The sequence below is a fragment of the Mustela nigripes genome, chromosome 9 (assembly GCF_022355385.1).
Source record: "Mustela nigripes isolate SB6536 chromosome 9, MUSNIG.SB6536, whole genome shotgun sequence".
Taxonomy (NCBI): Eukaryota; Metazoa; Chordata; class Mammalia; order Carnivora; family Mustelidae; genus Mustela; species Mustela nigripes.
In genome coordinates, this window is record NC_081565.1 from 90,123,383 (window position 1) to 90,263,765 (window position 140,383).

The 140,383-nt window shown below is 56.8% G+C and overlaps 2 protein-coding genes across 6 annotated transcripts; one reads left to right on the plus strand and one right to left on the minus strand.

Moving 5' to 3' along the window:
• Positions 1-29,114: 29,114 nt before the first annotated feature.
• Positions 29,115-58,048, minus strand: LOC132024175 (basic proline-rich protein-like). The gene is made up of 11 exons (XM_059410152.1): positions 57,976-58,048; positions 57,715-57,807; positions 57,001-57,105; positions 55,930-55,937; positions 55,118-55,285; positions 54,040-54,097; positions 51,895-52,221; positions 51,685-51,806; positions 41,003-41,142; positions 29,701-29,857; positions 29,115-29,597 (listed from the first exon to the last, which is right to left on the minus strand). Exons 1-11 carry the CDS (start codon positions 58,046-58,048, stop codon positions 29,115-29,117), a joined length of 1,734 nt encoding a protein of 577 aa, XP_059266135.1.
• On the plus strand, positions 29,527-97,298 carry SYK (spleen associated tyrosine kinase). 5 transcript variants are annotated; one of them, XM_059412110.1, is made up of 16 exons: positions 29,531-29,709; positions 30,142-30,282; positions 30,380-30,456; positions 58,001-58,460; positions 60,050-60,210; positions 69,278-69,416; positions 71,328-71,409; positions 71,750-71,799; positions 73,203-73,271; positions 80,667-80,754; positions 81,209-81,386; positions 83,754-83,963; positions 84,854-85,043; positions 91,493-91,633; positions 92,252-92,364; positions 95,129-97,298. In XM_059412110.1, exons 4-16 carry the CDS (start codon positions 58,047-58,049, stop codon positions 95,199-95,201), a joined length of 1,908 nt encoding a protein of 635 aa, XP_059268093.1. In that variant the 5' UTR covers positions 29,531-29,709; positions 30,142-30,282; positions 30,380-30,456; positions 58,001-58,046; the 3' UTR covers positions 95,202-97,298. The 5 variants fall into 5 exon arrangements, with proteins under 5 accessions (XP_059268096.1, XP_059268095.1, XP_059268093.1 ...); XM_059412111.1 differs by lacking the exon at positions 30,142-30,282; XM_059412109.1 differs by lacking the exons at positions 30,142-30,282; positions 30,380-30,456.
• The last annotated feature ends 43,085 nt before the right edge of the window (positions 97,299-140,383 follow it).

Consider the following 140,383-nt stretch of genomic DNA (forward strand, 5'->3'; position numbering starts at 1 on the left):
ATCAGGTAATAAACTTCAATTCTGTCGTTGCATGGGAGCCATCTGGGGACCAGGAAGCAACAAGCGAGGCTTTCCAGGTGACACAGATACTCAGTCCGAGAGGCCGAGCTGACGCTGTCATTTTGAGTCCAACTGTTCTGTTTCCCTAAATCCTGCATCTTTATCTGTCAAGGAAATTTAAATGTTAACTGATTGAATCGTTAACAGAATAAAAAGGGGAGCGAGAGGTCACGTGTGGAAACTTGCAAGTCAGCGGGCACCCTCCCCTCCGCACGGACGCATGGAGGTCGGGTCCCGGTACTTGGAAAGGCTCCTAAAGGCCCCAGAGACAGAAATAAAATGTGGTCTAGGTGGAGCTCAGCTCGTGAACAGGCAGGATCTGAAGCTACAGCACAAGGACGTTGACCGGCCTTTTCCCCCTGCGTCCTGGTGACCGCCAGGGCCCAGACACAGCTTTCCAGAAGTGCTTCTTACAGCAGCGGCTTCCGTCGGGGTGGTTTGTGGTGGGTTTGTGGTGGGTTTGTGAGCAGGAGGAGAGAATGCGGGCTTTCTTCTGCGAGGGAGAGCCCTGGGCAGGGGAGAGCAGGTCGCTGTGGCCTCGGCCCACTGTCACTGCGGCTGAGAGTGACAGCAGCCCCCGGGGACGCAGCCCAGGGAGCTGACAGGGCAGGGAACCCGAACACTGAGGGTGCAAGATGGGCTTTGCCCCAAATGTCAGGCGTGCAGGGTGGGCTCCGCGTCCAGGTGGCTGTGAGGGAGCCGGGGAAGAATGTCAAGCACTCGGGAAAGTCACGCCGCACCGCACCCTCCGGGCCCAGGATCCCGTTCCCCAGCCACAGCCCGACCCTGTGGGTCAGGAGGCGAGCACAGAACTCCCACAGGGCGGTGGGGGCCCCCGCGTGGAGGAGAGCCCCCCGCAGTCTCCCCGACCCCTAACTTCCCGCACCTGCATCCATCTCGCTGGCCGCTGCCGTGAGCCCTGCCCTGGACCAGCTGGAAGCCCGGGCCCTTCAGGCCTTAAGAAGACCCCCCATTTGCTGACCTCCCACAGCCGGTCTGATGACACGTGTGGGTGTTACGTGGCACCTACGTACACGTACATCCTGCAGCACGAAGGCTCCCATGAAAAGGAAGTTCCGTGTGTAGAGGGGATGTGAGGAAGGCGAGTCCTCTCTTCCACGGGCGGGTCTGGATGGGTTAAAGGGTTCGCACGTACGAGCATCTACCAGGAGACGCTCACTGTCAGACGTGCTTCGACTGTGTTGATTCACTGATGCCTCAAAAGAAGCCTGAGTACTTATAATTTTGTTTGCATTTATTTTGTAAAGATTGTGTTTATTTTTAAGAGAGAGAGAGAGAGAGAGCGCGCACAGGCGGGGGGAGGGGCAGAGGGAGAAGCAGATTCCCCTCCGAGCAGGGAGCCTCTGTGACACTCGATCCCAGGACCCTGAGATCATGACCTGAGCCGAAGGAAGAGGCTTAACCCACTGAGCCACCCAGGCACCCTGTTGTTCACGTTTAAGATAAAACAGGAAAAGCCTCAGGTGGTTAGAGACCAGGTGCACGTCACAGCACCGGGTGTGTCTGAACCGGTCCCGGGTCTCCGATCTGTCTCCCCACCCCCTTTGTTCCAGGGGCGCGCTGGGCAGGAAGACCCTGCAGAGGACTCACGCTGGCGCTGCTGCTGAGCTCTTACTGACGTCACCTCGTGGGATCGTCACGAAATCATCCCCATTCTACAAATGGAAACACGGAGGCTCAGAGAGGTTAAGTCGCTGCCCCAGGTCCTGCAGCCGGCTCCTGGCGGAGCTGGGCCACGTCCCTGGAGACCGACCGAGCAGGAGTGGGGACGGAAGGGAAGTCAGTGCAGCTCGCATCGCCACGACCGGTCTGAGTGCGTTTTCAAAGGTTACCCGAGTGCTGAGTAAATAGTGGATCAGAGGGGCCTGAGCGTGACCTCGGGCAGAGGAGTCCTGCGGGGCCAAGAGAAGAGAGATGCTGAGGGCAGGAGGAGGAAGGTGTGGCCGCAGAGCAGGGGAGGTGGACATGGCCAGGGCGCATTTGGAAGCCGGAGCTGATGGGATCCATCGAGGACATCTCAGCCGAGCTGACCCCAGCTGTCCGTGTGGCACCCCTGGGTGAGTGGGCGTGGGGGGGCTGGGGAGATCCGAGGAAAGAGGAGGCCCGGGCAGGGAGTCGGAGCCGCCTGAGGAACATCGGCACACAGAGGGCACCGACGTCGTGGGTACGCGACAACCGCGGGGGGGCTGGGACCGAGCTGTGGATTTGGGGCCCATGGGACAGGCTGGGGCGGCTCAGACCCCAGAGAGACCGTCGAGGCAGAGAGAGGTCCAGAAAGGAGGCTCCCGCCGCTGGGGTGCGGCAGAGGGAGACGGGAACGCAGCCAGGACGGAGCTCGGCCTCATCGGGAGAGCTGAGCTGGTCGGCCACACGAGCGTCCCCCAAACCACACCTGCTGGTCCCAGACTGTGGGTCGGACCCGACCAACTCTGCAGGGTCTGCCTGCGGGCCTGCGGGTGCCTCCAGCTCGGCCCCCATCCCGCGAACCCCGGCACTGCGCCCCTTCCACAGCTGAGGGAACAGAGGCTCCACGAGTCACATGAGTGGCACAAGGTCAGGAGAGGGTCACCTGCAGGGAGAGGTCCTGCCCAGTGCATCCCTGCCCCGTGAGGCCCTGGCCGAAGTGGGACGGCTCCCGACGGGACGTGCCGGGTGTCCCCAGGCCACGGAGCAGGGAGCTCAGCGGGAAGCTCTGTCTCACAGGCCGCTGCGAAGCCGTGATCTGTACGTGTTTCTGCTTCTCAAGAGCAGGACAGGGATGGAAAGCAGGTCAGCTGTGATGTGATGCTTCAGACTCTGGTTCCCGGGAGGCCGCAGGGGGAGCGCTAATGGAGCCTGCCTCTCCGTTGGCCTCAAATCCCTCAATGTTCCTGGGAGAAGCTCCACGGGGAGGCAGCAGCTGGGAGCCAGGCGCTGGAGAAAGCTCCTCTAATTTCTGACTCTGCTGCGGGAGGTCCCCTTGCCCCTGCTGGCTCTCGGTGCCCCACGCCGGCCCGGCTCGCCTGCAGAGAGCACTCGCGTGGCAGGAGCAGGTGTGGGGTTTGGGGGCCTTTTCCCTGAAGGGCCTGACGGAGGAACCGGCTCTCCTCTGCACAAGACACATCCTCGGGCTCCTCTGTGGCAGGACCCCTGGTCCCGGCGTGGGGTGTGCACACAGCCAGCACTAGCCTCCCTGGGGACTCTGGCAGGAATGCCCGTTCTCGGGCCCTGCGTGCACCTCCCAAATCAGAGACTCGGGGCTCGCTGGGGGTTCGAGCAGGTGTCCCAGGGGGTGTGGTGCATGCGCTGGCCCGGGTGTCCGTGGGGGCTGACGGCACAGGCGCTGGAGGGCGAAGGAGAGAGCCGGCCCCAGGGCCCGGGGAGGCCGACTCTGCAAAGACCCGGGCCCAAGAGCGTTTTTGTGCAACCCCTTGGCTGCTGGGCCAAAATAAACGTTGCCGTGATCACCGCCCACACCGGCGCGCGTTTCCAGAGGCTGCGGGACGGAGCCCAGAGCGTGACGTCCCATCAGAGGCGCACGCACATGCACACGCACACGCACACGCACGGTGTATCCAGTGTGCACATACTCCGTCTAAACTGCGTTCAGTTATCCCATTTTGGAAAACGTTCGTGGGGAAGAACCACACGTTCTCGCCCACCCTGCCCTCAGCGGCTCCACCATCGAGGAAGTGAGTCCTGGGAGTTGAGGGAATTCATACAGCCTCTGGATTTGTGTCACTGAAGGTCTGAGTGCTAAGCATCGTCTGAAGGAATGGACCGACGTTGCTTCCTTAACAAAAATGACCTGAGTGATGGCTGTCATCTATTCTAGAAAAGTCACGGGGTCAGAGACCCTGGAACACGCTTCTCTGCCCAGACGACCAAAGTTCTACACCCAGTTACGTTACCTTGAACAGGGGCGAATTTTCTTTTATTTAAAGAATAACAACGACTAGTAAGACGTTGAAGCTGGCAGATTTAGGGTAACGGGTATTTCAGTTGAGTTAGGTCCTAAATCTTAGTGTAACCGTAGAGCGGCAAGGAATCAGCTACTATATAGAAAGCCTTTTTCTATCCGGTATGTAAAATAATTTACTATAACTTCTAAGAGACATGGAAGATTGTTTTCCCAAGAAAGACCGAGCAAGGTGTGCGCGTGTAGATTCTCCTAGAATGAAATGTGTGCGAATGCATGCACGCGCACACACACACACCCTGAACACGGTCTTACCCCGGGTGACTGCGTACTGTAATATTTTTAGCGTCATCATTTAATTTGAAAATACTTGAATGATATAAATTAACTGATTTAATTCTTACTTTCACCAAATTGGGTTTTTTCAGTATGAAAATGGTTAATTTTACCAGTAGTTTGGAAGCTGGTAAGAAAAAAAAAATAGCTTTTGAACAATGGTCTTATACCTGAGATCGGTTCCCCTTTATCCTTAATCAAAAGCTTTTATATCTTCTTAAAAAAACAGACCAGGGCCGCTGGGTGGCTCAGTTGATTGGGCGACTGCCGTCGGCTCCGGTCATGATCTCGGAGTCCTGGCATCGAATCCCGCATGGGGCTCCCTGCTCCGCGGGGAGTCTGCTTCTCCCTTCAATCTCTTCCTTCTCACGCTCTCTCTCTCTCTCTCTCTCTCTCTCTCTCATTCTCTTTCTCTCAAATAAATAAATAAAAATAAAATCTTAAAAAAACAAAACAAAACGAAAACAACCATTTCTCTTCCCGGTTGTTAGGAGATGAGGGGTCAGGGGTGCTCTGTGTTCCTCACTGGTCCGCGGTTGCAGTGAGTAGGTCGGTCGTGTCTGGCCTGCCCGAGTTCCAGCTCACTGCCCAGCTCTGCCCACGCAGCCCAGGACCACGGGGGCTGCCTGCACCTTGGGTTGGAGGCACGTGGGGGCTTTAAACATCAAGTCACGTTTTCATTGTCAACGATGAGCAGTGTCCTGCCGTCCAGCTGACCCCTTTGTCTGCAACACGAGGGACTAGAAATAAGGGATCGCAGGGGTGCCTGCGGGACTCGAGCGTCCGACGCTTGAGTTCAGCTCCGGTCATGATCTCAGGGTTGCAAGATCGAGAACCACGTCTGCTCCACGCTCGGTATGGGGTCCGCTGGAGAGTGTTTCTCTCCTTCTGTCCGTCCCCCTACTCTCGCTCTCCCTAAAGAAACAAATAAGATCTTAAAAAAGAGAGAAAGGAAGAAAGAAAGAGGGAGTTGTGGCCTGAGCTTTTCAACGTCAGGGACATCCTGCAGTCATGTATGCGTCTGGGAGACTGCTTCTCCTAAAGGGACCAGAGTGAGACTAACTGTTCAACGAAAATACCTTCTGCTTTCCGCACGTGAATGTCCTGTAATGCTACGCGTTTCTCCCCTCGGAACCCCTGCCCTGGGGAAGTGAACCTAACAAGAAAGACATGAAAACTGAGGGCTAAATCCCTCTGTTTCTGGAGTCTTCTAGATACTTCTAAATACTCTTGTTAATCTTACCGGGCCTCCCTACGCGTCTGCTGCTGGACCCTTTGAACTGTGTACATTTTCCGGGTCCCGTCACCTGTCCTGTAGCTCACTGGGGACAGGAGAGGAGGAAGTCGGTGTTTTGAACGACGTTGTCCTGACGTGAGATCAGCCGCGCTTCGAGGACGTGTCAGCGCAGCTGTTGGGCTCTGCCTCTTGAGAGCTGGGGGGCTCCGGGCAGCTCACCTCACCTCCCTGCCGGGCTCCCTCGTCAGACAGGACGGCAACCGCAGCTTCCCCACGCTGCGTGTGAAACCTAACGGAGGGAGCACAGACGCTTAGAATAAGGCACATGAACAGAAAGAGCTGGAGAGATCGGTCTTCTCTCTCCATTCCGCACCACGGCTCTCAGGAAAGATCTCCTGAAGCGGGAGCAGCTGGCACCAGCCCTGTCCCCGGGCCCCTGGTTCACTGACCGGAGTGCATCACTGACCGGGGTGAAGCTCACTTATGTGGATGGCAAGTGGGCCGTCCAGCGGCCGCTGTGGTGCACGGAAGGAGGGCTGTGGGGCTGCCAGGCTCCCCTGTGTCCATGACCATCAGTAGCACACCTCACCATGCGTCCCACTCCGGTCAGTGACGGCTCTCGGAGCCACCTGTGCAAAGGACACAGATTGGGACAGGAAAAGCTTCAGGACATAACATGTTAACTACAGGGCAACGCCAAACGCACGTATTCGAAAGTGAACCGCACACACAGGACAAGGAGGAAGAACCCGGGTCTGGCCATTTTCCAGGTCCTGGCACTGCTCCCAGGCGCCACGAACCAACCACATTCTCTCTGCTAAGGCGGCCGAGCAACACACCAGTGGGACCGACCAGGTCCCTGAGGGCTGTCGGGTTCTGTCGCACAAGTTCTTCCCATGAAGGTGGAGTCTCAGAGCTAATCCGCTTTTTAAAAAATCTTGTTTTTCAAAGTAGAGATGAAAAGAAGTGTGAAATCTGGGCTATTATTAGGAGGTGATGAAGCATTCGTCACTTATGCAAACCCATTGACAAAATGTTAACAGGGCGGCAGGGGAAGGAGTTGGTGGTGGGGAAAAAGCAGCAGGTGGAGCTCCCCGTGAGGGGACAGGGCGGGGTGCAGACCGGCAAGCCAAGCCGCCGGCTGTGGCTGGGACCCAGGCAGGCCAAGGGGAGCCTGGCTCGAGTGCGTCACACGCTTGGAGCCAGCAAACGTGCCACAGCCCCCAGGATCTGTCCCAGCTGCCTCCGCCCGCTGACGCTCTGTTGTTTCCCATCTTCGATCTTTATTTAAAGCGGGAACCAAGGTTCCATAACTGCTGCTCGCCCCCCGCGGTGGGTCGGTGGCAAACGAGGTATCACTCGGCCTGATTCGAGCTGCTCCGTGGAAACGGCTGTGGAGCTCCTGGGTGAGGGTGTTGGTCCGGAGAACAAGGCGACGGCTCTGCGTGTTCTCTGCGAAGGAATTCGGGAAGGAGACAGGCTGGGCTTCGAGGAACATTAAAACTAAATGAGGCGAAAGCAATCTGCTTTGCACATGGGTGCACAATCATGTGTACGCTCTTTGCAGCATGGGTGCGTGTGTGCGTGTGTCTCTGTGTGTGTGCGTGTGCGCGTGTGTGCGCGTGTGTGTGCGTGTGCGCGTGTGTGTGCGTGCGTGTGTGTGTGTGCGTGTGTGAGTGTGTGTGTGTGTGCGCGCGCTCACCGCAACGTCCTTCTCTAGCACAGATGTCAAGCCGCTGCCTTCCTCTGGGCTCTGTCCTCCCCTTGCAGAGTAAGAACCAGGCCAACTCGAAGGCCCGTGGAGCCCGTGGGCCCGGCCTGGCAGTGTCCCGCCTGCACGCGTGTCCCGCAGAGGCCAGGACTCGCTCCCCACAGTCCCTGGGGAGAGCTGGCTCGTCCGAAACCTGCCTGCAACGAACAGGGTTTCTCTGTCCAAATCGTGGCCTTCGTACCTTTCCCCCCACCTCGAAACTGGTTCCCGTAATTTAACAAAGGACCCATCACAGAGGCCTCAGTAGGGAGAGGACGTCACAAGCCAAAGTGACAGAAGCAAGAACCCGGATTCAAGCTCACAGGTGGCAGCTCTAAGGGAGGGCCTGGCGCCCTGCACTTGGCCCCCGTTTGCTGCCCTGGGAAAGGTAGAGGTGCGGCCTCCTGCCGTGGGCCAGTCCCCTGGACGCCTCTGCTCTGGGGCGGGTCATGGCCGGGGAGCCGGCACGCATGCTTCACGTCGGGTGAGACGTCCATCCGTCAAGTCTGCTCCGCGGGTGAGAGGCCCCTCCGTGAATCAGACCTGCAGCCATCAGGACGGGCGAGCGGAGCCCGGGCACGACCCTCCCCCAGGAGACGGAGCCAGGACAGGTACGGGGGAGCCCCCCGGCTCCTCCACACCAACCCGAGTTCCTTCTCTCCAGCCACCTCATAAGAAAACGATAAATCAATGGTCGGATGAGCAGAGGAAGGGAGCGAGGAAGCTGGTTCTTAAAACAAGTGAGACCCGCCACCTCCTGCCTCCACATCGGCTTATTTTAGGTCTAAGAACTACGGTCTGGAAACAATTTGTAAGTATCTGCCCAGACAGCAAAACCTCACTAAATTTGTGTTTTGCCCTAAATAGCTCGGTCCCCCTCCCCCGCCCCACACAGGACCTCCGGGCCTCAGCGGAACCACCCAGAATCCCCACGGCCCTTATGAGGAGCATTCCGGGAGAGCTCAGAGTGTTTAAAAAGTGTACTGAAAAGCAAAATCCTCAAAATTCCAAAACCAGCTCCATGGAAAGTTTCTCTTCTAACAGCTGGCTTACAAAATAAATAAATGAATAAATGAAGAGACACAACAGGTCCCCGACGCAGAAGACCATAGGACTGGCCATGCCGGCTGCCTCCCCTGTCTCTACGCTTGAGCCCGCAGTGCACCTCCCCGCCGTCTAAACCATCTTCACACAACCCTAACCGGCAGTCCGTCGAGTTAATGACCGCGCACACATCCCCATGTCGACCTTGGAAGGAGGCCTCCGTGAGCCCTGCCCGGAGCGGACCCGACTCTGCAGGATTCTCTAGGAAACTGCTAGTTGTTCCCTTCGACAGCCAAGGGAAAGCTAAAATTGAGAGACCGATAGAGTCCCACATAGGTGGGGGCGGGGCGGGGTATATCAGTCCTTTAACGTTTAGACTAGAACCTACTTCTTTGAGGAAGTGAAAGCCGAGGATCTTACAGATCTTTAGGGAAGTGGAAACTGGGAACTAGCAGCTGGAGAGGGAATTCAAAGTTCACCTCGTCCTCTTGCCCTCTCCCAGACCTCCCGCATTTATCTCGAAAAGCTCGTAAATCCTTAGTCCTGGGAAACCCAAGTCCTTCTCAGAGGAACTTAGGTTCTTTCCCTGTGACTTTGAGATTAAAATATTGTAAGTACAGACCCCAGGGAGGCGGTTCTTATCAGAAGTGGAACAAAGGGGGAGAGGTTGTTTGAAATTAAGACAAATGAAAAACCCCATGGCTTTGCCACAAATATTAGTAGAAAAACGGAGCCTCTCAGCAGCTGACCTCAACTCCCCCCATTTGCCAGAAAAATGCCTCGGATCCAAGTGTTCTTTATAAGCTACTGGGTCTTGCATTATCACACCCGTCTCACAGCTAGAATGTGTTAAACAACAAGCCTGATGGCATTTTCCTGTGGTCGTTGTAATGAGGGACCTTCTGTACCTCCCCATGGTATTACCGGAGTTAACGCGTAGAAGAGCGCTTTCACTGGCTTAAAGAGAATCCAGTGTTCCACAAATTCGGTATTCATAAAAATTCTCAAAAATAAAAAAAGGAATTTAATCCAAATGAATTTCAGGTTCCCACGATCTAGGAAATAGGATGAAAGCGAATTTGAGGGTCGCTAGTTTGATTAAAACAGGCAGAGTCCTCAACTTTGGGTGGAATGCCGACACACGCCCTGTTCGTTCCACCGGGTTCATCAGCCAAATGAGTTCACGCCATCCGTGCTGCAGATTTGCCAACCAAAGAATACCCTAGAATGATGCCGATTCGGTCTGATGTCTTCTGACGCTTTTGTGATTCGAACATAATCACTGGAAGCACCTGACTGACCTGGAGGCAGTTTGTAGGTGAACTTGTAGCGGGGACTACCCTCTGCCGCGGCCGACGTGAAGATCGTCTCCAGGACCTTTGTGGGGATCTGAAACTCTAGAGCTTTGCTAAGTTCAATGATGGAAAGTCCCCGAGTGTCTTGATCAGTTCCAAGGAGGATAAAATGATGAAATGTGAGTTCCTCAAGCTACGTTTATCTACTTGGGGTTCCTTATAACGCAGAGGCTAAAGATCAATTTGGGTCTATTAGTAAACTTTTTTCCTGCTTTATTGAAAGATTGTGCGATGAAGAAGTATATGTTTCTAGAGATTATGAAGTGTATTTATAAAGCTGCCAATCTAAAGAATGCTGGTGTGCAAAGAGTTCACAATGGCTTACTACTCTGTTTTCACTAGGAATTCATTTCTGAGGGTTAAGAATTCTCATTTCTGCATGGGGCTAAAGCTACTGTACTTAAAAGGGAATCAACTCTGTAAGGAAAGTATGAAGTACAGAGAATTATTATTTAAAAAAAGAAAAGAGTTTTGTCTTAGAACACTGCTATTTATTTAAAGAGAGAAAATATGAGGAAAAAATCCAAATGCAAAAAGAGAAAAATTTGTAGAAGGTTTGTGCAAAAGAAACCTTTGAAAAGAAATCCTAATGTGTGATCAAGCTCAGATTAGAACAAATTTATTTTTTAACAGATTTATTTAAAAATGAGCTTTAATATTAAAAGAACATTAGTACAAAATTAGAATTTGGTTTTTTCCTCTGTTAAAAGGATAAAACTTTCTTAGATTATTGACCAGGTCTTAGTAAGAAATTGTAAACAAAAGTTTTTCCTTACCTTTAATTTAATCCGCCTAGAAAAATAAAGATTCTTTCTTATTTTTTTTTAAGATGTTATTTATTTATTTGACAGAGGGAGACACAGCGAGAGAGGAAACCCAAGCCGGGGGACTAAGAGAGGGAAAGCAGGCTTCCCCCCGAGCAGGGAGCCGGACGCGGGGCTCGATCCCAGGATGCCCAGGATCATGACCGGAGCTGAAGGCAGACGTCCAACGATTGAGCCACCCAGGCGTCCCAATAAAGATTTTTTTTTTACGGCTATTTAATCTTCTGTATTTGCCTGCAAAGTCTTTACTTGTCGCTGTGGTTAGATGGGTAACAAAGTAGTGTGTCATGGTGACCTACGATCCTATGTGTTTATAAAACCGTACTGATAGTTTTTGACAAACTATCCAAAACTGAAGTTCTAAATAAAGTCTTTTTGACCTTTAACTTTGGTTTTTTCCAGGAATTTCCTGCAACAGCTCAAAGATTTCTTTTGGCTCCTTATGAAAAAGGAGCTATTCAAAGAGGCCGGCTTATCTGATACGTTAAATCACACGGAAAACTCGGTCCAGCGGGAAACAACACTAAGCCTTCTTTATGTTGTGTCTGGACAGCTGTTCCAGAAACCATGCAAAACTCCTGGAAACCCGGACGTCGCATGTAATGTCAACCGTTGTAATTGCGGCTACTGTCTCCAAATGTGTGCCCCCCCAGGACCGAACGTCCTCAGCGAACTCTCATCCCGTCCGAGCGCTCGCCGCGGTCTCCGTCGTGGGCAGACACTTGCTGTCACTGAGGTCTCACAGCAGCTTCCTGCAAACGCGTCTCATCTTCGGGGAAACCGCGGGACAGGAGGCGGCCGTCGTCTGCGCGCATCTGAGAACTGGCCGACGGCACAGCGGAGCTGGGGAGCACAGACCGCCCCGCGGGTCCTTGAAGGGACTCTGCCCAGTCCCAGCAGCCAGACTCGAGGGGCCCAGCCTCGCACCTGACGCAGAAGGAGGCTCCGCCGCTGTCTGCAGAGGCTGGAGGCCTGCCGGCCAAATGGCCATCGAGGTAGATGGCAGCCCCCAGGACCCTGGGTCAGGCGGGACGCGCTCACCTCCTCTCTTTCTCTCCATGACGTGGTGCCGGCCGGGAAAGGTGACCCCATCGTCTGGACCCCCAGACCGCTGGCAGCCTCCTGGATGCGTCCTCCAGAGCCCCCGGCTGTCCGTTCACAGCGCCACCTGCTGGACGGGGCTCAGGCCCGACCCGGCCTGTCTGCAGGGCCACCCTCTCCTTGCACACTGTGACATCTCGGGGTCGGCACACGGCTGGGCAATGCCTCCTCCGCTGTCCAGCTGTGCCGCTAACCAGGCAGATGCAGCAAGACATCCCCCTGACATGCAGCCCCGAGTTAGACAGAAAACCTGCCGGAAGGCATGCATGACTCGGGATCCCCTTCCTTCGGCCCTGCTTCCTGGGTTAGACACGGACAGAAGTAAGAATGGGACCGGAGACCTGGCTCCTTCAGCAAGGGCTTTCTTCGGCGTGATCATGATTGGTTTGGGTCTCGGGGCCATGGCTCCAAAGTGCACCCCAGACACAGAATTACCCTCCTCGGAGCATCACCATCGCCCCCTGGGATGTTCGTGACCCGTGTTCGTGACCACGCACCACCAAGCACACGGTCCCCCCGAGACTGCAACCTCAGGAAAAGACGACGCGGGCCCCCGACTGCAGGGTCACGAGCCTGAGGTCCTGAGCTGTGACTTCCACGGAGAGTGAACATACGCCGCAGCCTGGGAGCCCCATGCGCACGGGAGGCGGGGGACAGACAGGGCAAGAACCCGGAGCAGAGAGGATGGGGCTCCAATGCCTTATTTTGATCCCGTCTCTCAGGTAGGCGGAGACTCTGATCCAAAGGGGGATTAGTAAAAAGCGAACCCTCGGACCAGAACAGTCACTCACGCCGGGGACAGTTGAAACGCCTCCCCCTCCCCAAAATGGGACCTGTAACCAGCCAGTCTGGACTTACCTGGTCAGCACTGGAGGACATCCGCCCTGATACAGCCCTTCCAGGCCCCTTGACGGGGCGACCTTGCCCAGCACCGTACGTGCTGTGCTCTCTGTTCTCTGCTCCCTCTCGGCCCCTATAAACCTTCATTTCCGAGCAGCTGGTTGGAGCCCGTCTCGGCGCGTCGGGAAGGGGTGCTGCCCGACTCAAAAGTGACTCGCTCCATAAAGCCGCTTAGATCTCCAAGTCTCCTCGGCTGAAGCTGTTTGTGAGCCTTAGAACTCTCCTAGGCCACATCTGTGTGGTGGGCGTCCCACTAACGCATGCCAGGGTGCTAGCCGTCGGTGTAGACGTCCACACAGCGCTGGCAGGCGCAGGCCCCTCGGGCTCCCGTGCCTAAGACCCTGACAGTCCTGCAGATCCCTCTCCCCGGAGGTCCACGCAGGAACGTGCCCTGCCCTCGCCTCCTTGAGGGTGTCCGTGAGCCCAAGAAGCCGGGTGAGGAGGGTTCGACCGGCTGCTGCCCTTGAAGAGAGAGCGCTGGCCCACAAGCAAGGACACAGGCAGCTTCTGGAAGGACACAGTCTCCCACAGACACGCTGGAAAGCAATGCCGTCTCGCCTACACTTTGCTTTCAGCTGTTGTGCCCCACGTCGGATGTCCGAACCGTCCCGTGCAGAAGCTTCGGGCTCGGAACGGGGGCGGGAACGGGGCTCGCCGCTGTCCGTCTGGCTTCGGTTTCCAACACACGCAGGGGCTTGTGATGCGCTGGTTTCAGTGTCTTCGTTTCTAAACTATGCTTGAAAAAAGCAGAACGAGTTTAGAGGCGCAAGTGTCAAGGTCACAGTCTTCCTCTTTCTGCCAAAAGACAAAACTGGATTTTGCTTCAAAGCACCTCATGCTTCTGCGGGGCCAGGCCCTGAGCCCCCAGGGACAGTCCCCACTGTGCTGTGCTCGGACCACGGCTTGGTGAGAAGCCTTGAGCTGACCCAGGGGACGCCTGCTCCCTCCACCCCCGTCCCGGGATTCAGATAGGCCAGTGGGCAGAGAAGAGGTGTTTACTCCCCCGAGATGGGAAAAAGCTGCATCGTGGGGGGAGGGTGACAGCCTTGCTATGACCAGGACAGGGCGGACGGTTCTAGAACTCCAGAGCGTCTGAAAGGGCTGCTTTCCACCCTCGCTCATCACGGGAACTCGGCAGACGTCGGGGGGAAGAGCCAAAACAGCTTCTGACGCGACATGTAGTTGACTCCGGGAGTTTAAGGGCCTTTCCCCAAACGTCTGAACACAAAGGCAGGAAGGACAGCGCGAGCCCCTGTGGGTTGAGAGAGAAAATGGGGGGCATGAGGGGAAATCGGAGGCTGCGGCGTCCCTGGATGTGCTCGCGGGTCGCTTTACCGGGGTTCTTGGGCCGAGGAGACCGTGCTCCCTGTGAGGCGGAGGGGGGCTCCGTGTCTGTCGGTGAGGGCAGGGGGTGCCCAGGCATTTCAGGGGTGACCCAGAGGGGGGAAAGGTCAGGAAGGAGGGTATTTCAGAGAGAAAGTGCAGGGTCTGGGAATCCGCAGCCGGACGGCGAGGAGACGGAAGACAAATACTGGGTCAGAGTGAAGCGGACGGAACGGCCGGACGGAGACGAGGAGGAGGAGGAAGACCAGCCGCGCCCGCGCCCAGCGGCGGCCCCTCCCCAGCACAGCCCCAGGACGGCCTGGCTAGGCCGTGGCCACGGGCTGTCGCCAGACTCCGGACCGGTTGGCGGTCTGGTGATGCTGGGCGGGGCCTGACACGTAGGGTCCAGGCAGAGCCCCCTCCTCACGGAGGGTCCCAGTGTCCCCAGCACCCCGAGCCAGTAAAGCAGCAGAGCAAGGAGACATCAGCCTTCCCCAGCCTCCGAGAGCGAGTCCTCGACGCCCCGTGCCCGGCTCACCCGTGTGCGGAGAAGCCTGCATGCCCCAGCCTGGCCCCTGCCTCCCCGGCACGTGTGTGCTTTAACGGAAAGGGTGAAGAGGCCTCGCAGGGGAACCTGTTCCCTGGCCTCCTGGCCTTTCTGGCTTCCGAAGCCTCGGGCCACCCTGGTGCCTGGCGCCCTGCACGGACCTCTGTTCCCGGCTGACTCTGGGCCCTGTTCCAAGAATTCATGGGGACGCTCTTGGGGTCATCTTGTCATCAGCGGGCATCCCGAGGCTTGCTGAGGGAGGAGAAAGGGCTGGCTGCGCAGAGCTGAGACGGACTGAAGGGACGAGCCCCTGTTCCGACATGGGGGCAGCGGGGGTCCGTGAGGGGCACCTGTGGTCCCGTCGAAGTGGACCAAACAAGAAACAGGGTCCGGAACGGCGACTAGGAGACTGGCAGAGACACTGAGGAGTTTCTGCCAGAAGTAACAGGCCGTGAGGACAAGCAAGTAGCAGGTTTAAAACCGACACAGAGACGTCTCTGGGGTCCCTGCCTCGTCTGGCTCTCCCAGAGCAAGGTGCGTCTTCTGGAAATCTGCAGACGATGCTCCGCCGTGCTCCCGGCTGTGATGTTTGGTCCCACGCTTCAAGCCCCATCATTGGGGGGGGGGGGGGGGGGCTCTGGGGGGGGGGGGGGGGGGGGGGGGGGGAGTGCAGGTGCTTAGACAGAGGCACTGAACCGGAATTTTGGGGGCGCATCTGAGCAGGCCTGTTCTGCTTTCCCGAAACCTAAGGCGTGAGCCTTGTGACAGCAGCTGTCCCTAACACCTTCATGCCTGGTGCCCCCGGGGGGCACAGGAGCCCCAGCTCAGGGAAGCAGCCCTGAGACTCTACCCCCTCCAAATGGTTTACCATCGGATGCACCAATTTCCCTATTTTAAAACTGCGAGGCACAGCTGTCTCGCTGGAGAGAGATGGGCGTGTTCCTGGGAGGGGGTCAAGCGTGAACAAGAGGAACTCGGGAGCCTCTTCTGCCTTCTGCTGTCATCCAGTGGCTGGCCACAGCAGCAGGGCCGCGGGTGTGGGTGGCCTTGCACACGCAGGGTCTCACACAGCAGCCTGTGCGTGTGGCCCCGGCAGGTGTGTCTCCCACACCATCAGTAATGTGAGTCCAGTGTTTGTGCTGATGCCTAGCACACGGGAGACCGCCACCCCCATCACCGCAGGGACCACGGCTCAGAACCCGTGAGTTAACTCTCCCTAGGGATAGCGCGGCCGGCTGGGGCAGCAGACCGGTCCTCGGCCGGAGCACACTTTCCAGCTCTGCATCCAAGCAGGAGCCTTCCCTCCAGAAAGTGCCAAGGCCCTGTTCCATGGGGAGACCCACTGCTGGCCACCCTCCTTCCCCCCAGGAGCACACCCAGAGGCCAGACCCCCGGGAGGAGGCCATCAGGCAGGTGCAGCGCACCCAGCAGGGGCGTGACAGGGAAGGGAAGGGACCCGAGGGCAGCAGGAGAGGGGCACGACCAGGCTGGCATCTCTGCAGGCCGCCGGAGCTCCGCCCCTCCCGCAAATGCGGCCCTCCCTCAGCAGGGGCCGGGGAGATGGGCCTGTATCCAGCGAGCGGCCCGTCCACGGGGAGGCTCTGTCAGCCGCGAATTCCCACATCCACATGGACGTGGACAGAGAAACCTCCCAAGGTTCCGGAGGTGATTCTGGGCAAAAAGGCAGAATCAGTGCAGATCCCACCGGCTGGATGGCTGTGTTGGGACCTATTAATAACGCCTGCGACATTTGCATTTAGGGAGAAGCTTCTAGAAGTCACCAAAGGCAGATTCCGGTAAAGACGGTCCCTTCCAGTAGGTTCCTGGACAAAGCAAGCCGCCGAGCACGTGGTGGGAGCGAGGGGCGACGTCTGGGACCAGCCCCTGCTCTGCCGCCCAGGAGCTCTGTGACCTCCAGCTAGCGGCATGGCGTCCCTGTGCCTCAGTCTCCCCTGCGGTAACGTGGGCCTGATGCTCCCGCTTCCCTGGGAAGGGCCTTGGAGCGTCTCACGTGTCCCATACACAAAGCCCCCCGGAGGGCCCAGCACGGTTTCTACTCCCAGTCCTTCGTGAGTTGGTCTTGCTTAATGAAAGCTCCGATCGCGTGGAGCTCCAGTGAGAACGAGGCGTCTGGCTCCCCGAGCTCGTCTGCAGAGAGCAGGGGCGGGCGTGTGTGGGCGTGTGCACTTGCGTGTGCGTATGAGGCCCGTGAGCGGGCCACGCAGGCCGCCGGTCACCCGAACAGCCCTGTCTTGTTTTGTTAGGGTCACCTGAGCTGCAGTTCTGAATCCTAGTAGCGCGTGGGCAGGCGTGAAAATAACCGACAAAAAAGTAGGGTCGAGCAAAGCAGCCCGTGACACGCATGCGCTCTGCCCACCCGGCTTGGGGACACGGACGCCCTGTCACGCTGGGGGACGGGGCTGCCGTCTGCTCCGTCGTCCGGCACCGTCCGCTCCAGCGAAGGCCACGGCATGTCAGCCACGCCGCGGACAGGCCAGCGGGAAGCAGGACGCCTGGCGCTTCTCACGCTCGGACCGAAGCAAGAGTGCTCTGGGGCTGGGCTTTTTTTAACGTCTTCCTCATGTCTCTTTAATGTCTTCCAAGGAACGATGTCCCAACGTCCGAACAAGACAGGACCTCGTCGGGACCCCCGCGGCCCTTCCCCGTGCGCCGCGGATCCCGCCCCTTCCAGCGCAGCCGGCTCCTGCTGAAGCCCAGGGTCTGGGCCGGTGCGAGCCTCCACTGCCCTCTGCTGGACTGCGGGGGCCAAGGCGGCCTCGTGAAAAGCACCCAGGAGCGGAGGGGACTGTCCCGGCTGCAGAGGCTCTACTCTTGGGCGGCAAACGTGGGAGGTCGGTGTCGCATCGGGAGCTAGAGGGACCGTAGGGTTGTGGGGACAGCTGGGCTCCGGGGGTCTGTCTCGGGCACGTTGGTCTCCTGCTCTACGTCTCTGCTTCTCATCTTGGACAGGGGTTCATCCGTGAGGACACCCCAGGACTCCGGAAGGAAATCCATGCAGTCTTTCGTCGGCAGAGTGTTTTCCAGCGAGCATGGGGTATCATTCCTCCAACCTCCTCCTTAAAAGGGCAGAGACTCAGACTTGGCCAAAGGTCCCAAGGTCATCTGTTTGCTTCAGGACAGAGGAGGGGGAAGTCCAGGCCAGAACCTTCCACCTTCCCCTGGTCTCCAGGCCTCGGCTCTCCCCAGCTGCTGCCTCGGGGGACACCTGACCTGGACCATCTGTCTGAGCAGCCCTGTCCCTCCCACAAAGAAATGTCACCTCTCCCCGGCAGGGCAGGGCAGGGCATGGTGCTGGGGGGCGCGCGCTACAGGCTCTGTCCCACAGAGATGAGTGTGAAGCCAGCACAGTTCTCAAGGTGGGGAGACATTCCCATGCGCCGTGCCCACTTGGGTTGGGCAGTGGGTCCGAGAACGAGGACCGTCCGCCGGGGGAGCCCACTGGGCCGCACGGAAGTTCGTTCGTTCACTCCATACTCACTTACCCTCCGTACTGACTAACACCACTTGCCAAGCAAACCTTCTCAGCCCTCGTGGGGACGGGGTTCCAGATGGCTTTCCGCCACACCCTCGCACACCTGGTGGGTGGACTGGTTCCCTTTTCATGCGGTTTGTCACACCCCCAGGACAGTCTGAAACCCCGACGGGGACATGCTCAGAAGACCCTGCCGGGGGAACAGCCCCGCCGTAAACAAGTGAAGCAGCCAAGGGCTCACGTTGACTTAAGCCATAGGTCCCCAAGGCCGCCTATGCTCCTGCCGGGACCAGCCGGGACCATCCGTGCATCGTCCCAACACTAGGTTCTGCTTTCAAGTAGACCCCATGGGCACAGCGACACCGGTACTTCGGGCCCCCCCAGCACCCGGACACGGCACGGGATGGATCGAAATCACCACCGCTCGCGGTTTGGATAGGAATTCCGGAAAACTCCCAGCCGGGACACCTTCCTCTACGTTTCATCTTTCCTGTCTCTCCAGATCATGAGAAGGATCGCTTCTATCTCACAAAATGGTTGTACAGACCAGAGACAGCGAGTGCGCCGTCGCACACTTGGAAAGGGCACGAGGAGATGGAGCCGCCCATGGTCATTTCCGTCCAAGGCAGGAGACGCCGGGGGACTGGACGCAAGGTCCCGTTCACGCGTCAGCGCAGATAAAAACATGCACGCTGGTTTCCGATTTATTTATAAAATACTTACTGATGCTGGAGAAAAGGAACGAATGCACAGTTGAAATTGTAAGGGGTCAGTAGGTTTACTCAGCCGAATGGAAAATGGAACAGACGCCGCTTTGGGCCGGGAAGGCCGCTGCTTCCTCCGTCTCTCGAGGCAAAGCAAGTGTCTTTTATGGAAAGCTGTGGAGATCGCCACGAAGAAAAACGAGATTTAACCTTGTGTAAAGGGAGGAAATCAGGCTTTCCCCTCACTTGTCTTCTTAAGTATCCTGAGGAAGTAAGAGAGACCTCGTGTGCGGGCTGTAGCTGGGCCGACTGACGGACATTTCGCGGTGCAGGAAGTGACAGTCCGGCTGTGGAAACGCTCTCCTCCTGAGGCACTCGGGTCACTGCCTCCCCACCCCCACGGGAAGGCGTTGTGCGGGAGCACCTGCTGCTTTCAGAGGGACAATGACCGCAGGAGGGAGTTAGGATGACAGCAACGTCGACGCAGGGACGCCAGCCTCTGTCCTCAGGAAACAAACCGCGGCTCTGGCACTTCCCAGCGCTCTGACCTTGGGCGAGTTCCTCGCCAGCCTGTGCCTCAGTGTCCTTTGCTGTGAAGCGGAGATGACGGTGCCCCAACCGCATTGTAGGAGTGAACCAGTTGATACCTAGAGAGTAGGGTATCGTCACTGCCATTTGTGACATGATACTTTGGACTTTGCGGCTATTTTAAAACCTTTCAACTCAAAATAGATGCCAAGACCTCGTGGAGAAGCCACTCCTGACAGTAACAAGGGAACTCGCTCAGGCAAGAGCACGGGCTAGAAACCCTGTCGGGAGTTTCCGTTAAAGGGCAACAGACTCTATGACTTGGCAATTTCACTCTAGATCCTAGAAATTTGCCTCAGATAAAGGAAGATGTAAGTCCCTAAAAAAAGACTCAGACAAGAATGCTTGTAGCAGCTTTATTCAGAATAGCCAAACGCTGGGCACAACTCGAATGAAAACGGATACCTAAAAGATAAAATAAATGGACAAATAAATATATGTTTGATAATAAATGAAATACCAACATGGGTGAATTTTAAGAACCTGGCATGGGTGAAATGAAGCCAGACACACGAGAGTGTATAAATGTATGATTTTTATTAAATAAAGTTCAAGAAAAGGGGGGGGGGGGACCAGAGGGACGGGGGAGGCCCGCGGCTTGCGCAGCCGGCGCAGAGGGTGGAGGCTGCCCGGGGCACAGCTGCAGGACCCCGGCTGGCTGCCCCTGGGGTCTCCCTCTCTCGCGCGCTCTGTTCCCGCAGCTGCCTTCTTCTCTTCCCGGAGAGGGAGGGCTGGGCCCGCAGAGCCGTCTGCCCGCAGGAGGGAGACCCTGCCTTCCCCGGAGCTCCGCTGGCCCCTGTGGAGGAGCATCCACGGGGGCCCTGAGCTCCAGGCCTGCGCTGGTCCGCCACCGCGTGGGCTGCCCCATGAGCCCAGGGACCGGGAAAGGAGGGAAGAGGGAACCTAACAGCGGAAACAGACGACACAAATAAGAATGGAAACAAGAATCAACAACATCGACCCGCCCTTAGCTAGACCAGGAGAGAAGGGGCGGAAACAAGTCAGTAAGTCGGAATGAGAGACGAGCGGCACCGCTGATGAGAAAGCGGCGGAGCGCCTGCGGGAGAGCCTGCGGGAGCGCCTGCGGGAGAGCCTGCGGGAGAGCCCGGCTGCCGCCTCCGCTCCCGTGTCCTCCCCACACAGGGCCGGGTCCCAGCCCCAGAGGCAGCTCAGACCCCAGAGGAGACGCGTCTTAGGGAAGGAAAGTGTTGGGAGAAGACAGGGGAGGACTGCAGAAGTCGGAGCTCCCCAGAACGGAACGGAGCTTCCAGGGCTTCTCAGATGCTCCACGCAGCCCCCTTGGAAGGAAAATGCCTGACGCGCCTGTGTCTGTGTGGGGAGTGAGCTGCCCGGAGCAGACTCGGGAAGGGGGTCCCCGGTGAAGCCCAGGCGGGGCAGACTCGGGGAAGGGGGCTCCTGGCTAAGCCCAGGCCTCCCCAGGAGGGGAGCACGGTCTGAAGGCAGCGGCGGGGCTGAGCCCATTCCCTGGCCTGGCATTTCCCGGGACCCTGCTGGGCTGTGGGTGCTTCCCACATGCCGTCCCCGAGGTCGTGGACAGAGCGATGCTGTCCGGGACCCGAGTGCTTTCTCCAAACCCAGTTTCCTCCACTGATGTACAAAGGGAAACAATTGTGCGTGTAAAAGCACGTGCCCGCTGTGGAGGCTCCAGCAGCACAAGGAAGCTGATGTGTTCCCTGTGGTGTAACGGCCGCTTTTTCTGAGAAGTCGTTTTGGGGGGGATTTTCAGCAAGTTCTTAGGTTGCAGGCTCCTGACTTCAGTTTCCAGGCATCTGTCACGAAACAACATTTACTCACGGCCTGAGGCTGATCAGAAGCAGAGACGCGGCCAGCCGCAGGGCCTCACCCCTGCCGGGTGAGAAGAAGGGGTGCTCTGGGAGCCAGTGCCGGGCTCTCCCCTGGCGCGGGCTGGCGGTGCCTGCCTGTGGCCCTTGTCCTCACCTCCAACGGCCTGCAAGCTTGTCACCAGGTCTCCGATCCTCGGGACGGGTCAAACCGAACCTGTGATTACATTTTTTAACATTATGATGATAAACTCTGCCGTTTCTGCGCAATTAGACAGCCACAGGAGGGGTTTAATTTGAAATTCAGGAAGAACTTTGCAGTGGTGGGATTTTGCTTCCCCAGGAAAGATAACTGAGGGTTTCCTTCTGTCGGTACGGACAGACACCTGTCCAGCGATCCTTGGTGGCTTAAACAATGCAGGGGAACCTTCTGTCTCCTTCTCTCGCATGGTATTTTCCCTGTATGAGAATCAAAGAAAACCGCTCTGAAAGAGAGCTTCGAGGGCAGAAGGTCCGTCTGTCTGCTTCAAACCCGGGGATGAAGGTCATACGGTCCTCGTGCAGTGTAAACACGGCAGGACGCTGAATGGGCGTGGGGTCCGGGTCGGGCCGCGGAGACACGAGGGAGAACGTGCTGGAAAAGCCGGTGACGGGTGAGCAGAGCCTGTGGGACGGGTCCCCGCGCCGTGCTGAACCGTGCCCGGCGGTCATCAGACGCCCGCGAACGTGGCGAAGCCGGGACAGGGAAGCACGGCCACAGCGGGAACCGTCGCTGCCGCGCTCCTATGAACGAGATTACTCCGGAACCAAAAGTTTATTAAAAATAAGGACGGGGCGGGGGAGCTGCGCCTGGGTGGCTCAGTCAGCAGAGCACGGACTCTAGATCTTGGGGTCATGGGTTTGAGCCCCACGTCAGGCATAGAGAAAACTTAAAAACAAAACCTTTCTAAAAAAACAAAGGGCAGATTTCCATTTCTTTGCCGACTTCTGAATCCAATTTATTTTCTGTACAGAGTAATAATACAGGCTTAACCCCTTAATGTGCACGTAAATCAGAACCCCCAGCCAAGATCTCAGAAGGTTCGATAAATGAACAAACTTCTTCCTCACTGTCAACCGTGAGATAAAACAAAAAGTTCAAAACACTTAAAATCTTAATATAACGCAAGAAGAACTTAAAGTGAGAATCAGACATTGAAACAAAAAATAACGTTGGAACCTGATCCTGCTCTGTAAGCACGTTGGTACCATGTTTTGAACAGAACGATCCTCTAAAAAAAAAACGTACACGAGCAGGGGGAGCGGGAGAGGGAGCAGCAGACTCCCCACCGAGCAGGGAGCCCGATGCAGGACTCGATCCCAGGACCCCAGCTTCACGACCTGAGCAGAAGCTGACACTTAACGACTGAGCTACCCCGCCCCCACCCGGCACCCCAGAGCCATCTTTTTAACAAGTTTCTGTAGCAGCCCTCCAGGGAAGGGAACTGAGCTGTCGGCCTCTCACATCTCTGTCTCCTTCCTCCGTTATTCTACGGGAAAGAGGGTGCTGGACCAGCCTGTGGGAAGCACCTCGGGTTTAACGGGAGATTGGACGCAGCCCCAGAGAGCGTCTCTCCCTTCTGATGCTTCAGGCTGGGGTGGCGGGTGTCTGACCACAGGCAGCTCTGAGAATCGTGAGACCCGTGTTTCTTCTCCCTGACTGGGACCCGCCAGCCAAGCCAGCTCAGGAGAGGGGCTCCGTCCCAAGTGTCTTGAATGTGCTTGTCAAACCGGAGCCTCCCTTCCGGTGGTCCTGACCCTGCACCGTCGCCCGCCTGGGACTCCGTGGAGGCCCCTCGAATACTGTGGATCTTCCACTCAGAGGTCGGCACGCTTGCTGTGTACGGAGCCTGAGAGTAAAAACGTGAGGCTCTGGGGGCCGCGTACACTCTCTGGAGCCTGGTCTCCTTTGTCCCGTGTCCCCGAGTGTCTCCAGCAACTCTTTACAAGCACAAACAGCGTTCTTGCCGTGGGCGGCCAGACACAGGGGCCGCTGGCCAGAGTCAGCCTGTGGCTCCGGATTCTCAATGCCTGTGGACACCACCTGTAAATGTGTGTTTTACCGAACTGTCTCAAGGGAAAAGAAAAAGTACAAGTCCCTGCGAACACCCTTCCCGAGAGATGAGCCGGCAGGACCATTTCCCGGGCCAGGCCTTCCTCCGCCGCGGCCTCTGGGTTCCGGCAGGAAGGCTGTGGCTTTGTGGGGTTTGCACAGAGAGCCCGAGCCTCACACAGACGTGGGCCAAGGACCTCCACGGAGGCCCAGAGGGACCCGAGAGCTTCCCGGGCCCTGAGGCTGGAGGCCCCGCAGCCTCCTCTCTCGGGCGCTGCCAGGACTCTGACGGTGCTCGCCTCACGCCCCCTCCCCTGAGCCCCAGGGCCAGCTGCGCCCCGACTGCGTGCCCTGCCTCTCTTGCCAGCAGCAGTGGCACGCCCAGGAAGGACCTTCAGAGCTCTCCTGGCTGCTTCTCCGCTGTGACCTCCTCCCCGGACAGCAAGGATGCTGAGACCAGCTGGACAGCACAGGACCGTCCCGTCCCGTCCCAAGAGAACCTTCATCCCCCGTCCCTGAGCCCTGATGGTGAGCGGTTCTGATGCCCGGCACGTTTTCAGCGCTCAGCACAGCCTCTGACAACAGGAGAATGCAGAGCGCAGGACGGGTTTGGGACGTCCCTCACCGCAGCTTACGGGGACCGAGGCGGATGCCGGGGCGGCTCCCAGGCACGGGGCGAGAACGCCGGGTGCGGACGTGTCTGTCCTCTCCTGTGACCGCAGGCCTTTGCCCTCCTACAGCCTCCGGGGTCTAGCCGCACTCCGAACCAACCTTCTCCACTACAGAGGGTTAGAGCAGGGAAGGTGTGGACACGGCACCGCCTGTCATGCCCTCAAACGCAAGAAGACAAACAGGACCTCTAAGTGCTCGGTTCTGGGCAGCTGGCGTGGCTGCTGGGTTTCACAGAAAGCTTGTCCCCGTCTACACGTCCTACCGAGGAGTCTGCATCACGGCACACGAACACCGGAAGGGGAGACGTCGTCAAACTGGCTACTCGAGAAGACAGCAGCCGTGGGCCTCCGGATGAGGAGGGAGACTAACACAAACCCGTTCTGTATCACCAGTCACAGCTCCACAAACTTCTGACACACGCACGCGTGCCCGGCCGCATCCGTGCGAGGACAGCGGAGTACAGAGCGGCCTGTACCTGGAGTTCAGACGCTCGGCCTCGTGAGAGTCACCAGAAACGTCGGAAGGACGAAGCACTGCGAGCAGATAAACCGCTGGAGAACCGCCGCGCGGCGCCTGACTCCGTTTTCTGCTCGACGGCCGTGAACGGGAGGACAGCGTCGTTCTGGCTCCTCCTCTGTCTCCTCCAAACTGAATTCGAGAATCTGTGCTGGGAGCATCTAGGGCCAGAAACAGACCCAAGTGTTGATACGATTTGGTATTTGATAAATATGGTAATTGTCTTTCTCCGTCTGACTCGTTTCGCTTAACGTAATGTCCTTGAGGTCCGTCCACCTTGTCGCAAATGGCAAGATTTCATTATTTTCACGGCCGAGCAGCACTCGCCTGGGTGCGGACGTCACTACACTTTCTCCAGTCACTGGCTAAGGGACACTTAGGCGGTATCACTATTTTTCCCCACGGTCTCTTATCGTATCTCTACAGTAAATTATGCTCCAAGAAACACGAGGACGCTTCTCTCTTTCTGGGTTAGTGTTTGCATGTCCTTGGCTAAGCACCCGGAAGTGCAATTTCAAGATCCTAGGGCAGCTCTAGTTTTCATATTTTCAGGAACCTCCGTACAGTTTCCCACAGTGGCTGCACCAGCCTGTACGCCCGCCAGCACCCGTCGCTTCTGGTCGTTTGATGCGAGCCGTCCCGAGGGGAGTGAGGTGGCTCTTCGCTGTGGCTTGGTGTGCGTTTCCCTGAGGCCACGTGATGCCGAGCGTCTTTTCATGGACCCGTTGACCCTCTGTATAAGCAAAAAGAATGAAAATTGTGCATTCTTAACTGAGTTTCAAGGTAGCGACCTCCACCCTGGGTCAAGCCTGAACATGCATTTCAGTCACGTTTTCCAACCTTGTTGACAGAACAAGAGGGAAATGTCCGATCGTAAAATGAAAATATTTTGAATCAGGAAACATCACGCTCCATTTTTTTCGGGGTATAAAAGCGTTTAGGACTCCCAGGGTAGTTCTAGTTCATAGGACCACACACCAACACACTGAACGCTTTCCAAAGACGACTAGCCTAAAACAAGGTTACGTTGTTGGTCAAGCTTCTTTATACCTAACTATGAATTCCAATTAAGTAATTGTATTTGGAAGAGTCACCTTTTAGGCAAATAGCTGGTCGCCTGTTGGGGTAGTCGATCCTTTTTAATCTCCAGTGCTTAGGGTCATGCCCGGCAAAAATAGACACACAACTAATGGTTTGTTGACTTGAATTTCACTAAAACTAAGAAGTCAGGGGTGCACAGAGGAGCCACACACGCCTAGGAAAGTGCAGGGACAATAGCCTGCGCTTTCTCGCCCCCACCAGTGCCATCAGCGCTGGGCGTAACCCACCGCCCTCCAAGTTCAAGGGCTACCCTTAGTCCTTGAGTTATGTCTACACCCCCCTTTTTTTGCTCAAAACCTCCCTGACCACAGAAACGTTAGGAAGCCCACCATCTGCAGCTAAAGGGTCACTTCTGAATCCCAACTGACTGAGGAACGGCTGTCCCGCAGAAGGAGCTCTTTCCTCCTGCCTCGCTCGGCAGCGTTTTTGGTGACAGCTCCATGGACTGCAGGTGGGAATCCCCGGACGCGGCCGTCCTGGCTGACGGACGCCGGCTGCGTGAGCCAAGCCAGGGCCGCGCTTGCATTCCACGGACGTGCCCCTCCTCCCTCCTACAGCGGAAATGGCGGCATTCACGTGGCGTGGCTTTTCTTTCAACTGAAAACAGTTTGTATTAAAGTTCCCCCAGTGCTGTCCTCCCTGGGGCGTCGGCCTTTTGGGGCACCAGTAAAATTTCACTGTTTCCGTGGCTGGCACTGAAGTCTTCACCGCAGCCTCGAGCATCTTCGACCACGTGTCACTCGTGTCTTTGAATCCAGAAGAGAAGAAAAACGCGGAGCTCGCATTCCGAACACTGAACGCATCCCGTACCTGTCTGGTTTAAAGACGCGTGTCGCCGCGTGTGGGTGAAGGTGGTGACAGGAGCCCTCAGGGCCCGGCTGTGTCGGGAAAGGAACGAGAGCCCGCCCCTCCCCCACCGCCTCCCCAGGGGAAAAGGCAGGGGCAGAACACAAAACCCAAACGGTCGCCAAGAGTCGCCAAACAAGAAAAGGAGAAGCGCTCCGCGAGACCGGCCGGGAAAGGTGCTGGCTCATGTGAAAACCGGAAGTTGGCGAGAGTCACGGTGAGGTCACAGCCCGCCTCCCTGTGCCCCTACGTTGTGAGCCTGCAGAATCCGGGCAGTTCTCACTCAGATCTTGAGGGGGTAAAGAGGAGTCATTGCATATTGTTGGTTTTTCCTGCTTCTGACTCTGGGCTAGTGAGAACGGCCACAGCGGGGATGAGCGGAAAAAGAGAAAGGTCAGCACGGTCGGGCACGGCTTTGTCACGAGGGTGAACACGCCGGGTCCCACCGGAATTGGGGAACTGAGCTGATGCCCAACGTTCCCTCTGCCGGCGAGGGCGGGCCCGCCTGCGTCCAGCCTGGGGGGACCCCGTAGTCCACCTTGTCCTCTGCCGAGCCCATCATCCCCCCATGCTCAAAGGCTCTAGAAAATTAGGCATGAAAGGAATATGAAGCCCTCAGACTACAGCCCCAGAAGAGAAAGGATCAAGCAGCTGTCACCCCAGAGGAGCGGAGCCAGAGGAATCCCGGGACAATCCTGCCAAGCCGGGGCAAGGCTGACGTTATCCTCGTTATGCTCACGAGGATGAAGAGTCGAATAAAAAGACAAAGAATGAAGGACGAAGAATCAGAATGGTTGGGATCCCCGGACATCAATGCTTGAAGCAAGAAGCCGACAGAATGACTTAAAACATAGGAAGGAAAATAATTTCTGAACTAGAATTCGTCACAACCCAAACCGCTGACCCCGAGGGTGGAGCCTCTCTGGGGAGATGGGGAAGCTCCTTAAAATACCTCCTTCCGTGTCTCGGGACACAAACTGAGAGCGCGCCCCCTCCAAAGTGAGGAAACAAGCTTCTAAGGAAGAGAAAGGCACAGAATCCGAGAAACATGGACTCCAAGATACGAGAAAAAGGAAAGGAAGCCGAGAGCAGAAACAGAATGAATCCTTGAAGAACCGCAGCCGGAATTTCCAGCCCGAATTCTGACTGCCTGGGTCGTCTAAAGAAACCAGAAGTGGAGAATTCACCTTCAGCTGTCCCAACACTAGTCTTACCCTGGGCTTCTGGCAGGAGCAACGGCAAATCGTCTCCAAAAGAAAACGTCTTCTTCCTCTGCATCACTGACTCTCTGCAAATGACCCCCCTCCCGGATGGTGAGGGGCTGGCAGCGGCTGCGTCCGAGCCCACAGGGAAGTCAGGCACCATGAGTGAGAACCAGCGGAAACACACAAGGCAAACACACACGGAGACCCCAGGCGCCGATGAATGCGGCAGCATTTACTATCCTTAAAGAAGAGAAATAAAACATGTGCAGGAACAGGAGATTTAAAACGTGACAGTGTGGGGAGTCCCCAAGACCATTAGGGTACAGGGTTTCACTAGGGGGGTCTCCAGCACTCAGAACATATTCACAGCTTAGATATTCTAGGTGAAGGTTAAAAGAAAAGTGGACAGAGGGAGAAGACCCACCAGGGGTTGGGGGGGAAGACAAGCTGGCAGAAACATGTTGACTTTTATTTGCTTTTTAAGATTTTATTTTGGGGACGCCTGGGTCCCACACTTCTCAGATTCTCAACGCATTCCCCTTGGAAGGAAAACGCTGAATGCACCTGTGTCTCTATGGGGGAGTGAGCTGCCCGGAGCAGACTGGGGAAGGGGGTCCCTGGCTAAGCTGGACTGGGGCAGACCAGTCTGCTCAGCGGGGGGGCTCGCTCCTCCCTCTGGCTCTGCCACTCCCCCTGCTTGCGCTCTCTCCCTCTCCCTCTGGCATGTAAAGACATAAAATCTTTTTAAAAAATGTATTTTATTTTTAAGTTGTCTTTTTAGAAAGGTTTTTACCTTAGGTATTTGTGTGATGATTTTCACACTTTTTTCAAAATCGTCGTAAGCATGCAAAGTAACTTTAAAATGCCCCCGAGGTGAGAGGGCCCGCAGGGGTGCAGACCAGCGGTGCATGAGAATGATCTAGAACCTCATCGCCGTGAGCTGCCCCTGGGGAAACACATCATCTTCTTCCACATCCGCTTGCCCTTCTCATGCAGACTTAAAACAGGTCCTGCTGGTCCATTTCCAACAACTGGCCCACTCTGGAAACCTCCGTGTCCCGGCTCCGCAGCCTCTGTTTAGAGAGTGTCCTGGCTGTTCCACTGGCTGTTTGAAGCACCATCAAGTCCAGTGCTTAACAGACAGACCCTAAGAAAAATCCCTCACTGGGGTTATGGAAGGGAATGGGAGAGAAGTTGGGGTGGGGGGCAGAGAGAGAAAGAGGGGTTGGGGAGTGTCTCTATGTCCATCACCTTGCACTTCTCCGTGGCAGTTATAATCTAACACACTGTAGACTTTACTTTGATGGGGGGGGGTGGTGCTTAGGATACAATCTTTTAAAACACCCACTGCCAACCGCTGTCACCAAGAATCCCAGGGGCCGGCACTGGCTTATGGGAAAAATGTAAAGAGGGCTGTTCCACAGAAGAACGAGGCAACAGGGTAGGGACAGGGGCCCAGGTAGGTGTTTTTTAAAATATTTTTTAAATACCACAGTAAATATTAGACTTCCTTTATTTACCTCCGGGCAGGACGACTGGCTGTGGTACAAGGAATCCAGTTAAACCCACTGTCATGAACCCTGAAATAAAGAGAGCCCCCGGGAAACACGGCGCTGGGGAAGCCGGGCCCATCCACACGTGCACGGGGAAGTCTGGTGTTCACCGAGAGCCTGGGGCAGGGTTGCCTGGGGTCCTGTGGTCACAGGTCCGCAGGAGGGCCTAGGACTGGTGATTGGGAATACAGCGCGCCCTGAGCCAGATTATCTTCCCAAGCCACGGCCCTTAGGGTTGTCGGAGCTTCAAAGGACCAGGTGGCAGCTGGCGAGGTGGCTGGGGGGTCCTTTTTGGCAGTTGTCCCTTGTCTGTAGAGGAAGGCCCCTGGCTGGGGCCTGCTGCGGCTGGCAGGCAGGTCTGGGAGGCAGGGCGCGGGGGCACTAGCGGCGCTCGGAGCCTGTCCTGGCCGCAGGGGCACTGGGGCGCAAGGGAGGCAGGGCGGGCCAGGGGCGCGGGGGCGCCGGGGCGCCAGGGGTCCTCCGGACGGGCCCGGGGCGCGGGGCACGGGGGCGCACCGGCGGGGGGCGGGCCCGGGGCACTGGGGCGCGGCGGCCGGGAGGAAGTGCGGGGCCTGCCCGGGCGCGTTAAGGAAGTTGCCCAAAATGAGGAAGCGCCTCGCGCCCGGCGGCTGAGGCGACTCCAGCCCCGGGAGGAGCGAGAAGGAGCGGGCGGTCCTGCGCTGCGCCCCGACCTGTCCCGGCCCGGCGTCCAGCGCCCCGCCCTCGGCTCACCTGGCACAGGTAGGTGTGCGCGCGCGCCCTCCACGCGGCAGCGGCAACCCGGAGCCCGCGGGCCCCCTCGTGCGGGGGAAAGCGGCGGCGGAGATGCGGCAGCCGCGCCCATCCCCCACCCCTGGGCCCGGGTCTATGCCTGTGCTCGGGGCCTCCCCTGACAAAGGAGGGACAATCTGATGGACTCTCAGGAAGGTGCTGCCAGCTTTTGTCCTAAACCGAGTGATCTCGGGTCAGACCTGCCTGGGCAGCAAGGGGCCCGGCTTGTGGGTGCGGGAGCCGCCGGAGCGGAGAGGCGCGGGCAGGGCTCCGTGGCGCCAGAAAGCGCGCGTTGTCATTTGGCTGTTTTATAGATCCGCTGGAAAATTCTACGGGCTTTATCGAGATGCAGATGTGCCGGCGCCTGCGGAGGGCCTAACATATCCCCGCCTTTTCCTACAGAAAGAAAGAGCAGTTGCAGGAAAGCACCACACTTTCGGAGCCATTACTAAAATGTAGCAGGATTGCGCGTGGTGACCCGTTTTCGTGGTAAAGTAACTTAATTAGGCCGTAAGGAACTTGGAGAGCCGAGTGTAGTCGCTTGTAAGTTGGAGTTAAATGTTGTTTCGGCAATATGGCTCCAAAACGTTAAGCCCACCTACATAACTGTACTAAGGCAGTTGGGTTTTTGGTTCCCTAGAATGTTCGAGAACTAGAAGGAGCGCCATTGGAGAAGTTGCCGTTGGACTCTTTCTTGCGCTGGAAACAGTGTTGCAGGTTAGTTTTATCAGTTTGCCTGAATCACCAAAGATGCCACTGTTTTCTAGCAAACCCTGACTAGCCAGGGTTCTTTTCCTTAAACCCTGGAAGCATGTCGGCCTTAGTTAGGAGTTGGAGATGCTCCACATCTGAATTTTCTAGTTAAAAAGGAGTTCATCTTGTGATGACTTGGAATTCCTGGAAGAAATGCAAATGATTCTAGCGTTTGAAGTCTTTGTTTTAGTAAGAACAAATTCAAATCTTTTAGGAAGGCAGCGTTTTAGTTAAAAGCAACTAAATGCATCAATGTGCTGTCCACCCAACCCCCCCAAAAAAGTCCATCTAGGGCACGAATATATATATATCCTTGAGCTAAAAAGTTGAAAAACTGGTAAAGTGTTACATGTTTTCTATGAGAAATGTTGTCTGTTAGAAATATTTTATCAAACCGTTTTGTTCCGTCTCCATTATACTTTTGCTTCCATGTGTTTACAGAACTTTTGCAGTAAAATAGAAATGGATTTGGAGTCTCTATATGTGGAGTGTTTTCATATGTAGGATTTTATAAATAGGCTTAATAACTAGAACGTTTGTAAGGTTCTAAGCGAGGGTAAAAGTTGAAGCGTGTCCTGGAGGTCTTCACCTGCCCGGAGGAATGAAGTTGGCAGATAATTTTAGTGCTAGACCTGTATTTGAGAAATAACTCACTTTAGCCTTCTACGGGTTCATACTCAATATTCTAAGCGTAGGTCTGATTTCTCTGTTTTTATTTTATTTATTTATTTTATTTTAATCGTCTTGTCCTTTTTTTGATTTTTCTGTTTTTACACCAAAGACTTCTTGGTTCATTAATACTTAAGCAGCACATGCCATGTCCATAATTATTTTCCAAAACCCTGGTGCTGATATGTTTTGGAACTGTGGGTTTTTCACAATTTAGAACTTAAATTGAGAATCTGAATTTCAACACTGAAAAAAACATTTCTCCGAATCTAGAAAGGCACTGCCCCAGGCACGCTCCTGCAATCGCACCGTCCATATGCCTGCACCCACAGTGTGACTCGTCTTGCTCAGTAGAATAAACAGACTAAAAATAGCTGTGTGTCCGTTTAGGGCAGATGTTGTCACCAAGTGAGTTCCCTAAAACTCACCTCAAAACCTGGTTTCTGAGCTTTTGCGCATTAGGATTTAAGGGACCCTTTAAGACCCGTCGGGGGCTGTTGTTTACTTTCCGGAAATAAATTGCATTTCTGCTTCACAGTAGCTCACACCCTCTGTGATTAAAAGGGCAGTTGTCTCTTTTCTGGGAGTCTGAAGTAGCAAGACTTCAACTGAAATTTTAGTGATCCCAGTCCCAGTCCAGATCCCAGTGAGAACAGGATGCCTCGCCCCTCGGGATAAGCGGTGCCCTCCAGCCGCAGGGCTTCGAGGTGGATGGCCTGACACGGAGAACACAGGCAGGGCATTGCTCTTCCTCACTGCTGCAGTGCGGCTTTGGAAGAAGTACTGCTTCCTGCTCCCTCCACGCCTGGCTTGCCGTCTGTCCATCTGTCCGTCCTCCGTCCTCGGGGTCTAAGGAGCGGCAGAGCACTTGCTACAATCCCAGCTACTTTTGCTTCCTCCTCGCCCCTTCTCCCCCCTGATCCCTATTTGCAAGTTTTAACATTTTCTTCCCTTTTTGGATTGGTTTCGGTATACAGTGGAGTTGGGCCCTTGGGGGAGAGTTATTTTTTAAATAGTCCTGCACTGAACATTAATTTATTTTCTTTCAAATTGACTGAGATCAAAAGGCAGAGTCTTCCTGAGAGACTGGAATCAAGCTCCCTGAATTAACTGTGTCTCTTCTCTTGCTCTTCTGCCTTGCATTTCAACAAGCTGGTTCTTTTTCACTTAGAAAAGCCATTTTTGTTTTGTTTTGTTTTGTTTTGTGTGGGGCTGAGGCCAGGACGAAGCTAGACTGAGTGGTTTTGAAAGGAGAAGCTCATTCATTCATTTGGGCGTCCTGTAAGTGGCTCACTTCCTATGAGCTTACAGTTTCCATTTGGAGATTGTTTGCCTTTAAAAATTGAGTATGTCGGCTTTGCCCTATGGGTCTTAAAAGGGGGTTGAATTAGAATCTTACATGCAGGCCAAAGACACCAGTACAGGAAAGAATATTGAGGTTGCATTACGGTAGGCTTAAAGAATCAAGAACGGCTCTCTCTTGATCTGTCCATTTCTGGAAACCACCAGAAATGGGCTCCGGAGGCCGCCAAAGGCTGATGGTGAGGGGAGGAAGTGAGGATTGAACAAAGAGCAGCGACACCCCAGTTCCTACGGAGGGTGAACTGGCAGCTTTCATGACGGATGGTATCTGGTCCGAGCATCCTCTGTCCTGGGGTCCTCCCTCTGACACTGGGGTCCAGGCTCCTGAGGCTCGAGAGGGTGCTACCCCCTTCTCAGGGCTGTGCCGGAGGACAGGAGGGGACCCAGGGCGGGAGGGTGAGTGAGGCACGGCCCCGGCATGGTCAACAGCGAGAGTGGGGGTGGGGAAGGATGGCCGTGGGCCCAGGACCCAGTTTTAGGAAAACCCACAACTTAGATATTGGCTTGTTTATCTATGTTCTGTGGGGGCTCCAAAGAGCATTTAATTGTCCAGCACGTGACCTTCTGCTTTCCCACGACAGCTGTTTGTCTTAACTGATAAATCTGCATTGCGTTCTGGCCAGTCTGATAACTTCTTAAAGCTGCCTGCTTCTGCTGACTTGTCGGGGAAGCGTTCTGCTGTGGCCAGAGTTGAGTTTTGCTTTTATGACATTCTCATTTATAGCAATGCCTTCCCACGCTCCGGGGCTGCTCCCCTAAGCCACCTTTGCCTCCTTTTAGCTGCTTCTTGTGGAATTCTCCACCTTATTGCTGGTAACGTGCTCGTTTGTGGGTTTTGATGTGTCCGCGTTCAACCGTGTCTGTCAACTTCCTGCTCTGACAAAGGAGCCCTTGGCAGTCCCAGACCCGCACCCCCCACGGCCATCATGACGTCCTTTGGGGCCGGGAAGCCGTGTGGTGTTGATCGTGATGTTAGTGATTGTAGAGAGAGGGGTGTCATGTGGTTCCAGTTTACTTCTGGGAGACTTCTGCTGTTTTTCCTGGGTAAACACTGGCTTCTGTGTCTTCTCAGTAGGCTCTGCGCCTGTGACGACATCTCCCTAACTCTCTGACGCAAAACCAACTCCCCAACTTTCCCGCTGCACCAGATACACCAGGAGATCGATCTGTTCCAATTTTCCCTTCTTTTTCTGGAACCCTTGTCTCCTTGCTCAAGTCTGATGCCTTTCCCTGTCTTACTGCCCACGTATTAGTGAGGGAAGCCCGTCCAGGGGAACGGCTTCACTAAAGATGCTTTTGCAAAGTGCCTCTCAGAGTTGCTCTACCCGTTGGAGTCTTAACATACGTCTGATCAGCAGCGCACACGTGCGGTGCGCCCATTGTAAGGCCACGGTAATATTTTGAGAACGTTCCCTCAAACCTTTTTATTTCTGTTAGGTATTATATGTATATTATATACACGTGTTACTTACATTTTTACTATACTAATTGTATCAATTACATAATATAATAAATACATTATGTATAAACTTACTGTACCGTGTATGATATTATACTACATTAGATACAGTGTAGTGACTCCAGTTTTGGCCGCTGCATTTTATACCAGTTTAAGTGTCGCCTCTGTATTTGCTGTGACCCTGTGTTTTCTTATCCAGTCAATGGGGATGCATATTTTCCCGGGAATGGGGAGCCCATGGTGCTTTTTTTCAGGATGCCTGGCCTGGATCTCTTGGTCCTGAAGCATGTGCTGTGTGATTTTTAAGTCATATTCCAGGGAAGCTTTCCTTGCCCAAATCACAAGGTGCTAGAGGGAATCAGGTTGTGTGAGCAGGTAGTTGCTGGCGGGGGTTTGGGGGGGGCCCGGGGGGGCGGGGGACGGGGGGAGATGGGGTGTGGACCTGTCAAAGCACTCCCACGTCCATGGCCATGAGGTGTGTAGGTTCTTAGAGCGTCTTGGGATAGGGATCCTGAAGTCCACTTTGTGGAATGAGCGGTGACCTCCTGCGGCCCCTTTGTGAGACCGTTGGGTGCTGCTTGGGTGGAGGTATTTTCATCTTAAATGCTAAGGAAATTTGAGTGGTTTGATTGCTACGTGAAGATACTCAGGAAGGCTCCTGAGTATCTTCATCAGCAGTGGTTGCGAGTAGGGGCCCAGAGCTCCTTTGGGTTCAAGTCCCATTCTGCATTGAAGTTTCCATTTCTGTCTTTGGGAATGGAACGTCCACGGGGTTCCACGGAGACTCACCACAGGGACCCCGCGTGCAGTGCCCACTCCTGGCCTATGGCCATCTCTGCCTCCCCTACACGAGTGGCTCTGGGAGTCTGCTCCCGCAGTCTTGGGGAAGGCTGGTATTCGCACTCCCAAACAGGTCACAGGCCAGTAAGTACTATTTCTAAAGCAAGTTTCTCTAACCTCCAATTTGGAAGAACCTTGTACCATTTGTTTTTTGTTTTTTTTTTTAATGTGTTAAATGCATGGCATGCCCTGGTACGTGTCCATTAAGGAAGAATTTGGATTTGATGGGCACCCTGGCACTCTCCGTGGCCGGCCCCCGTGCCCCAGCCCACCCTCTGTGGCAGGAAGGTGTGTTTCTTTCACCTCAGCGCCTGTGTGTGTGTTTCCTTAACACCACTATCATTCTGCGACTTTCTTTTTCTAATCAACCACAAGCCTGGAATGGAGGGAGGTCTTCCCACCCGAGGTCACTGCGTTCTGTTCTGCAGACTCGAAAATAAGCTCATTAACCCACGGACATTCAGCTCTCCCCGGCCCCCGCCCCGCCAATTTCTGTTACTATGCTAACGCACGCCTCTCACCAAGCGAGCTAACCAGCCACCTACTTTGTATGAACTAAGCTGCGGTGAACGCCCCCCAGGCCTCTGGCGTTCCCAGGGCACCACTCCCTGGAGCCCACTCCCACCTCTCAGCGCCACCACCCTGTCCCCCTCACCGGGCTGAGCCCATCCCTTTGTCTTCCCGGGTCGGCAGCAGTTTGCAGCCCCTGGGCCACAGCCTCCCTCGCTTCCCGTCACGGTTACGGACTCACAGTCTGTCTCCTGTTGGAATGCCTCCTCCGGCCTTTCTCTGCATTTATAGCTGCTGCACAGGCTTGGAGAGGAACGCCACCACTTCCTTTTCTTACCAACCCGATCAGCTGATGGTCATGGCTGTGTGAGGTTGTGACAGCGAGGAGGAAGGGGGGTGAGCCCGCCGGAGCAGGCTGGATTACAGGCCGGGAGCTGCTTTGGGGTTCGCTGGGTCCTGGCAGCTGTGCCGGCCGCCCTGGGGCTCGGGCAGGACGTGTGTCCGAGGAAAGGGCTGCCCTGCCGTGTCCGTGCTGACAATTGGGACGTGGCCAGCCCAGGAGCATAACTTGCTCAGAAGCACGTGTGTGGAAGGGACCCCGGGGACCTTCCAGTTCACCTCCTGAGAAGGTCAAGTGACTTGTCCAGCAGCTAAAGGGTGTGGCAGGGTCCCAAAGCCTCAGACCTGTGTGGCTCATCTGGACCCATGATTCTTAGCTTCCGCTCTGACAAGGAGTGGGTGGCCAGGAGGTGCAGAGTCCTGCCCGCGACACAGGGAGGCCCAAGGAGGCAGGGGGACCGGGCATGAGCTCCGTGCGCCGTGTGGTTACTATCTTTATAGCTTTGTCTGGGGAAATCTAGCTAATTCAGTCGGAATTGGACAACCAGTCTTGAATCAATGACAGGTTAATATGAGAACATCAATGCTTTCATGTTTTTGTCTCCTTTCAACACACGTTAAGCTTACTTCCAAGCTCACCACCAGAGCGAAGCAGAGCCACTTGCAAGCTAGTTGGAGAGGGTGCCCCAAGGCACTGTCTACACCACAGGCTGCCCCGTGAGGGGAAGAGTGGTTGCTCCCCATGGGCGTTCCTGCCACCAGGGCTGGGAGGGAACCCATGGAATGGAGAATTTTCCCCTGGGACTAGAGTGGTCCGGCCGGAGGAAGGCCAGTCGAGCGCTGCCGGGAAAGGCCGTGCTCTGGAAGGAAGGCAGAAAGCCACGCGGGCTCCCCACCAAGTTGCCCCGGTGTTGGCAGAGACACACCTGGCAGTTAACCCTTCCCGCTCGTCTCTTCTGGAAACTCTGGAAACCGCGTGCATATCCTTCCGCAGAGGAATGGTACTGGTTTGCCAGGAGTGCTGGAACGGAGGACCAGAGACTCGGGGGTTAACTAACGGTTCTGGAGGCCGGAGGTCTGAGATCAGCTGTCCGCAGGGAGGCCACTCTCTCCGGCTTGTGGTCTCCTCCCTCTGTCCTCACACCTTCTTCCGTCTGTGTGCGTCTCGGTGTCATGTCTTCCCCCTTCCCACGCGGGTGGCCGTCGTGCTGGACTAGGACCCACCATAATGGCCTCGTTTAAGCTTAATCACCTCGGTGAAAACTCTCTTTCCACATAAAATCGCATTCTGAGGGCCTGAGAAGTTAGGACTTCAACACAGGAATCTGTGGGACATGGTGGGTCAGCCTGTCCCCTCCTCGTGGTGGCCGTCTGCACTGCCATCCAGAGCATGAGGGGACTCTCTGGGCCTCACCACGAAAGACCCGGGGACATGATGGAACACAGGGCAGGTGAGGGGAGACAGGACCCCCGGGACCTTGAAGCAGAAATGCAGCGGGTCGTGCAGAAACCGGCCCCACGTGCGGAACGTCAGCACGAGCCAGGCGGGGACGCTCCCGTCCGTCAGGGAACAGGCGTGGGCTATTAGCCACCTCGGAAAAGCTTTACTTCTTAGACCGCAATAAGCTCCAGGCTGAGCAGAAAATGAAAACGTAACAGCAAGATCATACAAGAAAAGCTCAGGTGAGTTTTTAAGTAATTACGGTGTGAAGAAGGCCTTTCTTAAATATAACACAATACAAAACCAAGAAATAGAGAGGCTAGTATCATGTCCCAGCATTTTAAGCAAGTCTCTATACAAAGGATAAAGAATGTATGAACAAGTGGCAAACCCCCGTGAAAGACGCTTACTTTCAGCGTCCGTAGTGAGGACTCGGTCTTGACGTGCAGGGACTATTTTCAGATCGGTGAGAAACATGAACACAGCCAATAGAAGCCTCCACGGAGGACACGGACAAGTGCTGAGAAGGCGAACAAGCCCCTGTGCGTGGACACGGCCTGCGTCTGTGCAGTGCGCGTTGGTCGCAGCGCCGGCTCTGTGACCAGGCCTGGGGAAGGCGGACCCTCACGCGGTGGGCACTGGCAGGGTCGTCTTCTGGAATTTAAAACGCGCGATGCGCTTTCCCTAGATAGTTTCACTTTCAGGAACTCCTTACACCTATAGAGTCACAAAAGTGAAACAATGTATATGCATATGGTAATTCACTGCAACATTTCACTTTGTAATACCCCGGAGCGGGGGAGCGACAGGAAAGCACAGGAAGAAGGAAGCGCATATCAGGAGAGGGCTTGGTCGACTCACGCGTGTTCTGTCCGCCCGGCCGAATCCCACGCGGTGGTCTTTTCAAAAAATGTGGGCTCTTTGTAACCACAGTGGAAGGAGGTCCAAGCTATAGTTGGTGAAACAGTGAGATGTAGTGTATCTCCATGCGTTTGCTAAAACACATGCGTGCACGCGACGACGGGGACACACTGATAACTCACCGTCTGCAGGTGGGGGTGCGCGGCCCACGTGCAAACACGCAGCCGGGTCCGGAAGCCAAGTCGCCGACTATGAGCAGCATTTCCCTGGCGGGCGGCGGGGGGGTTGGGGGGGTGGTGGAGGGGCAGTAACTTCAGTTTAGAGAAAAAGCGAGATGCACCTTTGGACTCTGCCCAGAGACGTTTCTGGATTTAGAGTGAGCAGGGGGGAATGGTGAGGTTTGCTGGGCTGAGACCGGAGGAGAGCTGGGCAGGACAGCATCCTGTGACTGGACGTTGGTCCCCGCAGGGGGAGGGGGTCCTCCAGAGGTTAGCCGGCTTGCCCGAGGTGCTTCGGCTGGGGTCCTCCCGCGTGCCCCTGGCCACCGCCCAGGCTTGGTGCGCCCCCACATGCTCAGGCTGTCTCCACACGTTCGGATGTGGTCTGGCGGGCGGCTCGCCTCTGGACTTTCCCCACAAGTGCAGCAGCTGAGGCTGAGAACAGGTGAGCGGGACTGCAGAGCACATGGCACGTCTTTAAAGCCTGGCCCCGTTGCCATCAAGGTGGACTGTACTGGGGCACTGGGCATCATGGCAGCCACGCATGCCTTTCTTTGCAAAGACTCTGATCCATCCCCACGGTGCACGGACGTGCGTGCATGCATGCATGGATGTGAGAAACTGAGAGGGTTCACTCGTCTTCACGCCCTCCTTTTGCACTTGCGTCATGAGGTCTGGATGTCTGAAGTTGGGGAAGAAGGACTGTGAGGCCGACGTCAGCGCGTTCTCTGCACCAGCGGCCGACTGCTAGCGGGTACGAGCACGCGGAATGATTCTCCGGGACAGAATGTGCAGCGTCGTCTGATAGAAAGACTGGCCTGTCGCGTTTTCCACCCGAGGGCATTCCCATCTGTAGTTGACTCTGGCTCCGCCGTACACACGTGAGATGGTTATTTTCTCATGAGAAGGACACACACATGTTGCTCCGGGTTGAGAGCTGGGCCATCGTTTCTTGGTGTCTATGGCTTGACTTTGGGGCCTCGCCGGTTGCTGTGGATGGTGACATGGGGACTGCTGTCGCTGTGGGCCATTTGGGGACCATCTGTGGCTGTGCCCTCCACAGTGCTGACCCTGTCCATCCACGCACCCACACAGGGCAGAGCGCTGTGCTCGCCCGGGGAGCCCCCAGGACTCCTCCGACACGCCCAAGCTTCTTGTCCTTTGTAACAGAACTTTTAGGACCACGGTTTTCACCCATGAATGCCCAGTTCCCAGAAGTGCTCCTCCAGCCCCTGTCTGGGGTCGGCATGGGGGGCAGAGACAGAGCCCGCACAGGGTCTGGCGTCCACCCTCTTTCTTGCTCATCTGCAGGGCGAGGCTGGAAGTGCTGGTCCGGTGCAGAGCTGGGGGGCCCGCAGGTGCACGTCTGGGGTTCACGGACGCACCCCGCAGAGCACCAGCGGTCTGGCTTGCAAAGAAGAGGCCGCCTGCAGCGTGGTCGTGGCTCGTGCATGAAATCCAGGAGCTTGCATGTTAGCCCCTGTTCGTCCAGGGAGTGAAAAAGAGGGCCCTTCAGGGGCAAGGATCGAGAACCGTGTGGTTCTGTATAGGGCCAGCAGCCACGTGTGGTCATGTACATTCCTGGTACTTAAAGGGAAACAAATTTCAAAGTCGGTTCTCTGCCACGCTTCAAGCCACACATTCAAGGCCACCTGTGGCTCGTGGCTCCGTGTGGGACGGAGAGTGGAACAGCCTTTCCCTCGTGGTGGCACAGTCTAGTCCCACGGGTTCCCTCCCGGAGTCAGGAGACACGGGCTTCTACCCCTGCCCCCAAAACCCCATCTGTGGAGAGTGGCCTGTAATGCTTGGCGCTTTTCCGCACGTGGACCCGGGTGCCTCCCGTTTCCTTAAAGGGGTCTGGCCTCAAGGTCAGAGGAGACCCAAGTCTTGTCGACGGAAACTGGCTCAGCGCTTTCATCTGCAGTCGTGACACCGACTCAACACGACAGCCTTCCCCGACGCACGCATGTGCACACGTCACACCCATCACACACGTGTGTGTAAATGTGCACACCACACCCAGGGGCACGTGCACACACGCCACACACACCAGGGTGGTCCAGCCCAGTGACGGGTCAGGGGTGAGCCTGAGACACTGGAGTGGTGTCCAGGTGTCGCCCGGCGGTGGTCCTGAGGGAGCAGCCTTGGAGAGAGTTAGTCTTGGGTTAGCTACTTGGTTCGGTTTGGTTTCTGGAAGAATCAGCTAGTGTCTCGTTCAGGAGGATTTTGAGGTCATGGAGAAAACGTTAAACTTGTTCATTTCTCTGCAATAATAAAAATAAATCCAACATCGTTTTCTCAAGATATTTGGGATCTGAGATCCTGTCCATGTAGAAAGGGCCGTCTGAAGCGGGAACACTCCTACGGAGGCAGAAGGAAGGAAATCACGCAGATTTCATGACGTGCTGTGTCCCGGCTGTGCGGTCCTGGAGGGCGCACCGTGGGCTCCCGTGCGGGGAGCGGAGGGGAGGGTGTCCCAGAGAGGCCATGGCTGTGGGGGCCTGTGACACCGGACACAGAGGCCCATGTCGCCAGGTGGGACCCCCAGCTGGGCAACCGTCCCTCTCCCTGAGGCTCCAGCCCTACCTCTCCCTGCAGCCTGCAGTTTGCCTGTTTCTGGAATTTCTGTGCTGCTTATTTGGGCGAGAGATAAGGCAGCCCAAGAGCAACAGTGCTGAAGGGTTTGGGAATTCTGGAACTTTCTTTCATGATTCAGCCCGTTGTCAGGAAGTGTGGCAACACGGGCTTCCTACGCGTAGCTGGGGGCCCGCCGGCAGCACTGACAAGGCAGCAGGGGCGCGACGCTCTCACCTGCAGGACTGCGTCTGAGGATCCGGCGTGAGGGTCCCGTCAGGATGGGGGTTCCCGGAACACTGCGGCTTCTTCCGCAGCCGGGTGACTGCCCGCCGCCCGGAGCCGGCTCTGTCTGAGTCGACAGAGAGGCCCAGAACCTTTGGTGCAGGGTGGCCAGCGCGCAGCAGCGGTTCTGCAGCCCCCAAGCCCCCCTGGGCCGTACCTGTCGCCTGGAGAGCCTCCAAACCCCCACAGGGCCGGCCACGCCCTGGGAGGCTTTGAGCCCTTTGGGGCTGGAACCCCATCACCCAGCACTCTGAACAGTGCATCACCCGGGCTCTTCTAAGCTGTAGGCATGGGGATGGGGCGTTGCTGCGCTCTAGAACTTTCTTCTGCTTGCTCATTGAGCTTGCTCAGGAATGCAGACCTCTGAGGATGCCTGCCTCCAGCAGCAGGTGGCCTGGGTCCCGACACGGTGGTGGGGGTGGGCACAGTCACGGGGTCTGCGGGGCTGCTGAGCGTCGGGAAGGGGGATAGCCCTGCTCCAGCCTGCCGATTCTTGGCCGACAGTGCGAGCCTTCCCACCCCCCGTAGCACTGTGGTCCCCGAGCTGAAATGGCACTGCCCCCTGCCGGCCTGAGCCCGCTGGACGGTCTGGCTCATGCTGGGCCCTGGGTCGACGGGCTCCCGTCCTGGCGGGTGGCCGGGGACAAGTCTGAGGTCTGTCATTCGCGCTCCCCGACAGGCTCCCGGGCTAGAGAATCCAGGGGAGAAGTCCTCTGGCTTCTGAAAAGCGACTTTCACCGAAGCTCTGATCACCTGTCCGTTCCTGCCTTGAACTTCTCTGCCTCGGGGACCTCGTAGACCGGGGTCTCCTTTGTCTTCCTCGTGTTTCTGGGCTGAATCCCTGGTGGATTCCCTCCCATGGTCCTAAAGCTCCTCCGTCCACCCCGTGCTCCGTGCCTGAGCACTTGCTCGCTCTCTGCCCCCCCCCGGACCTCTGCCGCCTGCTCACGACTCCCCTCCCCTCCCGTTCACGCCGTGCTGCGGTTGGAGCTGCTGTTTCTACCAAGCGGTGGTTCTGGTGAGTGCTTGGATCCCACGGCTGTGTGTGTGTGTGTGTGTGTGTCTGTGTCTGTGTGTCTGTGTGTGTGAGTGTGTGAGTGTGTGTGTGCGTGTGTGTGCGAGTGTGTGTGTGTGTGGCCTTGGCCTCATCTGCCCCTCGGGACAGGCTTCTGGTGACGGTCCCTAGGTCCCACCTGTCTCTGTCACCACTTCTCTCCTTGGATTGTGTTCGTGTCCCTGCACAGACCCAGGGCAGGCCCCTCCTCTCGGACATGAGTCATGCTAGGGAGTGGCCCAGGGTGGGTCTCGGCCTGCACAGTGCTTTCCTCATTCTCAGTAACGCAGTGTGTGTGTGTGTGTGTGTGTGTGTGTGTGTGTGTGTCAGAGAGAGAGAGAGAGAGAGAGGGAATTGCGTTAATATTTATTTCTCCCTGAGGAGCCTCCCTGCCATTCAGAATCTTCTCTGACCTCAAAATATGGTTGATTCCCCACTTCTCAGTGGGACCCCAGCTCTGTGGGCTTGGCCCGAGGTCTGCAGCGGCCCCACAGGGTTCTGCTCCCGCAGCCTGTCTGGGTGATTCCTGGCACTTCTCTTTCTGGTTCTTGTGAGGTCACTTCAGAGAGGACGCAGTCGTGACATCTTTAACTGCCAACACGCAAGCTATCTGAGGTTTTGGTATTTATCTTGAAGAGCATTTGTCATTTTCATTAAACAACTAAATTTCTTGAGGAACAGTTAAGAATAAACAAAATACAGTCAGAATGACCAGGAAAGTTCATGGTCAGGCACTCTGCTTCTGCCGGCCGCCCCGATCCACGCGGCCAGGCTGGGCTGTCTCCTCGCTGGCTCTCTGTTCTCTTCAGCACATTGATTTATGGGCCAAGTTCCACCAGCCAGAATAGTGCTGGGTGCTGGGGCTTTAGCAGTAGCCAAGATCCTTCCCCGCACGCCGCCTGCTTCCGGCCAGACTGAGGAAGGGCAGGGGCGATCGCACAGGACCTCATTTGTTCCTCATGGCAACCGTCTTTTTAAGGGAAGTTTTAAAAATACAGAAAAGTGCAACCATTCTCATAATTAACAAATATCGCCACTTTACCTTTTTTCTTCTTTTCTTTTTTTTTCTTTTTGCCCCTATTTCTCCTAAAAGAACATTCTGAATAGAGTGAAAGCTACATCCTTTTTGCAATGAGCAATTTGCCCAACACCAGAGAGCCGGAGAGCAGCCGGACTGACACTCAAGGTCAGGTCCCTGTGGGGGCAAAGTCTGCTCTTCGTCTGGTTTACTTTGCACGCGGCCGCGCTGTTTTATGCACACGACGTTGAGTGGCTCGCCCACGGCAGGTGTCGGCGTCCGCAGTAGTGGCGCAGACTGACTCGTTCGCGGTGGACTGATGTCTGATGCGCGTATGTAAAGCCTGTGTTTTCGCGGGTGCCAGGAACGTTTGCAGAGCCTGCAGACACGGCAAGGCGGGGCTGTCAGGGGCTGAGACGAATCCAGGCGTGAGTCTGGCCCCTACGACGGTCCACTTACCGCGGTATGCGTGTCACGGTAACTGTCCCCGTCTCATTCCTGCGGCACGGACGCCCGTGTAAATACTCAGGAGGCCTCTCGGAGGGGGAGGGGGATGAACCTGCGACTTGCCTTCAGCTCCTTCTCCGAGACGACGTGCTCTCTGTCCCCAGGGCCCGCGGGGTCTGTGTCTGCGAATTCACCCACCCACTTGCTGAAATTCATTTGAGACCGTGAGCCCGGAGCTCGTGGTGCCCTCACGGGCCTTGACGTGCCGAGAGCTGTGCTCGCTCCCAGCTCCGGTGGACAGACGCCCTCTGCCCACGTGTCATCTTGGCATCGAGCAAGTCCCACATCTTTTCTCTTTTTTTAATTTTTCTGCTTTTTGTGGGTGACTTTGGAGTTTGAAGCTAGAGTATGGTGTGGGGTCCCGCAGTGCACGAGGCTGTGCGGCCCCTTCTGGAGGAACGGCATGTTCGATGGGCTTTCCTTGGGCAGGAGTTGCGACGTTGCTGCTCACAGGCTCTGTGTTAATTAATCAACGATTACGTTAAATCAGGTATTTTTAAACAGAAACACCCCAGGGTCAAGACTGCATTAACTGGTGCTTGGACGTGTGGGATCACCGCACCCCCCTCCCCCCAAACAAACCTGTACTTCCCCTCAAAGCAGCGGTCCCGTATTCACTAACTCTGTCTTCAAGGTAACTCTTCAGGAAGTGAATACCACACATGGGCACAACTGATTGTATTTTGTTTTCTTCTTGTACAAAGCAGGGAAATAATTCTTTTAAAGATTTTACTTATCTGAGCTAGAGAGCGAGCTAAGGAGAAGTGAGAGAAGCAGGCTCCTTGCTAAGCATGGAGTCCCACTTGGGGCTCGATCCTAGGACCCTGGGATCACGACCTGGGCTGAAGGCAGACGCTTAAGCGACGGAGCCCCCAGACGCCCTCACAGCCAGTATCTCTAAGGAAATGTGTTTCTTATAACCAGGGAGTGACTTTATGGCAGACTGACTTCCAGATGTACAAGCGGTGACCGGTGATGTCGTAACACGCACAGCCCCTGGGGGGTCCCTATGTCTCCCACCGTTCAGACCCCCCGGTCCTCGGAGCTCATGTTCCACACAGGCTGACTTGGAAGGCGGAGGCAGAGATCCTCGGGGCGCATGACGAAGGCAGTGAGCATTAGCCTTCGGTGGCTGTGGACTGCGTCGTCCAGCTTGGATGCAAGGGGAGGGGTCGGCCCCTGCCACAGCTTTGTTTTTTAACATGTTTTTGAGTTCCTGCAATGCACATGCAATTTATAAACTAGGGGTCAGGACAGGAGCTCGTAAAGGCCATTTTGGTGAACTTCCGGAACTGAGTGAGGACTCATTTGATAGAGAAACCGCCATGGGTTGTAGTCTTAAGGCCTTCACTTGTTTGGCTCTTATCTATAAAAGTCTCATTCTGAGGATACCTGGAAAGCATTTTGCTCAGGTGTGGTAAGACACGCAGATGCGGAAATGATTGTCGTGAAGGAAGAAGTGTTTGCGCTCACAGATCCCTAGAAACAGGCGGGACTGTACACACCCCCTCCCCCAGGGAGGAAGCACTGGGGCCTGTCAGGAGGCAGAGGGAAATGGGAAAACAGAGCACGCCTTGTGGTTTCTGCAGGAAAGGGGAGGCAGGGTATACAGGCCTGAGGTCCGTTCCTCTGGAAAATTTCATTAGGTTCTCGGGTGTCAGCGCTGTTCACCATGGCCTGATTCCTGGCCCGGGGGTGTGAGAGCCCAGGGGAGGAGGTGGATGGGGGTTGGTTGGTTGGTTGGTTGGTTGGGATGAGAAAGGGTCCCTCGTAGGAGAGCCTTTACTGTCGACAGAAACTGTCCAACGCTGCGAGGGGCAGTCTCTCTGGGATCCACTAGATCCAGACAACAAAACATCAGAAATACAGAAAATAAGAAGAAGTAATGAGAGAAATGATGTATACGAGCCTCACGCGGTTCTCATGGTGACGGCTGGGAACGAGCCCCTCATGACTGGTAGTGGGCGGAATGCACCCGGGGCTTCTCCACAAGAGGCTCCCCTCCAGGGAGAGGACCTGGTCACCGCCGTGTCCCAGCAAAAGGATTCCTCATACTCTGTTCCCCTCCTTGTGGAGGGGACGATACAGACCCATCATTAATGGGGGTAAGGCTTCAAGTAAACGGATTGGAACACAGCAGACAGGAAAGGGAGTGTGGGTCTGGGAGAAAAACAAGCTGGACCACTGGATAAACACTGGGAAGGTCAACGCTCTGTGACCGCGGGGCACTGAGAGCCCGAGAGTTAATGGCAACGTACGGGAAGTGCGCCTTCCGCATGTCTCGCCTGCACAGGGATAGGCACAGGGTAGCCGCGGCGGCAGCCGAAAGAAGGAGGCAAACACGCCTCTGAGAAGGAGTAGCTGGGGAAGGACACGGAATGAGACCAGAAGACCGTGAAGTCTTGCCCCTGTGGCTACAGAAAACGTGGGATCCTAGTGCAGTGAAGGAAAACCTCAGTCCTCGGTTCCTTCTGTCTGGTTCAACCCGGCCATGTTTCCAACAGCAACAACAACAAAAACCAAAAACAAAACAAGAAAACCAAACCCTTCCAGGTTTCGATAGAAAGAATGACAAGCGTGCTAAAGGGGAAGCGAAAATACAGTCAACGCAGCAAGGATCCAGGAAACCCAGAGAAAGAAGAGAAAGCCAGAGAGGGATGGAGACCCCACTGGAGACCCCACGCACAGAGGAACGAGAGGAGTTATTGTTGGCAGACTTCCCGTCATGAACTGCAAACCAGAACTGAAGTTGTGAAATATCTGAAGAACTGAGGGGGAAGAAGACACAAGTGCTGACCTAGAATCCTCTGTCTCACTCAAGTGTCCTTCAAATGTGAAGGAGAAATCAAGACTTTCTTGAACAAACACATACAAGGAACATTTCCCACTAGCTGCCTGGCCCTACAGAAAGTATTAAAAGAAGTTTCTCAGAAGGAAGAGTGATCTCGGATCTGCCTGAAGAAAAGAAGAACATCAGAGAAGGAAAAAGGGAAGGTAAAATAAGATACTTCACTTTTCTTATTTTTAAATCTTCTTTTTTAAGATTTTATTTATTTATCAGAGAGAAAGAGAGGGAGAGAGAGTGAGCACAGGCAGACAGAATGGCAGGCAGAGGCAGCGGGAGAAGCAGGCTCCCTGCTAAGCAAGGAGCCCGATGTGGGACTCGATCCCAGGACGCTGGGGTCATGACCTGAGCCGAAGGCAGCTGCTTAACCAACTGAGCCACCCAGGCGTCCCACTTTTCTTATTTTTAATTGCTCCAAAAGGCAATCGTTCATTTAAGTCAATAGAAGTAACAGTGTACTAGTGATTCTTACGTGTCTGTACGTGGAAAGAAGGCAGGGCTGTCACAGATGCTGAAATGGAAGATAGGAACACTGAGGAGGCAGAGTATTGTATGTGGAGTGGGTACTGTCATTTGAAAGTTCGATTGAAAACTTGGGTTTTGGGGCGCCTGGGTGGCTCAGTGGGTTAAAGCCTCTGCCTTTGGCTCAGGTCATGATCTCAGGGTCCTGGGATCGAGTCCCGCATCGGGCTCTCTGCTCAGCGGGGAGCCTGCTTCCCTGCCCTCTCTGCCTATTGCTCTGCATCCTTGTGAGCTCTGTCTGTCAAATAAATAATTATAATCTTTTTTTAAAAAAAGAAAATTTAGATTTTAAATGTATATTGTAAACTCCAAGGAAACCACTAAAAATTTTTTAAAGTTATGCTGGAAAGATCTATAATGGAATGCTTGTAGTAAAACCAGAGAAAAACAGAAAAGCAAAATGTAATAAGATGCTTGAGTAAAACCAGAGAAAGCAGAAAAAGCAGAGAACAGAGAGAGAAAGAACAAATGCAATGAAAAAAAAGTTACAAATGTATCAGATATCAATCCAACTAAATAATCACTTTCTTTTTTTTTAAGATTTTACCTACTCATTTGACAAGAAAGAGAGAGATCACAAGTAGGCGGAGCTGCAGGCAGAGAGAGGGAGTGGGGGATGGGAAGCAGGCTCCCCGATGAGCAGAGAGCCCGATGCGGGACTCGATCCCAGGACCCTGGGATCATGACCTGAGCCGAGGGCAGAGGCTTTAACCCACTGAGCCACTCAGGCACCCCTAAATAATCACTTTCAAAGCAGATGGTCTAACTATACCAGTTAAAGTACGGCGTTTATAGGAGCGGACCAAAAACATGACCCAAACCTATATTCTCTACAAAAGACCTATGACAGATGTAAAGACACCTACAGATCAATACAGGAATGCAGAAAGATAGCCCCACCAATCAAAATAAAAGATGGAATAGGTACATCAATTTTAGCTAAAACAGACTTGAGAAAAGTAGAAGACTATCAGGGATAAAGAAGAGTGTTACGTGGCCGTAAAGGGATCAGTTGCCCAAGGAGACGGAACAGCCTTCGGCACGTCGGCGCATGACAGCGTCAGAATACACAACGCGAACACGGATGGGACTGGAGGGAGAGTGGGCACACCCACGGCTGCAGCTGGAGACCCCACCGCCTCCTGTCGGTCACTGACCAAGTAGACCGAGGGCTGACGGGGTCGCGAGACCGGAGCAGCACCGTCGACCCCACTGGTCTGCTCGACACTCGTAAACTGTTCGGCCCAACAACAGGAAAACACACGTTCTTCTCAGACTCACCTAGAACGCTCATCAAGACAGCACGTTCTTGGAAAACGTAGGTACCCATACTTACATGAATAAAAAATAACATAAATTATGTTCTCAGAATATAAGGGAATTAACCTAGAAATCAGTAACAGAAGGATAGCTAAATTCCCCCCAATTTTTAAAATTAAACAACAGAGTTCTAAATACACTGTAGGTCAAAGAAGTGTGAAGAGAACTACAAAAGTATGTTGAACAGAATAAAAATACAACAACAAATTTATGGGATTTAGCAAAAATTGTGCTTTAAAGGGAATTTATGGAGTTAAGTGCAAATATTAGATAAAAGGAATATTTATAAAATCCATAACCTGTGTTCCACCTTAGAAAGCTGCAAACTAAAAGAGCAGAAAAAGCCTAAAGCAAGAAGAAAAGACATAATTAAAATGAGAGTAGAAATCCTTGAAGTTGAAAACAGGGAAACGCCAGAGAAGAGACAATCACTGGTATCAGAAGTAGGAGACATCGGTGCCGATACCATGACCTCACAAACCAGTGACCAGATAGTGTGGAAGACTCTGTCCTCACAAATGTGACGGCAAACGTGAACCAGACTAGTTCCTGAAAGACACAAACCACCAGGACTCGCAGAAGGAAAAAGAGCCTGAATCGCCTTGTCTCCTCAGTTTAAGTCAATAATGTAATAAGCTCCTCCCTGCCAGGGCCGGGGGAGGTCCATGCTCCAACGGTTTCACTGATGGATTATAACATTTATTGAAGGAGGAAGTTAGCAATTTTCAATAATTTTCTCTTCCAGAAAATAGGGGCAGAGTGATGGAGACATGAGCGCGCCCTCACGTTCAGGTTACTGTAGACCCAGACGGACGGAGAGAGACGTCAGGTGCCGCACACACAGCTGAAGTGTGCTTGTATGCACACGTTCTCCGTCGTCGGAGGGGTCTAGAGGCAGTGGCATCTGCTAGCCGCGAACGCACCTTGTGCTCAGATCCTGGTCTCTGATACCACCCACCGCCCATCACAGGGAACAGGGAAACGAGAGTGTGGAGGAGTAGACCGAGGCGCATACCTGAGACACCCTCAGCATCTTCAGGGCTGTGACCCTCAAACACGACGCAAACCACAATGACAGGGCCAGTGGCCCAGGGCACAGGAACCGCTGGAAGGGATCCCAGTGGCCACACAAGCACTGTCAGAGCAACCGAGTAAAGCAATATTTCATTAAAACCTGATGCATGAATGAAATAACCTTGAATCCATATTAGATAAAATAGGACTGAACCCATAAATAAGAGGAGGGGACAGACCCATCGACTCTGCGGAAGAATTCCAGACAATGTATGTAGATCTCTGCGCTCCAGCGGCCGGGACACTCCTCCCCTCTCCTGATGGATGGACAGCACCGAGTTTCTTCCTTCCAGACGGGGCGGATGGGAAGAGGCGGGGATGGGGGAGATCACCTTCACAGTGGAGAAGCCCGCCAAACGCCAGCTCGGCCCGTGTCGAAGAGGAACCCTAACGGTGGTAAGTCACGTCGAGAGCGCACACCCTTGATCTGATGTGAGGCAGATGGCACTTTCCCTGGGGGGTCTTTCTCCCCCAAACACGTAGTTTCAGTCTAACCATGGGAAAGACATCAGACAACCCGGGTGAGGGACCTTCTACAAACGGCCAGAACAGTCTCCTTCAGAACCGTCGAGGCCGTGCAGGACAAGGAAAGTCTGAGGACCCGTCACAGCCAGCAGGTGCCCAAGGAGGCGTGAGAGCTCAGTATCGTGTGGTATCTGGGCTGGGGTTTAGGGACATAAAAAGAAGGCATTAGGTAAAAAACTAAGGAAATCCAGACAAAGTAATAAATGAGGGGCTTTAGTTAAGAATAGTGGGTCACTGTTGGTTCACTAGTTATGAGGGACGTACCATGTCCTGTAGGGTGTTACGAACAGGGAAACTGAGCATGGAGTGTATGGACGTTCTGTACTACCGCTGCGATTTTTCTGAAAATCTAAGTATATCCTAAAATGTTAAGTTCATTTACAAACTAAAAGAGAAAGAGAAGGATCGATGCCCTCTCTGCTCTCCTGGAGGCAAGCGTGCGTCAAACACACTCATCCAAGTAGAGATACATTAAAATTAAGTCAGAACTCTGGTCAGTGGTGCGAAGGAAGGAGCAGGGTACCTCGAGGGGCCCTCGCTGGTCTGGAAGCATCCGAGGGTGCTGTGCTCAGAGAGCCCACGGGGAGCGGTGGGGCGGGTGGCGAGTGACCCTGAGATCAGAGGGCGGAAGTCCCGTTAGCAGAGAAGCGGTGTGACCAGGCTTTGTTGGAAGGGTGGAGCTAAGATGGGTAGGACTGGAGACCCAGCAGCGCGGAGAAGAGAGCTTCCTAGGAGGACATAGACTTGTCTCGAACAGCCACACAGATGACATTGTGGGTGCACGTCCTCCGACCTGAGCCCGGGAAATCACAGACGGCCGGACCCCACCCCCACGGCTTCTGATTCTGCAAGCCACGTGGGGCCTGGAGGTTTCCATTCGCATATCTCGAAAGCTCCGTGTGATGCTGGTGTTGCCGGTCTTAGGGTCGCACATGGCCAGCCTCGGCTGCGCGGGACCAAGGAGGGAGCTCCGAGTTTGGTCAGAAAGGTCTGTGCTTGCATTAGGATGTGCGGGCTGAGGGACCTGTCGCCATGCCCCCGAGGGCCTCCGAAGGCTGTAGCTAAGGAAGGGCTGGCCTCTAGCACTGCTTGTCCCACGACTGCCTGTGTGTCCTTTGGGAGGTAACCGATGTCCTGGGCTCAGTGCCAGGCCTGATGAACCTGGGTACCACCACCTTCAGGGATGCGGGCAAGTCAGCTGATGCCCTGGGAGCCAGCGCCTGGGAGCTCCCCTCTGTCATTCCGTCATCCGGGTCACCATCCACTGTCGCCAGGCGGGCCCTGAAGGTGCACCTGTCCTCCGGGCGGCTCGGTCTGTCGTCCGTAAGATGGTGTGGAGCTTGCACAGACCCGTCTCTTCTGTGGGCCCAGAGGCAGGATGCAGGATGCCGTCCGTTACTTCCCGGAACACATCCTTGCGAGTCTCCTGGACACATCGAAGTAGACCTTCCACCAGAGTTCTGGAGGCTTCAGTGCGTGGAGAGGGTGTCTCTCCGTGTTGTGCCTCCTGTGGTGTTTCCGCGTGGAGTCTGGCCTCTCCTGGCTCTCCCAAGTGTGGGGGACAGCGGTGCCCGGAGTGTGAGCGCCACAAAAGTTTTGGTAGACCCAGCTTGGCACGTAGACATGAAGAGCGTGTCTGCTCAGCCTCCCCAGCCCCCGGCCAGGAGCTGCTGAGAAGATTCTCTAGGGTCTCTCTCTACTTGATATAGTTTTATAAGAGAGTTTGATACTTATAATGTCTAGGGTTTTTTTAAATATATATAAAATACCCGTGAATTTTTTGGTAGACGCAGCTCGGCACTTAGGTCCCTGGGACTCGGGGACAGGATCGCGGTGCTGAGTCTGTCCAGCGGGTCCGTGTCCTTGGGGTTGAATTCATCTGAAGGCGCCCCTGAAGAGAGCCCGCGGCCAGGGTGATCGGCACTTCGGCTTTCCGCTGGCTTGGTGCTGAGGCTGGAGGCGTGGGCCCACTTCCCTACTTCCAGACACCGTGCAGCCGCAGGAAGGACTCGGCTCGTGGGGGCTTGTCCTCTGCTCTGCGTGGCTTCCGCTGTTCTCCCTCGCAGAGCTTCTCCCCGGCTTTGGGGGCTTTTCCAGCTCGCCCACGCCCTCGCTGTCCCGGGCTCCTGATTCCAGACGCGCGTTTGAGTCCAGGAAAGGGAGGAAGGTCGAGCGTGTGGACGCAAGCACGTCCGGCAGCCCGGCCTCCCGCTTTCCAGTCTCCTGCGGGGTCTGCAGGAAGGGGCTGCACTCGGGTTTCAGCAAGGCCAGGTCTGTGCCGTCTTCCTGCCGCAGCCCACGCTCTCCTGCCCAGCACCGTCCAGCCCAACGCCGCTGCTCGCCTGTGGCCGTCACCTGGCCACACCACCCTTCTTCCCGTCATATAACTTTGGCCCCCGACTCAAGCATGGGGCGTGCTTGTGTCACGGGTTTATGACATCCACGAGCACCGTCCTCAGCTTCCGGCATGTGACGCCGTCCCGAGTCCCCCACAAACGCGCTTGCACGGACAAGGAGACGGTGCGGGGTAGTGACTTTTAACTGACACGGAGCAACGCTTGCTGTTGATGTCTCAACCCACACGAGCATGTCCCTACAGGTTGAAATCCGGTGGTTTGGCTTCTCCTGCAGGCACTGGCTCCCTGTGGTTTGTGTAAATGAGGGTTAAGGACAGGGACCCCAAAAATAGTATCCAGAAGCTGGAAATTTCAGCCAGGCCTCTCGGGATGGCACAGGAGGAGCCGAGTCTCCGTGGGGTGACCAGGTCTTCCCTGGAGTGTCGCCTAGAGCAGGACAAAGGAAACAAGGCTGTTTTGTGGCCCGTCCTGCTTCCCTGCGTGGTCTGCCCCGTGAGGAGCCCAGAGAGAAGCACCGGTCACGCTCAGTGTATTCTCCTTTGTCACATCATTGTCTTCATTTCTCCTGCTTTGGGGACTCCGTGGCTGGGTGTCTGGGGCCCTGCTGGCAGCAGCCCCATCCCCTCCAGGACAGCAGGATGGGGACGTGACCCGGTGATGCCTTGGATGTCATCCTGTGCTCACGGAGTCTCCGCTAACCCAGCTCACGTCGCAAGCACGTCCTCGCGCCTCAGTCCTGCCGGGGCTGTGCATGTTCGTGTGCGCCGGGACCCCCGGGAGTGGCCGTGCAGATGCAGCCCTGTGTCCCCAGTCCTGTCTCGGCCCGCTGGCCACCTCCTTCCTCCCCAGCCCCGGGGGAGGACGCGGCCTGCTCATCTCTCTGCTCACCCCACGTGCAGGATGAAATGCTGGTTCGTCCCCAACACTCTCCACAGGGAAGCTGTTTGCAATCCAGACTCACCCTCTCTGTGCGAGTCCTGAGCTGGGCGGGTCCCCTGGGACCCCACCTCCCGGGGCCGAGTCTGGGCCGGGCCTGAGGGCCACACTGGGCAGGCTCAGGGTGTAAGTGAGCAGGAGCTGCTGGTGAGAAGCAGGACCGGCAGCCGCTTTGCCAGTCCCACCGGGAGGCAGGAGTGGTGTAGACAGCAGAGGCCCTGGGGTCACAGCCCTGTGGTAAACGCTGGGCCCCTGCCGCGGACCCTCCCCTGAGCCTCGTCCGTTGCTCTTTCCTGGAGGAAAGGCACTCACTCTCCTTCCCACACGGCACCGAGCAAAATCACTTGCACATAGTAGCTGCTCAGGGAGCGTGAGGAATGCATGGCTGTTTTCATGTTGACTTCGCTTAGGATGGGCTGGTCACTTACTCGTAAGCAAGTATGTTGAGAGCGAACATTTATGTTGACATCAAAGCTTAGTATCTGTGATCTGTGCTGATACGCACGGGAGAGAGATCAGGCAGGTACGAAGCAGGATTCTGTGGAGTCTGAAAATCCAGGCGCTGCCTGAGAGGCGTCTGTCTGTCCTCGGTGCGCTGTCCGGGCCCCCGAGTTCTGGAAGCATCGGAAGAACTCAGGTCTGAAGGTTCAGGGATAGGTTCAAGTATTGAAACTTCTCCTCTAATTCTAAGTGTTAGTGAAAAAAAAAAAAATCACTTTCTCTGGCCTTAGATTTACTGTTTGTTTCTGAAACATGTGTCTCCGTCTTCTGAGAAGCTGTGCTTTCCCCCAAATGCAGAAGGGGGGACGCTAGGTAGAGATGGGGTTGTACGATCTTCCCCGGGGGGCCGGGTCCGCAGCGGCATGGCCTGCCGGTGGCCTCTCGGAGGCTGGGGACAGCGCCAGGGGAGGCGTGTCTCCCGGAGGACAACCCCGTATCGCTCAGGAAGCCGGTGGACACAGGGCTGGCTCAGGCCAGGCGCCGGGGGACTTGGGTCTCCATGGGCGGCCCAGCAGCATCTGTGTCCACGTGGTACCTCCCAAGCAGCGGGTCCCCCTGCGGGAGACAGTGCCTGCCGTCCTCTGCAGAGTGGCCCAGGGTGGTCATCTGAGTACGGGGGATGCTGGGGCGGGCCCCCTGCGCCTGCCCTGACCTGGTCACTGTAACCAGCCGGCCGGCCCCTGACCAGCCCAGGAAACCTTATGGCCCCTGTAGACCGGGCTCTTTCCTCTTTCTTATGAAAATGAGTGAAACCCACAGACTGGGCGGTTCCGTTCACAGCAGCCCCACACGGATGTCTCTCGTCTTCGAGCTGCGGAGGGAATTCCCACGTGAATTTTTATCAGGGCTGCTTTGCATCGACATGGCTGTGTGGCTCCAAGGGTCCTAAGCCAAGGTATCTTTAGTTCCCCTCAGTGGCAGGGCTCTGGCAGAGAGCATCCCCAGATTTTGCCCAGAGTCCCATTCATTTCTGCCACTGTCACCTCGGTCCGGATTCTGTGGGGAGGCTCTGGGGCCCAGTGACCCAGTGTCAGCCCCCTTAGCCTGCCGAGCGCGGACGGAGAGGTCCTCTGCAGGAAGTGAAGGGGCCGCACCTGCAGGAACCACGCTTCGCGGCTCGTAAGAAAAGCAGAAGTCTCCAAGCACCGGTCACGGCCTCTGACAACAGGGACAGACAGGGCTTAAGCAGAAACGGAAGTACAAAGACACAGCCGGCCCCCTTCACGGCTGAGGTTAAAGCACAGAAACAGACAAGGATCTCGGGATCCAGAATAACACTGTCGAGAACGTGTCTTACCCAAGGCAGGGTCGTGCATCTCCAGCCACGAGGGAGGGTCTCTGCCTGGGACAGGGGGCCACGTCGGTGGTCCACCCCCCTTATCCACAGATGTCACGATTATGAAGTCACCTTCTCGCCAAAATGTTTCCGCAGCCCACAGCCAGCGCTCACCTGGCCCGTGTGGTCAGCTGTGGACGTGCGCAGAGCAGCGAAGCGGTCGTCTGCTCCCACGCCCGTTCCTGGCCAGCCGGGGCCCCGGGGGCTGCACTCGGCCTCCTTGTCCCGTCCGGGCTCACACTGCAAACAGGTGTCCTCTCCGGGGTCTGCCGGGTTTTTTATGCTTCTTTGTGCTTTGGCTGGTGACAGTGTTGAGAATGTGCCCAGGCTTAGTGCCAGCCAGCCGCGGTGACGTGGTGACGGGGTCCGGTTCCCTCCACGGGACTCGGCTCACTTCCGACCCTCCCCACCCTTCGCTCACAGTGACGGCGATACTGAATTTCACCGGGGGACATTGGAGCGTCGAATCTGGTGCTGACATTGTCCTGCTTGCATGCAGTGGAAGGAACGTGTCAGATTTGCAGGCAGCTGGACCGTGAGCACGGCGGTTTCCGATCAGGCAGCCTGGGGGTTGTTGCCTCCGGGGGCGTTTGAAAACATCTGGAGATGGTTCGCGCTGTCCCCGTGGAGATTTGGGGGGTGGTCAGTGGAGGCCGACTGGTCATGGACAAGACAGCCCCCGTGACAGAAGGTGCAGCCCAGACGTTGGGAAACCCTGAGCTAGGGTAATGTCGGGTGATAGCGGGGGCGGGGGCGACAGAAGGAAGGTGAGCCGCAGTGTTTCTGTGCACAGCGAGGCGGGGACATGCGTTGGCCACCGTGGAAAAGGCAGCATTCATTAGCTAGAAGCCCAACGTGAATACCGGGGTGCTGAGACCACTCACGGTCACGACTGGGGGACACCAAGTGCAGATCCAGGAGTGGCCTGTGCCCCTGCTTGTTTAGGTCCCCACTCTGGTGGCACTGAAGCTGACCTCACTTTGGAGAAGGTCTTGGGTGAAATGGAACCGTGTGGGCAAAGTGCCCAGGATGGGGAATGCTCTAGAAATAGTGTGACGGGGACTCGCCTGCCTGCCGAGTAGGGAGGGGCCGTGGGGGGGCGGGAGGCAGGGAGAGCTGGGTAAGACGCATCGACGTGTGCGAGAGGGTGACATCGGGGCAGATGGCGAGACGCCACGGCTTTGGGACATACTTGGACGAAACTCATGAGAGATCCCGGGAGAGCTCCTGGTCCCGTCTCCTGCACGGAGCTCAGATGCCCCCAAGAGCGGGCGTGCGGTCTGCTGACTGCGGAGGTTAGTGAGCTGTGACAGGGAGGGGTCCGCCAACCCTGGGGTCTCATCCTTCCCGAGTTAGGACAGAGGGAGGCACCTGCAGGCACGTGACATTGATGTGCCTGTTGGACAGCCAGGTGGGAACCTCAGGTGAGCAGCGTTTCGTCAGGAGCTCAGTGGGCACGGCAGGGTGTGGGGTCGGCGAGCATTGCCCGTGGCGGGGAGGGGCGTGTGCAGGGGGCGGATGAGGCTGGAGCCCCGGCCCCAGCCCCAGCTTGCAGAGTAAGTGAGGAAGGAGCCACGGCCGAAGAGAGACTGACCCACCGAGGCAGGGCCGCTGGGATGCGTCCAGTGCTCCCAATGCTCAAGCCGGATAAGGTGGGTAGGGGCTGGCCTTGGGTTTGGCCATTGGTGACGGGCAAGAGCGTACAGAGATCGCCAGTGGCAGAGCCGAGACGGAGCGGGGTTTCGGCAGCTACGGAGCCCAGGGGGGTAAGGTGCCCGTGGGCCACAGCCCGTCTCTCTGCACCAGCCTGACGAGGGCACGTTGAACCTATTGCGTGGCATCAGCTTCTGAGAACAGAACCTCCTTCTGGATGCCTTACTTTGAAATACGCTTTTATTCATCAGCCGGTGTCTGTGGGCGCCTGCCGCGTGCCAGGAACCGTTCTGGGCACCCACATGGGGCCGTGGGTGCCGGCATCTCCGTGTTGGTCCCAAAGGCGGCCTGAGGGTGGGGTCCGAGGCGGGCATCGCGCTCTCCGGAGGTCCCCGCGTAGGAAGGGCCTGTGGTCTGTGGCGATGAGCTTGGTGGGGTGTGTAGGGGCGTGAGAGAGACAGCGAGCGCGAGACGCTGCCCCAGGTGTCACAAAACACGATTCCGTGTCCTAAAACGTGTTCTGTTATGAGCTGCGCATCGAACCTGGGTTGTAAGAAGGCCCCGGAGGAGGCAGGGACGCTGCCTGCCTGGACGAGCTCAGCCCGCACCGTCCCGCAGCCCCAGCTCCCTGGAAAGCGGGCTGTGCACGCACATTCCGGCCGAGGTGCGGGGCGTGGGTCCACTCTGTGGGGTCCAGGGGACCCCTCTGTTTGTCAGTTTGGAGCTTTTGAATAAAGTGGTTTTCGGCGTGGAGAAAAATCACAGGGAATGTTCAAATAGGCCAAACTCAGGCAGCACATTCTCCCCGTGGGTGTTAAGCCCAGTGCAAGCAACAGACTTTCCCCGGGGTCGGAGGAGAAGGCAGAGCTGGCCTGAAGGCAAGTGGCAGGTGGGGACGGAGTGGGGCTGCGTCCACGGGCATGGGGAAGGAGGGGCACAGAGGGCACAGCAGTGCCCTGGGTCCCTGGGTCAGGGCGGGAGCGGCCCAGACGGAGGCCCCACCGCCCGGGACTCACCATGGCGAGCCGGCGCTGGTGTCTGGAAGGCAGGGGAGGACGGCGTGTGGTGATGAGCCGGGGACACCCGGCAGAAGGCCCCCTGGCAGGGTGCTGGAGGGAGCACGACCCGGCCTCACAGTGTTCACGCCCCAAACCAAATAGCCCCCACTGAGCCCTCCCTGTCCTTGCCGGAGGCTTCTGGCCGGTCGGCGGACCTGGTCCGGCGTTCCGAGGGTCAGCGGTCCAGCCCCTGCGCTCGCTGCCCGGGGTCTGACCCACGTCCCGTCCTCTCTCCCCCTGCCAGGAAGCCCTGCGCCGTGTGCCGTGGTCGCTGACGGGGAGGCGCCGGCATGGCGGGGAGCGCGGCCGACAGCGCCAACCACCTGCCCTTCTTCTTCGGCAACATCACGCGGGAGGAGGCGGAGGACTACCTGGTCCAGGGCGGCATGAGCGACGGGCTGTACCTGCTGCGGCAGAGCCGCAACTACCTGGGCGGCTTCGCGCTGTCGGTGGCGCACGGCAGGAAGGCGCACCACTACACCATCGAGCGCGAGATGAACGGCACCTACGCCATCGCCGGCGGCAGGATGCACGGCAGCCCGGCCGAGCTCTGCCACTACCACTCGCAGGAGTCCGACGGCCTGGTCTGCCTCCTCACCAAGCCCTTCCACCGGCCGCCCGGGGTGCAGCCCAAGACCGGCCCCTTCGAGGACCTGAAGGAGAGCCTCATCCGCGAGTACGTGAAGCAGACCTGGAACCTGCAGGTGCGTCCGGGCCGGCTGGCAGCCGACTCCCTGGGGGTCCCGTGGGGAGGGCGCCCCGTCTGCCGGCCGCACGGGTCACCCAGCTGCCCGCATGCTCCCCGCCCCCAGTCCGCCCATGAGTCAGCAGGGGGTCACCCTGTTCAAGCGGTTGGGCTCGTGATTCTGTAGCTTCCCAGGTGTCTCAGGCAGAACATTCCAGGCGAGCAGGCGGGGGTGCAGCGGCCCTGGCTGGCCGCCTGGCGTTCCCCGAGCGCCCTGTCCTGCCCCAATCCTGTGCCTAGTGACGGGCCCTCAGTACCACTCGGAACTTCCCTCTGCCTGTTGTTCCCAGCTTCTGGGAAGGAAGACCCCCAGCTAGTCGGGTTGTCCACAGGGACATGTGTGTGTTTAATGAGTACGCAGTGACACGCCGTCCACAAAGGCCCCAGGGCGGGGCAGGGACACAGCTCAGCTCCCGCCACGCTCTTCCCAGCCCCCGGGGTCCGGAGCTAGCGGGCTGGCTGAGGGTCTCCCGCTCAGATATGGGTGTCGGGACATCTCTCTTGCGCTTCCCGGGGCCTTGCACCACAGGTGGCAGCGGCCTCCGACGCCCACGGACGTGTGACGGGACAGGGTTTTGGGGGACTCTACACGGTGACTGCTTTCTGTCCTCGAATGGGATCTCTGTGGATCCGGCCTCGCAGACAGAGAGCAGCACCCTGGTCAGTGCCGGTTGTTAGCAGCGCGAGCTACGCTTCAGATCATCTTCTTACGGTTTTGAACCCGATCAGACGTGTGGAGCTGTACTTTACACACAGTAAAACTAAGCTTTTTAGGCCTACAGTTCTGTGATTTTTGACCAACACAGAGCACCCCGTAGGTCCCACTAAAACCAAGATGAGCAGCCCCTACCCCGGCCCCCAGCAGCCCCCACCTGCATTCTGTCCCTACAGTGCTGCCTCTTCCAGAACGTCCTATGTGAAGGGACCCACACGTCCCCTCATTTGGATTCATTATATTTTTATTTTTACTTTTTCTTGCCCTCTTTACACCGTCCAGTAACCCAGCGTGGGGTCCCCATTTACGGCTGCAGAGAACACCACTGTGTCTCCCACTAAACGAGTCTGGGAAGGGAACTCAGCCGGCTGCCAGCCCCCCCCCCCCCCGATTTTGTTTTCCACGTTGTCACAGCTCATGTCCTCCGTGTCCCGTGGCCACATTTACACGTACAGGCAGCAGCGTGAGCGCTGGGAGGTGGCCTCGGTGGGCAGCCGGGAAAACCACGTCTCCTTCGTGGCCTGCACCCGGGGCTGCGGAGTCACTGGGGCGAGGAGTCGGGTTCTGATCCACATCTGTCGGGTTGGTGCAGGGCCGTGATCCACAGGGGCCAGGAGGCCTGGTCTCAGGACCTGGGGTCGTGCCAGCTTCAGAAGGCCTCTGGAGCCTGCACTGGTAGATATCTACTGGATGGTACTAGATCACATGTACGGATGTTACGGCTTTATCTGTGATGAATGAATTCGCACGCCAGGACCCGGGACAGACGAGGAAGGTTCCTGCGTCTTGTTCTCACTCGTGCATTGTCCCTCTCTGCTCCCTTCTCGTGGCAGGGCCAGGCCCTGGAGCAGGCCATCATCAGCCAGAAGCCGCAGCTGGAGAAGCTGATCGCCACCACGGCCCACGAGAAGATGCCTTGGTTCCACGGGAAAATCTCAAGGGTTGAATCTGAGCAGATCGTCATGATAGGATCCAAGACAAATGGAAAGTTTTTGTAAGTATGGGGTCTCTCCCCCTCACCTGCCATGGCTGGGCCCGCTCGGAGGGACGGGGTGACTCAGCTTCCCCGTCACGGAGCTTCATGAGCCCACACGCCCGTGGGCCTGCCGTGAAGGCCGGACGTGCCAAAGCTGTTCCTTGTCATTCACCTTGTGTCTTGCCCAGTCCAACCCCAAGGTCAACCCTCTTTTCGGGGACTGAGGGACATAACCTTTAAAGAAATGTTATTCCGCCACGTGTTTTGCTTTTCGTGGCAAAGACGAACGCGTAGCGGTCCCTGTGGCTGTCAGCACCGCGGCCCGTTCACTCACAGCCCCCCAGATGTCGGGCTTTACTGTCTCTTGTGTCACTGGGAACCAAGTGCCAGCAGGACAGATAACAAAATGTGCTGAGTGTTGGAGCGGTTTCCTGTGACGGGATCCCATGCGGGTGTGTGGACGTCGGCCTTACAAACTCAGAAAGGAAGCGTGGGTCCCGCTCTGTTCACTGTCACCCGACGCCCAATGGACCTCAGTCCTCGAGATCTTGGGGATGCCGGCCCCCTCGGGGCAGGTCCATGGTCGCGGATGGCACCGGCTGTCTCGGGCGGGTGTGGGCCGTACACCCCGAGCTGTGGCCCAGGGACACCCCAGTGTGGCCGGCAGGGGGCGCGGGCCTCCGTTCGTCCCTGCTCGGTGACGCTCCGGAGAGTAGTGGGTCAGCCCATGGTGGGAGCCCAGGTGGGGATTTAAAGGGCACAGCGCAGCCTCCAACAGAAATCCCGCGGCGGGGACGGTTTTCCTCGTGGGGCACCTGTCTGCTCGTCTGCCCCTGAGGTTCAGACTTTTACTGTCTTCTTAGGACTAATTCCCAACACAAAAGTCACGGTCCTGTGCACGTAGCATCTTGGTGCGTGAAGTCAGCCCCGAGTGGTCTATTCCAAAGAGTGATCGAGGCCTCTTGCCTTCTCGATGGTTCAGACACCTGCTCCCAGGCTCGCTGGGGACCAGCTGTGGTCAGAGCCTGCTCCCCGCTCACACGGGGACCCCGGGCAGCCGAAGGCTCAGCCACGGGCTCCTTCCCCAGCAGCGTTCTCACGCCTCGTCCCCGCTGTCCTGTAGAATGTCCCTCCTGCACTCTTTCCGGTCACGGGAGTTGGCTCACTGGTCCCTGACCCAGTGTCCCCTAGAACCCACACTGTGAGGGCTGCCAGCACCATTCTGCACAGTAGAGACCAAGCCACACGGCTGGTTGCTTCCTGAGCTAACATCTCTGGGGGACACTGAGGAATTGAACAGAAGCCGTACAGTGGCCACGGGCACAGAAGGAAAGGGATGGACACGCCGCAGTGGGGGTAGCAGGTTCTGTTCTGTGCCGAGACGAGGGGCCTTTCTTCAGGGAGACGCTGAGCAGAAGAACTTGAGGACCATGGGGAGCCTCCGGCGGGGAAGGGCGTGTGCGCTGGGCAGTCAGTCCGTGCACCTGGGGAAGGTGTCAGGGCAGAGAGAGCTGCTGTTCGGGGGCTCGTCTGGCGTCGGAGAGTCCTGCAGGCCTGCCAGAGTGAGCACGCTCGGAGGCCACACGGGGTGCGTTCACGCACACTGGAACCGAAGCGCCGTGTGTGCTTTCTGCACATTTCAGGGCCTCCGCCTTCTCGAGCCTGAGTGCAGGAGCTGTGTGGGATGCTTGTTGGAAGACCGAGTGGCGTGGTGCTGGCGTGTAGCTCTTGTGCTGTCTTCCTGCCTCATGGCCCCGTGCCTCATGGCTCTGCTCCGTGGCCCTGTGCTTTCGTGGCCCAGCCCCAGGGCTCTGTATCGTGGCTCTGCTCCGTGGTCCTGCTGCATGGCTTTGTACTATGGCTCTGCTCCGTGGTCCTGCACCGTGGCCCTACACTGTGGCCCTGCGCTGTGCTCTGTGCACCTGGCTCTGGTCGGGGCCAGGGCTCTGGGTCTCTTCCCTGCAGATGTGCCGTCGCTGTGAGTACGGCTCCTCTGTGTCTTCTGGGATCCCTGGCACATGCTCCGCTGAGGAGGAAAGCAGGATTTGGGGTGGGGACGGCCATGTGGGTTTCTCGGTCTGCACTGCTGGTTTCCTACACTGGTCTGGTCCCAGCCCTTCTAGGACACGGTGTGGCTGCAGTCGGCGGCCTGCTCTGTGCTCCCCACCCCCGATCCCTCTGCACTGCCTCTCGCAGGGCACTTGTTTCCGGCATGACCCTGTCTGAGACCCGTCAAGGCCAGCCTGCCCTCCCCAGGCCCCCCAGAGCCCCCGTCAGAATGATAAGAACCAAGGAGGCTCTCAGATCCGGAAAAGAGCCTCATCTTTGTGGTTCCGAATTCTGGGCTTCGTGGACTCAGTTTGAGATAATCCGATGCGTGTCGCATGCCAGCATCATGTCCAGTGCCCCGCAGATGCTTAATACAGATCTTCCTTGACATGCGATGGGGTTACGTTCCGACAAACCCAAGTAGGTGGGAAATATCACAAGTCAAAGATGCATGTCATGCCCCTGCACCCCGGGACAGACGCTCATGCCCCAGCACTCTGGGACAGACAGCATGACTGAGCCCAGCCCCACGAATGCACTCAGAGCCCCTCACTTGGGCATACGGTCAGGCTAAATCATCGCCGCGAAGCCCGTCTGAGAGTCAAGTGTTGACTCTCTCACGTGAGTCATGAAACGCTGCGTGGGAAGCGATGAAACGGTCCGTTTTCTGCCCCCGACGGCGTGGCTGCCTGGGGGCTGCGGCCGCCCTGCCCGGCGTCGTGGCGGGGGCCGCATGACACACATCGCCCACCCGGGAGAGGGTCCACGTTCATACCCGAAGTTCAGCTTCTACGGAACGCGTAGCGCTTTCTCTCCACGGCCGCGACGTTGGAAAATCACAAGGCGAACCGAATCGTGAACGGGGACTCCGTGTGCAAGCTGGTTTGGGGTCCTGGAGCCCAGGGGACACCGTTGGGCAGCGCGGGAGGCTTGGCTGTTTCCGTGCAGAGAACAACGTGGAGGACCGAATGGGGACGTTGTGCGCGCTCATTCCGGAACCTCTGATTTGCGTTTACGGTTCAGTGTGGCAAGGCCCCTCTCTGGGGCGAGCACACGCCCCTGCCACCACGGAGGACATGGAAGGAAGGTCAGCCTATCTCGAAATGTGCGAGACCCGCGTGAGGCTGTGAATCTTCACCCGTACGGCTCAAGATGCAGGACGTAAATCAAGAAACCCCCAGCCACCAGGGTTGCGTCGGGGGATGCTGGCCGACTCCGGCCCACTCTCCTCTCCTCATGGATCGGGGTATGAAGTCCACGTGTGGAGGCAGAAGCCTTGGGCCAAAAGGGACCTTATGGCTCGTGGATGTAAACCCTGGACTTTCTAAGGGGGACTCAGGCACAAGGGAGCTTGCTCACAATGGTCAGGGAACTAGGAGATGAGAGCCTGGACCCAGGGTCCTGGGGGGTCCGGGCTTAGACCAGGGCAGGGCGTGCCCACCCGCAGCTCCCCACGCCGGGCATGGCGCCAGGGCATGTCCTTGGGAAGTGTCCGCTATCCCCCGTCTGTCTCCCATCCACACAGCCTGCCAGGACCACATGGCGGTGAGCTGGAAGAGGCAGGTATCAGGGTCTTCATACTATGCTGGAAGAATGAAGCGTGCAGGCGTGAAGGGTCTTTACCGCGGAGATGGACGGTGTGGGTCGACAGACCCTCGGCGTGTCGTCTGCGGTGTTCCTAGAGACGATTACTCCCCACCTGCTGTCACGGGCTGGATGTTCATGTCCTCCCCAAATTCCTACGGTAAACCCTCTGAGGTGGGCCTCTGAGGTTGGGCGGGGTTGGAGGAGGTCGTGAGGGCGACGTGATGGGTTAGTGGGAGCAGGAGGCTGGAGGCGTCCGTGTGAGCTGGCACCGGGCCTGGCCCTGTGAGCGCACAGCCAGATGAGGGCACCGACTGCCCGGGAATCGGGCTCTCTCCGGACTTGGAATCCACCGCACCTTGATCTGGGACTTCTGGCCTCCACCGCCGTGAGGAAGCGATGTCAGCATTGAAGCTGGTATTTTGACTAAGACACCTGTGCAGGTCTGGGGTCTGGCCAGCCACACGTGAGGACAGGGACTCACCCGGACACCCCCAGCTACGGTCCTGCAGGTGGGGGTCCGAGCTCTGCCTTCCTGGTGACCCCAGGGACCAGGGCTCTGCTGGGGGGCAGCCACTTGACTCCCCAAAGCCCCCCACAGTGACACGGTGTGCAACCTTGAGAAACTAGGTCAGGTGGAGCTGAAAAGTGAATTTCTTAGAAAAGGTAAACAACTTATTTTCCAAAAGTTACGTATCCCCCTCCCGAGGAAGGACCCAGGATTGGTGGGCTCCAAAACACACAGCTTGGAGACCCTTTTTTTTAAAATAACACAAAGTTATGTGCAAAGTATATTTTTAGGATAAGAAAAGAATTGCAACATATACTTTTTTAAAGCTGGGAAATAAGGTAACAAGCATACAACATTCAGAAAGCAGTGGCGTGATCTTTGAGCGAACTGCCCGAGCCTTCCCAACAGGACCTTTTATTTTCTCTATTTTTCAACTGTGACGCTTGACCACCTCTTCCACGGACAGTGACGTGGTGATATGACTTCCTACGTACGGAGAGAAGAAAACCTGGTCCTCCCTCTGGGCTCTGCACTCGGCAGCAGTGACGCACGCATGTTTTCCGAGTCCTTGCCGGCGTGGGGGCGTCGGAGCGGGAGAGCCGTGTTCTCCCGTGGAGATCAGGTGTCTCTCGTGAGACCGGACGGACGCTATTTCTTGGTTCTTATTTTCCACTCGCTTTCCCCCTGCTCCAGCATCAACTCCCTTTTTTAAATATACTTAAATTCCAAAAGCAAAGTGTGGGTTTAGAAAAGCCCTTCCCGGTGCTCACTGGCGTGTGAGATGACGTGTGGCTGGCCGGAGCCCTTTGTGCCACGATGAAGGCCACCGGCGCCATCGCTGGTCAGAGGATGCCACGTTATTGGACGTGTGTGGTTCTGGGGGCCCGGGTCAGGCTGAGGCACGGCCTGTCTGAAGTGAGAGTTTGAGGTGCTTGTGGACTGATGTCAGTATGAGCTCAGTGACCTGCCCGAGGCCCCCGTGAGGCCAGACGAGGGCACATGTAGCCCAGCTCCACTTCGCGAACCAGAGCAGAGACCAAGGCCTCGGGTGGGGACCCGTGTTCTGTGCTGATCATGCTTTGCAGTGGGGCCCAGGAGGGGTTTCCTTTTCTCTTTCATGGATCTGTAGGGAGCCTACATACGTTCCCTCCCGGCCCTGCAGCTCTGCTCCCCAGAAGCCATCCTACAGACGGTTGGCCGAGGACTGGCCCAAGGCCCCATGCAGGGCAATGTCCACCCTGGACGGGAAGGGCAGGCCCGTGGGAGCCCTCGGGTCTATCCGTCCAGCCCACCCAGCCGCGGTGACTGTCCCTTGCCCACCCCAGCCCTCGTTCCGCTCTGGCCAGCCAGGCTCTGTGGCGCCGCGGAAACCACACCCGGGACCGTGAGAAGGGCGGGGTGGCGGGCCTGGGCCCTGCTCCTGTGTCCTGTCTGCAGCACACCTCGCCCAGTGTCCCAGGACCGGGGCCGTGAGAGCGCCTCTACAACCTGGGTCTCCCTGCCCCACCAGGGCCTGGGCCTCACCCGTGCACAGTAGCTCTGACCTAGGAGGCCCGGGAGGAGTGTAGACCAGGGTTCAGGTCCTGCAGGCTGGGCAGGGCAGGACGGACGCTCCCTCACCTCACAGGCCAAGGGCTTCGGCATCTGTGCGGTGCAAGGCCATGAGCCCAAGACCTCCACCCGCGGTGGCCGGCGGCTGCCCACTGACCCTGCAGAGCCGCTGTGCCTTGCAGCATCGAGGCGCAGCCGTGGTCCAAAGCACAGAAATCTCATCCTCCGTGATAGCAAACCACACCGCGCTGTGAGCTTGCGCCATCCAAGAGCCTCACGGAGAAGAACTCCGGGAGGGCTTCTGTGAGCGTTCCCGAGGCTGGCTGAGCCTGGGGGCAGGAAAAGACTGCCTCTTCCCCTTGCTGGGGTCTGTGTGCTGGCGTGCCGGGGCCCAGGGAGCACTCGGAGGGGCAGGAGGGGGCCAGGAGGAGGTCACCTCGGCTTCCAGAGCTGTATTCCTAGTGCGCTGGATTAAGAACAGCCCCTCTGCCCGGGAGCCACCTGAAGCCAGCAGACCCGTCCCCGCGGCTGGCCGTTCATGTCACCAGGGCTTTGGTCTTCGCCACCTACAGAGGCTGGGCCTGTGGCTTTCTCTCCTCTCCCCTCGTTTCCTGCCGGCTGCCCGGCTGGAGCCCCAGGAGAGAGGGGCTCCCCTCCGGTACCTGAGCCCCGGGGACAGGGAGAGCCGACGGAGGCGTGCGCTGTCGCGGACGTCCCGTGTCCAGAAGCCAGACACACTGTCTTTCCGCCTTGCACCAGATTCTCCTTATCCCGCCCTTGTCGTGAAATCTGACACGTGCGAGGGAGGTGGCAGCCGCGGGGTGGAGACAGCAAGCCCCCCCGCAGGACGCCCGCCCACTCACACCCCAGGACACCACTTCCTGGGTGCTCCTGTCCGGCGGACGCTTTGGGTGTTTTTCTTCTGTTTTGGTTTGATCACCTAGGACCTCGGTGCTCCTCTCTAAACAAACCCTTTGCTTTCGCCTGCTCAGGACCCTGCGCACATGAAATCGTGGAACTGTGTCTGTGCGTCCTGGTTCTGTGTCGCGGCTGTCTGTGTGTCCTGGTTCTGTGCTGTGCTGTCACACCCGTGTCCCAGCATCTATGATTCACAGGCGTGAGCGTGGCCGCTCTGTGCGGGTTTCCTGCAGTCACAGATAAAGCTGCTGGTTAACACGCCCCTTTCTGGGCGCGGAGGGCGTAAGCGCGTGTGTCTTACAACAGACGCAGAGACAGATGCAGGCAGAGTGTGGATTTCTGCCTCACCAGGATCGAAGTGGTGTGCTCTCCGTCGTGTGCTCTCCCCAGAGAATTCCAGACGGTCTCCCGAAATGGTCCGACTCACACTCTTGGCGCAGCGCAGAGGGACCCGTCGCCCTGCCGCCCGAGAGCACTAGCGGCCTTTTGGATTCTTGCTGGTGCGGAGGGTGTTTGCACTGCGGTCATACTTGGACCTTTCTCAGCTTTCTGAAGAGCTCGTGGCAGGAGCTCGCGGGGCCACCTGCAGTCCTCGGTCTGTTTTAACAAGAAAAGGTCCATGGGGGCTAACGCAAGGTAGAGTGGGGGGGGGGTGGTTTAGACAGGAATTCAGAAAACCTCAATTTGGATGCCTTTTCCTTGTTTCCAGGACCATGAGGTCAAAGAGGGGAAAGGCTGTCAATCATGGAGAGTGACCCTTTGGAACAGCCCCCGGATAGCATTGTCTCGCCGTCCAAATTCTCAATGCTCAGTCTCCGTTTTGTGTAGTTCTCATATCTCCTAACTGCACCTTGTGGGCAGTATTGATGCTTATGAGATAAACGAAATACAAGTAGCCCCACGTCCCGCATTATAAGACAGCTTCCTATCCAGTAGGCCGAGTTCCCCTCCTCTCTGAAAATAGGTTTTACCTTTTCTGGGTGGTGGTTTTTTATTTGATGGCAAGCAGCAGGCCTCAATGGGTGGTTGGACTGTGAAGACAGGTTCACGCCTGGGGTGCTGGTGGCCTGGGTGGGGAGGAGGGAGCTGTTTGCAAGGCGCGGACGGTTTCAGAAGTGGTCATGCCAAGGACGCTGAGGGTCTGGGCATGTCGATCCACCAGCACCAGCTGCCAGAGCAGGGGTCTGGACAAGGGACCCATCCAAGCGTGACCCCACAAGAACTTTATTCTTATTTTTGAAGATTTTACTTACTTATTTGTCAGAGAGAGAGCACGCGCACGCACACAAGCAGGGGGAGCAGCAGGCAGAGGGAGAAGCAGGCTCCCCGCTGAGCAGAGAACCCAATGCAGGACTTGATCCCAGGACCCCGAGATCGGGACCTGAGCCGAAGGCAGAGGCTTCCCCCACAGAGCCTCTGAGGCACCCCAGGAAATTTATTCTTAAAACAGTCCCAGTCCCACAGGACCCAGCTCAGCCCTCAATGTCAGGCGGCCTTTGGAGACGAATCCACAGGCAGGGGCAGCACGGACACATCTCGGGGGTGTGACCTCTTGCCACACGGAGGACTCCTCAGAAATCCCCCAAACATGGAAATTCAGTGTAGCTTGGCACTTCTGAATGCTCTCCAAAATGTGGTGCATCGGGGCCCATGCTAAACATCTGGGCGTCTCCGTTTCCTCAGAGCCAGAAAGGCTTTCGGGAAGCCTCCTGCCTCACTGGCTCCCCGAGCTCCTGATTCCGACGGATTGAGTTGCTGCAGGGGAGAGTTGGGGGAGATCTAAGGAGCTGCACTGGGGGAGGGGCTTGTGGCCAGGTCTTGCTTTGCAGTCCCCACCGCCTGGATCTGCCCCCCCCAAAATCCCACAGGCCCACTCCTCCCTGTGGGGCAGCGGGAAAGCACTCGGCTCGCTATTGGTCTCTGAAGTCCTGTTCACAGGGCAGGGGTGGAGAGCCCCCGGGAGCACGAAAGCAGAGCCTGGGGGTCGGCACGGCCCAGGGCAGCCCTGTCCTCCAGGCAACGGGAGAGTGTGAGCGGATGCAGTCGGGCCCTGGGGAGCAGGGCTGCGGTCCGTGGTCCACCTGTGGTCTGGCATTTCCTGAGTAGAGTGCTTACCAAATGCCCCACACCACGCTCTGGCAGCCGGTGGAGCCGTAGTGGCTGGATTGTGACCTTGGGGAAGAGAGGTGAGTGCAGAGACTGTCCCTGTGCTGTGGGTCCCTGTGCTGGTGGCCTGACCGTGCAGCCTCTCTGGGTGAGCTGAGCCCGGGCTCCCCCGCTGTCCACCCAGGGGTACCCCCGGGCCGTGGCTGTGGCCCACCCGCCACACAGCATTTCCACGTCAGGAGCTGCCAGGGTCACCGAGCTGCCAGTTGGGCCTGTCGGGACGCAGGGGCTGAGCCCCAGAGCCCAGGTCAGGAAGGCCGCTGCTGCCCGCGGGGTGCGAGCATGATGCGTGGTGTTCTCTCGCAGGATCAGGGACAGGAACGACAACGGGTCGTACGCCCTGTGCGTGCTGCATGAGGGGAAAGTGCTTCACTACCGGATCGACAAAGATAAGACGGGCAAGCTGTCCATCCCCGACGGGAAGAAGTTCGACACGCTCTGGCAGGTAGGGGCCGTCCGCGGGGCGGAGAAAGCCCACCCAGGTCCCTGCCCGATGCCCGCCCCAGCAGGGCCCTCTCAGCCCTCAGGTGCCCTGAAGCCAGCCCCAGGCGGGGACACGGACAGGGCGGGACGGACTGAGGCTCCGGAAGGTCCAGGGCCGCTCAGCTGTCCGCACCCCAGTGTCTGGGGACAGCGGCACTGGCAGGTGCACAGACAGCCCTGCAGGGGCACGGGGAGCACTTTTGTCTGCCGTCCACACTGAGCACCAAGGGGCCGGTGCCTCGGCCACCGCGGAAGGAATCCCCGCGAAATTAAGGTGGCGTAGAAAGCGGGTCGGCACCCGCTGCCCGTGCTCAGGATGTTTCAAGCTCTGGTCTGAGAAGGGTTTATTCTTGACCCCACTGTCAGGAAACCCCCCAAGTGGCACCTAATCCGGGGGCACATAGGCAGGAAACAAATGCCGTCAGACTCCCTCGTGGACCGAGGTGGGCACACGCCACGCACCTTCACGTGCCTCACAGCCCCACGTGGCCGTGCCGGGGCTGTGTGTTCGCACCCTCTCAGCCAAGCCCCTTTAAACAGCTGGGCCCAGCGGGGCCGGTTTCCCGTTCCCCATCGCTGCGCTCAGTGGATTGCCTGTTCTGGGGGAGTCCATGAACCCTGAGCCCAGCCTGGCCCCTGCCTGTTTTTGTGCAATTCTTCAAGAAGTGGGTTCCCCGCCGCCACTTCAAAGACTCGAAGAGTCCTTTAAAGAAGAAAAAAAAAAAAAAAGCAAAGGATGTGCAAGCCTGAAATACTGCCTTACGGCCCATTCTAGAATAAGTTTGCTCACCCCTGCCTGAGAGAGAACCCTGACAGGTATCCCCACCTGCGGGCACCCTCGTCCAGCACATTGTCAGGAAGCACCAGATATTGGAGTGACACTGGAGAGCTGGGCGGGATGCCTCCCTGCCTTAGGGACCCCGGTCCCCCAACGTCCCTGCCTTAGCGACCCCGGTCCCCCAGCCCGAGAGCAGCTCTTGCGTTCACCAGACCAGGTGCAGCTCCTGCATCAAGCGTGGTAGGGCTCGTCCCACGGCAGCGTCTGGTCAGCGGGTCGATCTCACACAGTAAAAGACACCCTAAAGAAGACGGCGCTGCAGGAAAGATAAAATAGATTCATTCAAGGGCGCCTGCCAGCTCAGTACGTAGAGCACATGACCTTGATCTCAGGGTCTACTTGCTGTTCATTAATTTTCTAATGGGCCAGTTGGACGCCGTGAGTCACAGTTTCCGGGAGCCATTAGCCAAGGACGGCTGCATTCTGTCCCCAGGCCCCCTCCCCCCTCCCCACGTCCCAGCTCTGCTGTCTTCTCCCCAGAAGTCTTGGGGTCAGTGACTTGGTCCCTCCAAAGCCGTTGCCCACAGCCCTCACAGAGCAGAAATTGATAGTAATAGCAGATTGGGATTCCTTGACCTGCCCCTCCTTCAAGAGAGGAAGTGCCTCGGGGGTAGGAAATGTGTCCTGTTCACCTTACTTTGCCTTCAGTCCTGTCTTGGGGCCCAGGCTGTTTGTTGAATGACTATATGAAGGAATAAGTATTGACATGCTGAATATGTTTTTATAACATTACTTAAGTGTAAGAAAAACAAACAAATAAATGGAACTTGGTACCAAAAACGGAAGGGACGGGGGGTGTGGATGGGGGTGCCGCAGTCCAGAGGGACGGTGGTGGGTGGGCTCCTGTCCAGGATGGGAGTGTTCTGAGGGGGAGGCGTGAGGACGGACCAGGACGACCTCCTGAGGAAGCACATTTCGCTGTCCAGGGCTGTCCTCCAGGCGCGTTTCAGGGATGCAGGGGGCGTCGGCTGTTCCAGGAAGGATTCCCCCATCTCCTGCGTCTGGTGTTTATGGCTCTGTCCTCCTCTCTTTCAGCTGGTGGAGCATTACTCTTACAAACCCGATGGACTGCTGAGAGTTCTCACAGTTCCGTGCCAGAAGATCGGCGGGCAGACAGGTGGGTCCCTGCCCGGGAGCCTCAGTCCCTACGATCTCGACAGCGACCGGGCTGGCTTCACGGTCGGCCTGTCCCCCGTCACGGTGGGGAGTGGGCTGCTTCTTCCTGGTTGATAACAGATGAGCTCGGGTCACTCCAGCGAATCGCACGTAGCCGGTAGCTTTCACTGGAGAAAGCGGGTTGGTCCTACTTCGTGGGTGAGGACGCCCAGTGAAGCAGGAGACACTGCCTCGGGGCCAGGCTGGCTGATGGTCAGGCCGAGCGCCCTCCCCCCAGGGGGAGGTGGGAGCCGCTGGGTGTGGGGGTCGTAGCCGTAACTGTCCACGCTCTTTCCACCCAGGAAACATCAACTTCGGAGCCCGCGCGCCCCTCCCGGGAGCCCATCCTGCCGTAAGTGACGAGAGCGGGGCCCGCGGGGGAGCGGCCGGATGCTAGCGCCAGGAGAGGCGTGGGTCAGCCCACGGGATCAGCCGTGACTGTTCCTGCCACCCTTGATAGCCTAGGGCTGGGGACGTCAGCTGGACTTGGCCGACTTCTAGCTCTGGGCTGGCCAGGTTCATTTCTTCGTAGGTTAGACCGGGACGCCTGTATTAAATCGGAAATATGCCTCCTGGCGCCTTTGGGAAATGAGGGGCAGGATGCAGGAGACCGTGCACACGGTCTGCCGCCCAAGATGTCTCACTGAGCTTGTCCGCCCGGCTCTTTTGGTGAGATCATCGTTAGGAGAGGCCTCCACCTTTCCTGAGAGCTGGTTTGGCAGTAGCTTAATGGAGGCTTGGGTGGGGACGGGGTGTTCAGCAGCATCAGCGGAGAGAGGCCTCTAGAAAGGCCAAAACGCACCTCTCCGTCTGCATCCGTAGGAGGTGAGTGTGGCCGGTCCCCGCATCTCCACGTGGGCTTGCCCAGCACACGCACCTGCAGGGAGAATCCCGCCTTCCGGCCCCTCCCGACTCTTCCAAGCCGACACACAGGTTTATACCCAGAGGAGGAATCAGGTCCTGCTCCTTTCTGGGGAGCTCGGTGTGGACCTTCAGTGTCCTTTAATGCCGTCTCTAAAGCATAAAAACCCCCTCCCACGAGCTGTGTGCATCACATCCCCCTTTTTGCCTGTTAATCCTTAAAAAACCACCGGCAGAAAGCAGAACGTCTCTCCTGCCCACAGTAAGCATGGTTGACCGCCCCCGGGCCGCACCCACATAAAAGCAGGGAGGCTCTTGGGGGCAGCCCCTGTGCCCAGATTGGCAGGGAGGGATGGAAGTTGCTAAAATACCAGACAACTTCAGCACCAGCGCCTCAAATGGAGCCCCTGCGTGGAGCTGTGCGTCACCCCCAGTAGCTTCAAGAAGTTGGATATCTCGAAAAATCTTTTACTGACTGCGTGTCGACGCAGACAGGAAAAATGCGCCTGCCCCACGTGTCCAAATCAGGGAATTCCCACCAACCACGGGACCAGCCCCCGCGGATGTATAACACAATTGGGCACTTGCTTCTGGTTTCTTTAGAATGATCTGTCTCATTCGAGATGTAGTATCTATAGGAGACGGGGCTGCTGAATGGGACAGCCCTGGTTCTAGAGCTTTCCATGGGAAATACGAACCAAGGTATTTTTCCAGATCCTTCCGCTCAGGGTGCAGGCTTTCCCTCTTACCTCCCCCATGACCAGGTGTGGCTGGCAGCACCCCTGCGGGGCACGGCGGGGGCTGGTGGTGTGGACCCAAAGCCGGACGGAACAGCATATGTGTGTTTGGTTTCTGAAACATTGACTCTCCCCTCTTTGCCGTTATGGTTTCTAGACGTGGTCGGCGGGAGGAATAATTTCCAGAATCAAATCGTACTCCTTCCCCAAGCCTGGCCACAGAAAGGTGCTGACGTGTCCCCTGCTTGCTACCCCCCGACGTGGCGGGACGGAGCCGCGCGCTCCCTCCCCGCTGCCCTCCGTGTGTGCTGCGCCCCCCGTCCCGCTGCTGTGCTCTCCCGCCTGCCGTGTGTGGGTCGCAGCCCTGCCGCCCCGGGCGCCCCTGCGAGCGTGCCCTCCCCGCTCCGTGTGCGCTTGAACGTCCTGCGGTCGGCCCGGGAGGGGGAGCCTCGTGTCCAGAACCTGCTCCGAGCAAGCCGAGGGATCTGTTGCCGAAATCGCGAGCTGCGGAGCACGGTGGTCGATTGTGTCAAGTATGTGCTGATGGAAGAAGGGGGGCCGGGGGCTTGTGGGGGCCGGACAGGGAGCGTCTCGGGCTGTTTATGGCGTGGCTTCCCAGGGCCACGGCCCCTGCATCGAGGCTGTAGAACACGTAGAAAAAGTCTGGAATTCAAGGGTTAGAAGTTCCTGTTTCTTCATGAGGCAGTTCAGTTCAACCTGGGGTGTATTTTGGGGTTTGGTTGCGTGATTGAATTGCAAGGGTAAAAGCGAAGTTTTTTTTGTTTTGTTTTGTTTTTTAATGATTTTTATTTATAATGAATCATCTCCATATATGAATGGGTGTATGACTTTTTTTTGTTTCCTTATTTTTGTTTGTATTTTTTCATTGGTGGTAGAAAGTTGATTCTTTTGTTAATAATTCTTTTCACTTTCTTACCAATTTTTTTCCAAACCTTTCAACCGTACAGGTGGGTCTAGACTCGTGAAGCAAGTTGCTGAAAGGACTTTCTAGAAACAATGGAAATAAAAAAGCATAAAATCTGAGGTTTTGTTTAGGGAGAATTTTCCAGGTGGGCAGTCAGACCCCAGGTGCTCCCAGTCCTGCTGACGATAGATCAGAGAAGAGAGTTTCGTGGGATGGTCGGGGAACGAGTTCTCTGATAAACGGAACGGAGTGGCTGTCCGTCTGAACGCCGCAGGCCAGGCGCTGCGGACCAGCCCACGGAGCCTCAGCTAGGATGTGGCATTGTTTTGTGGGAGCTACAGTCAGGGCTGCCCATGCCAGGGTGGGCGTGTGAGGAGACGGTGACCAGGTTGTTAAGGGGACACATTCTCTGTGTCTGGTGCCTCTTTGTCCCACTGCTTGGGGTTGGCCAGAAACCACCAGACCCAGCAGGTGACTGAGGCTGTGGCGTGGAAAAGGTCAGCGGCCACCAATGCAGAACAGTCCGTCCAGCTGCCCCCTTTCCGACCCACGTGGCCTGGGACCCCTGTGGGCATGCGTCCCTTCTCTTGGGAGAGGGCTCCGCAGGGGTGGTCACTGGGACGGCATCGCACGGGCCCGTAGCCCAGCAGGAAATAGCCACAGTGATACAAAGCGTCTTCGGATTCAGGGAGCTTTCCAATCCAGAGGCCTCTTTTTGAGGCCGTAATCACGGACTGAGCTCCAGCTAGCGACCGCGCGGCCGTGTTTTGGCGGTCAAACATGGGACACAAGGGCGTTTGGCCAAACGCAGCATGGACAGCCCTTTAGGGAACAGCTCAGTGTGGGACATGTGGCCTCCACAGTGCCAGGAACCCTTACTTGCCGGCTCCCGTGGCCTTCCCACGCCCAGGGCCTGCATGGCAGCCGTGGAGGAAGCCCTGTGGATGTGGGCCACGCCACTGATTGCCACTGACCGTTCAGTCGCTATTCCCTTTATGACGTGCCGACACACAGCCTCCCACCCACGTGCGGGCCCAGAGATGGACGGTCTCACTGTGCACGGACCACATGCCGTGTGTGGCTTAGTTCTGGGGCTCTCAGTGCAGCATTCCAGGATCCTTTGAGGAAGTGTGACCACTGAGAGATTTGTATGTAAAACACACACACACAGACTTATCTAAGTACACATATGTCAGTCACATGTACATGTTTAGAAACACACACACCTCTGCGTGCATGTACCTGCACACACACGTACAGGTGTAGCACAAGGACTGGCCTTACACAGTGAGAGGGGCTGACTAGGCAAATCCCGTATCTGCAGGGCAGACCATCAGGAAAGAGGGTTCTCGACTGATTAAGCCAGGACCCCCCAGCGTAATCTCATGAATTTAAGTCAGCTAATTAGGGATTGCAGTTATATCTACAGAATCCCTCCACAGCAGAAGCCAAATGACACTTTGATCAGATCACGGAGGACTGGAGCTCAGACTAGTCATGCGGACCCGTCAAAAAGCCAGGAACCCAGCCTGGTGAGAAGGCGAGACTCACAGCTAAGTAGGTTGGAGCCAGCTTGTTTCACTTGCAGCAACTAAGGAAATTCCCAGAAAAGAAGCCCAAGGGAGAGCATGTGTCTGTATCTTACACTATCGAAATATCAGAAAGACCACCAAAATATCAGTAAGACTACCTGAAAATAAAGACGTGTCATCAAAGGAAATAATAAACTGGGAATCCATATGAGTCATGATGATACACTGGCAAGGTTAAGATCTTTAATATATAAAGAAATTCTGTAAGTCAGTAAAAGTTTGAACTAGTAGGCACATGGCAAAGGATGTCAGGAGGTAGTTTGTAGTAAAGCAGATAGAGTACCTACTTAGGAAAACATAAATGTAGAAAAAGCAGTTCTGTTTCATAAAAAGAGAAATGCAAGTGAAAACTGGGTGCTCTGTTAAGTTCACCTGTGAAATGGACCCACGTAAAAACGGACAGGATGTGCAGTGGGTGAGTAAGCCCTCCCACACAACTGGAGAAGTGTGAGATATGAGGCCTTCAAAGAAGGCAAGTTCACAACATCCATCCAAAATAAAACCACATAGGGCTTCTTACTTGCAATTTTGTTTCTAGGTATGTATTATTCTTCCCTCTAGGTGTAACTATGTGTCCATGAAAGTGTCTATTCCAGCACAGTGTAACTGACACAGTCTGGAAACAAACTAGAAGTCTGGCTTTGGGAAATAAACCAGTTACAACCAAAGCCATAGGGTGAGAGGCAGCTGAGGTCTAGAATTACTTCCAAAATCCAGTGTAAATGACAAACAAGGGATATGTGCTGATAGAAAGTAAAATATTCTGGAAGAAATACAGAAACACAGCCGTGGAAGTAGTTACTGTGGGAGCACAAAATAGGGATGTCAGGGAGACTCCTGTTCCACCGTAAACCCCGTGTGCCTGGGTAAATTCATACCTCTCCAATTTAATCAATTTTTTAAAAAAGAATTAAATATTATAAAGTAATGAATCTGATAAAGACTGTGAAAATACTTTTCTGGCAAAAAAAAAAAAAAAAAAAAAAGCTCTTGCCTATTTAAATTTATAACAACTTGGAAATAGGCATTGAATTTTCATAGATGCCAAAAATATCAATAAAGAAGGATTGGGTGGTTTAAGTTATGGATTAAATGTATTTTAATTGCTCATTCAGAAATATTTCTAGAAGAGCTGGTATTTATGTTTTCGCAAATGGAGGAAGAATTTTCTATTAATTAGGCAGTCACGGGGAAGGACTTACAGGAATTATGTCAGATATCCCATCTGTTTAGATAAGGTACACATGACTTTCTTGAGTTTGTTAATTTGATCAGTATACACAGTTGTGTTTTTCTTTTTAATAATTCTAGCCCCAAAAGGACATGTCAGAACTTGAATTAATTCAGGCATGTGGGTAGTTACTGAAAAGTATGCTTTGACTTGAAGAGGACTGTTAATTAGATATTAGAGATTCCATAATAAAAACTTAAGAACAGTCTAATTTAAATTTTTTCCTTAGAGACTGGGAATACTTTCGTCCTAAAAAATGCAAATGAAATTAAGTACAAATGTAGATATGATTCATCCTTCTCTTTGTCCTCCATAATCAAAACTGTTTTATAGTTTCCTTCGATATTAGAGACACTTGGCCGTTGCAAATCTAAAGATGAAGCTAACCGGCGAGTGTCGGTATGATTGACCCTCTCCCCTCCCCGCCAGAAAGGCTGGATGTCCTTAAACGAGTGAAGTCCTTCCCGCACCTAGAGCCAAAATATTTGCCTGGTGCTTTAGGCACAGATGCCCGTGCTTTGTGAACGGGCTGACTGTGACAACAGCGTCCTCACGGGCCGGCCTCCAGCTCCCCACACACGACCTAGCCGTCACCTGTGGCTCCGAGGTGGACGTGCGTTCAGACCCTTTGCTCATGCTTTATTCCAGCACCTGCCCTGGTGACTGGACCCCTGGAAGGCTCTGTTAGAATACGCAGTTCACTAGGGTTGAGCTAGAAGAGCCAAACAGGGAAACGGCTGTGAAGTCCCCCCGGCAGGAGGTCACGGTGAGGTGCGGGGACAGACCCTGGAGAAGACGTGTTGCCCTGGGGTTATCAGGGGCCACCCCGCAGCCCTCCGCTCCTGCGGTCGGGAGGATGGATGGGGGAGGTCAGGGGTTGGTTTGCGGGCACCCGAAGCAGATGTGGTCACACGGCCGGGGAGGGGCTGCCCTGGGCTCTGGGGTCTTGATCCCCCTTGGGACCACGGCTGCTCCCACAGAGACCGGAGCCGTGCCCGCCACAGAAGCCCGCATTCCGAAGCGGCTGGGACACGTCTGTGGTCCTCTTTCCTAATGCCGTGCCTGATCGGGAGATGCCTGTCCGGAAGCCTAAACGTGAAGGTCTAGGAATGGACGTTAGGACACGGCGTGATGCTCCCAGGTCACCGGGAGAGCAGTGCACGTGCACCGCGTGCGCTTCTGCCCCCAGAGGATCGCGGGCCAACACAGGTCGGTCTGCAGCTAAGCCTGGCCGGTAAGAGGTCAGGGATGGTAATTTAAGGCCTAATCTGGCCTAGTTGTTATGACTGGGGAGCGACCCGTGTCTGACCTCCTTTCCTAACTTGACGAGCACACCGAGGTCCTCGGAGGGCGAACACGCAGGTAGCGAGTGCCACCTAGTGGTGGCCGGCGGGCTGGCCGGGACACCTCGTGCTCTAGGCGGGACCCAGGTGATGGTCTTGATCAGGGCAGAGAAGAATCACCAGATGTAACGCGGAGAGAAGGGGCCAGCAGTGTGTTTTCCTCCAAGTTCTAACGCGAATCTGTACGTTTGTAATTTAGCATTGTTCTCTGCAAAGTCCGAATTCTTTCTGGCCGAGCACTCGATCCCAGAGGGTGTTGGGTGTCCTGCTCCGCGGCATACCCATCGGCCGCCGCAGGAAAGATGGGGCTGTGTTGTGACTCGACCTTCATCATCTCCTCACATGCCCCAACAACCGACACGACAGAAAATGTCCCATTTCTTCGGAAGAACATTCCCTCCAGGGCCGTGCCGACCTCTGTCCCAGGGAGGTGATCCAGGGCCCGGGCAGGGGGCGGATGCAGTGACTGAGGGACTCGCGGGGCTCGGCCAGGCTGGGAAGGCTAGCAATGCCCCGGGGCCTGCGTGACCTTCTGCCCACCCGGGTGGGCGTGGGCTCGGTGTGTCCAGGACCACCAGCTCTCCCTCACTCCTGATGCCCTGGCATCCTTGTCTTGCATTTGTGCGCTTGTCCCTCTGCATTAGGCTCGCGGTGGCAGCTCCGTGCACTCCGGCCTGGTCTGTGACGTTGTGCTGTTCCGAAGAGCGTTAGCTCAGGACGGAGCGCCGGCCCGTGGAGAGGCAGATCTCGGGGTCAAGAGGAGGCGTCCTGGTGTCTCCTTGTCTGGGACAGCCGGCCCTGGCGTCCTGAAGTCATGTCTTTGGATCTCGGAGTTTCCTGCCTACAGGGAAGATCAGAGACAGTGACATGACTGTATATGTGCCCTTGTCCATTTGTACACTTGTCCCTCTGCTTTAGAATCTCCCCACAGGCTTCTTTTTATTTTTTATTTTTTTATTGAATACTGTTTCCACTCTGGAGTTCGACTGCAGCTGAGCCCAGGGCTAATGGGAGGCCTGGGGTCCCCCGTCTCTCCGAGGACAGTTCTGTCGAGACAGGGTGGTTGTGGCCTAGACAAGTGGGCCCACAGGACGCCCCGTCACCTGCAATCTCAGGCCAGTTCTTAACAGAGGCGGGTCGCCACCGGGTCGTCCCTGGAATTACCCACGCCTGTTTCCCTCCGTTAGCATAAGGCTGGAGAGAGCTGCCGGTGCTGAGACACGATCTCCATTCGTTCATTCACGATCATTCATTCAGTCACTCGCCGGTCTGTTTGGCACGATTTCATCGCGGTCCGGCGGTGGGCCAGGCGAAGTTCAGACACAGGGAGGGCGCCACTGGGCCCCGGGCCTGAGGCGGTTTTTGCTCCTGGTGCGTCCGGCCCCTCGGATGGCGCGGGGGAGGAAGGGGGAAGGGGAGCCAGGAGAGGCGGAGAGCGCGGAGCGAGCGCACCGGGAGAGCGGACGTCCGTGGCCCCAACCCCGGGGTTGTCACGCCGGGAGCAGCAGCTCGGTGGCGCTCCGCAGTCGGGTGAAGACGGAGGGCCAGGTTCTGGAGATGGTGGCGGCCGTGGTGCTGTGTGGAGATGGTGGTGGCCGTGGTGCCGTGTGACCTATCATTGTCCTTCTGGTTCCAGAGCCGGGGACGTCAGGCAGGCAGACGGGGACCCCGTGTGTGCCGTGAGTTAGGTCATGTGTGCGGCGAAGCTTGATGTCTCTGCGTCTTCACATTCGTCCAAACCCTGGCGGTATCTCGTGGCTTCCTGGCCAGTGCTTGGGCCCTGCTATGGGAAACGGCCGGCTGACCCTTCCGGTCAACTATACGAACTAACAAACACACCGAAGGTTTGATTGTGATTCTTTTTCACAAACCAAGTGTAGCCACACCCTCGTTTTAAGAGGAAGGGGCGAAGGTAGGCGGGAAGACTCGAGACAGAGACTTCCAGAAGGGCAAGGTTGTAGGTTGTAGGGACGTGAGGAGGACATCCGTCCCCCACTCCGTCAGCTCATCGTGCAAATGGGTGTGAATCAGATCAGTCATCAGGAAGGTCGCCGCCCTCGGGCACCCCATCCACGGAGCTAGATCTACAGGGAAGGTTAAGTTCAGGCGGAAACCAGGACCACACAGACGTTCTGGAGTCGGGATGGGGCAGCAGCCAGTGGGCACTCCGTGTTTTTCTTGCATAACTTCATATGACATTAAACTGAGCAGAGAGGGTTGACGGAGGGAGAAGTCGGGGGGTCGTGTGTAGGCAGAAATGGGGTTTGAACGGGTCTGTGTCCGGGGCCTCTCTGAGACCCGGCAGCCCCTCGAACCACAGGGGCCCGAGCTCCGTCTAGCCCCCACAGGGTCCAAGCAGTCGCCTGAAGCATGAGAGAAGCCACGGGGGCTTTTTTGTCTCTCCCGATGCTTTCCTTTGTCTTCCCGCGTCCGTCGTAATGTGATTGTCTGAAAACAAAAGTCATTGTGCAGATCAGCCCGGCAGTGTGTCTGGGAAGGCAAGTGACCCGCTGTCCTCTGTGTGCTTCAGGCCTCCTCGTCCGCCGGGAGCCGGCCCGAGAGCTCCGTGACCTTCAATCCTTACGAGCCAGACCGGGGACCCTGGGCCACGGACAGAGGTGAGACACACGCGCTTCCATCCCGGGCCATTTGCCGCACAGCAGCACCGCCCGGAGCGGGCTCGCTAACTCAGCCCCACACGGAGGCCTAGAAGGTGCCTGGTGGGTGCCGCTGCTCTTGGGGACAGGTGGCAGAGGTCCCCTGTGTGTGCCACGGTGCCCTTGGGCCTGACGTGGTCTTTGCGGCCTCCATCTTCACCTCTGGCACGGAAGGCCCCTTTCTGGGCACACCCATGCAAGACCGGGGGTGAGTCCCCTGGGGACAGGGGCGTGTTTGCTAACCCCCAACACACCGGGAGACACTGTACCCTGAGTGCTCAGCGGCGTCACAGCCGTCAGGGGAGACCAAGGTCTGGAAAAGGCGAGGTGTGACCGTGGGGGGCAGGAGCAAGTGATGCTGGGATTTTCAGCAGGGACCCAGCCCCGGGTCTCCTGTTGCTTGACTGCACCGCAGATGCCCAGAGAGAAGCCATGCCCATGGACACCGAGGTGTACGAGAGCCCCTACGCAGACCCCGAGGAGATCCGGCCCAAGGAGGTCTACCTGGACCGCAAGCTGCTGACCCTGGAGGACAGTGAGCTGGGCTCCGGCAACTTCGGGACCGTGAAGAAGGGCTACTACCAAATGAAAAAGTAAGTCACGGCGACGCCTCCGCACGGCTCGCCCTCCCCCCAGCTGACGTTCTAGAAACTGCCACACAACACGCATCCCGGGCATTCGGCCCCAAACACAGAGTCTAACCCAGCAGGGCCGGATCCTTCTTCGTGAACGGTGTGTGGTTCTCCCTCCCCGGTGCGGCTACGGCGAAGGCATTCCTTGTGTACGTTAACTCTGCAGATGCTGGCGATATAGTCCGCTCGTGGGAGGTGTGCATTAGAACGTAGGAATCCGCGAAACGTCGTAAAACGAGAACATCCTCTTGTTACCACCCGTAACCAACAGTAGTGTCTTACTTTGGGGCCTTTTTAAGCATACATACACGCAGGTACTGTTCAGTTAAATTACTCAGCTGTGACAACAACACAGCATTTTTAAGTATTTTATTTTTCAAATCATTTCTTTCGCCCAGAAAATTCCTGATTACAGACATCATCAGTGTAACTATTTATCTGCTTTTTCCTATAATTTCAGATAATAATCCATACTGTACAATAACTACAATTCCCATGTCACTGAAATTTCTGCCCCTCACTTGCTCTGTAGAAGGGGTCCCGAAGAGTGTCCAGTACAAGGGTCAGCAGAGTCAGTATAGTCCTTCGAAACAGACCCTGTCTCTGAGTGTGTGTGTTTGAATGAGTACATTACTGATACGAGTAGAGTTGGGTTTAGTTGTTTGGTGTCATTTTGAGTTACGACATTTTATAGATGTTTTGTCCTGAGTGGGTGAATTTATGGGACTCAAGTGTCAAGAACATAGGAAGAACCTGCACAGAAACCCGCGCTTGCCGTCCCGTGTCTCTGGATGCATGTGACCGACTGATGGGCTCGTTTGAAAATCCATGCAGGCACGTCACAGTCGGTTGTGAAGTGAATATAAATTACTCTGTATTAAAGCAGGAATTTCTTCAACTCGTTCATGACACTTAAATTCCTCACTTAATTAAGTACATATATTAAAGGAGACATAACTACGGATATGTAATGTCAGCGGGAGGGTTTGGGGAGAGGAGAGATGTTCTGATTACTATTTACTGAGTTCTCGTTTTCTTCTGCTAAGATGACCTTATGTTTTTTCTCCTTTCTTGCGTTTATGTGGTGAAGGCCACTGACTCTTAGATGTTAAAAGCCACCGCGACTTCCTGGGATAAACCCCTCTTGCTCATGAATCAGAATTCATCCTTTTTCATAAATCACCGAACTGAATTTACTTATACTTCTCTTAGAATATTTGCATTTATGTTCACGAGTGATACCCGTAAATGATTTTCTCGGAAGTTTCTTTGTCCGGTTTTGGCATCGGGGTTACTGCTGGCCTCAGAGTAACGTGGGAGGGTTCCCACCGCTTCTCTTTTCTGGAAGAGGCGGCGGGTGTTCTTTCGTCCTTCACTACTGTGAAGGATCGCGAGGATTCTCTTGTTCGTCTCGGCCCCTACCTCGCGCCGTGCACCGAGCAGTTCCGGGGGGACGGTAGACGGAGCCGTGGAAAGGCACCACGAGGCCTGACGAGAGAAGCACAGGGAAGCATTCCAGGACAGCAGGAGGTGCAGGAAGGCTCCGGGGGCACTCGTGCAGGACCGACAGCTTGCAGTCTGCGCGGAAACACTTGGTAAACTCTACACCGACGTGGTCTGGGTTTTTGTGAACGGAGGTTGGATTTACTCCACCGTTCTCTTATTTCACCATCTTATTGGACGGTTCTGCTTTTATTCTCCACTTTCGGAGTTCAGCAAAGAAGTACTTCCTGTGGGGAGGGGGGTCCCATGCCAGAGAAATGCCCTTTTTCAGATCATGCAGAGTGAACGTCGTCCATTTGTTTACATCCCGCGCTATCCGAAAACTTTCAGGTCAGACAGGATCTATGGGATGCTTTTATGAGCAAGTGAAAATCGGGGTTTTTTTTTTTTGCAAACTTGTTGCAGCTTGCTTAAAATTATCAATGCTCCATTTTAAAAGGTGTTTTGTAAACCACGAGCCTTTTTAGTTCTGCCTCCGGAGATTCGCTTTGACATGTATCAAAGGAACATTCTACTCACCCACATTACAGATGTCGGAGATGGACCCGCAGAGGTTGCAGGAATCCGTGCGTGTTGCGGTTTCTGAGGTTTATTTGAAAATTATTTGCGTGTCTTGTACTGTTCAGGCTCTGCTTGGCCGGGCGTCTTCCAGCAGCTCCTCATGATCTGTAGCTAACGCGGGGCTGCCCTGTCTACAACATGGGAGAACACGGCTGCGGACATCGCGATTACACGGTTTCTGGCGCAGCAGTTGTGCTTCCCGGAAGGTGAGTCCGTAGAACACAGCCGCTCCGAGTTTCTTATGCGATCTGGTTTCTTCCGCAGAGTCGTGAAGACGGTGGCTGTGAAGATTCTCAAGAACGAGGCTAACGATCCCGCCCTTAAAGACGAGCTGTTAGCAGAAGCGAACGTCATGCAGCAGCTGGATAACCCATACATCGTGCGCATGATCGGGATATGTGAGGCCGAGTCCTGGATGCTGGTCATGGAGATGGCCGAGCTCGGTCCGCTCAACAAATACTTACAGCAGAACAGGTACCTTGAGGTCCCGGCAGCTGACGCTGTGCCGGGCAGGGCCCGCCCGCCCAGTGTACGTCGTCGCCTCAGGGCTCTGCTGGCCCCACGCTCGGGGCCCTTGAGGGAGGAGGGAAGAGAGCTGTAGTCTTTGCGTCGGATGCTCCTGCGGCTCCTCTGGTGCTCAGGACTCCGGCCGAACAGTTTGGTTCCCCTTCTGCTTTCCCACGCTGTACGGCCCAGCTGTAGAATCAGCCTTACAATACCTCGGCCGTCCGTCTCTGCTCACTCGGCAGAGCACGCCCTACCGAGGCAGAGAAATATTAAAACAAACATTTTAAGAGAAGGTACCAGTGATTGACGTCTTACACGTCTGACCGAGCTCTGTGTCCCCACGAGTAACGCTGAAAACTGTTGCTGCTGACGGGCTGCGGCCGCAGGTGGGGGACTGACACTGTGTCCGTCTGAAGCCGCTGCTGAGGCCGAGGGACTCCCATGGAATAAGTCCTAACCGGAGCCTCTGGGTACATTGTCCCGTACGTTACGTTACACGTGTGCTCTGCTTTGATTGTGTCTCTGATCAGCACAGGAGGAAGGTGCCATTACCCCACTTTGCAGGTGACAAACAGTCAGATTTGGTTTTGTTCCCTGTCCAGTGTGGGAACGAGGATTCCAGGCAAACCTGGCCTGTCCACCCCAGTCGCAGCGCACCTTGAACGTCCTGGTTGTGCAACACCAGGCTCACGGGGCTCGGTGGGGAGCGGCTGTAAGTGAACAAGGGTGTCTGCCGCCACCTGCTGCTCTTAGGAAGAGTCGGACATGAGGGGATCTCTGCCTGCCTGAGAGCCCGGCTGGCCGGTCCCCGGTGCACTGTGGTCCGCCGTCACTAATGACCCGTGTCTGACTTTCAGGCACGTCAAGGACAAGAACATCATAGAACTGGTTCACCAGGTTTCTATGGGGATGAAGTACTTGGAGGAGTGCAACTTCGTGCACAGGGATCTGGCAGCAAGAAACGTACTGCTGGTGACGCAACATTACGCCAAGATCAGTGATTTCGGGCTTTCCAAAGCACTCCGCGCTGACGAAAACTACTATAAGGTAGGAATGACTTCACCCGTATGGTGAGAATCTGAAATGCAAGTGTTTGTGTCCTTTATTTGATTATGTTTCAGGGTTTCAGGAAGCAACTTCCCTATTTAAGAAATGTTCTTGTTAAGCTTTGATTGTATTGTTTTAAAAAATGGAAATATTTATATATCACAACTTGACTTTATTCCAAATAGTAACTTCCAAACTATATTCCTGAGAACCAAATGGAATCAAGGTATTAATTGATAACTCATTAAAAAACAAAACAGCATAGACTTGCCTCCTTAGCTTACTTCAGAAAACGTGTTGGACAGGTTGATTCTTGTAGAATTTCTCAGAGCCCGTCCCCGACCCCCCAGATGAACTGATAGCAGCTCGAGGAAGGGAAACACACAAGAAAGCCTCATGTGAACTCAGCCACACTGTGGATGTACAGTCTAGGCTGATCAACTGGAAAACGCACGGAAATGGAACCCAGATAGCGAAAGAGCGGCCAAAACCAGATCTCCAGCGCTCCGGGTGCCCGGCGGTGTTCAGCGTTCTCGGAAACAGACAGCGCGTCCGAGTTCGCACTTGTGGGTGGCACGGTGGGGGCCTCGGGGTTGCCCTGAGCTCCACACCCTGGAGCGCCTGGTCCCCCACCCACCCACTCGCTTCTCTCTGGCACGGCCACCCTGCGGGTGGCAGATGGGCACAGCGCGTCTTGGTCAGCGAGGGGTCGGCACAAAGGACAGGCAGCAGGAGCGGAGCTGCCCCGCAGAAGCCGGTGCCAGAGCAGAGCCCCTTCAGAGAAGAGCCACCGTTCAAAAAGCACCGAGTGAGCCCTTTACGGACACGGATGGAAAGTGACTCGGAGGAAGCAGCCGCCCAGAGGGAGAGCCCCACGCACACGCCAGAGAAAAGCAGGCCTTCCATCGGAGGCACTTTGGAACATACATTTTGTTGTGATGATTAAAGAGAGAAGAAAATCGAGACTGAGACCAGGACTCGAGGAGGATGCGGGGAAGTTGGCTTAACAAATCGTCCCCAAACTTAGTGCGTTAACACAATACCAAGTGTTAATTGACCCGCAGTTCTGCGCTGCGGGTGGGGCGTGGGGGTTGGCGCGTCTCTGCTGCTCACGGTGCCTCAGGGGCGGTCCCCAGCGGGCGGGAGGATCGGCTCCCACTCTGCTCACTTGCACGGCTAGAGCCTGATCTCCTGTGGGCTGGGGTCCGGGACCTCCACTGGGGCGTACCCAGGCAGCCTGGTTCCCCTGCACATGGCCTCTCCGTGTGGCCTTGGCTTGCTCACAGCAGATGGGTCCTGAGGGCAGGTGACTCAGGAGGCAGGAAGAGAGGCTGCCGGGCTCCTAAGGCCAGGACCCACGAGCTGGCTAGAGTCACACCCACCTCCTGCTACGGGACACGGCACGAAGGATCCACTGCATGGGACCCCCAAGAGATCAGCAAAGCTTGGACACCTAGAGACAGCTAAGAACCAGGAGGAATGCTGGGGCTGCCACTGTCGGCCCCTCGGCGGGAGCCACCATGGTTCCCAGTGACCTCCTGTGCAGAGGCCCCCTGGCAGCCTTCGCCACTGAGGACCTGTGGCTGCTGTGGACGCCCCCAGCTTCTGTCACCGAACATCCTGCTATGGACCCCCGTGGACTGCACCACAGAGAACCCGAGGTGTTCAGTGCTGTGCAAACCACCAAAAGCACGGTCTTTGCAGACTCTTTGCCAACTGCATTTTATAGGTTTTCACCACAGATGATTCCACGCTCACAGAGAGCGGAGGCCTGAGTCCCTCCCTGCTCCCCACCCCCACTTCCTAGAACCCAGGACAGCAGCTACGCAGAACACCAGCCCAGACACCCACAGCTGACCTGCACCCCCAGGCTCACCCTCGTTGCTCTCGCCCGCCTCTGCACCCCTGCACGCTGCCAGCCCGCCTCCCCTCGCTGCCCTCCCCACTGTGCCTGTGCTTGGAATGAGCCTGTGCAGCTGTGGGAGCGCACACGGACGGCCAACTCAAGGATCATGAAGGATCAGGGAAACTCGAGAGCATCGCAGTAAACTGCCAGTAACTGACCCCAAAGAAATGGAGATGCATGAACTGACAAGAAATTCAAAAGCGTCTTCTAAAAATGAGCAGAGAGCTGCACAGAACACAGATAAACAATTTTTTTTTAAAAATCAGGAAAATGATACAAGAACAAAAAGAGAAGTTCAACAAAGAGATGAAGAACATAAAAAATCAAAAGAAATTTTGGAGCTAGAAAATACGACCATCGAACTGAAGAAGACCATGGAGAGTTTCGGTTGCAGACTAGACCAAGCACAAGGAAGCATCAGTGAACCCAAGGACAGGTCATTTGATATGATCCTGTCAGAGGTGCACACAGAAAATGAGATGGGGAAAGCCTCCACGACCTATGGGACGCCATTAAGAGAAAAAAGTCCCACATGATTGGATTCCCAAGGGGAGGAGAGAGGGAGAGAGAGGCAAAACCTTACTTTTAAGAAATAATGACTGAGAATTCCCAAATCTGGGGAGAGATCTGGACATCCAGGTTCATGAAGCTCATTGGTCTCCAAACAAATTAAGTTCAGATGGATCTTCTGCAAAGATTATGCAGAAACCGTACAGGCCAGGAGGGGGCGGGAGGATGTATTCCACCTGCTGAAAAGAAAGATCTGGCAAAGGTTACTTTCATGCATCAAAGTTGTCCTCTAGAAGTGAATAAAATACAGACGTTTCTAGATAAACAGAAGTGGAGGGAGTCCATCACCGCTAGACCTCACTTAGAAGAAAGCTGAAAGTTCTTCAGGCTGAAATGGAAGGATACAATTTAGTAACATGACAATATGCGGCACACTGGTGGAAGTAAGTCTACGGTCAGATCCAAAATATCCCAGTCCCACAACACAGTGTTGTGTTGATCGCTTAACTAGTAGAAAGATTAAAGGACGGGGTATTAAAGATCCCCATAGCTACAATAACTTGTAGCGGATAATAGTGTAAAAAGATATGAATTGTGACATCAAAACCATAAAATATGTTGGGAAGAAATGAAAGGGTAGAATTTTTGTATACAAAGTGAAGTTATCACCTTAAAACAAACTTATATTTACTAGATGTTTTATGTAAGCCTCAGGGTAATCAGAAAGCAAAAGCCTACAGGAAATACACTCAGGATGGAAGAGATTCTAGGCAAACTGTTTTGGAAAACCATCAAATCACAAAGGAAGATAGCAAGAGAGGAATAAAAGAAGAAAGGAACTATAAAGCAGCCAGAATACAATAAGAGGGCATTTGTAAGTTTTTACCTATCAATAATTAATTGCAAATGGATTAAATTCTTCAACCAGAAATACAGGGTGGCAGAAAAATTTTTTTTTAAAAATGACCCAAACTACATGCTGCCTGCAAGAGACTCACTTTAGCTTTAAGAACACACATACTTTAAGACGAAGGGATAAAGATATTCCTTTGAAAATGGAAACCAAATAGTAGCAGATGTAGCTATATTTAGTCAGATGAAACAGACTTTAGGTCAAAATCTGCAATAAGAAACAAAGAACATCATTGTATTAATGATGGAGTCGATTCATTAAGAGGATTTAACAATTCTAAATATATATGTACCCAACATTGGGGAACTTTCTGAATATAACTGAGTAAACAGGTACCAACACATCTGAAGGGAGAACTAACCATTATACAGTGGTACTAAGGGTTTTCAGGACGGATAAGTCGACCAGACAGAAAATGGATAAAGAAACATTGGACTTGAACTAAACTTTAGGCCAAATGCACCTTAACGGAACTTGCAGGTGATTCTACCATTTACAGGAGAATTAACACCAGTCCTTCTCAGGCTCTTCCAAAAAATGGAAGAAGAGGAAATATGCTCCAACACATTTTATAAAGCCAGCATTACTCTGATCCCAAGGCCAGATAAAGATAGTATCACAAAATAAAACTATAGGCCCAAATCCCTGATGAACATACATGCAGAAATTCTCGATAAAATTCTAGCAAACGAGAGGTGCCTGGGTGGCTCAGTCATTAATCATCCGCCTTCAGCTCAGGTCATGATCCCAGGGTCCTGGGATTGAGCCCCACCTTGGGCTCCCTGCTCTGCGAGAGGCCTGCTTCTCCCTCTCCATCTGCCCCTGCTCATGCTCTCTCATGCTCTCTCTCTGTCAAATAAATTTAAAAATCTTAAAATAAAAGTACTAGCAAACTGAATCCAACAACGCATTACAAGGATCATACACCACGATCAAGTGGGATTTACCCCGGCATGCAACAATGGTTCAAGCTCCACAAAGCGGTTCACGCGGTGCGCTGCACTGATTGGATGAGCGGAAACAGTCACATGGTCATCTCAATGGATGCAGGAAAAGCATTTGACAAATTTCGGCATCCTTTCGTGATGAGTACTTTCAACAAAGTGGGTATAGAAGGAACAGGCCTCAACCCGCAGAGCCATGAGGACAAGCCCACTTCTCCCACCGGACTCAATGGAGAAAGATCAAAAGCTCTTGGTCTAAGATCAGGAACAAGGGAAGGATGTCCACTCATACCCTCCTACGGCATGGAGGTTCCTCAGAAAGTTAGAGATGGAGCTACTCTACGACCCAGCATGTTGCACTACTGAGTGTTTATCCAAAGGACACAAAAATAGTGATTCAAAGGGGCACCTGCACCCGCATATTTATAGCAGTGATGCCCACAGCATGGGGTTAAGGAGAGACTTAAAGTGTAAAGTGCAGAACATATGTCCTGAGCTCTTCTACCTCCCCAAAGGGAGGATATATTATCCATCTGTACTTGGATGTAGATTTTCTGCAAAGATTCTGGAAAAATGATCAAATGTGCCCATCTCTATGGAGGAAGATTTGAAGTTGGTGGAGAGAGACCTCACTTTTCGACATATTTAAGATACGTCAAAGGGTTATCTTTGTATCACCTCGAAATTCAAATTCTAATGGAAATAACACCTGTAACTATATTGTTCCGAGCTTTGGAAATCCGAATCTCGAAGTAATGCATCACATGACTGAGTCGGAAGTGTAATCAGAGCGTCTTAGAGACACCCACGGTGCCTGTGGTCTCACAGCGATGTCCCGGGCTGGCCCCCTGCTGACCCACTGTAGGGCAGCGCATCTCCCTCCCTCCCCACAAGGGTGCTTGTTAGGGTGACCACTCACCCAGGAGGCAGCAGGACTGACTTACGCATTGAACACCAAGCCCCAGAGGAAGGGGTTTCCATTGGGCACAATTTTGATCTCTTTACTACCCCCTTACTTTTTTAAATTAGAAAGTTGAAAACATTTTTGGAGCACTTGGCTGTCTCAGTCGGTGGAGAGCGTGACACTTGATCTCAGGGTTGTGAGTTTGAGCCTCATGTTGGGTGTAGAGATCACTTAAAAATAAAATCTTAAAAAAAAGAACTGTTTAAAACATTTTTTGACCAATACTAGCGGTCTGTGACAAAATGATTAACATTGGCTTAAAGCCATAGCTAGGCACCTAGTAAAAGTTAACTGTTCCCGGGAATAGCCCAGAACTTGGAGCACATCCAGGAAGCTAAAAACTCAGGCTTGACTCTTGCATTGTCACAAGAAGCTCCATGAAGCTGTGAGTAGAAAAAGACAAAAGGATACAAGAAATACAGCCTGAATCTTAAAACTGTGGTTAAATCTTGAATGTTTTAATTCTTTAAGATTTAAGACCTATTTTTTTAAGATTCAGACCAAATATGTACGTACGCACACACACACGCACACACACACACGCACACACACACGCACGCACACACACGCGCACGCACACACACGCGCACGCACACACACGCGCACGCACACACACGCGCACGCACACACACTCACACACACACGCGCACACACACACACACGCACACACGCACACGCACACGCACACACACACGCACGCACACGCGCGCGCGCACACACGCACACACACGCGCACGCACACACACGCGCACACACACACGCACGCACACACGCACACGCACGCACACGCACACACACGCGCACACACGTACGCACGCACACGCACACACGCGCGCGCGCGAGTCCTTTCATTCCTTTTTTTTTTTTTACTTTGGCGAACACACGTTACTTTTCTTTGTCGACAGAAATCCCCGTCTGGACCATTTTTGAGTGTGCACAAGCTCCCTCGGATTCTCCGAAACTCAGTCTTCCTTACACAGCCTCCCCCGTCCCCGGCAGCCACCTCTGTGACACGAACCCTCTCGGGGCCTCGGGCGACTGCGTTCACGCACTGTCGCTGCTGCAGGGACTCGGCTGGCTGAGTGCACGGAGCCTTCCTGTCCGACGCCCGACGACCCTCCGTGGCGCGGACGCTTGGGTGGTGCACACCGTCTCCCGCCAGGCACCCTCCGTCCTGTTTTACCGAGAGTCTCGGTCTGCTTTGCTTTCTAGGCCCAGACGCACGGGAAGTGGCCGGTGAAGTGGTACGCTCCCGAGTGCATCAACTACTACAAGTTCTCCAGCAAGAGCGACGTCTGGAGCTTCGGTGTGTTGATGTGGGAGGCGTTCTCCTACGGGCAGAAGCCCTACCGGGTGAGCCGCCGCCGTTTCGGTTCTAGCTGCGTGGCTCGCGGAACAGACAAGGCCCGGATGATGTCACAGGACGGTGAAAATCACGAACTCTAAAAGTCTGGGCTCCTGTCAATGACAGGGAGCCACGGGGACGACCTCAGTTCACTCTGACCGGACACGTGACATGGACGGAGCAGCGGACTTAGTCTCCTGGGCTTTACACATAATAAGTACGCATGAGAGACGCCCACGTCAACATCGTAATTGGAGTGGAAAGAGATATTTAATCCTGGCTATCTCCAGGGTTAAACTGACAGTTCAGTTAAATATTTTAGATTTTTTAAAGTCAAAATATGTATGCCAGGAAGGGCACATGGGCTAGAATACAGCTTATAAATTCTCACAAGTGGGTGTGTCCGTGAAACGAGCCCCCAGATGACGAAACAGGAGGCCCCCGCGCCCTCCGAAGGCACAAGCTGTCCCCCAGGGACAGCCCCGTCGGACTTGTAGACCACGGGTTATGAAATAGTGCAACCTGTACTTTTTACCTCTTTGGGCCGGGGTAGGACTTAACCTGTTGTTGCGCTGTGTTTTGCCAGATGCCGTCTTTAGTGAGTCTGGGCATGTTTTGCATTTTAGGGCATGAAAGGGAGTGAAGTCTCGGCTATGCTGGAGAAAGGAGAGAGGATGGGGTGCCCCGCGGGGTGCCCGAGGGAGATGTACGAGCTCATGAAGCTGTGCTGGACGTACGAGTGAGTACCCTGCATGCCCCAGTTTATGCAAAGGCCCTGAGGCACATGGGAAGGCCCTGGAGAGAAGCAGCCCCTCTGCCTTTCCATGAACCGGGGCTGTGCTCCCTTCTAACCGAAGAGCTGTGAGTGGCTGGCTTCCTGGGCCAGGCTCTCGTACTCTTCGGTATAAAGAAGCAGTTTAGACAATGAGCTCTAATCCAGGTGTCAGAATTTAAGTGTAGATGCTGTCATCTGGGGGGAAGGGTGGCCGGTGTAGAAGGTGTCGGTGGGAGTCCGGGCTGGCGCTGTGTCCCCTCTTTGGCAGTACTGGACAGCGGAAGTACTCAGCAGGGCCATGGATGTCATACTTGCCTGATTCCCAACCACCTTTCCTGGCAAGACCAGGGGCGTTGTCCAGGCCGCAGGAAGCACTTCCCCAGAAGGGACTCAGACCCGGGACTGTGGCTCTCAGCGTTGGCCGAGTGCCGTCAGGCATTGTGCCTGAGCATGCACGAGGTGCTGTAGGGGATGGTGTTCAGGGCAGCTCCCCAGACCAGAGACATGCATCACTGCGGACAGGCAGGGACGCGGCCTCTGACCTTGCCCGGATCGGAGGCCTGTGAGTGGGCTGTGGGGATACCCTGACCCAGGGGTGTGTCTGTGAGCCCTCGGAGCTCCGAGGTGCCGTGGACCTGTGATCTATGGGAGCCGCGTGCTTGCCCGACCGTGGCTGTAACACTCGCGGTCCGGTTTGTGGTCAGCGACATGGGCTGAGGCAGCAGAGCATCTGGAGGGTGAGGAATACTCCAGGTGCTTTCAGATGCCCCTCGGGATGCTGTAACTCCCGGAGGGCCATCGTCCCCCACGGCTGGGAGGGGAAGAATGCTGTCATGCTGACGCCATGGACACGGCCCAAGGAAAGGGCCTTTGGCGGGGGTCCAGTGGAGCCGCTGGGAACAGCGCAGGCTCGTCCCGGCCTCCAGCAGGCACCGCGCTCCCCGCTTGGCTCTGGAGACCCCCCAGGCGGTGAGGACTCACTGGGAGCTGAGCCCCCAGGTTGGTGCCTTCCCTCCGTGCACTTGGGTCCCAGGCTCTGGTCTGTGCAACCCCTTCCCAAGGACACTGGGTCAGGTGACCCCCAGCAGCAGGGCGAGGCGCAGTCCTGGGGAGGGCACTCACTAGAAGTAAGCAAGCTTCTAGAAGATGGTCCCTGAGGAAGATGGGGAGCGGGGGCTGGGGGCCTCAGTGTGTTTACAGTCAGTGCTTGCCTGTAATTAGGGATGCCGATGGGAAAAACACTTGCGAATTAGGAGAACTGGGGTCTCTGCACCCTGAAAAATGGGCTTCTGCCTGATGGAGAAGAGCCCAGGATACTGAGGATCCCTGCTGTCGGGAACGATCTAGAGGAGCTCAAGGTGCTTCTTAAGATCATTAAACAGGGGCGCCTGGGTGGCCTCTGCCTTCGGCTCAGGTCATGGTCCCAGGGTCCTGGGATCGAGTCCCGCATCGGGCTCTCTGCTCAGTGGGGAGCCTGCTTCCTCCTCTCTCTCTCTCTGCCTGCCTCTCTGCCTGCTTGTAATCTCTGTCTGTCAAATAAGTAAATAAAATCTTAAAAAAAAAAATCATTAAACCTGAGCAACGGGGTGACGTTGCCTGGACCATCTCCACGCCTACCCCCGGCTCCCTGCTTAGTACCAGGTCTGCTCCCTCTGGGCGCCCCGTCCTGGGCGCCCCAGGATTCACACGGCCCGCACTCACCACTAGAGGTGCTGTGTGCAAGCCTCCATCCCAACACCCGGGGCAGGGATCGGGGACCCACACGGAAGGCCCAGACCCTGCCCAGCAAGAGCCCATAGGCCCGGGGGAGGGGCAGACAGGCTATAACCAAGGTTAGGAACCCGTGTGCTCTCAGAAGGTGAGGAGTCCGATGGCATTTCAGTGCTGATGACACGGCCCAGGGGGTGTTGTACGAGGGACTGGGGTCTTCGAATACTTCCCGAGTGCCCGGCTGCCGGTGGACAGAGACTCGGGGGCTCCAAGCATTTGGGTGTCCAGAGCTGGAGGAGAAGGTTGGGTTTTGGAAAGACGAGGAGGTGTGCTCCATGTAGAAGGAGGGGGCTGTCCGTCTACGTCACAGACACTCAACCCACACTCCTGCACCCGGGCTTGGCCGCCAGCCTCCTTGACCGTGGCTTGGAGCCAGAGACGTGGCTCTTACCATGACCCCCGAGGTGGCCTGTGTCCCCAGCCATGAGCACAGACGGCCGCTGAATTCCAGGAGTCCATTACAGCTTTTCCTTGTCTTGAAGGCTGTAGGAGAAGCCGTTTACTCGGGTGCCGGCTGACAAAACCTGTGCGGGTTCTGTGGAAACTGTGCTCTCTTGTGGGGGTCAGTGATTCTGGGTCCCTGGGAGCCTGCCCCGCCAGACCCGCAGGGAACTTCTCGAAATTCCAGTCTGAACGTGGACACGTCACCCAGGTGACCTCAAGTTCACTTCCGGGGCGACTCTGCCTGCAGGCAGGGCAGCCCCAAATGGAAGCAAAATAAGTTCTGCTTCGGGGCAGGTTCCCACAGTTCTCAGAAAGCTTCCTTCCTGCTGATGCTGCCGTGTCGGGGGAAGAGAGGTCTAGGACACGCTTGGAGTTTAACGCACATCAACGGCAGGTGTTCACAAAGTCCCGGGCAGTCGGACGGCGGTGGGGGAGGGCCCCGGGGGGCGCGGCCACAGGCACCTGTCCCGGGACGGGCGCGCGGGACAAACAGTAACGGGTCTCCCCTTCGCAGGGTGGAGAAGAGGCCGAGTTTCGAAAACGTGGAGCTGCGGCTGCGCAATTATTACTACGACGTGGTGAACTAAGGCCCCGGGCCCTCCGCGGCCTCCGGGGGACTGGGGAGCCGGGCCACGAAGCCCCCCCAGCACCTGGATCGGGACAGCGTCCGCCTCTCTCCGCCGTCGGGGAGCCAGCCTCGCGCAGGCCGTGCTGCGACTGTCCCCCGCGTGGCTGTCCCCCGGAGCCCGCCTGAGAACACGCCCTCCGCAGAGCGCACCCTCCCCCAGAGCCCGGGAGAAGGACCGCAGGCTCGGGGGCCGCGGGTTCCTTCGTGTTTCCCGTCTGCGCAGTGTGTGGGGCAGGTCCCGCCAGCACCCGGGTCGGCCTCCGACCGTCCAGCAGCCCGGAGGCGGCCCCGCACGGCCCGGGGCTCCGCTGCCTCCGGAACCTGGCTCCCACAGGTCCCCAGACTGGGCCCTGCCCGGAAAAGCTTTCCCGGCGATGAGTGTGCTTCGAGGCTTTACAAAAGGAAGAAGAAAAAAAATCAAGCTGGACCAGTCTAGCTCCTAAGCTTGTAGCCAGTTAAGGGGGAAAAAAAGTCTGTATGTTCTATTTGCTCTGTGCGTTCGGAGACACGAGACCCAGATCCTCGGGAAAGGCAGGGCTGCGGCATGAGCTGACCCGGCTGCCCCTCGCCCCCCGTGAGCCTCTCCCCTGCACACCATCCCGAGAGGCTGCTTACATGGAGATGGCGGGTGCCTGTCCCCTTGGGCCTGAGCGAGGACAGACGGCGGTGTGCAGGGGCTGTCCTCTCCGCAGGGAGGTCCGAGCCCCCCTCCCCTAGAGAGATGGAGCCCCCAGAAGCCCTGACTTTCTCTGTGTTCATGGCGTGGAGGGGGTGGGGACAATGCGGGGGCCAAGGTCATCTACGCATGAGTTTCCCAAGATTGTATTAATTCAGAATAAAGCCAGACCCTGAGCCTCGCCACAAGCACGCCTGAGTGTGACCTTGGCTCAGAGACATGGCGCCGGGGATTCTCTGCTCGCTCTCTGGTCGTGCTGGAGTCACGTGCGAGCTCACGCAGATCATCAGCCCATCTGTGCCGTTCGGAAGTCAGAGGGAATTAGCTGTGCTTCCTAGGTCAGCTGAGACCCATAAGACATAAGACCCCGAGACATTTTAGAGTGTCCGTCTGGCGTCTGGCCAGGAGGGTTGTCCCTTCCGGTAACCAGGGAGGAGGCCCGGGGGACGCAGCCGTCAGCACGCTTGCTCAGCCCGAAGCAGACAGGAGCCCCTCTTCGACCTGGTAGGGAGATGCGTTTAGAACCCACCTGTGCTGTGTTTGTTTTGTTTTGTTTTGTTTTGTTTTTGGAATTGTGCCGCTGGTGGATTAATCATGTTGTTGAAGAGCAGGTCCTGGCGTGCTGAGCAGATACTCAGAACAGGGGCAGCACGCATCGGAGCCCCTGACGTCAACACGCTGTGGGACACGACCGAGCGGTGGGGCCCCTCGTGGATTTGGAAGGGCTGGACGGAGCGTGGGGCCCTCTGAGCAGGAGGCCGCGCGTGGAAGGCTCCGTGAGGCGGCCGCGCGCCGTCTGGGAGGGGAGGGTCCTCACCAGGCCCTGCGGGGCTGGACCTCACGGGCGGCCGCCCTCCGCCCGGTTCTCCCTCCCCAGGCCTGAGCCCCTCCTCGTGCTGCCCTTCTGGTCCTCGTTCAGCGGGAACAAGGCAGCTTCATGGACAGACACACGGCTCAGGGCAGAGCCAGTCACGTCTGGTGCCACGTGCACACCCCGTGTCCCCACCACGGGACTGGGGGTTTCCGTAACAACCATAACCCAGTCTGTGGTGACGGGACCGCTTGTGGCTCTCATGTGAGTGTGTCCCCACGCGGGCCGTCGCCGGCCTTGGTTTTCCTACTGGACGGCAGCGTCACGGTTGCCCCAGCCCCACGACGGCCGCCCCGGCCTGGACGTCCACACGCACAGGTGATGTGGGTCCTCCTGCTGGGCACTCCCCACCCCAGAGCACACGCCACCACTTCAGAAGAATGACCTTTTGTCACTGGCCTTTTCTTTTTTCTTTAACTGACTTTTTAATAAAAACTTCAAACTAGCTTTGTGATGATTTTCACGGAATACTGGAGGTTGTAACGTCAAATAAACAGTGTGAAGCAGCATCGTGAAATGTGAAATGTGGTGTTTAAAAAAAAAAAAAAATGCTAAGTGCCCCGTTGAGTCCTAAGAGCGGCTGCACAGAGATACCTGGTAGTGGGTCTGGGGCTTCTCCTGGGCAAAGGCCTGCTGAGGAATTCCGGGGGCAGGGGGTCTGCCCAGGGAGGGCCCGATAGCCCACCTCACACCCTCCGAAGGGGGTGACGATGCTGGGAACCCCCACAGCACGGAGTGCCAAGTGGAAATGGAGCGCACTGGTCCGCTGCTCCCTGGCACCAGCTGTGGCGGGTCCCCCGCGCGGGGGGGGGAGGCTCGCCCACCAACCGGTGTGGACGCCTGTGCGTGCGGACTCCCAGGCTGGGGGCCCAACTCTGAGCATGTCAGGGGAGCCTCACCTCGTGAAAGCTCGTCCCTGGAGCCGCCTCGTCCACTGGTGACATCCACCTGGTCGCCCGGCGCGCCCTGAGCCCATGGCACACGTCTGCTTGCCGGCCGGCCGTCTGTCTGGCCGGGGGCTGCCGGTCATGGCCGGTCACAGCCCCCTCATAGGGCGTCAACGGACCACGGGTCGCGCTTGGCGCACACACCGCTCGGCCAGGGACGGCTGCGGGAGCGACCTCGTCAGCGAGCTCTTACTCGACCAAAGCCGTGAGTCACAAGCCAAGGCCTCGCCGTCCCTGAGGTCTCGGAATGACTCAGTTTTCCATGCACGTCACGACGCTGTGGAACAGTGGGGGAGAGAGCCCTGTTGCTCATAAACAGCTCTTCCTCGTTCGTGGAAATTAAGCGCCCACGTCTGGGGCTGGGCATGGTCCGTGGCTGGTAGCAGGTGCTTCCCTGAGCCGCTGACGATGCCGGAGCGCGGGGGACATCGGGGCTGGGACCACTCCCCGCTCAGGCCCGGCTGCCGGAAGCCTTCCCTCAGGACGGGGGGGGCACCGCAGAGGCCGTGGCCGCGCACACGGGGACGGGAGGGGAACTGTTCTTGCTACATGGACCCTCGCCGCGTGTCTGTGCCGGTCAGAGTGGTTTTCACAGAGGAGGTGAGTCACCGGCCCCCAGGCTGTGAGTCTCCTGGCCTTCGTGCTCCCGGGGCTGCACAGACAGTGGCCCACATGCTCACCGCACGTGTTCCCCGAACTGCCGCGTGCGCAGGTTCACACAGCTGCGCACTGTCCCCCGGCCACTGTCGCGGCTGCGGGACGTGCACCACCGACCACCCCCACCCCACAGGAGGAGGAAACAAGACGCTTGCTGGTCATCTCTGTGCATGTGCAACAGTGCACACGGCGCGAGGGTGCAGACAGAAAGGACTGAGCCCACACACGTGCACACGCACACGCACACGCGTGGACATGCACACACATGTGGACACACGCACACACAGGCTCTCAGCCCACCGCCATCCGGGATGACTCAGCTGCCAGGCCGGCCTCCGGGACGGGCAGGACTACGCCGGGGAGACTCCTCCGGAGAGAAGCGCGGCGCAGCTCCAGGCTGGCAGGGAGCACGTACCGTTTTAGTCGACTTACTCCTGCCCTCAAAGCATGTCGTCATTTGTCACTCCGGGACACTCTTCTGCTGAAAGTGAGTAGGATTCACGGCTCTCACCCCGGGGGCCTCTGAGCGCCAGCCGGTCCCTACAGCTGCACACACTGTCGGCAAACCCGGGGCCCCAAGCTGGCCCAGGGGCCCCCTGTCCTGTAGAGAGAGTGTGTGTGTGTGTGACCCTGTTAAACAGTGTCTGCCTCTTTGTTCCTGAGCCTCCTGTCGTCCTAATACTCCTTTCAACATGAAAACCACATTCTGTCATTCACCTCCTTGGTCACCATCTTCCCAGATCCCCCCGCGGTGTGCACCCTGGGCTCCCATCCCCGGCCCTCCAGAGTTAACCCTGCTCCCCACGTCCTCCGCGCGGGGCTGGGCCTGGGGCACGCCTTCCTCCTTCACCTCCCCATGACGGGTTTGTCTGTCCTGGGCCCCTCCGGGACTGCCCGCCCGCCCTGGCTCCCAGGGAGGGTGCCGGAAGCAGAGGCCCAAGATCTGGGCCGTTCTCTGCACACCTGTAGAGTGGAATTGTGGCATTGGATTTTTGCTACCCAGACCAGTCCTCCTGCCCTTGAGAAACGAGCCTAACTGGCAGAGCAAGATTGACAACGAACACTTCATCCCCGAGGCGACTCCCTGCACTGCTGAGGGAGGCCTCCCCGGCCTGGGCCCCTGGGCCCTAGGCCACCGGCGGTTCTTGGAGGCCCGCAGGAGAGAACGTCCGCAACACGAGACTAGCACGAGGCTCCGTGGGGTCCTCCTCCCTCTCCCCGCTCTCGGCTCTCGGGAAAGCTCCCAGCTGAGCCTCAGGGCCCGGAAATGCGGACGCCTACGTGATACCCTCCGGCAGCTTCGGCCCTGCCCTGACCGGCAGATGGGCGTGCAGAGGGCTGCATGCGGCCACCAGCGCACACGGTGGGACGCCACGGCGTTGCCCACACGCGCAAACAGCGAGCCGGCCTCGCACGCCAGACCCTGGGACTCGGCATCGAGGGCTCTGCTGCCGATCGTTCACTTGCTCGTTTCAAGGCTGGCAACGTGTTTTCAGGTATAAAACGCTGTTTTAAGTCCATTTTAAGTCTAAAAATGAGCAACTTCTGAGACAGCTGTCATTATCAATGCCTCATTTTACAAACGGAAGGCCAGGATTCGGAAAAGAGCAGCAGAAACGGGACAGTCCCCGGCTTCTTCCCTCATGCCCTGGCTCTTGGGCCTGACCTCCTAGAGAATCTTCAATGGCGCTTTCAGAATGCAGGTGCCCAGGCTTGATTCCCAGAGCACGGCCTCCTGGCCTGGAGGGCCCCGGGCATTCACGGTCTGTACAGGTGTGCCCGGAGGTAGGTTTGCTCCTTGGGGCTCTGACCCTGGGCACACGGAGCCGCTCAGAATCTGGGACAAGTAGGCGAGGGTCGCGGCCAGACCTGAGTTCCGGCAGGTTGGGCTTCCCTGTTGGAGGCCGAGTGGCGTCAACCCCAATATCTTCATGATGGGTCACTGAGTGGGGGCCCAGCTGTCCCACAGTGGCTCAGGGATGAGTTAGGGTCCTGAGTGCTCTCCCATGATAGAAATCTGACTCACCTGGTTTTGCTGCTAAACCTCATCGCTCCCTCTGATTCAGTTTCCACCATTTCATGGAAGAACAAGAAACCTGCAGTACGGAAAGCTCAGTGTCACGACCGGCCTGTTCGTGCTGGCTCGGCAGGTCAGGGATCAGAGTGGAAACAGCTCGCGTCCTCCGATCACATTGTGTCTGCGGCGTCTGACAAAGAGGGGTCAGTTCCCGGGGGCGCTGAGGAGGCGTCGGGAGCCGTGCTCAGCCCAGGACGACAGAGAGGACACAGGCCTTGCTCGGGAGAAGAATCTGGGAGACCCCAGCCCACGGTCCCGAGCTGGGGAGGGCTCCGGGTTTGGCCCACGGGAAAGGGAATGCTGGTCGACTCCACCCTAGGTGACATCCGTGGAAAAAGTAAAGAGAGCAGGTTCACCTACGATTGTGTAACTTCTGTCGGGCCAAGTGCAGGGGCAGGCGAGTCCCGCGTCCAGAGGAGAACGCTGCTTCCCCCAGCAGCCGGCTCCGGCTGTCCTAGTCACGCTTCCAGCCCCGGAACCGGGCTACTGGGTTCCTCCTGCCACCTACAAGGGGACACGCCACCTTCTGTGTGTCTATCAACTCCCACCACCTTCCCCTCTCAAGCCAGGTGCTCAGGAAAGCAGGCAGCGGCCGGGCTCCGGAGACACAGGACCCAGGACCCAGGCGGTCTGCTCCCCGCACGTCTTTCCTTTCCCGAATCGTAGGAGGGCTGCGGCCCAGGGAACGCGGAGGGGGAGGAGGCAGCTGTCTTGAGACATCACAGATACAATTTCTTCCTCTGGGAAACTGGATGTAAACGGCGCGACTTGCACTGTCAGGATCTCTCCCAGGACCCTGGACGGGCCCATCCGGTCCCTGGGCACTGAGGACGATCGTGTTAGCTCTCGGCGAGTCGTCTGCCAACGGCCAGCAGGATAGCAAGAGCCTGAGTATTAAGACGGAGACATGGACAGACAGACCAAGGAGCAGGAGGGGGAGGACAGGGGAAGAGGGGACAGGCTGGAACCGGCTGCAGTGGTGTGGGCCAGGCAGACGGCAGAGGACAGAAGTCACCTGCTAGGGCCCCACTCTAGTGTGAGTTCTGCCTGTGCCCTGTCCACTCTGTCCGCTCGCCGGGGCTGACCCTGCTCGGCGCGTCGTCGTCAGGGTCTGACGAGGCCCCTCCAGCCGCCGTCCCCGCCCTCCTCCTGTCCAGGTCCCCCGCCTGTGCACGGCACCAAGGATAGGTGCGCACAGAGGATGGAACCATGCCCGCTCCCCGTCATCCAGAGATGCCCCTGGCCCACTGCTGAGTGTCCCCGAGTCCACACGGAGACCACAGCCACCGGGCATGACTCCCAGGGCTGCCCACACCATTCCTCAGAGTGTGGCTGCCGTCCAAGCCTTCGTCTAGTGAGGGGCCCCCTCTCAGACCAGACCCAGGCAGAGACTCTGGGAGGCTGCGGCGGAGACAGCGTGTGTCATCAGACTGGTCAAATAGCTCACGTTCGCTGAAGCGCCCGGCCCCGTGAGCACGTCCCCGACGTGCTTCCCGCATCCCGAGAAGCAGCAGACGAGGGTCTCAAACCCAAGCATCTTCTGGCTGTAGGACAACCTGCTGCTTGTCCTAAGTAGGGCCCCAGGAGGAGCTCTGGGGACTGAGCCCAAAAGCCTAAAGCCTGGGTCTCAGAGTCCCAGGGCCCCGGGCTCGTCCCGAAGCAGCTAGGTCAGCTCGGGGCAGCCCCTCCCAGGCTGTGCCCAGAAGCCAGAGTTCCCTGCGGTCATCACGGTCTCTGTGCGGCCGTGACCAGCCAGGTCTGTGGGGGAACCGTCCCGGTCCAGTCAGCACGCTCCGGCTTTGCCCTCTGACCCTGCACGGGTTCGTCCTAATCCCACCCGGCAGACCGGGTCGCAGCCCTGCCGGCAGCCGGCCCAGCCGCGTGATAGGCTCAAGGACGGTGAGGTCAAAGGTCACCCCACACGCCAGGGTGGTCCTTCTTCGCAGGGTCAGGGTGACCCTGGGAAGGCTGTCCGGCAGGTTTATCCGCGGGGGTTTTCAACCCTGGCTCAGCCCTGTGTGTCTGCGCGTGTCTGCGCGTGAGGGACCGAGACAGACAAAGAACTCGGGAAGAAAGAAGAAACACCCAGCAGGAAGCTTCCAGAGCCCAGAGAAGTCGAATCTGAAGGCGCGTCCCACGCTGTTCTCGGCCCTTCGGTGGGCGAATCCCAGCCCCGACCCAGGGCCCGACGTGGCAGCAGGACCCCCACCCCCACCCCCAGAGTCCCCCGTCCCCAGGCATGGACGGCGGCTCTGGGCAGTGGCCGCTCCGAGATGGCCCTGTCCGGCCCATGCCGTGTGTCCCTCGGGAGCCACCAAGTGACCGCGTGCTTACACCAAGTCCTGGGCCCCCAAGCCCCGCACTGTAAGGACCTCACGCACCAGGGCGGCCAGGACAGAAGCTCAGCCCCAGATGAGCTTATTCCTGAAACCCTGGCGGGGGGGAGGGGGGGGGCTGCCTTCCAGAACGGAATCCAGAGTCTGCTTCCCTCTGTGCCCGCGCGGGGCCTTGCCTGAGCGTGGCCGCAGCCCTCTGCAGGGAGAAGGCTTGCCCCCCGCCCGGCCCCCATGGGACTGGCCTCCCAGGCGGCTGGGTTTCCCCGCGTTCAGCCTCTCTCAGGAAGGGGAAGGGGAAAGAGGGCAGGTGGGCGGGGCCTCGGCCGGAGGGGGCCGGCCTGGCCATGGGGTGCGTCTCCCCTACCCCGTGAGCGCCCGCTAGGTGGCAGCCCCCCACCCCGGGCAGGAGCTCCCCTGTCCCGGCCCCGAGCCCACATCAGGCCTCTCCGCGCAGGGGCCTGAAAGCGAGCCGCAGGCCCCCCTGGAAATCGGGTTTCGACGGGTGTAAAAGGACGTCGTCAGGGATTTACGCTCAAAGTGAGCGGCCGGCAGCCGGCTCCTCCGTTCAGGGCAGCAAGTGCTAGTCTTTCCACTCGATCCTGGCCAGCAGAGGGGATACGACAGGGGTCTTTAAGTGCTCCTGCTGAAGGTCTGCCCGGCACGCGTGCCTTCCTGCCAGCCTGACCGCGGCGCGTGCTCACTGTGAGCGGGGGTCGGGGGGCTGCGCATTTGCCGGAGCTGGGGCCCCTGGGAGCCCCGGGAACAGGAGGACATGTGAGGCGTCCCTGGAGACGGCCACCGGGACCGCAGCAATCCTGGGGCCCCTACATGGGGCTCGAAGAGTCCGGGCCTTTGAGGGAGGGATAGTCTGGAAGCCACGGCCGGACCACAGTCTACACCGTTGGTAGGATTCTACACACTTCCTGAAAGCGGGTCCAAGCTATCTCCCAGGCGGCAACGGAGTCCCCCAAACCCACCGTGGCCTGGGACAGTGTGGATGTCCACGTGGATGGACACGGTGGGCCGCAGCTGCCGGAGCTCGACCCCGCTGCCCGCCGGGCCCTCTGACCCCGCCTGGGAGTCACAGGCCAAGGCCATCTCCCGCCTTCTCTGGGTTCCCAGACAAGAAGCAAAGCCAAGGCCAGTCCCCCCGCGACCCCCAGGAAAACACCTGAGAAAGGTCAGGAAGAGTGGCCGCGGGAACGCTACGGAATTCTGCAGGATCGCTCGCCTCCTGGCAGCCCGGGGGTCCGCACTCGGGGGTCAGGGACGGAGACCCCAGACGTGTTTTGTCTCCAGCTCTTCCCACACTCGGGCATGCCGCCATGGAGAGTTCCAGGGCACACACTGGGGAACTGAGTACCAGCCACGTCACTTCCCAGCCAAGTTCCCGGCCACGCGCAGGGAAGACCGGGCTCAGAGCCCAAGCTTGTGTTCCCCACGGCGAGGCCAGAGCTCCCGCACCGGACAGAGGCGGACACGGTGGGCGGGGTGGGGGGCGGCAGACGTGCAGGCAGAGGCCAGACCTGCTCTACCAGCTCCCAGGAGAACAGAGTAGGCCTCACGGAGGGGGCGTCAGTCCACACTGGTTTCTGTCTCTGCGCGACTGGACCTGGAGAGTTCACAGGCTGGCTCTTTCCCACCACGCAGAGGACGTTCACGTGCCGCCCACTCAGCCCTGCGGGCTCGGGCTCCAGCCTCTGTTTCAAGACACGACCCTGCCCGTGGCCGACCAACTAAAGCTTCACCAGAGCGAGTCGTGCTTTGCCACGATCTTCACCCCGTGGGTGGCTCAAAGCGTTTTAAAAGTCGGTATCAAAGACCACCACGTGGCTTTCCACGTTGCATGCCGACACGGACGCTTCAGCGGCCCGGCTGCGTTAGAAAAGCATGATTTCCTGGTACTGGGGTCACTTTTCCTTTTCTTGCAGTGGACGCACCCCCCACTGTGAGTTTCTCTAAGAGACTGACCCAGAGCCGTGAGCAAGAGGGCAAGGGACCGGCCCTGCCCTGCGGTTCGGCCCTGTGTGCCAGCCCGGCTTTCTGGCCACGCGGCCCTTGGCCCCGCAGGGGGGTCAGCCATGTGTGTGGGAGCGGCGGGAGGTCAGCCGTGTGTGCGGGAGCAGCAGGACGTCCCCCTTCCGGCTGTCACCTGCCTCCTGACATCACAGCCTCTGCCACCTGCCGCATCAGTGTTCCCAGTGGGCGCTGTGTTCCAACACGTCCTCAGGCCGGGCCCCCCAGCACCACAACCGTGCGGGACAGCCCAGCGGGGCTCCGTCTCCGTCTCTGTGCCGGCCCCGTTCAGAGCCTGCCCTGCCGGAGGCCCCCAGTGCCCGCAGCCGCAGTGCTCAGGGCTGTCAGTGACCGGACACTTACCGGCTCAGCCAACACTTGCCGAGCTCACTCCCATTTCTGGAGAATGGACTCTTCTCTCTTTCTGGAAACCGGAGAAATTCCTCTTTATCTTTCAAGTTCCAAATGAGTCTTTTCTGTTATGAATCTGCCTTTTTCAACAAAGCCGCGCATCTTGCTTGCAGGGCTCTGTCACCGCGGGACCCCAGTTTGACCCAGGACAACCGTGAACTTGAAGCTTCCAAAGTCGGAGATGTCCCTTTCCGTTACAGACCTCCCTGGCTGCTCGCCGGGTGTCGGCTGTGCGAAGCCACTCCGGGCAAAGACGGAAGTTCACCCTTCTCGTGCGCGCGGCCAGCTTCAGACGCAAAGACAAGAAGTCGTTCCGAGTGCGGTTTGTGTTTCGGAGCTGGTTCACGCCCTCTTACGACGACAGCCGGGACGCCGCGAGAAGCTCCGCCGCTCAGGTCCACCCCGCGCGGGCACGTTGCAGGCCCTGTGCCTTCGGCCCGCCGGGGGGAGGAGGACCCAAGGAGAAGGCGCGATGGGTCTCCCCGCCCTTCCCTCGCCTCCTGCGCCATCGGTTTCCGAGGACGTGGCGGCTGATGCAGGGACATTCCGGGTGAGAAGGGGCAGGACGGGGTGTCTCCGAGAAGGCCACTGCCTTCTGTCTGCGCCTGGAGTGCGTCCGGGACAAGGAGAGAGGGTGGCTTCCCAGAGCTGCCAGTGGCCCACCTGCTCAACCGTCCGGGCCACACGCTTTCCGGCCCCTGCCCTGAGTCTCTCTGAGGACCCCGCAGGCTGGGTCCCTGGGACGTTGCACTTATGGGGGGTGTGACCCTGGGGGACACCAGTTGTGTGTGGGATCTCTGCTCACGTGCACGCCCAGGTCCTGGGAACGTCACTTAGATCCAGTGACTAAGGAGTTCGAAATCCTCAGCGTCTTAAAGCCAGCGGGTCCCTTCTGGGTGTCGGACCATGTGACTGCAGGGCCACACACAGCCGTGAGGCCAGCCCTGCCGAGAAGGCGACGTTCTCACAAGCGGCCCCGTCTTCCTGAATGGATCGCGTCCCCCGGACTTCCTCTCCTCCTGGAATCCTGGCAAATGCCCGAGGAGACGTCAGGGCTCGCCGGCAACGGCTCCTCTCTCGGACTCATTCCTCCGTCCTCGTGAGCGAGCGGCGGGGACAGCTCGGCCGTTCCGGGAGGCCTCCTCCTGTCCCTCCTGCCCTCCTGTCCCGTCTGTGGGGCTCGTGAGCCGCGGAGGGAGGCGTGTCAACGGCTGTTTCATAAACTTCGCAGGTCTTCGGTTCTTTCTCGTACCAACCTCTTCTTGGCTGTGAGTAGTTTGTATTCTCCAGCCCCTTGGATGGTCTACGTCTGACTCTGAGACTTCAGTCTGCTGTGCGGGCTTTGCCGGGGGTGGGGGCCGCTGGGCTGCTACATTTTCACAGTGATGGTTCTCCAATGTCTGGTGACGCTGGGCGCTCCGCTCCCCCGCCTGTCTGCAGACCCGTGACTGGCACAACTCTTCTAGCTCTGGTACATGTTGTCGGGGGGAACGTGTCTGTGGGAGCACAGTGCAGCAACGTGGGGTGGGGGGCAGGTGCCAACCGGGTCCCTCCGGCGGCCTCGCCTCTACACGGGCTGTGCCCTGTGGCTCCTGGGCCGGCGACCCCGTCCCTGTGCGGCCAACAGGCCTGACGTTCAGACGGCTGGTTCGCGCTCCAACACAGTCGGATTCCTTGTGGGGAACCCCCAGACCTGGATGTCTGTGCAATCCCTCTCACTCATTCCGGCACGGTTCTAGGAAGGGACTCGCACACCCTCGCGCTCTGCGTGGGAACAGAACCCCTGTCCGCGGCTTCCAGAGGAAGTCTCGGCTCCGAAGGCCACACGCGGCAGTGGCGATGAGTGTGGCCAGGGGACACGTCATTCCTTTATTCTCCCTAAGTGGACCTCCGGACTTCAAAGGGACCGTTTCCAGAAAAGACCGGGCTAAGCTCCAGTCTTGGCCTCTGTGGATCGTGTCAGCATTGAGGCTGTAAGTCAGTCCGTTCTTGGCATTTTATCACAAGAAGGACGACACGGCCTTTTTCTGCTGGGCGCGCAGCTGCTTTTCCTCAGCTACTGTGCGGAGCAAACGGCAGGCGGGCAGGCGGCGCGGACCTGCCGCCCCGTTTCTGATCTAGAAATAAGTCAGAACACAAAGATGTGCAAATACCTGATATTCTTAAAATAGTCCTGTGTGTCTTGGTGGTTTTTTCTTTCCTTAAGGGTGCTTGAGTTTCTGCCGAGGGTTGAGGAAGTGAGAGTTTTGAACTGGTCTGTCCGCTTCTCTCGGGAGAGGATGGTTCTTTTTTTAAGGGTTTCTGAGAGGGAAACTGAATTTCTTCCTCCTAAGGGACTCGGTTTTGCATGAACCCAACTCCCTGCACTACTAACTACTCTTAGTGCCACGGCTGCTAATCCCAATAGTAGACTCCGGACACAGCCCCCAGAGGTCTGTAGCGGGAAGCCCGTTTCCCAGGCTCTGGGCGGTCCCTCGCTGTATCTCCCTCCAGCCCGGGACCAGGGCACCCCACGCTGCTCTCTCTGTCCCGTTATAAATATTCCAGAAAGACCCTGGATGTTCCATCTCAAGCGCCACGATGCACTTCGGGGTGGTCACTGTTCTGGGTAATCTGGAGTCAAACTCCCGAGAACCCCCACAGCAGGGATCAGCTCTTGGTCACCCCTTGTCCACGTGGAGGCGCTCAGGAACAGCACCTCGGCCTGTGCTGGCCGTCCCCATGGGTCTCCAGGGTGTCACTGAAGCCACAGGACGGAAACGCAGCCCAGAGCACCGCCGGGCAGAGGAAGGCGGTATGTGGGGAGGCCTCCCCCACCAGAGGCCCCCAGGGTCTTCTGATCTGCTCACCCCGCGACACAGCCGGCCCACCTAAGACGCACACATTTCCTAAGAGCTCGGCGTCTGGGGTCTCAGCCGTGCTGCTCATCCCGCGTGTTCGGCCCCAGGATGAGATCGGACCCCAGCTGCTCCGCAGGGGGTCACTGCCCGGCCACAGGACCCCACCTGGGTCACCTCTGCCCCAGCCTCTAACTGCGAGGCTCGGTTTCCCTGGACATCACGGCAGGGGACTCACGCAGCTTCTACTCTTCCCTCCAGCTGCCCGGGCCTGGACTGCCTCTGCAGGATTCCCCTGTGTGTGTGCCAGGCACTTGGAGGTCACCGTGTCCTCGCTATGCCTGGCATGCCCTCCACGGTGGGACGGGGCTGAGACACACCCGTGCACTCCTGCGCCGACGGCACCCGTGGGCAGACAGCTCCTCCCTGGGTGGCCAGCTGGCGCTGGCGAGGGTACATCCACGTGCACACAGCTAACGTTGTCTACAGAATTTAAGGAACAAACCACATCCAGCCACGCAGGTGACCAGGTGAATGACTGCTGGAGGGGAACAGAGCCGCGGGACCTCACTGCAGCCGTGCCACGGGGGAGCCAGGGCTCTGAGCATCCATGCTCTCCGGCCGTCACTAACACGCCCGCCCGGCACGACTTCTGGTGAAGGCACGTTCACCGCAGGCTGTCTTCTGGTCCCTGCAGGCTCTGGGCCCTTTATTCCCCCCAGAGAGCACCGTTCTGTAAATCATCCATCCAACACAAGAGTAAATGGACCCGTCCATCGAGGGAAGGAGTTTCTGTTCCCAGGTTCGTCTGACCTCCGGCTGGAAATCTGGTCGAATTTCAGGAACATGATTCACTCTGGGCCCCAAAGGCACTGCTCTCTCCAGGACTCTGGCAGCCCCCCCCCCCGCCCGCCACTCCAGGAACACCCCGTTCCTGTGCGGGGCCCCGCAGTCCTCCTGGGGGCGTGAGGTGGGTCGCACTCACCCGGGCCAGCAGCGGCACCCGGATACCCTCGGGGGGCGGGGGGTCCTCGGCCAGGGCAGGTGGTGCGGGGCTGGCCAGATGCCTGGCTGAGAGCAAGGCCCCACCTGCCGGCTCACGCTCCTGAGGGACAGGCTTTATGTTTTCAGGGCAAGTTGAAGCTCCGTGTGTTCGCGGGTGTGGTGGGGAGTGTGAAGGCAGAGCCCTCCAAGGACCCGGGGCTGGACCTTTGGTTCACACAGACCAGGTGCCAGGAAGCCAGGCAGATCTGCCGGGAGCAGTTTCTTCGTGGCCAACTGGCAGAGAGGAGCAAGGGCCGACCCTCGCCGGGGCCACCGAGCCGTCTCAGAGCGGACCGTCCACCCAGGGCCCTGCTCCCTCTGCCACTGTGGGAAGTCAGGGACCCAGAGCAGGTGCAGCCGCCTCCCCCTCGGAGAGCCCCCAGTACCCCCGAGGGCATCTACCTCCACTGTGATTCCAGAGCAGGAAACCATCAGCCTGAGCTGTGTGCTTCAGGGAAGGCTCACGCGGCCAGGCACGAGGGGCAGAAGAGGTCCCCAGGCCCCCGGTAGAGGCTACTAGTGTGGCGGCTGCGCCAAGCCCTGCTCCCGCCATTCGTGCGCCGGCCGCCTGGCCCTGTGGACATCGGGACTTCCACTAAGGCTGCTGCAGAGAGCCCCCTGCCTCCCGAGCACTGCGGTGGAAGCAGCGGACACAGCCCAGCAGGTCCCCTTCTGCTCGAAATCACAGGCGCGCACCTCATCACACTGAGACGAAATCACGCCCAGAATCCCCCTGCGAGGGCGTTTGGGGCCAGTGGTTGCTTCCTGGCCTGCGCCCGTGGGGATGGCCAACCAGAAAGAGATCAAATTGTGACGCGTCATATTTACTAAAAATGGCAATTTAAAATGCCATGAACGCGTGTTTCGAACAGATAGTGAATCCAGACAAAAGAAGAATTTAGCCCCGTTTCCCCGGCTTCTTTCTCCCATAGAAAACAGCATCACCCACTGGCTCAGATGGGGAGCGGGTGAGCCACAGCCCAGGGGCCAAAGCCAGCACTCTGCCTGCCGTGGTCCGTCAAGTTTTACAAGAACTCGTTCACTCACATTGCTCCGCAGCCAGTTTCCAGGTTGTAACCACAGGGGTGGGGGTTGAAATGCAGAGTGTCTGACCTTGGACCCGAAATGATTTTCTACCTGGTCCGTCAGGCGTGAGTCGGCTTGGCCCTGATCTGTGCCCTTGAGCCTGAAGCTGCGTCCAGAGGTCCTGGGATGTAACGACTGGGAAGCCCGTGCCACTCGGGAGGCACGACCACCTGTAGCCTCCTGGCCTCCCCCACTGCCTGGCCAGTGTTCGCTCGTGGAAGAGAGAGCATGGGCGCCAAGCTCACACCCGGGGAAAGAGCGTGTGCACCATGACTCCTGCTGGGCCGGCCGGCATCCCGGAGCACCAGCACATCCCAGAGATGGGCCCCCTGCTCCTAGGAAGCACAGCTGCAGCCTCTGTTCCCATGGGTGCTGGGGCGTCTCTGAATCACAAGACCTGCCTGGACCACGGGCTGCGGGACGGAGACCCCAGCAGCTTGGGAAGGGCCCTACCTTACCGGAGAACCAAAGCACAAGCTGGTTCCTGCTTCAGAAGGTTTAGCTCGGCCGCGATGCTGTACCCTGGCACATCCATCCCCATCTCGGGTGTGAACGGTTCCCTGGGTGCAGACAGAGCCACGTTGTTGGGCTTGCTGTCATCTCGTGCAAAAAGGTGGGTCTGAAAAGGCTGAGTGGCGAGGAGACCCTGAGGCTCGGTCTATGCCAGAGCTCCAGTCAGTCTGGGCACCTGACGTTCCAGGGGAGGAGAGCAGGCAGAGCCGGGGAGCCGGGCTAGGGACAGTTGGCCTGGGCTAGAGCGACTCTGATGCCCCCCCTCTTGGTTGGTAGCTGCCCCCAGCCCCCTTTCTCTTCCTCTGGCCCCCACCGCTGGCCTTGGGGCCTCTCCGTCTTCCCCTGTCCCAGCCAGGCAGTGCTCGAACCCGCTCTCCCTGTGCCCTTCCAATGCTCCGCCCCCAGAGGCCCCGCTGCTGTGTGGGAGGCTGGGGGCACACCCCAGACCAGAGAATGAGTCTCAATCCAACCTTCCTGGGACTGCGTCAGGCATGGACATTCTAGAACTCTCTGTCAGAGACATTTGAGGGGTCTCTGCTGGTGGCCTCTGGGGAAGGGTGTCCTTGCTGCGGAGAGAGACAGAGGCCGGGACGGCGCCTCCCCTTTTCCTGCCCGTGGACAGCTTGCGGGGCACTATCGGGCACAGGAAGATGGACAGAACCCGCATTCTCGGTGGTACCAGGAGACGAATTAATCAACTCTGGAATCACCCGACTCCAGAATTTGCGCTACATGAGAAAACGCACTTCCCCTGCCATCCAGAGATGCCGAATTCATTTGTGTGTCACTTGTGGCTCGTGTCCCTGCAGCTCCAACCGGCGCTGGAGCGCCTGCCGCCTCGCAAATGCCCCCACGGACCCCCGCCTTCCCTCTGTCCCCGGCCACCGCCTTCGCTGCAAGCCTCAGGTGCCGCGGGGAGCCTTACACCGCCCCCAGCGTGAACCCGCTCCCTGAAGCCCCGGCGGGCACGTGCGCCCCCGAGAAGCCCCACGCCCTGCCGGCCTGCGCCCCCACCTTCTCCTGCCGGGTCCGAAGGTGACCCTAATCTGAGTCGGACTTCTGCTTCTAGTAGGAATGAACGGGGTCACCAGAAACGGAACGCCCGCTGGGCGTGGGAGAAAAGCTGGACAGAGACGTGGGTCCAGGGTGCCGGGGAAGTGCCAGCACATTCGAGAATTGCCAGGCCGGATCCCGGGGAAGACGGGGACAGCCCAGGCCAGCTCAGCTCAGTGGCTCTTTCCCAGGGAACCTTTCCCACTTCACGGACAGCACCTGACAGACAGGGTGGCGTATCCCATGGACTAACTGAAGCCAGGTCTGAACAGGGTATGAAGCCACGGGAACATTGGCCGGAGTGAAAGACCTGATTTTTCTGCAGATGTGGCTGGGTCTGTGGGAAAGCTGCATGGAGCTGTGGGAAAACCTGAGCTGGCTCATGCCGTGCACGCGCCCCGCAGATCCAAATGTCAAAGACAAGACAAGACCATTCTCAGACAAAAATGTAAGAGGATAAATTCTTGGACACGGGACGGAGAAAGACGCATGCAGCAGACCCAAAAAAGCACTACCCACAAACAAGAAGACTTGGCAACTTGCTCTATGATACTGGTCAGACCCTCTGGTCCCCAAGAGCACTAGTAAGAAGGGGAGAGATAATCAGTCAGAAGGCGACAGGCGGCATCCGCATGCACCGACCTTCCCAAGGCTCTGTCCTGGTGTGTAGAAGGGCGTCCTACCAACGAACAGAACAACTGACCATCAAACAGAAAACTGAGCCAGAGCGCATACGCACACAGTAAACCCACGAGCAGCTGCTTCACGGATCGCCACGCGAGCAACGGCCAAAACTGAGCGCGCCGGGGCACTGGTTGGACGTGTAGTGACAGGGCTCTCGGGGCTGCGGGAAGGCCCGTCGACCAGCTTTGGAAGGCAGCTCAGTATCGTTCACTAAAGCCAAGGACAGAGTCTGTGTGGGAACCGCCACGTCCAGCAGCGAGCGTGTTCCCAGCAGAACCGCGCGGACCCGCGCTGCAGGGGTCAGCACAGCGGCACTCAGCGCGCCGTGTTTGTTCCAGCCCCGAACTGAGCACAGAAGTACCGCAAGGAGAGGGACGGGTGTGTGAGGTGTGTGAGCAGACAGCAAGGAAAAGGAATGATCTGCCGCTAAAGACAGCCAGCCCGAGACCACAGAGTACTCACCGCACCACGCTTTCATGGAGACAAGCATCAAAGCCAGCAGAGCTCAACCACAGCATTCCATCGCTAAAGAAAGCAAGAAAGTGATTTCCATCAAAGGCAGGATAATTGTCACCTTTAGGGGCAGGGACACAAGCAGGGGAGGTCCTGGGAGCGGCTGCACGGTCCTTCTGGCCCCGGGTCCTGGCTGTGCAGGTATTTACGTGCTGATACGTTATCTGGCTCCGCACCAGTTTTTGACTGCGCTTTATATTTCACAATAAGTGCAAGATAAAAGGAGAATCTGCTCTTGGCCCCACTCAGTGCAGCCTGCGGGGAACGGCTGGCCCGGCTTCTGACTGTCCGCACTCGGGATTCACACACAGACACACAGCACAGAGCCCAGCCCTGCCTTTCCTTCCGGACACCTTGGATCTCCTCCCTGCTCATGTGTCCACATTCGGTTCCGGTCCCCGGACCTTAGCACACCCGCCACCGCTCGGGATCCAGTCGCAAGCCCTTCTGTGCGTGGGTCTTAACTATGCTATTTACTCCTAATCTTGCAATGAATCGGTGATTCACTCAACGCTTTCTTCTGACCAGTGCTTTGATGAGTCATTTTATCTTCTCTCATCTCAGAGCGGTGTTTGTAAATGGTCCCGTCTCAATTATCCGCCCCGTGCAGCCCGCCACGCTACCATCTCAGGGGTGCAGATGGTGATGACTGGCGCTCCTGACTCAGCATCGGGGTTGGGCGCCGCGATCGCTGGGGTTGGAGCCCGGGCTGGTCCCTGCACCCCGCCGGGGCTGGCCGGGTGTTCTGCTCCGCACACCGTCTTCCCGGCACTGCAGCCGGGCCTCTTCTCATGAGACTCGCGGCTGCAGACACTGTTCCAGACACTGCTGGCTAACGTCCTGCAGGCCAAAGCCGGGTGCCTGGTCGCAGTGATTCGGAGGGGACAACACCAGGGTGTGAATACCAGGGCTCAGTAGCGCCCATCACAGCACATACGCGGGCATCATCGTAATACATGTACAAGAGTAGAGTCAGTATGTTTAGGAATACAAATACAGGGGACCATTCAGACGCGCATAATCAGGGATACTTACAGCAATGGGAAGACTTAGCAGGTTTGGATACATTTTTTCCTTCTTTGACACTTTGACCAGTAATTCACCAAAGACCAAAGCTCTGTGACTTGAGGACTCATTCACAGCATCACTGGTTACAAAGTTTCCCAAGAGTAGGTGTTTTCCTGGATACTGTAACTCTCATCTACTTGAGAAGTGGCAGTTTTAAGTGGGTGAGAGTTCGAGCCCCAGGGATGTATCACGAAAGGATAAAGCCCCTCCAAAACACATTCCGAGTGAGCTGAGCGATCAAGGTGCTGATTGTTGCCCAAGGTCTAGGGGCTCTGGCCGCCTTCCTGAAGCCTGGCTCTGATTCAACACCTCTCCTGAGTTTCTCAGAGCATCCTTCCCTATCAAACCGCCCCACTGCTAGAATCACGTCTGGGTATTTGCAATCCCACTGTTAGAATCATTGAATGTGGAGGAACGACTAGGACATCCACTGGAACAAATCAGAACACGAGAGCCCAGCACTGAGGTTTCATTGTCAGACCAGGGCACGGCGTAGTCTGGGTGGAAAGTACCCGTGCCGCACAAAACTCCGAATCACGAGTCCGCAGTCACCGGGGGCGACTTCCTGGAAACGTGCAGGTGCCTCTCCTCCTGCCTCCACCACTAGCGGTGTGAGTCCCGCGCCGGGAAACCCTGCCAACGGGCGGGGAGCTCCAGGTTGCCTGCCTCCTCTTCTGAACAGCTCTGGGCTGCTGGGCTCCTCCTCTTTGGGGGGAGTTCTGTGGAGCGGCCACCCGGTGTGCACCTGCCCGCCTCCTTGAGGTGGTGTGGTCGCAACCCAGGACGCTGCCACCGGCATCCTATTTTGTGTTCCATACAAGCAACTGCTTCCTGAATAACGCCAGTAGAAGTGTTTAAATAAGAAAATAAGGTGCTTTAAAAGACCTTTCATTTGGCCAAACTGGTGACGGCTTACTAGGTGCCAGATGCTCTATTTATGACCCGACTTGATCCTCGCAGTGTCTGGCAAGAAGCATCCCGGTGCCCATTTCACAGGCCTGCAAACCAAGGTCCAGAGAGGTAGGTCACGTGGGCAAGACTGCACAGCCAGCAGGACCAGGAAGCAGGACCAAGTCAGCCTTTTGGCCAGAAGCCTAGTGCCCTCCCTCCGTGTACGGCCATTCCCAGCACGGCACCCAGCCCAGAACTCAGATGTTAGCCTGGGCTCGTGTCTAGAGGAGTCCTGTCCCCTAGAAAGAGAGTGCAAGTCACAAATGTGAGCCACTTGGTGAATTTTGAATCGCCTATAGCCACACTGCAAAACCCAAACAAAGTAAAATTAGTTTTAATAACATTTTATCTGACTCAATATAAGGAAATAGTATTTCCAACATGTAGCCAGTGTAAAAACATTACTAGCCAGATATGGCAATTTTTTTTTTTTTTTTAACCGTGCAGCCATCTGGGTTGGGACTGGCCACATTTCAAACAGCACCAGCTGTGTGGGCTACTGGCCACCCTACCGGACAGTGCAGATTCTAGTCCTTTGAGGTGTCAGGGTTTCTCAAACTGTGTTCAAACCAATGTCAACTGTAGAGATGTCTTTGTTCTCCAAGCACACGAGGAAAGAAATCAGACGTGATAGAAATCAGTCGACAGTAAAGCACCCTCCCTCCCCACTAAATGCTCACAACGTCCCCAGCACAGTGTGGGCTGCAGGCAGGGTTGTCTCCAGGCACCAGGATTCCATTGACTCAAAAACACAGAAGTCCTGGTACCTTTGGGAGAAACATACCTGAGAACACTGTTTCCAACAACTGCTCCGATCCACCTGAAAAACTGATTTTTTCTGAAAGGAAAAAAGGGGGAAAGCCTGCTGCCTTGGAATCTAAGAAAGAAAGTGTTTCTTGTTTTTGTTTGTTTGATTTGTTTTGTGCAGCTGGGAGCTGTTTGGGAAAAGAAAATCCATCTGCTATTTGCTAAGAACGATTCGTCCTCAGGTAGAGACCCGACCGGGCTCACTAAACACCAGCAGTAAGGCTGACGAAGGTCGGCTTTGATTCTGATTAGGGAAACTATCGTCACAGGGACAGTGGTCAGGTCACAGGGCCCTGCTGTGTGTTTTCGGGGCGTTACTTGCGCGCCGCATGGTGGGCGCACAAGAGGGAATGGAAACACCACAGCATTATTCGTCGAGACTGAACCCCGGTTCCCGACAGCGAGAGACGGCTCTGCCAGGAGAAGCCCCTCTTCCAGCCTCCTCAGAGAGGTCCGAGGTGAAAGTCAGGCTCGCATTAGAGACGGGCAGGGCAAAGTGGCCGCAGGGTCGCACCCCAGGGAGGACGATCCTGGGGCTCCCATCACACACCTGTCACCACGACGGACGGCGGGCAGCTGCAGTCGTGCCCTGAGCACCGCTAGGTGCCGGTTCTGTGTGCTCAGTCCCACTGTCCTGCTGTGCCCGAGCTGAGCCTCGGGGACACGGAGCGGGGGTCCCAGGCACCTGTAGGGCTCTGTGCGGCCGACTTGGTGGTATTCGTTACACAGCCATGGGGAACACACGCAGGGACCACAGGGTCCGGGAAGTGGGGCATCCGTGCCAGGCCCTTCCCTGCACACCCGAGTCCGCCAGAGCTTCGGGGACAGGCACCCCATTCTTCGCTCTGACAGCCCGTCCACAATTAGTGGATAAACTCTGCACTGACTATTTCCCAAACCAACCACTGAGTGGACTGGTGAAAGAGCCCTGCCCTCTGCACCCCACCGCAGGGCAGTGATGACCTGCTCTAGGCCGGATCTTGCTAAGCTGTGTCATTTTTGAGCAAGCCGAATTTTCTCAGAAGGCACTTGCAGACACGAGCGCACCTCAAGGCTGAAGCTTTGCTTTGGGGTGCTGTGCTGGGGGGCGGGGAGCAACCGCGGCTGGCTGTCCCCGAGCCATCACACGTGCACGCTGGCCGGACACCGGGCTGTCAGGGTCGTGACTGGCACACCACGCGGCCGTCCCCAGCTCAGCCAGGAGCAGGTGTGCGCTTGCCTGAATGGGCTGCTCTGTCTGCTTTCTCAGGGCGCGCCTCCACCTCGGGGTCCACAGGGGCCTGCGCATCCCTGGACTCAACACGAAGACATTGACTCACCCAGCTCTGGGGGCCAGCAGAGTGGGCTGGCAGGCTGGACATTCAGGTAGAACTTGACTCTGCAGGGATGGATCTGGACTATGTAGGGATGACCAGCAAACTGGAAACACAGACAGGGTTTCTATGGCGTGGCCTAGAGGCAGAATTTCCTCCTTCCTCTGGGAACCTCCGGTTGGCTTTGAAGGCCTTCAACTGATTGGATGAGGCCCACCCACGTAGATCTGCTTTACTCAAAGTCTGCCGATGTGTTCATCACATCTAGAGAAATATCTTCCTGGTGACCTAGACTGCAGCTGGGCACTGCAGCTAACCAAGGAGACAAAATTAACTTCCCAATCATAAGACCATTAAAAGCAATATTACTGGAATAACAGCCTGAAGTTTATGGCTCAGTACTTACTCCCTTGAAAGCGCAGGGTGGAGAAAGATACGGGAACAAAGTGTCACTGGAGGCCTGGTTCACCGAGGAGCCACGCGACTGTGCTGCTTCTCTGGTAAAACCTTCCGTTTTACCAGAGTCCTCAGTCAGAAGAACAAAAACAAAACCAGACTCTGTAGTGCTGATCACAGCTCCGGCCGCCCGAGCCCGAGTGGGGCGGGTCACCAGCTCACCGTGACCGTGTAAAATCGCAGAGACAGCTCGGCATTGCTACTCAAGTCACAGGCTTGTGGTGCCGGTTCTGTGTCCTATGAGATGCTCTAACATAAATACGCAGCTTTTAGGTGACAAGGGTTGTTCACGTCATATTCCGCATCACTTTGGGAAATTCTGCTTGACTCCAAGGAGAGATCCGTTGCAGCAAATCTCATCCAATGTCAGTACAGAGAGAGTTTTGTTTTGCTTGTCAAATGTGATTTTTACCTCGGGTACGTGTTTTGAAAGTGGTCCTGGGAAACTTATCCAATTTCTCCGACGGAGGACTTGCCCCCACATATTTGAATTTATCATGAGGAGAAAAACCCAAAATTAGAACTAAGAACATATAAAATGTGGGTAGCTGAGGCTTCCCCCAATCTTTAGCAGGGGAGAACAGGATCTGGAAAGCCCCAAGCTAGACGGGCTCACCCCATGGGTTCTGGTGGGTCCTGGGGCCCAGCTGGGCTGGGAAGGGGGTTCTGAGCAGCAGCTGCATAGGGGTCTGCACGCATGGCCTCTGGCCTGTGCGGGACTGAGACCACCCGGCGGGCTGCCTCCCACAGCCTTGGCCTCAGTGGAGGCCCAGCGGCCCCCAGGGAAAGGCCCGTGGTCGACCCTCACACGACCCCGCGCCGTGCACTCTCCCGCGGCTGGGGCTTCCCGCCGTAAGTGCGCACGAGGAAGCTTCAGGAGGTCCATCGTCACTCGCGAACCACCTGCTGGTCCCCAGGGTCTGTGGCGGGGCCTGACCCGAGGGAGGCGTGAGGACCCCCCGCTCACGAGGGGAGAGGCGGCAGCAAAGCCATACGGCAGACGAACTTAGGGGACGCAAGATGTCCCAGAAGGCATCTTTGGAAAATCCACGCTGCCCCCAGTCCGAGGATGGTGTGCGGGGAGGGACACGGGGACCTCTCGTCGCTCCCCAAGCCCTGAGGCCCGAGAAGGAGCCGGCGCCGGGCTATAGGCCGCCTCTGGTGTGGGGCTGCTCGGCCAGGCCCAGACTCCCCATGTACGTCTCCAAGAGAGGCCGTCCTGTCTTTGCCCTTCCTGTGTCTTGTTTCCCCCAGATCGGATGAGGGAAGCCCACGTACCGTGCACTCCTGTCCTGTCCCAGACGCACAGTTTCCGCTCGGAGATTTAGGTAGGAGGGAGGAGTGTGAGACAGGCTCTCCCCGCTTCCGTGAGAGTCAAGCAGGCCCCTTGGTTGTCCACACGGTGGTCCTCGCCATGCCCTGGATTCCTTCAGGAGCCTCCTAAATCTCTTCCTTCTGGATTGGATTTCGTGAACTAAGAGCAGTGCGGAGAGGGAAGGAGCCAGCCAGACGCGTGGACAGAGAGCTGGGGAGGAAACAGCGGGAAAGTCTAAGAAGGACCCACTGGAAGCCGACCTTCAGCTCTGGACACAGTCAGACGAGAGGCTGCGCAGTTATCACAGACACCACCTGGGTCGCTGCGGCAGCTCGGCCACCATATGAGCTCACGACGTCCGTGTCTGGGTCTGGGCAGCCGCCCCGACGGTCCTGCCCCCCCAGCCGGCAGGGGGTGGGTCCGGGTCTGGGTCTGGGCAGCCGCCCCGACGGTCCTGCCCCCCAGCCGGCAGGGGGTGGGCAGCAGCCGACACCCACTTTCCCTCCCATCTCACCGTCAGAACTCGGTCCCGTGGTGCCACCCGGCAGCCGGGAGAAGGGGCCACGCAGTCTCCAGTCCACACGCCCAGTTCAGCCTCTGAGGGTTTCAAAAGGAAGAGAGGCCGAGTGGACACGGGGAGGGCCGGCCTTCACCACCTGCTCTCGTATATCCCTTCACCGATTCCCCTGAAGAAGCAGAGCTGACCGGGCCACCGTGGCACTGGACGCAGGGGAGCAGGTGCCCCTGGCTGCGAGTCCTGGTTTCCATGGCAACTGCACCACCCGGCAGGGGGGGCCACAGTGTCATCTCTTTCTTCTGCACCTTTGTTACTTGCTAATATCCGGATGGAGTCTGTTAAACGGCCGGTCCGACGGGGGCCCAGATCAAAGGGCGAGCTCGTGGGCGGCTCTCGCCAGCCTTTGTACATAGGTGCAAGCGAGTTTACTCCTGGCACAGGGGCAGCCCTGCTTGTAACGCGCGATCTTCCCTCACGTCTGTCGGGGCCCGTAGATCCCCAGAAGGAGCTCCGCCGTCCCCATTTTGTAGATGAGCAGCAGACAGGCTTGACCGGAAATCGAGAGTTCTTATTTCTTGGGCTATTTCAACCGGAACAGATGCTTACTGTCCACCTCCCGCTCCCAGCAGAGTAACAAGATGCCGGGGAAAGGGAGGGAGGGAAGGTGCTTCCGTGTGCGGAACCGACACCGGCTGTCGCAGTGCGTCATCACAGATGCCGACCGTAACGACCCGACGCATGTTCTCAGTGTTGGCCACGGGCGGCATCTCCCTGGGGGCCCATATTTCTAGCTCCCACTTAGACGGGTGACAGCTCGAGCATGCCCCACGTGTTAAAAACGTGCGAGGATAAGGCCACAGGGCCACACCGGGCCCCGCAGCAGCGTCCTGTCCCACGTCCCCCACGACATGCTCCTGTTCCCTGTGGATGGCGGCCAAGGCTCTGGAAACCGGCCCGTCTTCGGACCTTCGGAGCCACCAGATATTAGCAAGTAACAAACCGTAAAGCTATGTGTGTGTGGTGTGGAGCAGATAGCACATCCTCAAGTGAAGACAAAGAATTTGCACCAAATAAAAGCTCGTTGTTTTTGTTTAGTTCATTCTAAAAATAGACTGATAGTGTGTCCTGATGGCTTATGGTCACCAAGGAAATCATTTTGGAGCACAATTATATTTAGCAAACATTTTTAAAAGATTTTATTTATTTATTTGAAAGAGACAGAGAGAGCACGAGCAGGGGAAGCAGCAGGCAGAGGGAGAAGCAGGCTCCCCGGTGTGCAGGGAGCCCGATGCGGGACTCGATCCCAGGACCCCAGGATCATGACCTGAGCCGAAGGCAGTTGCCAAACTGACTGACCCCCCAGGCGCCCCTAGTAAAATTTTATGGCCGACTCACAGACTCTGGAAAGGCCCTTGATCCGACCATGTCTGAAAACGCAGCAAAGTTTCTAGAAGGGGTTCAGTCTAGCGCGTTGGATACTAATGACGAGTTTTCAAACGAGTGACTCTGGTTTTTCCACAGGTCTGGCTTCAATGGGCAGAAGACATCGGCCTGGACGGCTGGTGGCCTGGAGCACAGAGGACGGAGAGCGAGGCAAGCCCCTTCCCTCAGCGTCTGAAGGAGTGACGGGGCAGGCGCTGGCTCTCCGACGGGCACCTGCGGAGCCACGGGGAGCTGGGAAGCCCCGATGGCTGGGCCCCACCAACACCCACCGGTCAGAAGCCGTGAGGTGGCTGGCAGTGGGCGCCTGCATGGTTCTCCCTCCTCCAGGGGACAGCACTGGCCAGCCAAGCCCGGAGACCCCTGCCCAGAGCAGCAGACCAGAGAACGTCCTGGCTGAGCCCTCCTCGGGGGAAGACCCTTCCACCAGAAAATAGAAACAGAGTCATTTTGTAGCTTGGAAAAAAAAAAAAAAAAAGCAGAAGTTCCATGACTAAGAATGCTTGTTTTTGTCCCATGGCAACTGTGAAACCGCCTCACCAGAGAGACCAGCACACTGACGCCCAAGCGCTTTCACCTCTTCTGTTTCCATGACCTCGCGGGAGACTGCGGCCACGGGCTCTGCCCCGGGGAGACAAGCAGGGTGCGGTCTGGGAGAAGCAGGGGTGCGGCACAGCTTCCGAGGGGAGCCGAGGGGGCACAGGGCTGAACCTGAGCCGGCTGCCCACCTGGAGCTCTCTGGGGCCAGGAGCAGCGCGAGAGCAGCACTCCGCAGCGAACACCACGGGCCAGGGAAGCTGCCTGCTTAGCCGCGTGGACGGCCGTCCGCCAGCGGGGAGCGCTGCACGACACAGCACTTTCTCAAACGGACACCACCGAGTCTTGGCAGCATTTCTAGAAGTGGTTCAGGGATCAGGGATTTTCGGTGTTTAGGAAAGATAAAATAGAATAAAAACAAGGACTCGCAGAGAAGCATGAAATTTGTGTCCCGCACATCTTCCCTGGTGGTCTATACCCGCAGAGACCCTTCTCGGCTTCCAGGGCCGGCTCCAGGAGGAAGCGTGAATCTGGCCTGTGGCCTGGAGGGTGTGCGTGGGGTTAGACGTCCTCCGACGGTGGATACTGGGTCTCAGGGAGGGAAATGACTGGGTTTCTCAAGCCAGAGCCCAGTCTTTGTCACATGAGGTGGTGCGGACCGTGTCTGTCCGGGAGCTGTGTCCCCAGGCAGGTCGTGTGTCCCCAGGGGCGCTGGCTGGCTCCGTTTCCGGTGTTCCTCGAAGGCTTCCGGCCCCCACGCCCCACGCCTCGCTCAACACAAACGGCAGCCCGGCATGGCCGCTGACCAGGCATGCGGGCGTCAGACACCCCGCTGTGCGGCAAGGGGCCGCGGGGACCCTCCTTCCTCTGCAGCGGTAAGACTGCGCTCGGCCCCCTTAGCTAGAGGAGTTTCCTCTGTGGATCACAGAGAAACAAAATCATCTTAGTACAAACGTGGGATTCTCGCCCCGTTTACCCTCTACCATTTGAGTTAGCACATCTCAGCGTCCCGATGCGACGGCCACCTCGTCTTTCTTTTGCGGTCCCCTAAAGCCATGACACACCTGATCCCAGCCCAACGTTCCTGCCCTGGCGACCGTGGGTCCCCCCAAGAGCCCGTGTGTGGAATCTGGGGCTCAGGTCCCCGGGCACAGACGAGGAAACGCGAGTCCTTTCACAGAGATTTAGAATCAGCCCCAGCCACGAGTGTGGGTGACGAACCACAGCACGGTCTGGTTGCCTCGGAAATCTCAGGTCCCTGCAGACAGACACACGACCCGTGGGTTGTGTACGTATTTGAAACACGCTGAGGAGTGTGAAAGCTTCCTGCTGCCGAGGGAGTCAGCCCCAAAGACGAAAATTACTCGAGGGACAAACAGACGGGAGCAGAGCTCAGTGACGCAGCAGACGCAGCCACGCCCTCGGCAGCGCCACAGCACAGCCCTACGGTGGGACTCGCAGCCACCGGGGAGCCAAAGGGAAGAGGGACAGCCTTTGTCCCCGTGGGAGCTCCCAGACACAGAGTGGCCGGTGGCACCCACGGGCGCACGGCGGGTGAGCAGCAAAGGGAGTCTTGTCTCTCTCGCCCACGTCCTCTCACCGCAGGGTCGGCCCCTCGCAGGTGGAGGCGTTCAGGCCCTGCGGCGTCCGCCCGCTGACTGACCGCTCCCGGGACGCCGGCCTTCCCAGAGCCGGGCACAGGCGTCCCAGCACGCAAGGTCGTCCCCGCCGCTCCGGGCTGCGTCGTCTGTGCCGCTCGGGGAGGACGCGGCTTCCCCAGGGAGGACCTCAGCGGCCCGTCTCACCCCAGGGCACCAGCGAGCTCCTGGCCAAGGGGAGAAGGTGCCAGATGCTCATGGAACGGGCTGCCAGCGGGAGGGGAGGGACACGAGGCAGCCAGAGGGAGTGCCCATGGGACGCGGGGAAGGCCTGAGGGAAGGCGTGGGGGAGAAGTGGGGCCCGAGGCCACCAGAGTTCGTCCCACGCACTCTGCTGTTTCCCCGGCTCATCCGTGCGCTCTGCGACACGGAAACCGCTCGTCTGCACGTGCGGAAGGCCTCTGGCCGTCTCCACCCTCAGAACAATTCTCTTCTTCTGAGGTCCTGACAGCAACCAGGGCGGCCCGGCTCAAATCCCAGCCGGCCGCCTCCAACCGCGGGCGCTCAGCCCCAGCCTGCCCACCCGCCAGACCCCAGGCCTCTGATGGCAAGGCTGTCGGGGGTGTGAATCCGGAGGCCGCCGGCCTTCCCTGTGCGAATGCCCTGGCGCCTGCGGCAGCAGCTCCCCGAGCTCGCCGGAGCGCCGTGCCCTCCCCACTGCCCCTCCCTCCCCTCCCCTGTGCTTTTTCTGGGCCTCCAGCACCACCGGCATAGGATGGAGTCCCCCTGCTTATCTGCCCAGTGCACAGATGCCTGTGCCTGGTCCTTGGCCGGAGACAGGGCTACGAGAGACCACGGCCGTCAGCTCCTGGGCTCCCGCCATGCCCCCACCCTGCACCCTGCAGCCGGGGTGGGGGTCCCGCTGTACCGCTGGCTCAGCAAGCAGTCATGGCTCACTTGCGGGCTATCGACCCCCACGTCTCCAGGGTCCTGCCCTTGGCACGCAGCTTGGCGTGAGAAGGGAGAAGGGGGTTGGGGGCTCTCTGCCACCGTGTGCCCCCTTCCTTGGGGGGCCAGGTGCTTCAGCGGGTCCCGCAGGACAAGGGTCAGCGGAGAGGCTTCTCCTGCAGCCCGGGGCCAGCTGTCATGGAAAAAGGGACACTCTGGGCTGTGGGCACAGGACGGCCTGGATCTCCGCCCTCTCCTGGCCCAGCATGACCGTCCTGTGGCTGGCGGGTCACGCTGAGCGACCCGTTTTACGCAACCTGCTCTGTGGTGGGCTCTCCTGCCGGGGATCTGGGACGTCTGCCGGAAATCAGGCACGGCTGTGGGGTTCCACAGCCACCTCAGCAGGCCTCCTGCTGCCGTTGGCTGAAGCCACAGGGACCTGCACCTCGGGGAAGCGCTCGCAGCGGCGGCGAGGCCTGGGCCATCAATCAAGGCGGCTGTTTCCATCCGAGGCGAATCTCAGGCAAAAATAAAATCAAAATCCCCCAGTTCCAAAATACCCTCGGAGGGAGGGCAGGAGGAGCCCTGCGTGCGGTGGGCGAGGCCCGGGCGGCAGCATCTGGGGTTCCTAATTATAGGGTCCTGGGCCACCGGGCCACGTGCCGGCTGAGACGGGCCTGCCTGCCCGGCCCGCCAACTGTCGCCCCGGCCACCAGCTTCCTCCCAGCAGCAGGACAGAAATACAGACCTCCCTGTGCCCCAACGGGCCTCCCCACACCTGCGCGACCCGTTTTCACCTTTCCCCGGAGGAGCAATTTTAGATTTCCGGTGAGCGGAGACCCGCGTGCCTTGGAGGAAGGGCTCCTGGTCTAAGCCCCCTGTGTGCGCACGACACACGGTCACTAATGTCTCTGGGGACGCGATGCTCCCTGGCAAGGTCTCAGGAAAGTACCATCCCCTTCCAGGAGTCTCCCTTCCTGCAGAAGGAGCCCTGGGGGGCTTCTGGAGGAGAGCCACAGGGCCAAGGCACACCCCGGGCCCACAGGCTGGGGGGCGCGCGAGGGGGGAAGGGGCCCTCGGTGTGGGCTGGGGTCCCGGGGCAGAGGCAGAGAGGGCCTGGCAGCTAGTGAGGGCAAGAGGCACCCGCAGGGCACGGGGGGGAGGAGCTCCAGGACGGAGCCAGCCGGACACAAGGCCGACAGAGAGGACACGGAGGCCGTGCGGGACCGTCCCCCACGAGGCGAGTTCCACGGAGCTGTGACAGTGAGGACGATGGTGAACGTGCGTGGGGGCCCTGCGCTGGAGGCGGCGGGACAGGAGGGAAGGCTGCCCGCCGACCCAGGCCACAAGCCCTCCAAGGAAGCGACCGACCCAGGCCACGAGCCCTCCAAGGAAGCGACCGCCGAGACGCACTGGGCCGCGCGGGCAGACCATGCTCACATGCGGGTCCGAGGAAACAAGAAAGGGCTGCGCACGGCCGTCTGTCCGTCCGGGGCCGCAGGGAGTAAGAAACGGCCGTCGGGCAGCCAGACGCAGTAGGGACCCCTGCCGGGTGGAAGGGATGCGGGATCCACGTTGGTCAAGAAACAAGAACGAGGCAGTGCCTGCCAGACCCGCGGCGAGAGGGGCCAGGGCAAGCCCCCGCCCACCCGCGACAGGGAGCCCCGTGAGGCAGGACGCTCGGGACGAGGTCGGCCCGAGCACCAGCTCCTCCGATGGCCAGTTCCCAGCCCGTCCTGGAGGCCACTGGGTCAGAGCAAACAGGGCACAGCACCGGCCCACAGGTGTCCCTTCCCTGACCAGACGTCATGCCCACGGCATCGGTTCTTGGCGCGGGAACGCTCCTGGGAGCACAGCAGGACGGGTCCCACCCGGGAGCAGGAAAGGCCTGACCCACAGCGCACCTCTGGGACACGTGAACTGTAGGGAAATTGTGCCAGTGGAACACATACAAACAAGAAACCACCCCAGAACAGAATTCCCAGAGCAAAAAGGAAACCAGGTTAACATCCACCTCACTGATACCCTTAGAAGGACACACACGGGGGACACCCCCTCTGGCACAGGCGCATCCTCGGTGGGTGGCTGCTGCCGCCCCCGCTGTCAGGGGAGTCCCCTACCGAGGGCTCCTCGGGGAGCCCACAGGACATCCCAGCACGCCCCATATTGACGCCCGCCTCCGGCTTTGCCCCATTCCCCCCAAAGCCCACTAACAGGAAAACACCCTAAATACGAGTCCCGGGCCGACGAGCTACCCGCCTCTCCGTTCCTCTGTGCACACATCAACCCGTCTTTCTGAACTACCTCTCCCCTCCGATACGTCCCGTACTGACCATTCACTAGAGCAGACACATTTCACAGGTTTTTCTGTAGGGAAAATTTGTCTTACAATTAAACGCACAAACCTTAAGAGAACATTTCCTAAGGTTTGGGAGGATCTACCTATGCGTAGCACAGCTTGTTCTCGAGCACGACACGTCAACATCACCCCAAGGTTTCTTCCATGCACCCGCCAGCCAACCCGCCGCCCACGTTGAGGCAAACTCCTGACCTTTTCCACCAGTTTGGTCTCTGGCGGACGCTCACACACACGGAGCCTGCCGATGGCCTCGTTCGTGTCTAACCCCTGCGCTCGGCGTAAAGGCTCTGGGGTTCAGCCAAGGGGTCGCATTGTCCAGAGTCCAGTCTTCCTCGAGTCCTGCCTAATGTTACACTGCACACGACCACGGCAGGGCTGTCCGTTCGATGGCCGAGAAATCTTGACAAAACCTCAACCAGTTTTTAGGTGGGATTTGCCACGCTGATTCTAAGACACACGCAAGAGGGAAAAGTGGTCGGGCCGCACCCGCCAGTATTCCACGGCTCGAACAGTGAGAGTAGATTTGGGCACGAAAAAGACAAGTGAATCAACAGAACAGAATTTCAGAGTCCAGAAACAGACTGATGCGTATAAGAGAAATGCATTTAAATGAAAGCAGGCGTTCTATCACCCCTGGATGAAGTATGAATCTGAAAAAAAAAAAAAGAAAATATAAAAAGAACAAAGCCATAAATGGAAAAATGAACTAATTCAACCACAGAAAGTTTAAAACCAGCTTCACTACGAAAAACACAAAAATTAAAAATGTAAGAGACAGATTAGAGATTAAAAAAAGGAGAGTGTCCTTAGATAATTTTTTTAAATGTTTGCAGAACAATAAGAATAAGAAAACTGCTGGAAAGCTCAGCAAATCAGAGCGCAGCTACCGTGGAAAGGAGCGGCAAACACGGAGGAAACACAGCCTTTCCTCAGTGTTTACTCGCACTCGTGAATAACGAGCTACAAGTAAAAGACCACTTGCAGAGCCTTTACAGCATTGAACATAAACGGTCGTGGCAAGACTTGGAGGCTCTCATACATTTTGCTTGCGGGGAAATAAATCAGTAAATGCGGCATTAATAACGGGCAGATCCTTTGACCTACGATTTTATTTCTGGTTTCTAGTCTTGCGCATCCACGAAAACACGGCAGCGCCGACCCTGGAGCTTCGCAAGCTCAGAAGGACCGAAATGTTGACGGAGCGGACAAAGGTTAGATGAAATCTGGAGGAAACCAACTGCGAGCTGTGTTTTTAAGAAGAGAATCGTGAAGTCCTACGTATGGAGTGATGTCGGACTCGACCCAGGACCCGCGTCTTGGCCACGTACACATCTGTCACGCAGAGGAAGACGCTGGAGGGCTAAGGCTGTGTTCATTGCCAAGAACCGGATCTTTCCTCTTCGTATCGCTCGGCTGTTTGCGGCGAGACCGTCTCACTCGTCCGACGAAAGGCAAGCGTGTGTGTTTAGCAGGGAAATAGGCTGAGGAACGACCGATCAATGACTCTGGATTCTTTGTAACCACAAATTACTGTAACACTAGCCATTGACTTCTTGGCCCTTTAAGTGCTTGTGAACTGGACATGCAGGAGAAGGGGTGGGGTCGTCTCACTGTCCTCACCCTCACCCGCTGGCAGCTGGGGACGCCCCCCGCGCCCCACGGCGGGCAGAGGAGGCTTGCGTCATATCAGACACCCCCGGCCCTGGAAAAGGAGCTATCATTCTCCCCCCGGACAGATAGCAAATCCGTGGTTCGAGGTGCGGCTCCGCCACCCGAAGCCTCATGGCTGCAGAGCAGGACTGTCGGGACCCCAGGTTCCCCTCCCTGCCTCTGGGAAACACAGCACAGCTGGGAGCCCCGCAAAGGCCCTGGTGGCCCAGTAGGGCACAGGAGAGGCTCTCACAGCTGCGGCTAGGACTGCGTGTGTCCCACCGGAACTCGACCCAGGGAGTTCGGCCGCAGGGATTCCCCTGGGTAGTGTGACGTCGAGTCGACCCTGGGACCCCACCACCGTCACACCCCGCGTGAATCCGCTCACACACACGGTACACATGCATCGTGCGTCTGTGTGTGTATTACGAGAATCTCCACCTCCCCAGGCACCAAAAGCAATTACAGGAGCCGAAACTGGGTCCCAGCAGCCTGGGACCTAATGATTTCTCACCACCTCAGTTCGTTAAGGGGATGGTGCTACTCGGCGTGCAAGACGCAGGCGGGGGTGCGGGTACGTGAGGGTCCCCTGGCCGAGCGGACCAGGCAATCTTCCAGAACACCCACCGTACCCTCGTGCACAGGGGTCTTGCCAGCGCACTGCTCTAGACGTTTTGTAAACCTGCGCAGCGGGCTCTGAGCTAGATTCCTCTTGCCTCTGGCCACCACCTTCTGCTACCCACTCTCCACGCTCTGCCCCCGCCACTCTGCCTCGGGTAGTCCGCAGAACGGGCTGGGGCCCACGCCGCACCCCACGGAGCAGAGTCTTCCTCCAAACTGTCCGTCCCTGCCCGCTCCCTCGTGCTCCTTCCGCTTGTCGCTGCGCCAACCCACCACCTCAGGAAGAACTTCTGTGCTTACCCACTGGAGACAGAAACTGGCTTCATGGGGTTCCTATCTTGTTCCTATCTCCTGCCTTCAACAGACAAACCCAGGAAATTCTGGCACCGATGGTGGCCAACAAAATCCAGAAGGAAATATCTGGGAGCAAGTAAGGCTTTTGGTCTGGAACACCACCCATTCTCCCTTCTTCTATCTGTGATTGCTGCTCAGGGTTATAGGGCTAAAATAAAAGTGCACAAAACATAATGTCACCAGAGCCCTCCAAAGCAGTGGCCCCCAGTGGCTCATGGCTTAACTGCAGAAACCCACTCACCCACCCCCGAAAATGGCGGTTAGTAATCTTTCTCAGAGATTTCACTTTTGTGGGGATTCTGGAATCTATTTTATTCGTAGCTGTCTGTCCTCTGAGCAGTGAACACATCTCAACCGGACCCAGAAGTTCCTTCCTTCCATTGCTGTCTACTCGCTCAGGCTCTTGCAGAACCTCCTTGGGTTCCTATCAATATGGAGCAGGTGCCCAAGTGTCGCCCAAGACGAAGAGGCAGAGAAGACGCTGTGGCCAGAGCTTCTCTGAGGGACGTGGAACCCCTACGGCCGTATTGTCCCCCCTTGGCGCGTAAGACCACTGACTCTTCCCTAAGCGTGGCTTCCTGTAAACCCCGCAGACGCGCTAGTCCAGGCTGGCCACCTGACAGTCCCTTCCCAACTGGGTGACATGTCCCTGCAGATTCTGGGACTTGGCAACACCTTTTCCCGGGCCGTGATTCACACACCCGGACTGAGCAAATGACTTCTCTCTGCCGTTTCACGGCGGACTCACAGACACATGATTTCTGCCTGAGTGCGCAGAAAACAATGACCTCATCGGCTCACTGCTCCGGCCGCCTCGACGCGCCCTTACAAGTCCGCAGTCCAGCAGCGTTGCTGGGGCAGTTACAACAGGATTTCCGGAACAATCTATCTTAACTTGCCTGGTGGTAAAGGCGCCGAGAGCCAACCATTTAATTTTTGTTTTCCTTTGTTAAAAGGGATTCGTTTTTATAAAACCGAATCGGAAATGGAGAGGTGGAAGCTAAGAAGAGAAGCCGGATTATTGTCAGTCCTTTGGGCCGGACCCCGGACACACGCGTCCTAACTTCGTGTAGCCTCTTAACCCACCACCAACCTCTCACATTTCCTGTCTCGTTCATTTTCTTGTGTTTGAAAAAAAAGTGGTCTTTTTCCAAGTTCATTTTTCTTTGAGGATTTCCTATTTCTTAATATTCTTTTTTGATACAGACTCAAATTTCTTCTCAACATACCCAATTATTCTGCATGAGTTTATTGACTCTCACCAAATTAGATTCATTTCTAAGCAAATTAGACCGTTTTCCAAGTTCGGGTGCTCTGGACGCACACACGCGCACACGCACACGCACACGCACCTCCAGACATCTCCGGTAGACTCCTCACTTCATACAAACTTCGACGGGATGTTATTGGGGATAGGAATGCAGATATCCGCTTAGACTCATGCATGATCCCAATCAAAGTAAGGTGACCATTTCCTCAGATCTCAAAGCAGAAGCCACACCGGAAAGACACAGGTGCGCTTACAAAGAAAGCACAAGGAGTTACTCGAAGTTGAGTTTAGCTGCAGAAATCCGGAGCGCCTGCTGACTGTGGCGTGGGGTCCTTCTCCTGCACAGTTCCCACTGATGCTCCGTCGCCTCCTTTACGGCATGGGGAGCCCGCCCAAAGTCTGAGTTCCCGGGGTCAGCCCAGGCTCAATCTCGCAAGCGGGCCTCTCGACGTAACTCTTTCCTACACAACTGTCCTAGACGAGGTGGTGGCGTCTAGGGCCCGGAGGTCCCCGGCACCCCTGCATCTGTTCCCACGTCCCCATGCCACCATTCAGGACCCCAGTCCTTGAAGGTCAGTGCTCTGGCTTTAACAGAAGAGACCCTGTGAGCTCAAGAATCGATTTGCTTTGCGGCCCGCTGTTACAGGGTAGGGCTCGGGGTCATTTACGGCCCCCGTGATGGGGTGCGTCCAGCATTCGGTACGGACAAGACAGGGACGCCGGCATCCCCCAAAATGACAACTTCCTCTCGTTTCACAGGAATTTTCGATGCCCCCCGGATTGCTGCAGAGGCCACAAACCTCTTTATAATTATCAAAGCCTATAATCTACTCCGCACGGAAATAAGCCCAAGGAACATTTTAACACAGGATGGTAACGTTTTGAAATTTCCAAGAAAGCAGTTATCACGTAAATTAAGACACTTTCCTCAACTTTGTCTGGAACTTTACCAACAGTATCTCATCGTCTCGGAAAATCACATTCCTAGTGACGAGCCACTTACAGTCCTTGAGTCACAAAACAACACCTACATCCCAAGCCTGCGTCTGTGGTTGGGCTGCCAGAGTGATTCCGGGTGTGTGTGTGTGCGTGTGTGTGTACGCGCGTGTGTGTGTGACTCTGTGTGTGTGAGTGACTCTGTGTGTGTGTGTGTGACTCTGTGTGTGTGTGTGTGTGTGTGTACCTGTGTGTATGGGCGAGCGCATATGTGAGAGTGTGTGAGTGTGTACGTGTGCGTGTGTGTGTGAGTGTAAAATCTCAAATGCAGAGACAAGATGTCCGGATGAACACCGGCCCCCTCTGTCAGATGTTTACTTGGAGGCGCTACGACTCCCCAGTGCCTCCCGGCTACCTGCTGGTCCCCTGGTGCAGCCCCGCCGTGACCTCTGTGACAACACCCACGGGAAGGAAGCAATCTGCTCACGTGCCACTCGATGTGTTTCCATCACAACAAACCACCCCAGCATATGGCGGCTTAAGGCACCGAGACTGTTAACCTACACTTGAAATTCTGCCAGCCAGCTGGAGTGGACAGGGTAGGTTTTCTGACCTTTACAGTGTTGACCGTGGACCCCCGGAGGCCCGACTGGCCCAGGGCCTCTAGGCAGGCACCGACTGTGTCAGCGGTAGCTTAGCTGCGCTGGGCCACAGGGTCTTGCTGCCCTCCGCAAGGCCTCCCCGAGGTGCCTGGGCATCTCCAGGTGCTGGGGTTGGGCTCAGAGACACAGTGTCCCCAGGGTGGAATCGCCCAGCCTACGAAGGCCAGAGCACCCCACCCCCTGCGCTCTCTGGGGCTCAGAGAGGTCCCGCGCCCGGCCCCTCCCCCTCCCAGGCAGAGGAAACGCGCTCCGCCTCTCAACGGTGGGCTGCGGGAGGACTGCGGCCGCCTTCAACCGCCACAACCCTAGCAGATGAGCTGGAGAATAAAGTCACCCAATAACAACGCCGCAAACAAACAAAATCAACCATTTCCAGGGACGTGGGCTGGCTCTGGGCCCCGCCACACCCAGCAGCGTCGGTGAGGAGGGCCCCGGCTCACGTGCGGGGGACTGGGATCCTGAAGGCCGGCGTCTCTCGAAGCAGCACCCACCCGTGCGCAAACGTTCTGGCTCGAAGAACCCAGGTGTGAATGACGCCGGACAGTCCTGAGTCCCAGGGAGGACCGTGAAAGAGGGAAACACTCGGAGAGACGTGATCACGTGTCTGCGTCCTATGGACCCAGAGAAATGGCCTCAAAAGCAGCAATAAAGTAATTTAAGATCAAATAAAATAGGACAGAATTGGCTGCCTTCACGGCAACTGAACATCAGCTGCGGGGGGCCTGGGGTGACGGGCGGGAAAGCCGGGATCCTTACTCTCATGGTCTCCTCTGTCTTAAAAAGCACGTCTGGTCGGTGACCTGAAGGGGTCCCAGATGGCAGGGGCCTCTTCTGGGAGACATACGGACGCCCCTTCCGAGTCAGCACAGGGTGCATTGCTACTATGATGTGTCCCAACACGTCGCCACTGGATATTGGATCAAAAATAGATTCTGTGCTGGCAGACCAGGGCCAACCTGCCGTTTCTCCTTCCGGAACTAGTCTTTGTTTTCCTCCTTTCGTGACGGCCTTGGAGAAGTTCACTCTTTCTCCCCCTGAAGCCATGAGGGGAGGCTGGACGTCAGACGGCAAGATCGCAGGAAAGAAAAGGGAGAAAAACAAGGAAACCTGCACTCGTGACCTTGAACCCACAGACCTTCTGCACAAGGACGGAATGAGCGGCCCGCAGTGTCTGAGGGCTCTCTGTGCCGGACTCAGCGACGGAGCCGCGCGACGGGGGGCGGGGGCAGGGGGACTGTCCTCTGGCTCAAGGACAGGAGTAGAGCAGACTGCGTGGGAGACTGCACGCTGGCAGCGTCCCAGGACACCTTGGTCCTGGTATGCAGCCCAACCCTAGCCCCGCCCCAGGGTAACTCAGAAAACTGAATTAGGTCATCTTATGAAGAGGAGGACCGATGGCCCCTACCTCTGCCTGAAGCTGTGACGTTATCTCGTCTTAATTGACTTCCCGTCTGTCACCCTCAGCTCTTTTCTGGATGGAACAGGCTTTCCTTTAGCCCAGCTGCTAATTAACACCCCAAGCCTGACCATCAGAGGTGATCTAATGAGGAAGCCAGGTTGTGTAACCCACACGTTCCCTGCTCGCCCTCCGCTCTTGTGCAACAGCCGTGGAGACCGGACGGAGCTGACCCCGGACAGCTGAGAAAGCTCTCCTCGGTGATGGCCATGCACTTGGGAAAGTGGAAACTGACCCCGGTTCCCGGCTGTTTCCCAGCAAGCCGCCCCCGGGGGCTGTCCACCCAACCAGCCCGCGAGCCTCGTAAGACACTGTTCGTCTTTGCCTTTTACTTTATTAAGTAAAAGGGGCCGTGCTGTCTTTGTCTCTGATTTATGTGGAGAGCGTGTGCACGCATGTTACAAATTATAAACGATCACTGTGTAGATGAAGAAATGGATGGTCTGTTGGCCAATACCTGTTCACAGACGTGACATACGCGGGGGTCAGAATCCAGCTGAGGACACCAAAAAAGTGTCGGCGCCCAATTGGGAAAAAGTCTAATACTGGGAATTAAGGGTTTTAAAAACCGCCGAAGGAACACGTTTCAAGTTAGGATTCTTGGAATGACGTTTGGAACAGTAAGAACCAGCCCAGTGGGAGAATTACTGCTTCTGAGATCACTGCTGGAGCCACACCAGGCCAAGTTCAGAGTTGTTTGGGCTCATGCCGCAACACATCCAAGGGGTGACATTTTTATGCTCCAAATGGAGTGTAGGAAGACGGGAGAGGGAGCACTTGGAGGAGAAAGGAGCAAAGACAGAAGTCTTAGAACGAGCACATAGCCTCAACCCTGCCGTCCCGAACTTCTAGACCACGGCTCAGCAAACTTTTCCCGGAAAGGGCTGGAAAGTAACTACTTTTGGCGCTGCGGGCCATGGCGTCTCTGTCCTAACTACTCCCCCGAACCGCCGCAGCGGCAGCACGGCATGGACGATAGTAAGAGGACGAGGGCTCCTGTTGAGAAAACCAGAGGGCAACCCGGACTTGGCCGAGCCTTGCTCTAGGGATCTAAGTGGAACCGAATTTCTCTCCGGAACCCTAGTTGCAAGGGAGTCTGGAAAAGGCAGTTTTTCTTTCTCAATTAAATGGCCCAAGGGGCGCCGGGGTGGTTCAGTGGGTTAAGCCTCTGCCTTCGGCTCAGGTCATGATCCCAGGGTCCTGGGATCGAGTCCCGCATCAGGCTTTCTGCTCAGCGGGGAGCCTGCTTTCCTCTCTCTCTGCCTGCCTCTCTGCCTACTTGTGATCTCTCTCTGTCAAATAAATAAATAAAATATTTAAATAAATAAATAAATAAATGGCCCAAGACCTTGAAGGGGGGCAGCTTTCCTGCCCAAGGAAAGCATGTGCTTTTGCAACTTCCTGTTTATTAAGATAAGGAGCAGGCACTAGCCAGAGGAAAGGTGTGACCCTCGACGCGAGGGCTGTGCTGGTTTTCCCTGCTGAAGAGACACCTCTTGAAGAACGGTCAGACGCGGTGACGTTGATGACAAGTCACTCTTACTCTCCAGAGCTGTCTGTCCGTGCACGGGTCGTTGACGGGGAGGATCTCCGCACCTTGCGTCCTGGTGAGGACGGTCTCTGCAGTCCTCCCGGAGACGCTGTAATGGCTTTGGCTTCAGCTGGAGGGGAGGTCCCGGGAGCCCACTCACCTTTTCTGGGCCAGAGCAAGGGGTCATGCGAGCACACAGCCCATGATCAAATACCTCTGTCTTAACTGCATGTTCGGGAACCAGGAAAAAAACACAAGATGGGTTTCCAGAGCCACTGGAGACTTGGGCCGAACTTCCATGTCTCTCTGAACCTCCCACCCCCTGCCCAGCTAAGTCCTGACTCTGGGGTGGGTTCTCTCACCCCAGATCCTGGGTCTACTACTCCCAGAAAATCTGGGTACCCCTTCCCCTGTGCACAGCCTTCCTAGCTAACGGCAGCAAGTCCATTCAGGAAGGTAGGGGAACCCCCGCAGCACGTTTGCGCGGCAGCACTCCAGGCTGTGAGCTCAAGGGGACCGGCCCACCCCCTCCCCCTCCACGTGCTCTGTCATGGAAGGCTCCAGAATGCTGGCTTAGTGCTTTTCAGGCCCAGAGCTCGAGCAGGCTGTGCATCTACCTCAGGGATCCCACCGCCCGGGCAACGTGATCACACCTTCACCCAGCTGTTGGCCACGGTGGGGACCCTCTCATCTCTCAGCAGGGTCCCTCGGCTCCCCCCTCCGCCGCAGTGAGGGCCCAGTGGCTTTTCTCCCCAGACCACCCCGAGGAAAGCTCACCACTCCGCGCATCACGATGGGAACGTAAGCCAGCTTTGACTTTGTAACATCTTCAATAAAACAACTGTGATGAATTTAATGCAAACTTCATGCATTATTTCTCTTCCCGTTCCGACCGGACTGATGTCTATGGAAACCTGTGGGTTTTATTGTGCTTCAGTGCCTATGGCGAACTCAAGATTTGGAATTATTTGAGTTGGCATCGTTTGGAGTTTTGCCTCTTTGCTGCGGCTGCTGATAAAGCAGGTGTCCGCGGGGCTTCCGGAGGCATTTCCTGGAGACAGAACCAGCGGAGCAGAGAGATTAAAGACCTTGTGTAAATCAGAAAACTTAAAACATTTAGCTGAAGCTTAAGATGTCCTGCCCATCACCGTCGTGACTGCAAACTCTGATGTACTTTGTTAAGTCCCATGATTTGGGGCCATTTTTCTGTGATTCCAGATTCCACGAGGCTCCACTTGGAAGCTGAAGGAGGCAGGTCGTGCGGGGCCGGGGGGTCTCATTCTTCTCCGGCGATGAGTGTGGAGCTCCCTCACTGCCCCCAGCAAGGTGTCCGCCCAGCAGGACGGCTTTGTGCTCAGACCCGGGTAAGCTTAGCAGGAAAGCAGAGACTCTGGAACCAAAGTGCCCAAGTCTGAATCCTACATCCACCGCTTTCTGGGCAAGATACTTAACTTGTCTCAGCTTCCTCATCCATAAAACGGGGACAGGAGAGCTCCACACTGATGGGACTGTTCCAGAGGTGAAAGAATTGAGTTCACCTAAAGCATCGCGAGCAGGTCTGCACGCTGGGGCTCCAGCCCTGGACACATCATCAGTGGGGGGGGGGCACGGCGGCACGGGTTGGGGTTCTGAAGGTGAAGACAGACCACACAGGGCTTGCCCTGCGACTCTGGGCTTCACCCGCCCTTGTGCAGGGTTTGGAGGTTTATGTAAATCTGTCAACCCTTTCTTTCTTCTGTAAAGGAGCTTCTCTCCCTAAAAGAACCCCCAGTGTGGGTGGTGGGGAAGGCACACACAGCTCAAGACCAGACCTGCCTCTCAGGCAACGAGCACCCCTGGGAGACTTTCACTCTCCCTCCTGCCCATGTGCTCCTGCCTGAGACGCGGCTCCAGGCCCAGGGATCCGAGCTGTCGCTGCTCCTCAGGTGGACACGAGACGTCTCAGCCCTGGATCTGCTGGTGTTTCCAAGGACGGCGGTGGGCGAACAGCCCCCACCCACTGACCCGTGCGTCTCACCCCTTCCTCTCGCCCTCCTCCCACTCGGGATGTTTGCAGAACTAAACTGAATCCCAGCCAAAGTTCTACACCACCTTTGAGAGACTCAGAAACACTTTTAGCTCACATCATGTCCCCTAAAAGCATCCAAACAGCGGCTGCCAAAAGAGGTGTGATTTGTGCCAGGCGAAGTCACCGCGGTGAGCCCACCCTCCATCGGTTTTCCGGGGAGAGTTCAGGGCTCTCAGCCGGGTCCACTGACTGACCGTGACACAGTGTATGGGGCAAGTACTAGGAAGAATTGAAAGTCTGGTCTGATGTTATCTGCAGATGTTTCTTGTGAGCTCAGGGGTCTTCAGCACCAGGGCCACGTCCTCTGTTTCGAAGTGTGATCTACTCAGTCACCTGTGCCTGTCCGAGGGCACACGGGCTGCATGAAGAGACTCGAGCCATCCGGGGCCCCACGGCTGGGCGGCCAAGGGCTCTGTGGGCATCAACGGCCCTGAGAGCTACAAGAGCAGCCTCCTGTCCCCCCGGGCAGCCTGGACAGCAGCCCGAGCAGCAGAGACGGTGAAGGCAAGGAGAACCCATGTAAGCAGGAGGAAGAGAGAAGACATAAGCCACATGGTGCTGGGGAGGCCGGCCGGTCGGCCCCGTCCTCCCCCAGAGCAGCTGGAACAGTGGGCAAATACCATCTGCCTCGAGGCACCAGAGAGAAAAAGTTCCCCAACTGGTTTTATGAAGACTCAGTGGCCTTAATTTCAAAGCCAAAACAAGGACATCATGAGAAAACAAAGGTGCAGACCACTTTCCCCCGTGCAGATCCGTGGCCGAATTCCGGCAGCCGCACAGCAAGGGCCTTCTTGGACCGCAGCGTTGCTCGGGAGGGGAGCTCTGCTGCGTAGTTCACGGAGCTCGGAGAACCCCCAAACCCACACCACCCCAAAGGCATTCAGTTGTTTCCCAGTCTCTGCCCTCACCCGCGAACTGGCCGCTGCCTGGGAGCCTGCCCGCGCACCTGCTGGGACCCGCCGTGGACGTTCCGGCCCCCACGCCTCCCGTCCCCCTCCCAGCTCCCCACCGTTGCCTGTATCACGCAGGCCTGGCTGCGGTCCGTGCTCGGACCCCCCCTGCGCCTTCAGGGGACACCTCGTCACTAAGCTTTATTGTGGGTACTGTCTACGCCTTGCCTTTTCCTCCCCTGCAGGGGGACGCTGGCACAGGAGGGCAGAGCCAAGAGAGGTCGGGAGGGGGGCAGTCCCGAGGGCCGCAGCCTCCCGCCGCTGGGAAGTGCACGTTCTGCGGGAAGACGCCTTTCTGCTCTAGACGCGTCTTCGATAAAATCATTCCCGTTTATTTTATGGCTTTCATTTTTACCAAAAACGGCAGCTTTCTATTTAATTTCTATTTATGGAAATAAGTTTTAAAGCTATTGATTTTTACGTATTTATTTTATGTACAAAATTGTCTTTTTAATTCGATAGTGTTGTTTTGTTTTGTTTTGTTTTTTTCCAATTTGGCCTGTTGTATTTTCCAAGCCCCCAACCCTATTGTTTACCAATAAAGACAAAGTCGATCCTTTCCTTCGAACACTGGTGTGACTTCTTTCCTTTTTATTTTATTACATTAGCTAGACTCCCCAGATAATGTCGTTTAACACTGACGGCAGAGGGCATCGCTGTCCTGGTCTACATTTCAGCAGCTTCCTCGTTCACGATTTCATCTGTAGATTCCTAATAAATCAGCTTCATGACGTTTCAGCAGCTTATTCCCAGTCCCATCTTACTTATGGCTTATGTCACAAATAGCTAGAATTTACTCCGATGTTATTTTTAAATCTGTTGATCTAATTACACGGCTCTCTAAAGTGTTTATGTAATGAGTCTGTTAAACACGCCGACTCATTCTCACATTCCTGGCATAAGTCCTACTTGGTCAAACAAAACGTGTTTTCTAATTTACTGCTGGCCGTGATTTGCTAGTATTTTCTAGGATTTGGGTTTCGGCAGCTGTACTTACCAGTGCGGCGGATCCATTGCTTTTCCTCTTCCTTTGTTCTCTCTAAAGTCAGAGTTTGGTATTAAATTCATAGTGGGTAAAATATGAAGTAGATGAGACATTTTCTTCTTTTTCTTGTGATCTGCTGCATTTGTTTGCATAACAAGGAACGGGCATCTCAATCTTACGATTGAGATGTGTCCTGCCGGGGCACTGCTTCTCCATCCGCTGAAGGGGTGTGCTGCCTGGTGTGGCCGGGACTGCAGGAGCATTCGTGCCTGAATAATCAGCTTCTTTGAAGGCAGACAGATAACCCAGGTGTAGAAATCTTAACACGTAGGGAAAACATAAATTTAAGAAAAGCACTCCAACTCTTCTAAAGAATAGAATGAGAATAGTTCATGCCCAAACTATATTTCTGAATCAATATTATTCCCCATGAAAAATGTATTATTAAAGGGTATCATGGAGACAAATAAAAACACACTTTTGGAGCAATGGAAATTGTACTCTAAAAGGGTCCACGCAGCCCATCACAATGGCCAGGGCCACAGTAAAACTATAAAACTAAAATTGTATAGCTGAAATGTACAAGAATAGGTCGATGCACCAAGCCCGAGGAAATGGTCATTTGACACAAACAATTGCTCATCCCTCTCCTACTTCACAAGGGCGGGTGAAGATAAAAAAGATTTCCATACGAAAGCTTCAGGGTGTTTCAGAGGAAGCCGCCTTCTCTGTATAATCACCATTATTGTCAAGACTGCCAATTTAGAAATGACCTATCTCTGGGGTGACCAGAAGGTATGGCCATTTATGGTGTTTGCAAAGGCTTCAGCTATGAGAAATGATTATTATTCTTGGCTCAGCTATGAAATGGAATTATTCAATAGGTACCACGTGCCAGAAAAACCGTGGGCTTTTTCGAGAAGTCTCTCAAGCTAATGCTAGGTGAGCTAGCATCAATTATTAAAGGGCAGATGGTCATGTTAGTAAGCTATCCCAGCTTAGAAAAAATTATATGATTTTATGAATAAGTTTCCAAAGGCTTGCATAGAATCATACGTTTTGTAGGACATAGGCTGATTCTCAAGGTGAAATGATTAGGACAAGGTCTCATTTATTCTGCAGGTACACAGGAAAGCGCTCAAGAGGCTGAGGAAACAGTGCTGAGCGAACAGAAATGGTCCTCGCCCTCCAAACACTTACCGCTTCCAGGAAGGACATAAAAATCAAAACAAATCATCGTGCATGGTGACTAGGTGACGAGAGAGTATGTTGATCAGGTGGACTGTAAGTACAGATCAGTCTCCCTCTTTGGCCATATATCAGATCATCCTGTTGCACACTTTAAGTATGCATAATTTCTATGATCAAAATAGAATGAGGTTGGGCCCTTCCACCCTATATGAAAAGTAACTCAAGATGGATCATAAACCTAGACCTAAGAGCTGAGACTCAAAAGAAAAGACCTTTAGGAGAAAATCTAAATCTTCTAACCTTGGGTTAGAAAATACTTTCTTGTACATAACATCAAAAATGCAAATGACAAAAGAAAGAATACATAAATTAGGTTTTGTGAAAATTTAAAGCTTTTTGCGCTTCAAAGGACACCATCAAGAATGTGACAAGCACAA

Excerpts from the sequence above, each read along its gene's own strand:
- SYK (XM_059412110.1), top strand. The coding sequence starts at position 58,047 with ATGGCGGGGAGCGCGGCCGACAGCGCCAACCACCTGCCCTTCTTCTTC. Across the intron at positions 58,461-60,049 it reads AGCAGACCTGGAACCTGCAG|GGCCAGGCCCTGGAGCAGGC; the intron begins GTGCGTCCGGGC and ends TTCTCGTGGCAG. Across the intron at positions 60,211-69,277 it reads AAGACAAATGGAAAGTTTTT|GATCAGGGACAGGAACGACA; the intron begins GTAAGTATGGGG and ends GTTCTCTCGCAG.
- LOC132024175 (XM_059410152.1), bottom strand. The coding sequence starts at position 58,048 with ATGCCGGCGCCTCCCCGTCAGCGACCACGGCACACGGCGCAGGGCTTC. Across the intron at positions 57,106-57,714 it reads ACCAGCGCCGGCTCGCCATG|GCCCTTCCTACGCGGGGACC; the intron begins GTGAGTCCCGGG and ends CACAGACCACAG. Across the intron at positions 29,598-29,700 it reads CGCACACCTACCTGTGCCAG|CCGCCGGGCGCGAGGCGCTT; the intron begins GTGAGCCGAGGG and ends GAGTCGCCTCAG.